We start from the raw sequence: 142632 nt of genomic DNA, 5'->3' as shown, positions 1-142632 counted from the left end.
TCTGCTTCTCTAGGGGCTCACCTGGTGGGTGGCGCAGACTCGCGCCCCAGAGAGTTGTCATGCCCTTCTCAAGCTGTGGCTCCTTCCCTTGTCCATTTGTCATCAGAATTGGGCAGGGAGGTACCAGGAAATGACCCAGTAGGTCACCTGGATGCTAAGGACATCCTCCCTGTCCCAGTGTGTGACAGCACAGGTTTGATGACCTGTGCAGGATGGAGACTCCCCTCCTTCCCACCAGTCTCTAGATGTAGGAGCTGGTGGTGGTTGGCAGCACCTGTCACTGAACATGAAAAGGGAATCTTGCCATGTCCCCTGGAGGAAGCATTCCTCCTCTGGGCACCAGGACCTTTAGACCCACTGTGCTGAGCATTCAGGGAGCACAGATTCCCCTGGTGGGCCACTAAGTGTGATGATGAGCAATGCCACTCCTATTTCTGTGCCTTGGTTCCTGGACTCATGATTTCTACTGACTGAGACACAGCAACACATATTGACCATTGGTTTGGGGTGAGTATTGTGTTGTGGAGGATGGCTTCCCACCCTCTCAGAGCATCCTCTCCAGATGGTGCTTCAGCCGCACTTTCCAATGCTCTACCACGGAGATGCGCCAGAACTGGTAAATCCCATTGGCCTGTGTTCACTGTGGTGCCTCCTTTGCTGCGAGGTGAGTCCTTTGGTTCCATGCTCTGTCACACAGGATCCTGAAGGAGGATATCAAATGCTTTCTAAGTTTTGTGGTGCTGACTGAGGCTCTGCAGGCAAAAACAGCAAACCAAACCCTGTGTAGACTCCAGACCAGACGAATCACTGCTCTTTCCAGGGTGGAAAGAATCCAGTTAATCATCCTTCCACCAAGTAACTCGTGTGCTCAGCCAGGGACAGGCCATATCACAGGCTTGGCATTGGTCTCCCTTGCTGGTTGGCTGCACACTGGGAAGTGGCAGAGCTAGATTGGCCCTGGTCAGTTGGCACTCATGCTGCCATGCTATCCACAGCTCCCATTCCTGCCGCAGCAGCTCCAGGCAGCCACTCATTCTGACTGATGGCAGAGGCTGCTGATGTCAACTGACAGAGCCAGTCTATATCCTTGGCTGTTTAGTGCTTCTTCCACAGTGGGTACTCTCTGGTGGACGCTGACATGCAATATAAAGATCCTCTCACTCCCTGCCGACTCCTGTAGGCCTATTCATATGCCTTGTCCACAGGCCTCCGTAGCCCTGACATTTCAGATGTTTTCTTCCAGTCCCCAAATCAACTAATCAAGCCATTTCCCACTGCCCCAAAATCCCCCAGGTCACTTTTCTTTCCATATAAGGTGGATGACCAACTGTACCCCCAAAGCTCTGCCCATAAGGAGGATTTCCCTTCATTGCTGCTGTCTTTCAGGGTCATCCCTGAGTTAGGATACAGTGCAACAAAAGTCCATTTTTACTTTATACCCATATACCAAGTCTACTTCTCCCTGCACCAAGCTCATACATTTTCCTTCTCCATCACCTTATCATCAGGGGCCCCCCACGTGGTCACAGGTATGAAATGAAAGAGAAGCACAGGTGCACAGTGGTAGATGGCATGGAGGTATGAGCCACCTACTAGTGCAGCCTCACTGCACCCCCTGACACTGCTCATGTGCATCCCAGATGGACCACTTCCATCTTTGATGAGTTACTGCTGGGTCCACCCAAGCTTATGGACCATGTAGACATGGTGGATCTACGAGAACACAGCTCATGACAGGCAGTTCTGGCTGCATGATCACCTGATGGTGCATGATTAAGCTCTTCATCTCGAATGAAGCCCAGTATCAGGAGGTGCTTTTCAAAGGGCATATAATTCTCTGCTGCAGATGGCTTGGACTCGCTCCTATTGAACCTTGCCACAAATCCCACATGATATCTGTCTTCCACAGATACCTGTAATACCACAGGTCTGACAGCTCCTATGATCCAAGCAGCTGGGCTGCTTGCTCACAGCCTAGACAGGTTGCAGATTTCTTTCCTGCTCTGGGTCCACTCACAGCTGGCATCCTCCTGTGTCCCTCTGGGTCAGAGTAGCATTCACAACGATGGAACTTGTCATCTCCAGAGCCCAAAAAAGTGCGAGGAATTGTTTATTCTTAGAGATGGGAAGTGCAAGATACAATGTGTTTTCTACTTTGGAGGGAATGTTCCAAGTTGCTCAGGCCAAACCTCTATGTTTGGATGTTTTGTCTCCTCCAAATCTCATGTTGAAATGTGACCTGCAATGTTGGAGGTGGGCCTAGTGGGAGGCGTTTGGGTCATGGGGGCAGATCTCTCATGAATAGCTTGGTGCTGTCCTCGCAATAATGAGTTTGTTCTCACTCTATGGGTTCACATGAGACCTCGTTGTTTAAAAGGATCTGGCACCTCCTCCCTCTCTCTTTCATGTACCCCCCTCACCATGTGATCCCTGCTCCCCCTTCGCCTTCCACCATGAGTGGAAGCTCCCTGAGGCCCTCACCAGGAGCAGATGCTAGGGCCATGCTTCTTGTACAGCCTGAAGAACCATGAGCCAAATAAACCTCTTTTCTTTATAAATTACGCAGTCTCAGGTATTCCTTATAGCAACACAAATGGACTAACACACCACCTCATAGTCTCAGTGATGAGGTTCATGGGGTTCATCTCCCACCCTCTGGAGCACAGGCATCTTACCAAGGTCTCTAAAGTATTCTTACTGATTACTGATTCCACTTCTTACTTATTCATTCTGGTTAACACAATGTCATTAATACAGAGGACCAATGTTATGCTCAGTGGAATATCCAAATGATCCATATCCATTTGATCCCTCATGACAGAGGTGGTACAGTTAACATGGCCCTAGGACAAGAAATACACATACTAGTAAATGCATACTGGGACCTGCCCCATGGGAATGAAAACTGCTTCTGTGTTCTTGAATGGGATGAAAAAGAATACATCCACCAGATCAGAGGTGGCATACCAGATTCCTGAGGCCATGTCAATCTGCTCTGCCAAGATCCCACATCTGGCACAGATGCTGAGGTAAGGGCTACTCACACATCACTTGGTGAATTTGCAGTCATTCTCTAGCATACGTCTGGTTTTCTGTAGGGGACATACTGGTGAATTAAATGAGGACAGTGTGTAACCATAACAGCTGCATCCTTTAGGTTTTTAAGGATGGCACTAATCGCTACCATTTCCCTTGGGACACGACACTGATTTTGATTTATTAATCTGGCCAGGACAGGGATGAGGGAATGGTTTCAGACACTTCTCCTTGGACTTCTCTACTATGGTAACTCTTACCCCACAAGTTTCAACTTGCCTTCCCCACTCCTCTAACTCTTGCCCTGTAAGCCAAGGAACCAATGCAAAGTTCTGGCAGCTACCAAGGATGTTTGTTGCAATTCTATATTTGAGGTGTAAGGAAATCGCTGTGGATGAGTCCGCAAGCCCAGCGAGCTGGGCTGCACCAGGATTCATTGATCATCTGGTTTCCACAAAATCCACTCTAGCAGGGGAGTTGTAATGAGGCCTTGGGTCCTTCGTATCAATATCAACCTGGACCATGTGTCCATTTATTCCTGAAGTGTCTGGATGTTTCCCTTCCCTCAGGTTCAGTGGTTGCCTGAGTAAATGGTGATAGGTCCCTTTGGGGAAGGATTGGAAATCACCACCATCTATCCTTGCTGTGGTGTTGCAGGCGCCTTCCTCCTGAGGTCCCAGCCTCTCCCTCACTCAAAGTGTTCAGGTATAGAAACTGGCTCAAGCCCATCAAAGAAGTGTAACCTTTTTTGGAGTGGTTGCCCTCAGCCTCATTTATCCATCTTTGATTTGTCTTAGTTTGTACAAATTGAATGGTGCTCTTGTGGGCTGTCCATCAGTATTACCCCCAGCGACTGCAGGTTTGATTAAATGTCTTCATAGCTCCCCATGAGTTGGGAACCCTGACTGAAATCTGACTGCACCTCTCATTTTGATAATTGCATCTACTTTGATTTGGACAGCAAAATACTCCATTATTTTGGGATCCTTTCATCCTCATTTCTGCTAGGGAGCCCAGATCAGTAACAATACCCTCTACCCTCAGCCCCAGCCTACAGATAGAAGCCATCCCTCAGCTTTGCATGTTGCTGGTATCCCTCTTACCAGTGGATTCCTTATCACTTTGGTAAATGGAGAGTCCTCTGAGTCCTTCCATGGAACATATAGGCTGGTGGCTTTCCAGCCTGTGTACCATTTCTAATCCAGCATGTCTGCTCTCTGAGCCTTTAGTCCATTCTTCTATCACTTACCACAGCTATTTCAGCGTTGACACGTCACTTACTGCAGGCCATTGCTTTTTCCAAGTGTCCAACGGCCAACCCATAAGCATATCAGCCCCGTACCCTAGGGCCCTTGCCATGGTGGAAAACCAGCATCATGGGACCGTGCTCCTAGACTGACAAACTCTCCCTTATCCACTTCCATATCCAGTCTCCCTTGATTCAGCACCCTTGGGACCCATCCCAATCATACTCCCTCAGGTCCTGCTTATACACGTTGACTCTGCAGATCCTCCAGTCTACCATATTCTTCCCCTTGGTGGGCCCGGTGTGTCCGGAGTTGGTTCCCGCCAGTGGGTTTCTGATCTGGCTAACTTAGGAATGAAGCCGCGGACCTTCACAGTGAGTGTTACAGCTCTTAAAGATGGCATGGACCCAAAGAGTGAGTAGTAGCAAGGTTTATTGTGAAGAGCAAAAGGACAAAACTTCCACAGCATGGAAGAGGACCCGAGTGCCGCTGCTGGCTGGGGTGGCCAGCTTTTATTCCCTTATTGGTCCCCTCCCATGTTCCATTTCTGTCCTATCAGAATGCCCTTTTTTCAATTCTCCCTGCGACTGCCTACTCTTAGGATCCTGCTGATTGCTGTGTTTTACAGAGCGCTGATTAGTGCATTTTACAGAGCGCTGATTAGTGCATTTTACAAACCTCTTGTAAGACAGGAAAGTTCCTGATTGGTGCGTTTTACAATCCTTTTGTAAGACAGGAAAGTGCCCCAAGTCCCCCCTTGACCCAGGAAGTCCAGCTGGCCTCACCTCTCACCGAGACTTCCCTGGCTGGGCGAAGTGGTGACATAAGCCCAGGTTTCATCTGGCAGCTAGGGGACAGGTAAGGGTAGATTATGAGAGGGGCGCATGCTACATCTTTATCATCTTCAAGCAAGGTAGGCAGAGCCCACCTCCCCAGGTCCAAAGTGTTCAAGGAAGTGTAAGGTTTTAAGACTCTTGAGTACATCCATCAAGATGCCCCCACTCCAAGTCTCAGGGCCCCACCCCTGACTTTGGCATAACAGAAGTGCCGGGGTTAAGAATCAAACCATTTCTGGAGCTCTGCTATCTTAATATGTAAGTCCTGGGCCCAGTCCTCAGCAGGACTGGCTGTAACAACTGAGGGTTTCTTTATATGGTGCCATGATCCTCCAATTCTCACACTCTGCCTTCAATTAGTGTTTCATCCTTCTCAATCTTTTATTGTCTATTTCTAATGCATCCATGGCACTTGACAATCCCACTGTCTTCAGAATTAGTCCTTCCCCTGAACCTCTCTAACCCCTAAGAAAGTGACCCCTCCAACTCACCACCACAGCATCAGGCTATGGGGACTCCAGTTACAGCAGCCAGAGTCCTCGTTGCCACTGAATGTCAGATGATGAGGGCCTCAGATGCCACCTTAGAGCCCACTTCCTTAGATCACTCCTGGCATGAATTATCTCAGGTTGGATATCTCAGGGTAGGGACTCTGAGATCGAAATTTGAGTGCAGAAGTATATGGGAGAGTGCTAGGGGGACCACACCAATAAGGGAGCTGAGGGACTAGGATAACCAGAGGGAGAAGCTCAATGACACAGTGGTATAGACAGCCTCGGAGCCAGGTGGCCCTACAGTGCTTTCCAGGCCCCTGCACCTAGTCACTGGCTTTGGCTGTCCCCGGAGTGTGAGATAACTTGAGTGAGGCCGCGCCTGTCGGCCTTCCTGAGGAAGGGCTCCACTGTGAGCCCTCAGCAGACAGAAGTCCTGGCAGCTGAGGCCATGAATGTCTGGGTGCTGGCAACAGGGGAATTAGCTACAGCCACCTTAAAGCCATGGGGAGGGGCCTGGGATGAGAACCCAAGGAATGAAGCTGCTCTAAATTCTGGGACAGGAGAGGACGCATAGGAACAGAGGCTGGAGAAAGACTCCACCAGGACAGAGAGGCCAGATGGTTAGGGCTTAAATGCCAGGACAAGGACAGAAGGCTTTATCCATCCTGTGAAGGAGAGTAGTCAAAGGTTTTGAGCAAGATTATTTGGGGGTGATAAGGAGACTGCGAAGCCACAAAGGGGTCCTAATTTTCAAAGTGTCCCCTTGGCCGCCTCTCCCATAGACTCCTCTTAACTGGCTGGCTCCGGCCAACTCTCTCTCTGTCTCTCTCTCTCTCACACACACACACACACACCACTGCCCTCCTCCCCCAAATCGGTTCCCTTCAAATTGTCACTCCCCACAGTGCTGCATTCATGCATCAGTTCTAAATAGCCCCACTGTTCAGCTTTAACGAGAAGTAATACCAATTCCCATGTTTGCTCAGAGAGCACCATATTTCATCAAACCAGAGCCCATGCCGGCTCAGATTACTGACCGAGACAATGTTCTGTAATCCTAGTTTATTCACATGTCACGGGTATTTTAGCAAAACAGAAATGAATGGCCCCTACCACCCTAGGAAGTAACGGGAGAGTTGGGTCCCCGCCCAGGGGAAGTCATGCTTTCGCTTGCCACGGTTCTCAGAGGAGCCGACTTTGATTTTCTGAGCTTTTCCCAACTTTAAGAAAGAGAATATGGGCTGAGGAGGAGTCACAAAGTGGGTAGTTATTTCCTTATAAAATGTTAACTCCATGGATGGATTTTGCCAGAGCAAAAATAAAATCTGTCATTGATTATAAAGTCCTTTGTGCTTGTTATTTCACAGATTTATTACGCTCTGGCCCCGCGGCCTGGGGAGGCCCTGGGGTTCCTGTCTCTAGCACCCCACAGCTCATGCCCCAACTGGAACAGGGACTCACTTGCATTTCTTTTGTCCTTAAGGGCCAGGAGCTTTGAAAATCTGGATGAAGAGCTGTGAATCTTCCTCCCAATCTTTGGACAAGAACCCGCAGACACAGACAATAACAGCATAACAGCTCCTTGCTAGAGGTCTATGACTTCCTCATCAAGGAAACATTCCCTCTCTTTCCTTTTTTTTTTTTTTTTTTAGTTGTTGGCACTGTACACTAAGAAACGAATTTTCTCTGCAGAGTAAGGAACAGCCAGGCTTGAAACTCTCACCAAATCTGCCAGTCTGGGTCTACTTTAAATGTGCTACAACTTCTTTCAAACACACAATAAACGAAAAGACCAATCTGAATGATCAGTGCAATTTAGTTAGTATCATGTCACTTTAAAATCTGGCCAAGAATCCTCATACTATCCTGCTCTTGTCCCCATCTTAGAGTTGAAAAAACTGAGGTCCAGAGAAGGCAAGTAACTTGCTTAACATCACACAGCTAAGTAGCAGTGAAAATAGGGACATGAATCTAGTCCCAATTGACTCCACAGGGTCATGGGAGCACCCTCACTTCCAAGAACGTGTTGACATGGGGCCACAGAACCAGCGGGAGAGTACAGGAGCTACAGCAGAGCCTGGAGGCCAGACTTCTCACTTAAAGAAGAGGCTCCCAGGATTCCAGAGAGGCAATGGGGCTGCCCCAGGGTTACAGAGCTAGTTAAAATCACACACTAGCTCTGCTACAAATTAACTGGACGATATCATGAAACAATGGCTTGGGAACATTTATTTGGGGAGAGGTTCTTGATGAAACCAAATGAGCTTGCTTTTCAAAACTACCCAGGGTTTGTTTTACTTCCTTACTTGGGTGCAGAGCTTCATAACTATGGAGTCTCTTCACTCCTTGCTCATGACTTTCTGAGCTGAAGAAAACCCTGCTATCCCAGAGTGCACAGCAAGGAGCCCTAGAGGACTGAGGGCCCCCAAACTACTTCTCACCTGTCTGGAGAGAACACTGTTCACTCCAATCGGCAAGTTCAAGACCTCAGCACCCCTGGTAATTGCAGTGTACGGAACTCCCAGAACCATGATAATTTTGTAGGAAGCTGTCAGAAATCACAGATCTAAGGACTTGTCTCCACAATCTGCCATCTCAACTCTTATTCTGAGCTGCGGCCTGAGCTATTAAAAACAAAACATTCTCGTGGGCAAGCTCCACAATTAGCCTCATTTCCACACTAGAAAAACTGTTCTGCATGAGCTGAAATTGCACAGAGATTGTTTCTTGTCATAGTGATGCTGTTTCAAGGGCCGTGCTGAGAGCCAGCGAGGATGTGACCCAGTGGTAATCTGAATTGCTTCACCAAACACATTTTTATCCCATCATCTCGGCTACATGAAAGGGGGCCACAGTGCTCGTGTTCAAGGCTTTACAGTCCCGCTGTTCAGCAATAAAATGAGGCAAGAAATATTAGCCATCCCTGGCTGATGCCTTAATTCTTTCCCAACAATGTCAGAGAATCTGTACCCTACAGGTTTTAGTGCTGGCTAAAGCCTGACCCTCAGGCTGGCTTGAATGGAGCGGGAATGAGTTAAGGAGAGCCAGAAGGCTTTAATGGACACAGATTCCAAATAGCCCAGCTTGTGCGGGCCTCCTGCGGACTCACCCTCCTTTTCACAGGCCTCGATTGTGTATGGCCCCAACAGACACAAAACTACCCATGAGCAGAGGTTACCCCCAGCCGGTGCAGGTCAGAGGCATTATGGGGGGGAAGGGGAGAGGGGGACAGAGGGGAAGTGAGGGGCACATGGAGAAGGAGGGAAGTGGGGGTGGGAGTGGGGGAAGGGACCACTGAAAGATGGTCTGGATCATTTATAAGGAGAGATTCACTAAGTCCCAGGCTGAGACCCGATCATCTCACTTCCAGGCAAACCATTTTTGAAAACTGGTTCAGAACAAATGGGAGCTATCCTAATGGGAAGTTGAACACACTGTGATCTAATTTTCAAAACAAATAAAATGCTTTTCTCTGGTTTTCCAAAAGCTACAAGTCTGAGGTTCAGAAGCTCTTAATAGGATGGTCTCTAATTTGACACTGCAAGATTTAAAAAAATTACAAATGGGTCATGTTTTACACACCAACAGAAGCCTTTTCCAGCAATTTTTCAATTATTGCATTGTGAGTCCTCCAAGAAAAGTAACTATTTTGGCTCACAGAGCCCAAAGTTACCAAGTAAAGGGAACAGCCTGTTCACAAGTTTGCAAATAGTCCTTTGAAATGTAGCATAGACTGTATCTGGGAGCTTTCTGGAAGAACATGGGCTTGACGTGGTCCTTTCCTTCCCTCTCAAGGGTCCTTAAACTTTTTAGGTGGGTCTTGGGCCCCTTTCTAAGTCTAGGGAAGCCAGTGGACCCCTTCTTAAAAGAATGTTTTTAAATGCATAAAATAAAATATGCAGAGTTACAAAGGAAGACAATTACGTTAGAATAGAGTTATCACAAATATTTAAAAACAATTTTGTAACATAGTAACTATGTTCCTTTTTGCTAACTAACTAGCAGTAGGCTTAACTGAAGTGGTAATGAGCAAACATGATACTTTGATGAATCTGCAACCGCTCTCATGTGATATGAAAATATCTGTGGATGGTGCCTATTGGTGACAAAGTCACTAATACCACTGTGGTTGGTTGCTTGCATTTATAACTTTAGTTAATGCTAAGTTTCAGTTAGAGGTAATGAAAATAAAGATGTATTTTTTTCCCCATCAAGTTCATAAGAGCCCTTGAATTCTATCAATGGAGAAGAAATCCTGCTAGAGGCAAGACAAAGATCAGGACCTTCTGCCCCAGGGTTAAGCTGAGGAGCAGTGGGCCAGGGACTCACTACACCCTCACTTCACTGGGAATCCTTCTTAGGAAAGCCACTGCTTTCTCTCCTCCTGCTCTGATGCTTTGGAAATGTTTTTAAAGGCAAATTGAAAGCATGTCTTACTCCTGCAATCCTGAAGGCTACATGTCCAAAGATTAATAAGGACCTTTGATGTGTTTCTTCAACAACTGGAATTACTCTCGCCAAATAAAGTGCTGGTTAATCAGCTAACTTTGAGTTTTAATCACGATCTTGTTCCACTTCCCTTGCGTGGCATGAGCTTTGGGGTGAGGGCTTTTCTTTACGGAGTCAGCCCAGAGAGGATCTCTGTTCCCCACACTCTCACATTTTGGACATACGCTGACTCCGAGGCAACTGGGCGCACACATATCCCCTCTCTGGTCCTCACAGGGGAGCTGTCATCTTGCAATCACATAGCCATCGCATGCCATTGCAGGGGCAACCCAGCAGGCAGGCCCCCCTCCAACTGCCGCCCAGCCCCCTCGCAGCCAGGGCAGGCTGCGGCGCCGACACACAGGAGCCGGCTGCGGGGCTGGGTCTCGGGTTCTCGGCGGGGGAGCGGGGAGCGCGCTCGCCCACGCCCACGCCCCCCACACTCGCGGGCGCACACCCCGGCGCGCGCGCGCTGCCACACACGGGCGCACGCACACGGCAGACGGGCCAGGGACGACCCTGTCAGCTGCAGCCCCAGAGGTCCGGGGCGCGCAGCCGGGTCCCCTCGAGGTCGCAGCTGGCCGCCCCGCCCCGCCCCGCCCCGCCCCTCGAAGCAGCCGGGCCGGGCGCGCAGTGGGCTACAAACTTTCGCCGCGCGAGTCCGCCAAGGCAGCGCGCCGACTCGGGATCGGTTCGGCTCTGCGCTGCTCCGGACGGCTGTGACCGCTGGCCGGGGGCTCGGGCCGCCGGTACCCACGGATCGCGCGCCCGGGTGCCTGCTCCGCTAAGCCCCTCGCCCCGCGCGGACCCCGATATCCAGCGCCCTGCTGCCCGGGCTCTCCCCGCGCGCCCTACTGCCGCGAGGTCAGTCCGCAGCCTCCGGTGCGCCAGCGCTCGCCTTCCTCCTCCTGGACTTCGGCCCTTTGCCGCCCTCACCACGCCATGGCTCATGTCCCCGCTCGGACCAGCCCGGGACCCGGGCCCCAGCTGCTGCTGCTGCTGCCGTTGTTTCTGCTGTTGCTCCGGGACGTGGCCGGCAGCCACAGGGCCCCCGCCTGGTCCGCACTGCCCGCGGCCGCCGACGGTCTGCAGGGGGACAGGGATCCCCAGCGGCACCCTGGGGACGCGGCCGCCACGTTGGGCCCCAGCGCCCAGGACATGGTCGCTGTCCACATGCATAGGCTCTATGAAAAGTACAGCCGGCAGGGCGCGCGGCCGGGAGGGGGCAACACAGTCCGCAGCTTCAGGGCCAGGCTGGGTAAGTAGAGGGTGCCCCAGGACCCCTTCTCCTCATTCTCCACCTTCCTCACTTTTCTGTCTCCCCACCCGTGCACCTCTACTTTTCCTCTTCTAGCCAACGGGTGAGTGGTTCATTCATTCTTTCACTAATGATTCACTGATCTCTCCATGCCAGGCCCTGAACCTCCAGTGGGGCACCAAGAGTGGCAGCGGGTGGCACAGAGGTCCTGCCCCTGGGGTGCTCCCACATTGCTGGACATACACAGACTACCCCATACACAAGGCTGTAAGCACAGAGAGTGGAAGAGGGGACATAGGCCAGGGGAGTATCCCTGTCATAGGGTCAATTATGTGGGCATTTTACAAATGAGAAGGGCAGAGCCAGTGAACATAGGCAGCCCTGACAGAAGTTCCAGGCACTGGGCCCTGTCAGGAAGCAGGAGCCCCTAGCTGGTGTCAGCTATGGTTCCTGTGTCCAGGGAAGCAGAGTGGACTGAGAAGGGCCTTGGCTGCCCGGGATTGAGGACTTCCACGGACTGGCGTGAAGCGTTCAGACCACAGGGGTTTAAGGAAAGGCCCAGGGGCTTAGGCAGTGGGAACACTCTGCCTATCTCCGGCCTCTGTCCCACCTTTCCACTTCCTCAGCCCCTTGGATGGAGCTGGGCAGAGGGCACTTGCAAAGGCCCATGCTGCCCTGTTCTGAGAGCACTTCCAGGCTCCTGCCTCAGCAGCCTGCCCACCTTTGCAGGCCCTGGGTAGAGAGGAGGTGCAGCCAGGGCCACAGGGGTGGTGAGAAGACCCTGGTTGTCATGGTGATTACTCCTGGTTGCAGAATAATGTTCCAGAAAATGTGGGTGGGGGTCTCCTGCAGCTCTGCAGAAGATGAGGCCATTCAACAGGAGAAAAATCTGCAGTCTACAGGCTCCCCTCCTGAGGGAGAGGGAAACAAGCCTAGCTGTGGAGCTAGACAGCCTGGGGTCAGATCTGTCACTGGCTGTGTGACTCAAGGTAACATCTGTGGCCTCTCATAACCATGGATTGGGGAGCACCTGCCACAAAGAGGCCCCATGCCCTCCTCCTCCACTTAGCAGACTCACCAGGTCAGTGGCCCTGGGCTCCAGGCCAATTGGATCTAACTCCATCCTCCCTCATAACTTTCTTGCACCATGTGGGGTCCACTTCTTGAGGAACATTATTAAATTAAACCATTTAAGAATCATCTGGCATGAACATGACCTTGGGTAAATCACTAAAGCTAGGTGGACTTGAGTGTATTCATCGATAAAATGGGCAAGGCTTGCCAATATCTCCCCTGTGCAGTTGAAGGGAAGATGAAATGAGGTCATATGTGCAAGCTCAGAGCCCAGCACTGGCCAGATTAAGTGTTGATGTATGGGATTCCCCTGGGAGCACAAATAATTGTGCTAAGTATTGTGTATTCTTGTGGGTTTAAACTTGACCTTGCTTCCCTATTAACTCAATCCTCAAAGCCTTGTAGTTGAGGAAGCAAGGCCAGCAGGGTCACTGCTGCGACACGGGTGAGCCTGCCCACTGAGCCCATCTACTTGCTGCAGCCAGGCATGGAGATGCCTGCTTGTGTCATTCTGTTTTCACAGAAAGGGGGTAGTACAAGTAGCAGTGGAGTTCAGGATATTAATCTCAAAAAGGACCTGAAGACAGTGTCTCAAATCCAGCACTCCCACTTTAAAGATAAGGAAACTGAGACTCAGAGGTTGTTCACAGTGGCAGGGGTTGGCAACTCCCATCTGCCAGGTCATTGCTGTTCTCACTGTCACTCCCCACACCCTGTCATCTCCCTCAGAGCTATGACCAGGGTCTGGGAGGGGTAGGGTGAAACAGACAAGCCTGGGAAATCAGGATTCTGGTAGTCTGGAGTGTCTGACAAATCCCTCTTCTTTGGAAGCCTGAGGCACATTTGGGTGTGAATCCCAGCTGTACCAGCTACCAGGTGTGTGCAGTGGCACAGGTTAGTTTACCTCTCTGAGCATCAGTTTCCTTGTAGTACAGTGAAGAAGTGAGGATTAAATGGGCTAAGCAGGTTTTGTGCTTTGCATACAGTGGGGGCCCAGGCAGGTTGCTTAATCCTCTCCTCCCTTGATTCATCTAAGTGTTTCATGCCAAGCCTCTTGCCTGCCCTCAGATGTGCCTGCTTCCTGATCCAGTGACCTGTCTGAGGAGGTATGAGTTTGGGCAGGGACCCTTCTCTCATGGATGATGCCACCCATGTGGGAGGCTTCAGCTCTGGTCCGAGAACATGCCAGTCTCAGCCTGCTCCCCAGTGGTGGGTTTCTGCTGCCTCAGTGGGGCAGCACCTCTTCCTGAACAACAAATGCCTCCATCCCCACAGCCTGCGATACGTAACTATACCTCCCCCGCCACCGGGCAGTGCAGCTCAGCTGCCAAGTGCTGGCTGTGAGCTGGCCTCGTGGGGTCCAAATCCCAATTCTGCGATCTGGGCAAGGGACTGAACTTGTCCATGACTCAGTTTTTTTCACTTCTAAAATGGAGCTAATAATGCTCCCCTCCTTATAGGATTTTTTTTAATGGAAACTGAGATATGTCAAGTGCTTACACCATTCCTGACACAGGTAAGTGTCAATGGTGTATTAGCTCTTGCTGTTGATATACCAGCCACCCCTTCCTTCCTTCCCTCATTGCTCCCTGAAGTGAATTTCGTTCCTTATTAAATCTGCATCGGTGGAGAAAGCCTATGAACCTGACCCTAAGGGTTAAGGTTAGACCACCCCTAATTCCCACTGAATGACGTGTGTTTAAATGTAAGCTTTGTCACCTACCAATGTGATACTGAGTTGGCTTTCTTCATCTCTAAATTGAGAATAATACTACATACTCACCTGTCAAAAATGCCAAAATTCAAGTTGATTTCAGTTCCCCAAGTATTCCCTAAGCACTTGGTTTGGTAGCAGATGCTGTAAGCTCAGGGAACACAAAGATGCCCAGAAAAGCTCATAAACTAGCAGGGCAGATCAAAGTAAGCAGCAGAATAGGGCAGCAGGCCGGGGGGGTGGCATATAAGAAGGAGGACAGGGGTGCTGTGGGAGCCCAAAGGCGCACTGACCTGGCAGGGGCAGAGCCTCTGGGTGGGGCCAGGAAAGCCTTCCCAGAGCAGGCCAGGCCCCAGCCACTTTGAAGGGCAGGTGGGGCTTAGCCAGGTGCGGAAGTGAAGCTGTCCACTGTGTTCAGAGACTGCCAGGAGTTTGGTTTTAATGATAACGCAAGGAGAGAAAGGCAGGAGATGGAGACGGACAAATAGGTTGCAAGCAGGCCATGGAGAGCCATGAGTATTATGAATTTGTTCCCCCATAGGCAATGGGGCACTATACAATGTGCATGCGTAAGGGACAGAAGGAAGGAAGGAGGGAGAGAGAGAAGAATAGAGGGGAGAGAGAGAAAGGAGAGAGGGAGAGAGAGGGAGGAAGAGGAGAGACTGCAGGGAAAAAGAGGGATAAAGGAGAGAGAGCAATTATAAATAAATGCATGCTTATTGGGGAAAACCTGGAAATTATAGAAGATCACAGTAAAGAACATAAGTCATCCCTAATCACATAGCCAGATATAACTGGAATTGTTAGTATGATATTTTGGTAGAATCATTCCAGCCATATCTATCTATCTATCTATGTCTCCACTATCTATATCTCCATTGTTTTACCCTTATATGTAAGATATATATGGATATATGGATATATTTGAGAGATATATATGTGAGATATATGTGGATACATCTTTTATGGATTATATTTTCAGCATGCAGGTAAAACTTGCAGGTATTTCCATTTGAAATTACTTTTTTTCATTACTGGTCATCTTGAACTTTTCCCCATGCCTGCTGGCTATTTGCAATTCTTCCTGTGGAAACTGCCTCCTTGTATGGGAGTCCCTCCTTTGTCCTACTGATATGCAAAGGTTCTTTACATAGTAAGGATCTTAACCTTTCACTTCTAATGGACAATTTGCTTTTGAGACATGAGTGCGATGTAAGAGGGAACAAAGTTCTGGGACCACTGTTGTGGTTGAGTCTGGAGCCCTGAGCGCAGGGTGGAAAGATGCTGTGTTCAGGATGGTTGTGTAGAAACAGGAAGCAGAGCAAACAGGGCCTGGAGATTGATTAAAAGCAGGAATGGGAGAGGCAAAAGAGTTCTCAGGCTCCTGCTGGAAGGGCTGGAGGAGAAGTGAGGCCTCCCACTGGGCAGGAGGTCAGGGAGCAAGGGTGTGGTGCCCTGAGGGTGGCAATAGTTCCTGAGGCCATAACTGTTCTGAGCCCTTGCTGGGTGCCAGGCACAGTGCTGCTAGTGCGCTCTGCAGAGCTGATCTCACGATAACTTTTGGAGGTGCAAATACTCTATCCAGTTTATGAATGAGGAAACTGAGGCACAAAGTGGTTCCATGACTTGCCTGAGGCCCCACAGCTAGTAAGGGATGCCAGCAGGAGTTGAACCTCAACCCTAGAGCCTGCATGGAAACGGGCACTAAGTACTAAATCTGTGTTAGTTCCCTGTTCTTCTCTCCAGCACCGTCTGACCCACCGCCCCTTCCTTCAGCTTCTGTTGGTGCATGCATCTAAGCCCAGCGTTCTCACTGATTGCCCTAGTGGCTGTTTGAGGGGCAGTGGGTGAAGGGACAGATCTCCAAACCATCTTGGAATCTTTCTATATAGGGCAGAGCATCTAAGGGGCTGCTCTTGGCCTGAGAGTTGACCAGCAGTGGGGCTGGACAGGCCTTTGGATGAGGAAGTCCCTTCCCCCAGTACCATCCCCACTGCCCTCAGGAAGGAGGCTGAGTGCCCAGCAAAGTGGACCTGGTCACAGTTCTGAGAATTCCCAAGAGCCACTGAGATCAGCTTGTCTAAATAAAGTCAGTCTTTCTCTTCTTAGGGAGTCAGAACTCAAAAATATCAAAATAATGACCTCTGTTTGCAAAACATGCTGCAGTTCACAGCACGTGATCTTTGTCCATTAGCTCTTAGGCAGATCATGAACATATCCAGAACACATGGAGGAGCAAAAGGCATGGGCTTGGGGTCAGACAGAGCTGGGTACAAGCCCCGACTCCACCCCTTGCCAACTGTGTGACTTTAGGCAAATTGCACACCCTCTCTGAAGCTTCAGCTCTTTGTCCACAGAATGAATGACCGCTCCCTACTCTCCTCATGGTGAAAATGATGAATCAAGCATACAGAACACTCAGCATAGGACCAAGCACATACACTTGGAGCTCAGAATGTCATAATTAATAAACAATTTTCTTCCAATTTAAAGATGAGAACACTGAGGCTCAAGGGGAAGTCTGGCTAAACACCTGGGTGCCCACTGTCTCCATTTGGATTTGCATCATCAGCTGCATCTTTGTAAAGAATGAGGATTTCTTGACTTCTTAAGGCTGTGGTTACTGCACTCTAGGGAAGCATGCCAGGAACCCCCAGTGTTAACTGAAGTAACAGACCACACTTCTCTTGTGCCCACTTGGGCAGGATTTGCACAGACAATCTCATTCAACATGCATCTCTGAGCTCCAACTGTCACCTAAGCCTTATGGTGAGGTCTAGCGGTGCAGTAGTGAATAAAACTGGCAGTGTCCCTGTCCCGTTAGGGTTTATGTTTTAGGAAGATAAGAGCAATAAATCAGTATACAGCAGGATGTCAGGAAGTGCTCTGAAGGCCAATGAAGCAGGGGCAGACAGAGTGATGAGGCTGTTCTCCAGCCACGGGAGCCCAGGGGACCCATTGTGGGAGGTTCCATTTGAGCAGATACCTGAAGAGGTTGAGTGGTACTGGATGGGGAACCATGAAGGTGGAAGGAAGCGTGAGGCACAGTCCTGAGAATAAAGCCACATGTTGGAAGGAGAAGAACGCCAGTGTGACGGGGGCAGAGGGGTGGGGTTGGGCTGTGGATAGGAGATAAAGTTGCAGAGGTAGGCAGGCCAGATCAAGTAAGGCCTTGGTAAGGGGTTGAGTTTTATTTGGGGCAATGGAGGGCTCCGAGCTTGGGGGGTGACCTGTGATGGAATGCACCCAGCACACCGGGGGCCTCACTTGGACAGTGCTCTTTAAAACTGTGACATGAGGAGACACTGAAGACGGGTGTCATTGCCATTACCAGTCTGTCTCCCCTCTAGGCTGAACTCCTCCTGGGTAACTTTGTTATGACCCTGGTCAGCCCAACTTAGCCTGGAGTAGGAGTTTTGCAAATCTTTATCAGGAAAACAAAGAGAAGAAGAGGAAGAAAGAAAGGAAAAGAGGGTGGATAGAAAAGGGGAAAGAGGGGAAGAAAAGAGAGGAGGGAGGAAGGCATAGAAGAAAGAAGAGAGAAAAGACATGAATCACAGAGCACCAGCACGCATCAGAGGAAATAATGACGTTCTCTTCAATGCTTCTCTGTTATGGCTTGGGCTCGGCTAAACTGAGAGATTTCAGGTTGAGGTCCCTTCTCTGAGCCACAGCCTGGAGCCCCCTGCACTGCGTACATGCAGAAACATCCAGAGAGAGGACCAGCCTGTGGTCTCTCATGCACTGGGGCTGGGGGTGACCCATCTTGTCCCCAGCAGTCCCCATCAGGGAGGGTCTTCCCAGAGCAGGCTGCCCAGTGAGGGCTGAGCTCCCTCTGGCAGGAGGCATTCAAGCCACATGGAGGTAGGACTTATACCCTTTTGCACAACCTCAAAGGTTCCTCCCCACTCTGAATCTGTTAGCAGAACAATGGAGGAGTTGAGACTTGAACTGGATCAAAGAAAAACAATGTGCTGTGTTGGCTGGGTTGCAGCTCAGATATTTGGATCAGTGAATGCAAGGTACCCCAGTTGATGGAGGGGAGCTTGCTCTGCCAGCCTTGGTCCTTTAGATTCAAGAGGCAGAAAGCACATTTGGGGGCACCTCCTTTGTACCTGGCACTTCACTAGGCTGTTTCTGTGATCTTCCAGACAATCCTCTGTGTGAGATGGAGGCTGTTGTCCCTGTGAGGCAGATGGGGAAAGCAAGGTTCAGGGCGTGGCCCCACTGAGTCCTGGGAGCTTGGTTCCTAGGGCATTTTCTAGCTTGGGGATGGGGGGGTGCAACATTATTGGTGAACTTTCACCCCATCCATAGGTCAACCCCAGATGCTGCAGATACACCACCGCTGCCACCGGAGTGAGCTATCAGCTGCCACTGACTTCCCAAACTTCCCTGATGGCCAGAGTCCCCTGGAGTGCTGATTAAAATGTGGAAGTCATTGTTACGCAGTCAAGGCCACATGCTTGGGGAAGCCAGGTTCAAATGTGCATCGAGACCCTGGGCTGCTGCTTATGTGTGGAGCATGTTGAGGGGCTGTGACACTGTCCTGGCAGGTTTGTTGTGAGGATTAAATAAGGTAATGGCTTCAGTGCCACCTGAGCCTTTACTGGCATTTATTTATCAGGCCTTCCATAGATATGCTTCTCTGTTTCTTCCCACTCATAGTCCCTTAAGACTATGTGAACAATCCCAGTTGAATTATGCCTTCTTCCCAACAGAAACAAAGAAGAGAAAGTGGAATATTTCTGTTAAAAAAAAAAATCCCTGCAGATGCTGTAGGTACAGGGGTCAGAGAGGTGTGGCCCTGACCCATGCCCCTAGAGAGCCCAGTGTCCCCCACACACACTTCCTGGGCTTGGGAGCCCTGCTCCTCTCCAGACGTTCCCCAGGAGAAGGACACTTCGTTGTCAGGAAATGAAGCAGTGGAAAGGAGAAAGCCGGCCTGGCCTCTCTGGTGTCCTGTTAGTGTGCAGCATCCTAGGGAGGCACCAGGAAAGACTCCCCACTCCTCAGAAGCCTAGAGCGGACTTGGCCATTTGAGAACGCTCACTGATATATAATAATGTTTAGGCGATTCAAACCTGACACAATACTCATGCTGCTGCCAAGGTTGGGGCAGCTTCCTGGGACTGCTGACATGGCTATGCTGCCCTGGTGCCCTGGGGAACGCCTGCTTCCACCAGGCAAATAGGAAGGAGTGGCCGGCAGCCCCAGGGAAGCCGGAGCTGGAGCATTCTTGAACCAAGTTGCAGATGTAATGGTTGAGACGTCCCGGTCTTTACCTGGACCTTGGAGATTTAGTCAAGTTGCCTTGTGTAATCCTGATACTGCTCTTTTCTTGTTAAAACAATCTTAAAAGTCCTCAGGCAGAACAAAGAGCAGATGCCTAAATGGCTGTACTTTTGATCCCGGTTTCCCTTAGGAGGTGCTCAAAAAGCATGAGCGTTTATTTATTTCATCTCTTTTGGAAGAATGTTTGGGTTTAATGTGAAGTGTATTTAATGATTGCATTTAAAAACTGATTGCATAAATAGAGGGCTGTGCAAATACAGGAGGGGCTGCCTTGATGCAGGGCTTGGACCCAACCCAAGCCATCCTGAGCACTTAATGAAGGTGTCAGTGACATTTGTTCATTTGTGCATGCAGAGGCAGTAGAGGGCAGGGGGAGCAAACAGGAGCTTTGGAGTCCAGCAGGCCTGAATGCCTCCCTGTCTGCCCCTATTTCTTTGCTGTTGCTTTTTGTTGTTGTTGTTTGCTATGGGATATTTACGATCTCAACCTTAATTCCTCACCTGTGCACTGAGGATTGCAAAGGGCGCCCTCATCAGTTTAATGTGAGGATTACACGAAAGGAGGGAAGCAAAGCGGGGGAGGAGGATGGTCCTGAAAGTGTGGATCGGTGGGCGTTTGCTCCTCCAGCCCTGGGTGGGAGACCCTCAGGAGCACGAGCGAGAACTTCACAGCCTGTGGTCTCTCCTTCCCTCACAGAAGTGGTCGACCAGAAGGCCGTGTATTTCTTCAACCTGACTTCCATGCAAGACTCGGAAATGATCCTTACGGCCACTTTCCACTTCTACTCAGAGCCGCCTCGGTGGCCTCGAGCGCTCGAGGTGCTATGCAAGCCGCGGGCCAAGAACGCTTCAGGCCGCCCGCTGCCCCTGGGCCCGCCCACACGCCAGCACCTGCTCTTCCGCAGCCTCTCACAGAACACGGCCACACAGGGGCTACTCCGCGGTGCCATGGCCCTGGCGCCCCCACCGCGCGGCCTGTGGCAGGCCAAGGACATCTCCCCCATCGTCAAGGCGGCCCGCCGGGATGGCGAGCTGCTCCTCTCCGCCCAGCTGGATTCTGAGGAGAGGGACCCGGGGGTGCCCCGGCCCAGCCCCTATGCGCCCTACATCCTAGTCTATGCCAACGATCTGGCCATCTCGGAGCCCAACAGCGTGGCGGTGACGCTGCAGAGATACGACCCCTTCCCTGCCGGAGACCCCGAGCCCCGCGGAGCCCCCAACAACTCAGCGGACCCCCGCGTGCGCCGAGCCGCGCAGGCCACTGGGCCCCTCCAGGACAACGAGCTGCCGGGGCTGGATGAGAGGCCGCCGCGCGCCCACGCACAGCACTTCCACAAGCACCAGCTGTGGCCCAGCCCCTTCCGGGCGCTGAAACCCCGGCCAGGGCGCAAAGACCGCAGGAAGAAGGGCCAGGAGGTGTTCATGGCCGCCTCGCAGGTGCTGGACTTTGACGAGAAGACGATGCAGAAAGCCCGGAGGAAGCAGTGGGATGAGCCGAGGGTGTGCTCCCGGAGGTACCTGAAGGTGGACTTCGCAGACATCGGCTGGAATGAATGGATAATCTCACCGAAATCTTTTGATGCCTACTACTGCGCGGGAGCATGTGAGTTCCCCATGCCTAAGGTAGGGTTTCTTCCGCCTTTTGCCAAATTCTAAGGCTCAGCTCTGCCGCTACCGTCAAGTTCCTCAGCCTGCAGGACTTCTGTTTCCCCATCTGCAAAATGGGAATAACAGTACCTCCTATCTATTCCAGGCAGGAAATAGGTAGCCATAGGTCACCAAGTGGCAGCCCGTAGGGTAGTTGCCGCCCACATATGTGTGAGTTTGGCTGTGTTTTTTGAAGTATTGGCTTGGTTGAATTGGGACTTTAAAATGAGAACATTCTTTTGAAAAGCAGGAGAATCCATGTCTTTAGAAACGCATCCCCACATAGCAACTATCTGCAGAGGTTGAGTAGATGTTGCTTCCTGTACACAGGGCAGGTCCCAGAAGCTCCTTCCTGACCAAGGCTCTCATTTCTGTTCCCAGCCTGGACCCCAGAGTGTGGCAATCTATGACTAGCACAGTGCTAGCCTCAGCAGCTCTCCCACTGTACATTCCCTCCTCCTTGCAGCTCAGGGCAGGAATCCACAGGGAATAGGCCTTCACTGTGCACAGGGTCTGCAGGACACACAGCACTGGGCTGTTCTGTCTGTTGCACCAGCCTAAGGATTTCCAGTTCTCACCTTCACTCCAGCCTGGGCTGTGGCTGAGTCCATCCCTCTCCCTGCAGCCTGCTCTGCAGCAGCCTGGCTGCCTGTGATGTCAGCCCTCGGCACTCAGCACACAGTTTCTTCCTGCTTAGTTACTCTGCCCAGGGCAGGTCATGCCTTTCCCTCCAAGAAAAGAAAGTCAGTGCATAAATCCAATTTGAACTTAAATAATCAGCCAGCTGGGGAAGTCCAGACCCAGACATGGGGCAGCAGTAACGTGTTTGGGAATCAAATGGCTTCTCCTCAAAACTTCTCCTCAAAACCGTGCATGTGCAAGAGAGAGGGAGGTGCCTGACATAGAGACAGGGCCTGCTAAAAGTGCCTAGCAAAGACCCAGGCAGATGCAAGCCCGGAACCCTGAAGGCTTGCAGCTGATTGGCCATGCGGTTAGCTTATCACCCTGGCTTGTTGCCTCCTCACCTTCCGGGACACCAGCCAGAACGCTGCAAAGGCAGGTGTCCCTGCCCTGCTCCCCTCCCACCACACCGACACAAGAGGGCTTCCTCCTCAACAGCACTACATATAAAAATCTCTGTTTGGCTGGTGATGCACTGAAGTGGATGACCCGGTTGGTTCATCTTGTCAGAGGTGGGCACAGTTTTCCAAGCCAGGTCACTTTCTAACTAGGGGTCTTGGTCAAGTTACTCAGTCATTTTAAGCCTCGGTGTCTTCCCAGTAAAGTCCAGGTAATACCCACCCCATAAAATTGCTAAGCTGACAAAAAAAAAAGGGGGTGATGCAGGGAGAGCAGCCCCTAGGAAATGTCAGTGTCCAGCCTGTCACACTGCCACGCACATGCCAGGCCTTCCCTTCAGTGACAAGAGCACAACCTCGTGAGAAGCATGCCTGTCCTCCTCAGACTGCGAGATCAGGGCTGTGCTGGCATCTCGCTGGGTTTTCCCTCTGGGCAGCTTCTGCCTGCTTCCTGGTGCTCCGCGGGGATGTGTGACACTCAGGCGCCCCCATGTGGCCCTGCCGTGTTGGGGACACAGCATGCCTCAGGGAAGCCAAGGGGCAGGAAGGCCTGGGGGCTCTTGGAGACCTCAGCCCAGAACTCAGCGTATGTCTGATTTTAGAGGAACCGTGTGCCCCGCCTTGGGATCTCGTCCATTCCTCTAGGTGGATGCCTATTCTGTGGCCTCAGCCAGGGAACAACAGCAGAGCAGTATGGCCTGGGACTGTGAGGACGGCATGGGTGCGTGGGTGGGTGAGGGCGGAGCTGAGGTAACCCTACTCCTTTTCTGCCTTGCAGATCGTTCGTCCATCCAACCATGCCACCATCCAGAGCATTGTCAGGGCTGTGGGCATCATCCCTGGCATCCCAGAGCCCTGCTGTGTTCCCGATAAGATGAACTCCCTTGGGGTCCTCTTCCTGGATGAGAGTCGGAATGTGGTTCTGAAGGTGTACCCCAACATGTCCGTGGACACCTGTGCCTGCCGGTGAGACCACTCCAGGGTGGAAAGAAGCCACGCCCAGCAGAGCCGCCTTCTCGGAGCCTTCTGCAACCAGGACTTGTGGTGCAGCTGCAGACACAGAGCACAGCTCATGGGCAACATCACTGGGGCCCAGAGAGAGCTGTCCGCCAGTGCATCATTAGGGGATCTTTCATTGCTAGTGACTAGCCCCTTAAATGCCAGCCTGAGTACCTGAAGGAATCTGGGAATTAGCCCTGGCCTGAAAGTGGCCCATCATTCATACCCACTGTTCTGAAGGCTTGAAAACAAAACATATCCACAACATTGGCTTGATGTGATCATCATCTCATAACTGAGCAAGAAGACTATGCAAATCTTAGGGCGCTCGCTCCCTGCACATGGAAAGAACTCTGTTTAAATGCTCAGTTCAGAACACTTTGGGCCACATAGTGATTTTGGAAAACAGGATAATCGTGGTGTAAATGGGTGTTTCCTTTCAAAGTCCACTGCAGAGCTTTTATCCATATGGTATGCACATGTAACCAATATTGGTTTCTTTTTCTTAATATATATATTTTATTTTAAAACAACAAAAAAGGAGGGCATTGACACCATTCCCCACAGAGATAGTCATGCTGAGTGTGGGTTGTTTAAACATGCATATTGAAATAACACATATAGTAACGTGGGAATACTAAAAAATAACCAAGATTTTATATTTTTGTAAATTATACTTTCTATACTGTAGATTGTGTATGTTATGTGTTTTTATGGAAAGCTAATAAATTAAAGGTACAGTGGTATGTTGAAAAACTGAATGTCACCCATTTCAAAATCTCACTGGCTCCCCATCTGTAAGTACACCATCTGGTGGTTGCTGGGGACTCAGCCTCTTTTAGGGTCGCTGGAGTCCCCTAAGCCATCTCCATACTCTCTGGTGTCTGTCCCAGGCTCCAGAAACCCAGGCTTTCCCATGCCTTCTAGGGGCCTGCCCTACTACTGGTTCCTGCAAACCCAAGCTAGGCTGATGTTGAGAATGGACATGGCTCCAGACAGGGACAGTGGCCTCTCGGGGTTTCTCCTCATCCCCTAGCCTCAGGGACATGGATTGATTGGCAGGTGCCTGGGGTGTTTAAAAAAACATCTATGGTTGCCTGGTCAGAGATCTTTCACTTCGGTAATTCATGGAGCAAGAGATTCAACATAAGTAGGGGTCTCTCCTGAGGTCCAAGGACTCATGAGGAAGTGGACGGGCCATGTGGTCTCCTGCACCTGCTTCTCTTTTGCTTGTGTGTAGAAGGATCACCCAAGCCACCCCAAATTGTTCCCTTATGCCCTTCGTTTACATTGCCTTATGATGGAGTGCCTGAAGCTGCTTAACCAGCATTTCTGAAAGAGAATCTGGATCCAATTTGAGACAGGTGTATATATAGCAGTCCCATCAGCTGGGACCTACAGATGACATGGCCCCAAGTCTTAGAGGAAACTGCAAAGCCATAGTGGTTTTCTAAGAGGGGATGTCCAAGGAGAGAAGCAGCTCTGGTGTCTGTCTTGGGCCTTAGGCTGGGCTCTGGAGACCAGGATTCCTGTGCAAAGGATATATGGGGAAGTGCTCTCAGGAGACATGGGCAAGGGTGGGGTGAAGCAGAAAAGCAGGCTAGGAGCAATCCTGTGGGGAGCTTTGGAGCTTAGTTACTCCTCAGGGCAGTGTGGCCTCGAGCAAGGGAGCTGGGTGTTCAGGGCCTCTTGGCTTCTGGCTGCCCTGGGAAGGGCGATGTAAAGTCCCAGTTCCCTGGCCTTCTGCCCAGGCAGCCACAGTGATTCCAGGAGCCTAGGTAGCATCCGAAGAGTGGCAACTCCTGGAGGCGAAGCCATTGAAACTGGAGAATGATTAGCCAGAACTGGTAGGTGAGGGGGATGCGAGGGTGCCAGGGTGAAGCCCCGCAGCTTCTGCTCAGCATCTCCTATGAGGTGCTCCAAGTGACCCTGGGACACATGCGTGAGCAGCTGCCGTGGGGACCCCTACCTGCTGGGCACATGGCCCTGCCTGCTGACAGAGGTCAGGGGAGTGGTGGGATGGTCCTCCACACTCACCACCTTATTCCCTTACTCCCACAGGAACTGGACATGGGACCAAATTGTTCCCTTCAAGCTGCTATAGGTTGCTGGGCTGGCGCAAACTGGCCTGCACTTTAGTGCTTGGTTTGCCATGTCTAATTCTCTTTGGAACATGACAGGATATAAGTTAATAGCAAAATAAGTAAAAATATTGGGGCTTAATAAAACTTCAAGTCCCTTTCTTCTGAATATTCCATCCCTCATTTTCTTCTCATTCAACTGCCCCCTTTCTATTTTTGCTAAACATGGGCTGTCCGATAGTAGTTTTATCTTATTCTTTCTAGCACTTGCAGTTTCTGGGAGGCCTTCTGGATTCCTCCCAAATATGTGGAATGCCTCTGAGTCCTCATGTCTGGCTTACTGGGGTTGGGGAGGGCAGGCTGGGACACTCTCCCTGGGTCCAGCTGTGGGCACGGCCTCCAGGCCTGTGCCTGGATGGAAGGTGCTCAGTTGTTGCCATCTTTCCTGGGCATGCCCTGAAGACCTTGGAATGTGAAATGGGGCAGGTCCCAACTGGGGACATGACATGTCCCAACTCTACAGTAGGAGGAGCTGGTATCATTAGTGACCCCTCCAATGTATAGAAGACCACGCAGTTACAGGATCTTGCTTAGCCTCACAGCAGCCTTGCAACTTACTGCCCAATTGGAGCTGCAGAAAAACAAGCTCAGGAAGGGTAAGTAACATGTCCATTGATGTCTTGCCAAGACCACAGGGAACATTAAGTTTGATGCTCAAGGCCGCCTGATTTAAGGCCTACATGACTGGCACTGACCCTGAAATTCCTGGCCAGTGATCCCCAGTCTGCTAGGGTTGTCCCAACAACACTGAGGTTGGGACACAGTAAAGTGAGGTTAAAAAGAAATATGTTTATGAAATAACTTGTTTTCCCCTTAAAACAAAAAATGTCAACATTACATTGTCATAAGAGCCCAAAAGATTCCATCATATGGTCTGGACATGGTTTGCTGATGTCACTCAACTGGGCCTGTTTCATTCTGAAGGGAGCAGGGTGGTGGCCTGCAGCTGGGCCCCATCTCTGAATTTACACATCCTCTAGAAGCGCAGGGCCTCTTATAGATTAGCTCATGTGACAAACATAAACAGTACCATTGAGAGCTAAAAACTTGAGGGCTGGGAGAAAACTTCAGAAGGCTTCCAATACAACCTTTATACTTGAGAAATGGGGAGACTTGAGTCCTGGTACTACCAGGTGTTTTGCCTGGGGTGTCCCAATAGGTGCCTCTCTATGACTTCATAAAATGTCATCAGAGCAGAAGCTTATAACTCATGCTTCTTCTGTGGCCAGGATGGAGACAAAGCTGTGACTGAGGAACTTATGCATGTCTGAGGTGGGAAGGGGAGGGTGAGAGCAGGAGACTCTGGAGGAGGAGGAATGGAGACGACTCCACAAAGAGGCTGACTTTGAGACCAAGCAGGACGAAAGAGCTGGGCTTGGCTGGTGGAATAAGGACATCACAAAGAGCGTCTGCAGCAGCGCATGCCAAGGAGGGCTGGAAGGTAGTGTCAGTGAGAAACCAGGAGGGTTGGCCAGCTGGCCAGCTCTGGCTGTGACTTGTGCACCAAAACACCAACGTTAGAGTTCAAAACTATTTCCCTTTACCAAAACCTGGAAACATAAGATCCTTCACAGGTGTTTCTGGGATTTCCATTCCCCTTCTCTCTGCTCCCTGAGATAGTAATGTCCATGAATCCTCTATCTACCCTGCCTCCAGTCCGCTCACTCATGCTCAGCCCAACCCCAAGCCATGCTCCTCCAGCATCTCCCAGCAGGCTTGTTTGTATGGGTCGGGGATAGGTGGGTCGGATGGAGAAGACATGTTTATTTATCCAATTATGTAGCATTTACTATGTGCCAAATACCATGCTAGGCAATGTATTCATATGTTTTCTCTTGGAAGGCTCTTATGAGTTCCCTCTTTTGTCAAAACCACTGTGCAAAATGCCTATCAGAGTTGCCTGGAGAGCTTGACACAGTTGGGCCCCCTAGCATTGTTTCTGATTCAGGTTGAGGCTTTATTTCTATCCAGTTCCCAGGCACTGCTGCTGCTGGCTCCATGGCCACGCTTTGAGAACAGGTTTTTTTAGTGATGTCTCCTGGGAGGGAAGGGGTCCCTGATGCTCTGGAGTCATGGTGTAACAGAAACTCAGGTGAATCCTTTCTCCCTCCATGAAGGAACGCTGAGGTCAATGTCACCTTTTTGGAGGAACGGGCTTCAAGGATGCTTGAAATAAATGGATGAGTCAAGTTTACTTCTTTTGTTCATTGAATTGTGCTTCTTCCATACCAATTGCAGTGATGCCATGATTTCTGTAATTCACAAGTCCTGAGATTTGTGACCCTACTGAGGTTTTGGTTAAAAGTAACAACAGCACAGTCATGTGAAACTGTCTGGGTATTGAGAAGAGACAGGAGGACAGGGCCAAGCTGGCAGCCACTGGGGCAGAACCCAGCCTGACTAGCACCCACCACAGAGCATGCCGAGGTGTTCAAAGACATATGCAGAGACGAGCATGGGAGGCCTGCCCTGGAGGAGCCTTGGCTGGCTGTGAAGGCCCAGCAGGCTCACTGGGCATGTCAAATTGCTGCCAGCAGAGGAGCAGCCCTGGGGCCCTTTAGTGGTTGTTAGATGAATCCAACTGTTTCTTGGAACACAGAGGTTGCATGGTGTAGGAGTCCTAGGCAGGTACTAAAAGGCAGTCAGAACTGGCCCTGGTGGAGGACAGGGGGAAGGGACATGAGGTGGTCCTGGTGGAAGAGCACAGCTCCCTCTGCAGCTCCAGGGAAAGGAAGGGCAGAGCTGTCCCAAGGGTGGGGGAGAGAGAACAGTCACAGAAAGATCATGTACTGACAGGAGCAATACTAATGACTAGTTATTGCATGCTTACCCTGGGCCATATTCCTGTGGAACACCCAGGAATCTGTGGTGCCCTCTGGCCCTCTCCCTAGACTCACAGCACGGTAACAAATGTGATTCCTGAGCACGGCCCTGGACCAGCACAGGATGAGACCTGGCCACTGCTATACCTCCTTGGAGGCTGAAGCCCAGATCCTGTGGTTTGTCTCCTGAAAAAAGTAGGGGAAAATATAGTCCAGCCTAAGGAGCAATGCAAATTAGCATTTTTGTTGCTGCTGTTCATTAATTTGCCAAGGATTAGAAAGAAGTATTGGTTAACAGTGTGGTAAGATGAGTTCTTAGGCTCAGCTGAGAGTGAATATTTAAAAAGCATTTGTGGAAAGCCGCTTAGCAATGCTTACCAAGAGCTTTGCAAATGTTACGTATACCTTGACCTAGATATTCCACTTCCAATGACCTGTCCAATAAAATAATACAAAATATACACTATAACAATGTACGATAATGTGTCTTGCAACATTATCTTAATAGTCTTGATTGTCCTACCATTGGAAAATATTTGACTAAATTAAGATATGTCCATAGAACTGGAAAATGTTTAGTCATTAAAAATGAAGTTCATGGGCTGGACGCAGTGGCTCACGCCTGTAATCCCAGCACTTTGTGTAGTGGAGACTGGCAGATCACTTGAGTCCAGGAGTTTGAGACCAAACTGGGCAATGACAGAACCCCATCTCTATAAAAAATATAAAAATTAGGCTGCCGTGGCGGCTTATGCCTGTGGTCCCAACTACTCAGGAGGCTGAGATGGAAAGATCACCTGGGACCAGAGAGGTCGAGGCTACAGTGAGCCATGATCATGCCACTGCACTCCAGCCTGGGTGACAGAGTGAGATCTCGTCTCAAAAAAAAAAAAAAAAAAATGAAGTTCATGAAAAGCTTTTCACGAAGTGGGAAGGTATTTACACAATCCTTTCCCAGTACCTCCTCCTAGTGCCCAGACCTAGACCCTTCTGGGGTTCTTGCCAGCCTGACTCTCTCCCTGTGCTGTCTGCGCCATGCCCATCTCAGGGTCCTAAGCCAATCAGGACATTCAGGACGTTGCATTCCCCCAGCCACGGTGATTGGCTGGAGTGTTCGCAGATTATCCAATCAGAGTCAAAGAGACACCACGAGACTCCCTAGGACTTCCTAGAAAAGAGGCTTTTGCTCCTCCTTGACCCCACCTAGCTACCCATTTGAAAGGGATGCAGGCCGGCTGCAGTGAGCGGCCACCTTGCCAAGACACAGAGAGATGGAGCTTGAAGCCAACACAGTGTAAGGCAGGACTGAGAGAGGAGAAAGCATGGCTAGAACTTTGCCTGTACTGTAGCTCAAGCCACGCTAAAGCCAAACCGTTGCCAACCGAGAAGGTTTCATTAGTCAGGTGCAATCCACTTTGCTTAGGCCTGTTTGGATTCTGCTTTTCTGCAACCTGTGACAAAAGGAATCCAAATGACAACATTTAAAAATTTTTTTAATTAAAAAATTTTTGTCAAAGAGAAGCAAGCCTATATATATCAAACCATGTATACCTCAAGTGGCTTCGAAAGTAAACCTAAGGCAGAGATTGAAGACACTTTGGTGTAGATTTTCTTAAATTTTATGCCAGTCTTTGCTTTATTTAGGTATAGACACATAAGACTACCATAATTCAGATCGTTAGTCTTTGAATAATCATGTGGACTGACTTCCCTGGGAAGTCGGTGAAGATTAGAAAGTACACAATTTGGAGGAAGAGGGGGGAAAGGAGAGATAAATAAGACCTTCTGTGGTTCAAGTGAGGCAGCTCCTTCCTGAGGCCCCAACAATGCAAAGCTGGTGATAGCAGAGGGAGGGGTCCTTCTGCAGGAGGGAACATCCAGGGTCTGTTTCCTCCTGGGAAAATCAGAGGAAGTTTGAGACTTGTTCCCTAAGACCCAGAGTTAGGGGGATTTTCTCAGATGGACCAGGGTCCATTTGTATGAAAAGGTAACCAGGTCCCTGAAATCACCACCTGATGAAAGTGGGAGTCCCGCTGGTGACCTAGGCCCCCCGTAAAGAGCCCACAGATTTGAGAAAGGGCTGGTTGGAATCGGTGTTTAACCATAACTGGCCTCTTACCTTCACCCAGCCACTGGCCACAGAGACACGCATGCTGGAGGTGGGTAAGCCCGGCACATGTCTAAGAACACTGTTACCTTATTGCCTCATGGGGGCCACCCCACAGACCTGGGCTAGAGGACATCCCAGCAGCTAAGAACAAGCAGCCGTTTAGACATGTAGGACCAGTGCCCAACAGCAAAGCCAGTGTTGTTGAGAAGCAACAGCAGGTGGGACCCCTCTCTCCCTCCCGCTTCCCAGCATGAAGAAGCTGGACTAACACCTTCACACCCTATCTCCTTTGGACTTAATTGACCCATGGAGCACTTGGACAATTCAGGAAAGGAGAAGACTAGACTTCCTGGTAATATGGATCAGGAAACCTCAAGCAATCCATTTAATACAATAAAAGAGATGTGAACATATTGATATCTTGAGTTTGTGAGGCAAATCTTTTCAGATATACACCGGCATGTTGCATTGCACAGCTCCAGGGAAAGACACCCATGTCAGAGCCTGTGTGGCCAGCACCCACAGGCAGCTGTGATGACCCTGGATACAGTCAGGTCCATAGTCCTTCATCTGAGACCCCCAAATAAAGAACCATCTGAGAACCTAGAGTTTCTTTTAATTCCTTTTCTGGGAAAACTTGACCTGAATGGACATTTGTGTCTTTATTTGTTTCATTGCAGAAATATTCATGTGTGTCATTATAAGGTGTTGTCTCTGACCCCTTTGGGAATGTTATTGCATATACACAATACAAAATCCCCCAAATCTGAAACTGTCGGAGTCTCAACACAATCCTGGCCACAAGGGTTTCAGATATAGGATTGTGGAGCTGGATGTGTCTCAAAATGCTAACCATGGGCATCACTGGATGATTAAATTGTAGGTTATTTATTTTCTCTTTAATGTTTTCCATTTCCCAAGTTTTCTATACTATAGACTACTGTTATAACTGGGGAAAAAAATGTCACATTTAAAAAATAACATCAGGTAGCAGCCCCTTGCTCCTCCCTGAGCACATCCAGGCCACTAGGCTATCCGTCTGCTCAGCCTCTCGTGTGTGAAAAGCTCCTGGCCAGACCACGTTGCAGGCGTCTGCCCTGTCCTCACTCCTCCCGGACCACACCTCACTCCGCATTTGCAGCTCCATTTCTTGGGCATGGCACCCATTTATTCATCTTTTCTCTGCCCCGTGGAATTCTTGCACTGAGCTGGATCAAAGCCCAGCACACTTCCAGTCCTCTTCCCAAGCAGCATTTCTGAAGCAGCACGCTTCCCGTCTTCCCCTGGCCCATGTCATCAAAGGACAGAGATAGCAAGTTCTATGCAGGCCCAGCCATTCAGGGTCTCCTGATTTCACCCATCCCCCTCTGCAATCTCTGACCGAAGCATGCTGTGGCCCCTCCTGCACCCCCCTAAACCTGCTCAGCTCTCTGCAGCCTCTCCCTGACAGCCTCACCAGCATAGAATACCTTCCCCAGAGTAAACCACCAGGCACAGCATACCCCAGAGTGTTTCTAACCATGATCCTTCTTTGCTTTGCTCAAAGCCACACGTGATGGAAATGGACAGAGTCTAAGTGTGGACATACTGCTCTTAACGCAGTCCCTGGGGCCCTTTCCTGGGCCACAGCTTGTCAGCCTCCAAAGGCCAGGGGATCATCTTCTTGGCATGTACCACTCTCAGAACAACCCACCTACTCCCCTGTCTACCAGATTGCGTGGTTCTCCCTGCTGATGAGTGTGGGCCAGGTGGCTGCCAGGTCGGTGTGAGCTAAGACCACCCCACAACAGACCAGTGACAGAGCTGGGATGCAGGGATGTGGGGAGCTCCCCACAGGCTGCAGTGTGTTGTGGAGCTCCAACAGAGCAGGCTGGGGGAACCCAGGGCTTCCTCCCCCAGCTCCAGCTCAATCAGGCCTGGGCTGGAGAGGGGGCATCCAGAATGCAGCCACCAAGCCAGCCTGGGGCACAGCATCCTCTTAACCCCTATAACTATCTTCTGAATGGGAGGCTCCAAGAGCTGCAGTGACTTGTTCCAGGTGACATTTGCAGGGAATCAGTGAGGGAGCTGAGATCCCAGCCTGTGTCCAGTTTGACTCATCACCACACTAAATTGCATGGGAGCCATATTCACTCGTGATCTCTAATGCTCAGCAATGCATCCCACCAACAGAGCAGGGAGGCTTGCTGGCAGGTTCCGATTCTGGAAGGAGCAGGCCTCTTCTGAGCCCTGATGTGGTCTCCACACTATCCCCATCTCCCCAGCCCCCACGGTTCACTGTGATCTTGTGCTGTCCTTTCTATATTTGGAGGACTACTTGGTCTTGTTTCCTGGATTCTTCACTCCTGTGGCCCAGGAGATGGAGCATATGTCACCCTGCCTGGAGATTCTTCTGAAGAGCCCTGGCAAGGAAATGAGAAAGTATCCTAATTAGGGGGCAATAACCCCCTGGAGAAGCACAGATTCTTTACAGTAGGCCGTGTCCTTCCCGCATGCCCTGTGTGTTTGTCAGATGTTTATAGAGCCTTCATTAACGGAAGGCTCCCTCAGATAAGACGTCGGAGCGCGGCATCGAGGACCAGATAAGCACAAGTGGAGGACAATCCAGCCCGGCAGCGGGTGAGAGTGGGTGCTGGCCAGGACGGTTCCTTCAGAGCAAACAGCAGGGAGATGCCGGCCCGCTCCTTCCCAGCTCCTCCCCGTGCCCGCTAACACAGCACGGCCGCCTGCAGTCTCCTCTCTGGGTGATTGCGCGGGCCTAAGATGTGTCCTGGGGCACTGTGGGTGGCCCTGCCCCTGCTGTCCCTGCTGGCTGGCTCCCTACAGGGGAAGCCACTGCAGAGCTGGGGACGAGGGTCTGCTGGGGGAAACGCCCACAGCCCACTGGGGGTGCCTGGAGGTGGGCTGCCTGAGCACACCTTCAACCTGAAGATGTTTCTGGAGAACGTGAAGGTGGATTTCTTGCGCAGCCTTAACCTGAGTGGGGTCCCTTCGCAGGACAAAACCAGGGTGGAGCCGCCGCAGTACATGATCGACCTGTACAACAGGTACACATCCGATAAGTCGACTACGCCAGCGTCCAACATTGTGCGGAGCTTCAGCATGGAAGGTAAGGTCTCCGCTTGCACCAAGCGCGTTGGGGTGGGACTCACAGGTCCACAGCTGCTTTCCCCAGGGTGGAGGCCACTGGCCATAGGAGGCTCTTCAAGCTTCCATTTAAATTAGTTACAATGAAATAAAATTAAAACTTATTTCTTTAGCCTCACCAGCTTCCTTTCAAATGCGTGGCTAATGGTTTCCCTATCAGGCAGTGCAGACTGAAGAACATTTCCATGGTTACTGAGAGTTCTACTCAGCACTTCTGCTCTGAAGGATTCATCTTCCCCAAGCTGTGTGCCACATTTCACACAGCAGGTGCACAGGGATGCCAGCTCCCTTTTTTCCACCCCTTCTCTTTACTCTCCTTTTCTTTCCGTCTCTCCCCTCTGATTCACTTCTCTTCCTTTCCCCCTTCCCTTCCTGTCCCCTTCCTACTTCAGAACAGAACAGACAACCTATTTCACCTCCAACTAACTGGGATATTTTTAAACTTTCAAAGCACATCTATTCCTTTCTTGTGAAACGGTTTTAAAAATCAGATAAAATTCTTTGACAGAGAAGTGTTGGCAGAGAACCTAATTGTTTTTAAATAGAAATATGTCTGATTTAGAAGGACTAGAAGATAACAAACACGGACCTAGGACCTATGTCGTAACTCAGACAAGCTCACATGATGCAGGGGAAATAAGTTTCTGAAGAGCGAAACTGTTCAGTCAAAGCTTGCAGCCACCAAGGGTACCCACCCATGTCACCTAGGAAGTGTTAAGCCTGCACACCTAGGAAGTGTTAAACCTGTCTGCCTGCACAGCTGGCTTTTCCTGCTGCTGCTGTCTCCCTCTGAATGTCCAGGAGCACAGAGCCTCTCCCTTCCTGGGTCTGAGACTTGCAAATGGCTAAGGGGCCTGGCTCCATACCACACCCAGGCCAGACCTAACTGGTCTGCAGAGGCAGGACTGGCACTTCAAAACCTGCCAGCTAGGTTTCCCTATAGCACAGGGTCTCCACACATGTGGGTACATAGCAAGTGCTGAAAAAATGCAACCTCTTTTCCCTGTCTGTGAACCAGCCATGGTATAGCAGGAGCGTGCTAATGACAAAGTGTCAGCCCAGGATAAATGGGATACCGAGATAACTATGTGGCTAAAAGCCAAGCCCCATTTTTGCTTGACATGACAAAGCAATTGAAGCTAATAGATTTTGTTCCTGAAACACTAAAACCAATTATCCACTTGTGCTTTGTTTGGAAATTACAATTTCAAACGATTTATACACTGTTTAGAGGCTGATATTTTTGATATTGTCTTAATATTGGGGTTTCACTGTCCCCACCCAGGATCTCTCCTTTAAATTCATACACTCAGGATCTTCACTCAGGATCTGACAGTGAGTTTTTTTGTTTTCTTTATGTACTCAATAGCTGTGTGCTAGTAAGTCCCGGAATACTTAACTAGCTGTATGCATTTTGGCAATTAACTGCCTTGAATCCCAGTCTCCACATCTGCAAATGTGGAATAATAATTAGATCCTCCCAGGGTAAGTGAGAGGATTAAGGTGAAATGTATTCTGCAAAGCTCCCAGTGTAATGCCTGGCACATAGTAGATGCTCGATAAACAGTAGGAACTCTCAATCCCAACTGGAGGCATCTCCTTTGGAAGATCTTAAGTGTACCTTTCAAAATACTCTTATACCTTAAGGGCTTGGGTGAAACCAAATAGAGATAATACAGACCAAAATTGTTATCCCAGATGCTCTTCTGTCTAAACCCTGAGACTCAGCTTCAGTGTCATGGAAACAGACCCTCCAGCAGATGCCCACCACGTGTGTTTGCATTTCAGATGCCATCTCCATAACTGCCACAGAGGACTTCCCCTTCCAGAAGCACATCTTGCTCTTCAACATCTCCATTCCTAGGCACGAGCAGATCACCAGAGCTGAGCTCCGACTCTATGTCTCCTGTCAAAATCACGTGGACCCCTCTCATGACCTGAAAGGAAGCGTGGTCATTTATGATGTTCTGGATGGAACAGATGCCTGGGATAGTGCTACAGAGACCAAGACCTTCCTGGTGTCCCAGGACATTCAGGATGAGGGCTGGGAGACCTTGGAAGTGTCCAGCGCCGTGAAGCGCTGGGTCCGGTCCGACTCCATCAAGAGCAAAAATAAGCTGGAAGTGACTGTGGAGAGCCACAGGAAGGGCTGCGACACACTGGACATCAGTGTCCCCCCAGGTTCCAGAAACCTGCCCTTCTTTGTCGTCTTCTCCAATGACCACAGCAGTGGGACCAAGGAGACCAGGCTGGAGCTGAGGGAGATGATCAGCCATGAACAAGAGAGTGTGCTCAAGAAGCTGTCCAAGGACGGCTCCACAGAGGCAGGTGAGAGCAGTCACGAGGAGGACACGGATGGCCACGTGGCTGCGGGGTCGACTTTAGCCAGGCGGAAAAGGAGTGCCGGGGCTGGCAGCCACTGTCAAAAGACCTCCCTGCGGGTAAACTTCGAGGACATCGGCTGGGACAGCTGGATCATCGCACCCAAGGAGTATGAAGCCTACGAGTGTAAGGGTGGCTGCTTCTTCCCCTTGGCTGACGATGTGACGCCGACGAAACACGCTATCGTGCAGACCCTGGTGCATCTCAAGTTCCCCACAAAGGTGGGCAAGGCCTGCTGTGTGCCCACCAAACTGAGCCCCATCTCCGTCCTCTACAAGGATGACATGGGGGTGCCCACCCTCAAGTACCATTACGAGGGCATGAGCGTGGCAGAGTGTGGGTGCAGGTAGTATCTGCCTGCGGGGCTGGGGAGGCAGGCCAAAGGGGCTCCACATGAGAGGTCCTGCATGCCCCTGGGCACAACAAGGACTGATTCAATCTGCATGCCAGCCTGGAGGAGGAAAGGGAGCCTGCTCTCCCTCCCCACACCCCACCCAAAGCATACACCACTGAGCTCAACTGCCAGGGAAGGCTAAGGAAATGGGGATTTGAGCACAACGGGAAAGCCTGGGAGGGTTGTTGGGATGCAAGGAGGTGATGAAAAGGAGACAGGGGGAAAAATAATCCATAGTCAGCAGAAAACAACAGCAGTGAGCCAGAGGAGCACAGGCAGGCAGGTTACTGCAGAGATTGATGGAAGTTAGAGAGGTGGAGGAGGCCAGCTCACTCCAAAACCCTTGGGGAGTAGAGGGAAGGAGCAGGCCACGTGTCACACCCATCATTGCACGTTATTTCCCACAACCCAGTTAGAGGGGCATGGCTTCCAATTTAGAGACACAAAACGCAGGCAGATCAAGTAGCATTGGTCAATGGCATGATTCCAACTCAGATTTGTGGGACACCAAAGCCCAGGATCTTCCCAAGTGCCCCGCTGCAGTTTAGCAGGTCCTCTCCAGCTAAAGAGCAGTGAGACATTGGGAGCCCAGGAGTGTTGAGGCCAGGCCAGGCTGAGGCCCATCAGTCACAGGTGTGACTGGGCTGCTTGTCACATACAGGGCGTGGTCTGGCCACTGTTGCCAGTGCTCACTCAGCGGCCAAATGCTTTTTAATATGACCCCTGAGGCACTGAAAAATAACCCCAGGCCAACTGCAGGATAGAGAGAGAGGTCAGGACAGCAGCCCTGTGGGCTGCATGATACACTGTGGCTGGAGTTATTGTGACCCCCTGGTGCAGTGCTCCCACGGCCAGTGGTGCACACAGGGCCATTCACTGTCCATACACTGAAACCATGTGACCATTTGAGAGGGCCAGGCACACTTTCCCCTGAGGGATGGGGCAGCCTGTGGCCAGCACCTCTGCAGTTACTCAGCATAGCCAGCTCACCAGCATGCCATGCCCAGGGTGCCCCCCAGTGACAACCTCATGGGAGACGGCCTGGATTTGAATTTGTTGGAATTAAATGTGCTCTGGCTTTGGTCTTTGAAACATACCTATTTTTATTCCTTGGTGACATGTCCTTAAGTGACAAGACTCCAGCCTTCCTGGGCGAGGCCTCTCCAGCCTTGGAAGAGCTGCAGTCCTTATCGGCGATCACTGGCTCTGCCTGCATTTGCCGGCTCTCTTGAGTCACGTGCATCCCAGCACCCCGCCTGGGCTCGGACTGTGGGACCAGACTCAGCCTCCCCGAACACAAGGGAAGATAAGGCTTCCATTTGCTCTGTGTTTCACCCTCTCCTCTGTCTCTCCAGGCCACACATGGAACGGGGCGGTATGAGGAAGAGTCTGAAAGTGGTGAAGAGTGCACCTATGGCCCTCTGACCTCTGGCCAGAGCAGGGCCTAGGGGAGGCTTAGAGAGGCCGGGGCCTCTCCCCGTGGTTGAAGCTCCCATTTATTTAAGAAAAAGTGGGGGGTGGGGAAAACGTTATGTTAAATGTTTACATGGAACCAATGAACAACTTTAACACACAAATACAACGAAACATTCTTGTTTAATTACTGGCGTTATAGAAAATATGAATTCCTGCTACATGCCGGGCAGTGTGGGGTTACAATGCTATTCCAAGTTGGGTGTTGAGCATCTTCTTTCAGTCCTGGTGGTGTGCTTCTGTGCCTGCTTGAAAATTTCACTCGGAAATAAAGTCAAATGTCTAATTTGCAGCCCCTCCTGAATGTGAGACCCAATCTGGAGGACCCTATAGACTCATACCCTGCCTACCCCACCCTCCAGACCCCACTGCCTTGGGCCTCCCCTTCCTAAGGAGGCAGAGGGGAGGGGCAGGCAGCAATCTCAGGGCTGGGTGGATGCAGGTGGGTGGTGTCTGCACACTGGGGTGAGTGATGTGGTGTGTGCACACTGGGGTGAGTGATGTGTGTGCACACTGGGGTGAGTAATGTGTGTGCACACTGGAGTGAGTGATGTGTGTGCACACTGTGGTGATGTGTGTGCATACTGGGGTGAGTGATGTTGTGTGTGCACCCTGGGGTGAGTGATGTGTGAGCACACTGGGGTGAGTGATGCGGTTTGTGCACCCTGGGGTGAGTGATGTGGTGTGTGCACATTGGGGTGAGTGATGTGTGTGCACACTGGAGTGAGTGATGTCTGTGCACACTGCAGTGAGTGATGTGGTGTGTGCACACTGGGGTGAGTAATGTGTGTGCACACTGAGGTGAGTGATGTGGTGTGTGCACACTGGGGTGAGTGATGTGGTGTGTGTACATTGGGGTGAGTGACGCACACTGGGGTGACGCGTTGGGGTGAGTGTGCACACTGGGGTGAGTGATGCAGTGTGTGCACACTGGGGTAATATATATGCACGCTGCAGTGAGTGATGTGTGTGCGCACTGGGGTGAGTGATGTGTGTGCACACTGGGGTGAGTGATGTGATGCACACACTGGTGTGAGTGATGTGTGCACACATTGGGGTGAGTGATGTGATGTGCACAGTGGAGTGATGTGTGTGCACACTGGAGTGAGTGATGTGTGTGCACACTGGGGTGAGTGATGTGTGTGTACACTGGTGTGAGTGATGTGTGCACACATTGGGGTGAGTAATGTGTGTGCACACTGGAGTGAGTGATGTGTGTGCACACATTGGGGTGAGTGATGTGATGTGCACACTGGAATGAGTGATGTGTGTGCACACTGTGGTGATGTGTGTGCATACTGGGGTGAGTGATGTTGTGTGTGCACCCTGGGGTGAGTGATGTGTGAGCACACTGGGGTGAGTGATGCAGTGTGTGCACCCTGGGGTGAGTGATGTGGTGTGTGCACATTGGGGTGAATGATGTGTGTGCACACTGGGGTGAGTGATGCAGTGTGTGCACACTGGGGTAATGTGTGTGCACACTGGGGTGAGTGATGTAGTGTGTGCACACTGGGGTGAGTGATGTGTGTGCACACTGGAGTGAGTCATGTGTGCACACATTGGGGTGAGTGATGTGATGTGCACGCTGGTATGAGTGATGTGTGTGCACGCTGGGGTGAGTGATGTGTGTGCACACTGGGGTGAGTGATGTGTGTGCACGCTGGGGTAAGTGATGTGTGTACACCCTGGGGTGAGTGATGTGTGTGCACACTGGGGCAAGTGATGTGTGTGCACCCTGGGGTGAGTGATGTGATGTGCACACTGGGGTGAGTGATGTGTGTGCACCCTGGGGTGAGTGATGTGATGTGCACACTGGGGTGAGTGATGTGTGTGCACGCTGCGGTGAGTGATTCGGTGTGTGCACCCTGGGGTGAGTGATGCAGTGTTTGCACACTGAGGGGGGTGAGTGATGCGGTGTGTGCACCCTGGGGTGAGTGATGCGGTGTGTGCACCCTGGGGTGAGTGATGCAGTGTGTGCACCGTGGGGTGAGTGATGCGGTGTGTGCACACTGGGGTGAGTGATGTGGTGTGTGCACACTGGCGTGAGTGATGTGGTGTGTGCACACTGAGGGGGATGAGTGATGTGTGTGCACACCGGGGTGAGTGATGCGGTGTGTGCACCCTGGGGTGAGTGATGCAGTGTGTGCACCATGGGGTGAGTGATGCGGTGTGGGCACACTGGGGTGAGTGACATGGTGTGTGCACACAGAGGGGGGTGAGTGATGTGGTGTGTGCACACTGGGGTGAGTGACGTGGTGTGTGCACACTGAGGGTGGTGAGTGATGTGGTGTGTGCACACTGGGCTGAGTGATGTGGTGTGGGCACACTGGGGTGAGTGACGTGGTGTGTGCACACTGAGGGGGGTGAGTGATGTAGTGTGTGCACCCTGGGGTGAGTGATGCGGTGTGTGCACCCTCGGGTGAGTGATGCGGTGTGTGCACACTGGGGTGAGTGATGCGGTGTGTGCACCCTGGGGTGAGTGATGTGTGTGCACCCTGGGGTGAGTGATGTGTGTGTACCCTGGGGTGAGTGATGCGGTGTGTGCACACTGGAGTGAGTGATGCGGTGTGTGCACCCTGGGGTGAGTGATGCAGTGTGTGCACCCTGGGGTGAGTGATGCGGTGTGTGCACCCTGGGGTGAGTGATGCGGTGTGTGCACCCTGGGGTGAGTGATGCGGTGTGTGCACCGTGGGGTGAGTGATGCGGTGTGTGCACACTGGGGTGAGTGATGTGGTGTGTGCACACTGGGGTGAGTGATGTGGTGTGTGCACACTGAGCGGGGTGAATGATGTGGTGTGTGCACACTGAGCGGGGTGAGTGATGTGGTGTGTGCACACTGGGGTGAGTGATGCGGTGTGTGCACCCTGGGGTGAGTGATGCGGTGTGTGCACCCTGGGGTGAGTGATGCGGTGTGTGCACACTGGGGTGAGTGATGTGGTGTGTGCACACTGAGGGGGGTGAGTGATGTGTGTGCACACTGGGATGAGTGATGCGGTGTGTGCACACTGGGGTGAGTGATGTGGTGTGTGCACACTGGGGTGAGTGATGTGGTGTGTGCACACTGAGGGGGGTGAGTGATGTGGTGTGTGCACACTGGGGTGAATGACGTGGTGTGTGCACACTGAGCGGGGTGAGTGATGCGGTGTGTGCACACTGGGGTGAGTGATGTGGTGTGTGCACCCTGGGGTGAGTGATGTGGTGTGTGCACCCTGGGGTGAGTGATGCGGTGTGTGCACCCTGGGGTGAGTGATGCAGTGTGTGCACACTGGGGTGAGTGATGCGGTGTGTGCACACTGGGGTGAGTGATGTGGTGTGTGCACACTGGGGTGAATGACATGATGTGTGCACACAGAGGGGGGTGAGTGATGTGGTGTGTGCACACTGGGGTGAATGACGTGGTGTGTGCACACTGAGCGGGGTGAGTGATGTGGCGTGTGCACACTGGGGTGAGTGATGCGGTGTGTGCACCCTGGGGTGAGTGATGTGTGTGTACCCTGGGGTGAGTGATGTGGTGTGTGCACACTGGAGTGAGTGATGCGGTGTGTGCACCCTGGGGTGAGTGATGCGGTGTGTGCACCCTGGGGTGAGTGATGCGGTGTGTGCACACTGGGGTGAGTGATGTGGTGTGTGCACACTGAGGGGGGTGAGTGATGTGTGTGCACACTGGGATGAGTGATGCGGTGTGTGCACACTGGGGTGAGTGATGTGGTGTGTGCACACTGGGATGAGTGATGCGGTGTGTGCACACTGGGGTGAATGACGTGGTGTGTGCGCACTGGGGTGAGTGATGTGGTGTGTGCACACTGAGCGGGGCGAGTGATGTGGTGTGTGCACACTGGGATGAGTGATGCGGTGTGTGCACACTGGGGTGAGTGATGTGGTGTGTGCACACTGGGGTGAGTGGAGTGCTGGTGTATGAGCTTTTGTGTGTGAGGGGGTGGGACGTCTATGTGTAGAGGTTTGCAAGTCAAAGATGACACTTACTTCCCTGCCTTCCTCTACCTCCCCACGTCAGGAGAAGCTGGCCCTGAATTGCCCTAAAAGACAATCCTTAACTCCTCCCCTCCTCTCCAGCCTACCACCACCTTCTTGTTCTCTGACCCCACAGCGGGGGCTGCCTTGCTGGCCCCAATCCCAGCCCCATAGCTCCAACCAATCTTCTGGGTGTCCCAGCTACAGTGCCACCACCCCCACCCCCGCCTGATGCTCCTGATGGACCTCTCTGGCTCTGAGGAGGGCCACAATATTCCTCCTGCACGGTCATCATTGGCCTGGCTCTGAGAGCTGCTGACATCTTGTCTTGAGTCCCCTGGGGAAAAGGCCTGTGTGCCTCTCACCTTGGTCACTCCCGGAGGGCCAACATGATTGACAGATGTGCAGTGAGAGAACATACAAGGAAACACCCAAGACATGTTCCCTGGCCTCCATGTCACTGGGTGATTCTTGTGATCAAATTTCCTCTGCCTGATGACTGCCACGTTCAAGGCTGCATTCGTAATGTTTCCTGAAGTATTTCCCTTGCATTCCATCAGGATGGTGATCTTCTCAATGTCACATGGATGAAGAAGTGAAAGTCCAGCAAAGCCAGAGGCCTGTCCCCAACCATACACTGAGTTGGCAGGATAGCCAGGCTGTCCTCTGCCCCTCATTGTGACCTGACCTCTGTACCACAGCAAGTGGAGAGAGGCTGGGGAATGCCATGTAGAAAGCAGCAGCGAGACACATGGAGAGACAGAGACAGTAAGACAATGGGGATGCAGAGAGGCTGCCAGGAGCACCTCTGAGCACCAGCCCTGGCCCAGCGCTGCCTCCAGTGCCTCTAAATAACCAGCAGATGAGTAGGAGTCTTTATCCTACCTTTTACAAACACATAGGAGACAGAAGCACTTGGAGCCCTCACACTTTGCTAGAGCCACAAGCCAGCAACTGCTGGAGCCAGAATTTGAGCTCCAGTTTGTGACACCAAGCCCAGATTCTCTCTACTGTATGGACTACTGTCCTGGTGCTTTCCTCAGTGTCAAGGTTAAAGTCACACTGAAAGGAAAAATCAAAACGAGGGCATAAAAAAGATAAAACAAACACAATCTATGCTCTCCTGGGCAAATGCTGCCCTACCAGGGTGCTGCCCCATCTTGGTCTCCACCCACACTGGGCTCCACCCTCTCTGGACTCTGCCCTCTCTGGGATCACTCCTCCCTGGGCATTGCTGTCCCTGGGCACTACCCTCCCTGGGTTCTCTCTGCCCTTGACTCTTCCCTCCCTGGACTCTCCCCTCCCTAGGCTCTTCTCCACCTAGGGACCACCCTCCCTGGGCATTGCCTTTCTTGCCCCGCCGGTGTGAGAATCTCTGGTCAGCCTGGCACCTGTAGGGTACTACTCACTTGAGAAGGAGAGGTCTTGTTAGCAGGTCACTAAACACTGGGGCTGTCCCACTTTCAGAATTCTACCAGAATTGGAAGAGAAGAATCCCTGGTCAGTACTTTTGGGAGGGTGCAGCCTTGTCTTTTTCAAGCCTGGCTTAACTCCCCAGTGCAGGTGGAAGTGGGAGGCCCCGCCCCACTGAACTCAGAAGCTCTTTTTCCCTGTTGGGCACCAAGGCTTTGGTTCCGTATCTGCTTCTTCTGATCTGCTGTCTCTGCCCTGGACGTCAGCTCCTCCTCAGAATCTTCCTTAGATTTCTGCTATGCCTGCCCCTGAGGCCTCTTATTCTGGGCCCCTAAGATAGGCCTGCTTGGACCTGGAAGGCTCCACGCCATCATCTCTGGTGGTCCTTACAGCAGCCCTCAGGGAGGTGGGTTTGCTCCTCTGCAGATGAAGAAGGGAGGTGGAGGAGGTGGTGCTGGGCACACAGCAGCGGAGCCCGGACGACTGTCACCTCTGGGGGTGCACTCCCTTCCCTAACAGGCCCTGCAGCAGGCCTGGCCTCCAGCTGTGACGGTGCACAGATGGAGGAGAGGCCAGTAGGACCATGCTGGCCTTTCACCCATAAGGGGCCTGGCTCCGAGAATGCTACAGTTCTCGCAGGCTCGGGTGTGTGGCCCACTAGGCGCTCAGGCTCTGCGCTTGGTTTAATGGTCTGCTGTTGCCATCTTGAAATGTGTAATAAGTTTAGAAGAAGGGGCCCATGTTTTCATTCTGCACTCAGCTCCACCAACGATCAGCCAATTCTAAATGCATGTAGGGGGTGACATCTTGGCTTCTCAAGTCCCAGAGATACTTGGGAGCTGTTTCAGGCCTCAGGGGTGACTTGGTCCTTGCAAGACAGGAATCTGAACGTTGCTGCTAAGAGCTTGCCCAGGGAGTCCAACAGCCCTGCCTGCCTCCCCAGGTGCAGAGTGAGGAAGCCCTGAGACTTCTCCAGTGTGTCAGCCAAGGTCAGAGAAACTGCTCATCTCTCAAAGGCCAGCCTGTGATATCCGTGCAGCAGCGCCTTGGGGGAGGGGTCGGAACTGCTGCCACTTCTTCCCTGGCCTTCTCCCGAAGCACCAAGGAAACCATGCCCAAGGCAGGCCACACCTCAAGCTAGCAGGAAACACAGGTGGTTTATGCAGGGTAGGACTGAACAAACCTTCAGAACATTTTTCTTTTCCTTTACAAATTGTAGAATCTGAACCTTGGAAAAGAGCACCTACTCCAGGCAGAAACCTGCACAGCAGTGGCCTCAGCTTCCCTGGAACACTTCTGGCTCAGCCTCCCACCACTCTCCCAGAAAGCCTGGTTCATGTGAACACGCCCATTTATCAGGAGGATGTTCTCAAGGCTGAGCCAAAATCTGTCTCTCCTCAGCACCCTCCCATGAGCTTCTGCTCTGACTCCAGGTCCCCCTTGGTCCTGGAGAGCCGTGATATATGAGCCATCTCCCTGGAGGGTAGAGGGGGTTAGGCTTGGGCAGAAATGGACAGGGTTCTAGCCAACCAGGCGCCAGGGGCTGGGTCACTTTCTGGATCAAAGTGAGAAAAATGAAGACAATGAAATATTGTTTGTAAAAGCCAAATACAGTTTCAGGAGTGTTCAAATATCTTCCTACTTTTTATGAAATAATAGAGACAGTAGGTAATAGGTTTGTGGGGTTTATTTTAATAATCTTCAGACTTGGCAAAATAAAATTGTGACAACTCTGCATTGATTTTCAAAATGATTATTTGAGACAGGGTCTCGCTCTGTTGCCCAGGCTGGAGTGCAGTAATCTTAGCTCACTATAACCTCTAATTTCTGGGCTCAAGCAATCCTCCCACCTCAGCCTCCCAAGTAGCTGGGACTACTACTACTACACAAATTCTGACCAGAGCCCAGAGATGGGAAGATGAGATTCACACAGATGCTAGTTGTACGCAGGCATTGGCACTGGCATGCTCTGAGCCCTCAGTGGAAGGCAGCTGCTCTTACTACTAACCAAAGGAATGACGGTCAGATCAACAAGAAGTTTCTATTAAAGAGCCTTCCAATACTCACACTCTCTGAAAAAGAAATCTTGACTCCAAGTCTGTATCTTAAAAATCAATATTTAATATGGAAAGATTCAGTATATTAATTAAATTAATTTAAAAAATAAGTTTAGCTTTAATTTAGTATAATTTGATGTTAACCGAACATTGCTTTTCATACTGAAAAACAGGAAACTATCTAAAATGACCAACAATAGGAGAATAATTTAATGAACTGTGGTTAGTTCCTTCCTCTTTCTTCCTGGACCTGATTTGGGGTAGGGTTACAGAGCATCCAATTTTTCTCCAGAAGTCACTGGGACACACAGCTGAGGGGCAGCAGGAGATAGAAAGAAAACAAGATTGTGTGTGTCTTCAGTTACCCAGATACCAGCCTCTTTGCCTCAAACAACACAGGTTTGAATTGAAGCAGAGCCTGACCAGGAATGACAGCTCCCTCACCCATACCCGCCCTAGATACGTAGCTGGATACACATGTCCACGTGGACACACCACACACTACACGTGGACACGTCTACACATGGACACACCATATATAATTTAATATATTACATTATAACTTAATATATTCAATATTTCTATATTTCATATACTTTTTAGGATAGAGGCTCTGAGTCAAGATTCCTCTTTCAAAGAGTATGAGTATTGCAAGACTCTTTAACAGAAACTTCTCACTGATTACATACACATCACCTGTGTGCACACATGGACACATCACACATTAACACATGCATGCATGCATGTGTGCATGTATACATATGTGCACCACACATGTGCACACCCACACAGGCTCACACATGCATGCAACAGGACTTTCTGATGCATTAGGCAACTTCTGAAACTACTAAAAGGCTCAGAGGAAACACTCTCTTCTTGGGCAAACTGAGGCAGAAAGAAAGGAAGAGAAGAAACTGTGTCTGAGGATGCTGTGGTTTACATTCAGGGCCAAAGTCAGAAGTAGAAGAGAGAATTTGCATCAGAGTGTTGTCTATGTGTGTGCTTAGCCTTATTTATAATTATGGAAAAGCAAATGGAAATGATAACAAGATTCCGTTCTATATTCATTAGAGTTGCAAAAATGAAAGCATGTAACAATACAGCATATTGGCACTGGTAAGGGGAGGAATGAGCACTATCATCAGTGGCTGGTGGGACAGTCATGGCTTCAGTTATCCTGGAGGACAATTCAGCAGCATCAAATAGAGATGAAACACTTAGAAACTCCATTTATTTACGCCCATTCTGGAGACATGCTTGCACATGAGCAAACAGGCACTTCAGAGAGAAGCACTGGAGCATCACTTGCAATCATGAAAGGCTGGCCATGGCCTCATAGTGGGTGCCGAGCACCTGCCCAGATCAGGACCCCTTCCCCTGGAATTGCCTTCAATAGCCTATAGGGAGCAACTTGCCCAGGTCTCATCTCGTCCCTGAGGACAATCTCCATCTGAGAATGGCTTAGGGGGCATGAAGGCTTGGCTCTGGCTTCAATTTGGGGTGACTTTGAAGAGACAACCCCACTCCCCTTGGAATTGGCTGAGGTCCATGGCAGCTGCATCACTCTCAACCTTTCCTTCTCTCTGTGCAGTCCAAGGCCCTCCCCTCCTGACAAGTGCAGCTCCCTAGGGTGCCACCTGCATGCTTCCTGCAGCCAGTCCCATCTCTGTCTGTTTCACTGGAAACCCGAACTGTGACAGACCAAATATCCATCAGTCAGTGAAGAATTGACTAAAGAGTGATACATGGCTATGGTGACATAATGTAGAGCCATTAAAAATCATCCTAGTTGATGCACACCCACATGGCTACATGTCAAAAATATAGTGCTGAGCAAAACGAGCATGTTGCGGAGTGGCATGTGATATCTGGCACATACATAAAAACCCACAGAGCATCTGTGTTCCAAGGATATGCTTATATATAAGGAAGTAGTTCATAAAAGGACCAGAAAGACACACAGCAAATGGCAGGAAGGAGAAGAATGTCAAAAAGACATGTCACTTAATTGATAATGGTCTTTTTTTCTTCTGTGATTTTGTAAAATCCATACATGGAAAAAAGAATGGAAGTGAATGAGTTGGTGTTGAGAGTAGGTGGTTCTGGGTGACTTTGTCCCCCCATTGCACTGACATCTTCATGCCTGATGTCTCTTACTGACCTGTTAGCTCTTAGGAGAGTGTGTAGGCAGAAAGCTAGGGAAGAGAGGTCTCAAAGTCCATCTGCATTCCCAGTCTCCTGGTGTTCTGAACTTGAGCATTGACATTTCTCCTCGGTTGGTGGGGGGTGACATCCCTAGTACTAAGGGCATTTGGAGGTCTCAGCATCAGTAAAATGAAGCTGACCCTGGAAATGACTCTTGGAAGCAACAGACTGTCCCCAGGCCAAACTGGACCGGGCACTCTGAGGCTCAGCAGTGGACACAAAATGAAGGGAGACCCAGCCCAAAAGGCATGAAGCTGCAAACATTTTTCAAATCCCCGACAATGCCCGAGGTGTGACCACCTCATGTGAGCCAGGTGGGGAGTGTGTGAGCACTCAGTACCCCCACATCACACTCAAATCCTGGAGGCCATGCTGCAGCCCAACCTCTGGCACCTTTTGTGGTCATCTATGTTAGTGCTGGGCCATTCTTCTTCCCTTCTCTGGACAATGCTCCCACTAGGCAGTATTTGGGCCACCTCTTCCTCTGGCTCAGTGACCATCATCCTAGTTTGCCTGGCATGGTTCTGGTTAACGCCTGCTGTTCCTGTGTAACTAGTACTAGGGTACTGGACGATGTTATGCAGTATCCCCAGTCAGGGGCAGCTCAGGAGCCAATAGCAGAGGCCAACTGGAAACAGCAGGGTGGCTGTCAGGGTGCGGAGGGAGGGTTGGCCCCGCCTGTGTTCAAATCCTGACCAGGTCACGTACTGGCTGCATGGTCACAGCCAGGGGACATGGATCACTGGGTCCTTGCTCATCATCCACAAAGTGCCACATACACAAATGTTTCCCAGGTTCTCGGGAAGCCTGCACTTCTGTCCTTGCCTGCTTCTCTTTGTGTGTAATGCTCAGGAAAACATTTGAGCCACGGCGTTCTCTGTCACCTGAAACCTTCATTTGTTCCTCATTCTTTTTTTCCTTCCTCTCTTCATTGTCTTTCCCACGCTTTCCTAGTGCCATTGGCCTTTCTAGTCATACCTGAGTTGGAAGTTGCCGCGCGTACACCCCCAGGCCCTCCGTCTGCCAGGCAGCCACAGCCTCCCGAAGACAAGCCAAGTGCCCGCGGCTCTCAGGGAAAAGATCCTAATGCCTGTTTATTGCTGGGGTTCAGACACACGCATACGTCTGATGGGCTTAGGGGAAACAGCAGGAAGAAACACAAAGAGAGAGGCCACGTCATGGAAGAACTTTCCTAAACGAGGTTGGCACCCCACATTGCTGTGACTAAGAGTTCAGGCACAGTGAGAGGAGGAATGTATGCTTTAGAGAAACTCTAGCCATTCACACAATGTGTGTGTCTGCCATCAATGAGATGGTATTTTTTCCTGGAACCTACTTGGAGTTCTGAGAATTCAAGTGCTCCCTAAGCCTGGACTGTTCTCAGAACAGAGAGGCTTAATATGGGCATAAGAACGGAGTGCCTTGAGGAGCCAGCTTCCAGTCCAAGTGTCGTTTTTATCCTTGAGCTTCATGAAATGTCATTGACAAATAAAATTGCATATACTTGCAGTATACGATGTGATGTTTGTGTATACACTGCAAAATGATTGAATCAAGCTAATTAACATATCCATCACCCTACATGCTCTGTGGTGAAAATGTTTAAGATCTACTCTCTTATGATTTTCAAGTATACAATACAGCATTATTAACCACAGTCACTAGGCTACACAGAAGATTTCTGGAATTTATGTATCCTTTGTACCCTTTGACCAACATTTTCCCATTTCCCTTTCCTGACTCCTCGCCCAGCACGTGATAATCCAGTTTATGTTTAGACTGACTGTGCTTCTGGAGAAATCTTTTAACCTCTCCGAGCCTCAGATTCTTCTCCTAAAAAATGGCAACCATACTACCTGTGATGACTGATTTTATGTCAACTTGACTATCCGATGGTGCCAAGCTGTTTGGTGCAGCACTAGTTGAGATGCTGCTGGGAAAGTATTTAGTGGATGTGATACACGTTTGCTACCAGTAGCCTGTACGTGAAGCAGATTATCCGCCATAATGTGGGTGGGTCTCATCTAATCAGTTGAAGGCCTGATGAGCAGTTTCCTGAGGAAGAAGCAATTCAGCCTCAAGACTACAACAGAGAAACCCTGTCTGAGTTACCAGCCAGCTGCCTGCCCTGTCAAATTTGGTCTCAAGACTACAGCATCGACTTTTGCCTGAATTTGCAGTCTGCTGGGGCTTGCACAACAGATTTCAGACTTTCCATCTCCCACAATCACACGAACCTATTCTTTAAAATAAACATCTCCGTTTTACATCTCCCCATAAGACTCCTTAAAGCGGGGATGTAAAAGGGAGATGTTTATTTTAAAGAATAGGCTCATGATATCTCTGGATTGTAATGATTAAATGAGAACATGGTGTACAACTGGATTTCCATATGCAAAAGAATAAATTTGCTTCCTTACCTCACAGCATAATCAAAACTTAACTCAAAATGGATCAAGGACCTAAAAATAAGAGCTAAAACTCTTAGAAGAAAACATAGGGGTAAGTCTTTATGAGCCTGGCTTTGGAAAAAGATTCCTAGATATGACATCAAGAGCAATGAAGGCAAAATTAGATAAACTGGACTTCATCAAAATGAAAACATTTTGTGCTTCAAAGGACATCTTCAAGAAAGTGAAAGATTAATCCACAGAGTGAGAGAGAATACTTGCTAATTACATATATGATAAGCGACTTGAATCTAGCATATATAAAAAACTCTTACAACTCAATAATAAAATGATAAATAACCTAATTTTTAAAATAAGCAAATCATCTAAATAGACATTTCTGCAAGGAAGATACACAAATGGCCAATAAGCACATGAAAAGATGCCCAACATCATCAGTCATCAGGCAGTGCAGATCAATGCTGTAATGAGATACCCCTTCACACCCACTGGGATGGCTATGATCAAAAAGTTGGATAATAATTGTTTGCAAGGTTGTGGAGAAATCAGAACTCACACATTGCTGGTGGGAGTGCAAAATTATACAGTCTCTTTGGAAAACTGGCAGTTCCTCAAAAAGTTAAACATAGAGTTACCATATGACCCAACAATCCCATGCCTAGGCATGTATCCAAGAGAAATGAAAATGTATGTTCACACAAAAACTTATACAGACATTTTTATAGCAGAATTATTCATAATAGCCAAAAGGTGGAAAAAAAACAAATTTGTATCAGTTAATGAATGAATAAACAAAATGTGGCATATGCATAGAATGGAATATTATTCAACCATAAAAAGGAGTGAACTTGAGTCCAGGAGGTGGAGACTGTAGTGAGCCATGGATGAACCTGCAACATTGATGAACCTTGAATACATTTTGCTAAATGAAATAAGCCAGTCACAAAAAGTCACATATTATATGATCCTATTCACATGAAAAATTCCAGAACAGGAAAATCTATAGAAATCGAAAGTAGATGAGTAGTTTCTTAGAGCTGGGAGGCAGGGATGCAGGTGTGGATAGTGGGTAAGAGCTGAAGGTTACAGGGTTTTATTTTGAGGTGATGAAAATGTTCTAATATTATTGATTTTGGTAATGGTCACAAATTTCTGTGAATACTAAAAATCATTGAATTATATACTTTAAATGGGTGAATTGTATCTCAAGAAAATCATTTAAAAAAAAAAGATTAAACGAGACAATCTTCATGACAGGGTACAAACAGAAGTGGTAAGTATTTTCCAAAGCCATTCTGCCTTTGTCCCAGCTACTCCTTCCCTTTTATGAGTCAAAGCATCTCCTCCAATCCCTCACGGTTAGGCTGTCCTCAGATGACAGACTCCAGGCTTTTCTTCTCAGAGACAGATCCACCGGTGGGGAAACAGATGCCCCTGTAGACCAAGTCCTCTCTGCAGCAAGGCTCAGGACACACAAGCCCAGGTTTCCAAAGCACAGGACCGTCAGGGCAGCGCCCGGCACAGGGCTTCGTGGATGTGGTGCTCCGCTGAGATACCTACCTCAGCATCCCTGCTCAGCTTCTAGAAAGTGCCTAGGGTGCTGATGAAGGAGGACACTCAGAGAGGAAGATGACTCCTGTGAGTGTCTGCTAGGGACCTCCTTGCCTTAGACCACCCCGAGCCCCTGGACCAACATTCCCACTTCCTTGAATCAGTTCCACATCAGATACCTTAGGCAAGAGAGAGAGAAGGCTGCCTCCTGCTGCCTGGCCACACTTCGCACCCCCTGCTCCCTGCGTACTCCGCCTTGCCCAGAAGTCGGTCCTCATGTTGAGCCCACATCCCGATGAGTGGACCCAGCCTCGCTCCCTGGACTTTAAGCCAGCCCTGGGCCCTGAGCCCTCCCTGCTCTCAGGCCTCCCCGGTGAACCCTGCTTCCCAAACCCTGCAATGTCCTGCTCTCAGATTCCCAAGGCTGTGTTCCACTAACGACTCCCAAGCCCCCTGTGTCATCCCACCTAATGGCCTGGATTCCTGAAGGGCGCCCGGGGTGCTCTGCCTGTTGGGTTCAGGCTTCACCCCTGCATCTGTCAGTGCGGGGTCCATCTCCTCCGTCTCCTCTAGACTAATGCCCTGCAGTTACTGGAGACACAGCCTTGCCACAGCCACAGGGGTCCTAGTCCCTGCTGGAGCCTCTCTCCCCACCCCACCTCCTGCCACAGGTCCGTGCCTGGGATTACGACACAAACAGGAACCAAAGCTCAGGGCAGTGTGTGTGGGATCCTCTCTCTCTTTAGCAGGTCCATGTCTCCTCAGCTCTGTGCTCTTGAGCAAGTTCTGTGCTCTCCCTGAGCCCCAGCTTCCTCATCCCCAAAGCAGAAGGAGCAGTGGCTTAGGAGAAATGGCCTGGGTGGGGAGTGGTGAAGGCATCATCCATAAACACGGCACATGCCCTGCAGATTCAGACAGCAGGGACCCGACTCCGATCCTGGGTCGCTAGCCTTGTGGTCTTACCTTCCTGTTAAACAGTGTCATTCATGCATTCTCTCCAGATGCAAATTGCTTCCTCATTTCTTTGTGCAAATCAAGCCTTCCAAACAGCCTAAGGCCCCGCCCTCCTGTGTTCAGTTTCTAGGATAGCTCTGGCCGAAATTTACTCTGTCTGAAAACTTGAATTTCTGTCCTCACTGCACAGAAAAGGTGTCGCGCAGGGAGGGGCAGGACAGCCATGTGCTTCCGAGGGGCTTCCATCCTGCAGAGAAGGGGCTTCTATCCTTCCACCCAACCACTGTGTGGGTGATGAGCCCCTGGCTGTTGGGAACTTGGTCACTATTCTGAACCCATTACACACCTCAGAACTCATCCAGGTTCAAAGGCCCTAGGCTCTGCTGCCTGACACACAGCACCCCCTGGAGGTAGCAGTGGGTAATGCACCCTCATGATTCCAGCTCCTGCTGGAATCACTGACATCAGGCAAGTGATGTCATCTTTGAGGCTGTGAATACTTTCTAATATAGATCATTAACAGCTGGAATAATCTATGTTCTGATACTTCAGTTATCGTTTTCCTCTGATGACACAAAACTGTGAAATGCTCAGTCGAAAAGTAGGAATAAGGTATAAGCCCAACCAGCCCTCCTTTCATGCTTAGCGCAATACTTCTCAGCCCCTCGAGTACTTGAAATAATATCAATTCCATACAAACTTTTCCCAGCAAATAGAAAGAGGGAGGAATAGGAAGAGAAAAAATTACTTTCCAACACTTTTATGAGGTAGACGTTACCTAGATACCAAAACCAAAAGAAAAGAAAACTTGAGAGCGATATTCCTTATAACCATGCAAAAGCCCTCAACAGAATACCAGTACATTAAATCCAGGAACATATTCAAAGGCTAATACATCATGAACAAGTGAGATTTAACCCATAAATGAGTGGCTGGTTCGAGATTAGAAAACCAGTCAATATGATTAACTATGTTAACAAACTAAAGAAGAAAAAACATCATGTTAGTAGATGCATCTGACTATATTCAAAACTCATTCATGATTTTTAAAAAATTCTCAAATTACTAGGAATAGAAAAGAATTTTCAACTGATAAAGGGCATCTACCAAAAAAAAATCTACAGCTAACTTTATATTTAATGGTAAACTGGACGTTTTCCCCCTAAGATCACGAACAAGGCACTGGAGACCCTAGCAAGAGCAATAAGGCAAGATTAAAAAATAGCATCCTCGTGGCAGGCACCCGTGGTCCCAGCTACTCCGGAGGCTGAGGCAGGAGAATGGCGTGAACCCGGGAGGCGGAGCTTGCAGTGAGCCGAGATCACGCCACTGCACTCGAGCCTGGGCAACAGAGCGAGACTCTGTCTCAAAAAAAGAAGAAAAAAAAAATAGCATCCTTAAGTTGTCAATCAAGAAATGCAACATGAACACCCCTTTAGAAAATTCCAAGGAATCTTCCAAATGTATACTAGAATAAATGAAGGAGTTTAGCAAGTTGTAAAATATATGATCAAAACATAATGAATAACTGGACATTAAAATTTAAAGAAAAAGTGCCATTTACAATAGCACCAAAAAAAAAAAAAACACCCACAAAATACATGGGTATAAACCTAGCAAAATATTTGCATGATCTATGTAGTGAAACCACACAACACTGATAAATAAATCAAAGAAGGCCTAAATAAGTAAAGAGATATAACGTATTCATGGGTTGGAAGACTCAGTATTGTTAAGAGGTAAATTGTCTGCAAACTCATCTATACATTCAATTCAATCCCAATCAATAATCTGATTGTAAAGTCAATGATTTGAATCAAAAATATATATGGATAATCAAAGGAACTAGAATAGCCAAAATAATTTTGATAAACAATAACAAAGTTGGTAGACTCAGATTACATAATTTCAAGACATATTATAAACTGTAGTAAACAAGAGAGTGTGATGTGGGTAGAAAACAGACAAATAGATGAACGCAGTGGAATAGACTGTGTAGAAATAGGCCCACACAGATGCGATCAATTGCTTTTTTATCAAGATGCCAATGCAATTCGCTAGAACAAGGAAAGTCTTTTCAACAACTAGCGTGGGCTCAACTGGATATCTAATTAACTGAAAATACATCATAGACTCACGTGAAACCTAATACTGTGGAAATTCTAGAACAAAATACTAAAGGAAAGGTTTTGTGGCCTTGAGATCAGCAAAGATTTCTTAGCTGTGTCACTAAAAACATCAATCGTAAAGGGAAAAAATGATAAATTTGGACTCATCAAAGAAAAACTTTCAATCTTCAAAAGACACAGTTGACAACATGAAAAGACAAGGCATGGACTCGAAGAAAATATTTGCAACACATATATCAGGCAAAAGTCTTACATCCGGAACATAAAAATAACTTTTACTTTATCAATAATAAGACAAACAACTGCCTCCCTTCCCCAACAAATGAGCAAAAGATTTGAACATGGATTTCACCATAGAAGACATACAAGTGGCCAATGAATACATAATAAGATGCTCAACGCCATTAATTGTTAAGCAAATACAAATTAAAATCACAATGAGATGCCACAACATACCTATTTGAATGGCTAAAATTTAAATGTCTCTCCTTACCAATTGTTGCCACTAATGTGGAGGAACTGGTAGTCTCTTGCTGCTGGTAGAAATTTAAATTTTGGAACACAGTTGAGTCATTTCTTAAAATGTTAAATATACATTCCTATCCTAGGTATTATATTACTCCAGCAAAAAGAAAGACACACATCCACACGAAGACTTGCACTCAAATATCCGTATCAGCTTTCTTTTTTTTTTTTTTTTTTAACAGTCGCGCTCTGTAGTCCAGGCTGGAGTGCAGTAGCGCAATGTTGGCTCATTGCAACCTCTGCCTCCTGGGTTCAAGCAATTCTCCTGCCTCAGCCTCCCAAGTAGCTGGGATTACAGGCATCCGCCACCATGCCTAGCTAATTTTTGTATTTTTAGTAGAGACTGGGTTTCACCTTGTTGGTCAGGTTGGTCTCAAACTCCTGAACTCAGGTGATCTGCCCACCTCAGCCTCCCAAAGTGCTGGGATTACAGCCGAGAGCCACCACACCTGGCTCATGTCAGCTTTCTTTGTAATATTCATCACTGGAAGCAACCTGAAGGGCTATCGACAGGTGCATGGATAACAAATTGTGGTCCATCTGTGCAATGGAAGGCTACTCAGCAAACAAAATAAATGAACTATTGGTACACTCAACAATATGGGCGAATCCCACAATCATTATGCTGGGCAAAAGAAAACAGATAAAAAAAATGGTATCATTTCTTTTATAGCAAATTCTAGAAGCTACAAGCTAATCTATGGTGTTGGCAGCAAGTAAATCCATGTTTGTCTGGATATGGGAATGCAGAGGGGACTGGGGAGCAAAGGGGCACCAGGAAAACTTGAGGGCGACAGCAATATATGTTGCCCAGGTGGCGGTGAGAATTTCGGGGGTGTATGCATGTATCAAAACTGACTAAATGATACACTTCAAATAGGTTCATTATATGTTAATTATACATCAATTAAGTAGTGAAAAAAGGACGTACTTATTAGATAATTTAAAAGGTACTGAAAAAATACAATACAGGAAACAAACAAGTGTATATGCCCTTTGACTCAGCAAGCCCAAGTTTGGGAATTTATCCACAAACAAAAAAGCACCTTAGGCCCTTAAGAACGCGTTTTCAAAAACATTTATCGCAATATCGCTGAAACAATATTGAAGTAAAAACAGAAAAAGCTTAAAATATGCCTCACAAAGGGAACAGGTCAGTAAATCATCAAGAACTACTACAGGATGAGTATCCATTATCTGAAAGTTTTGGAGAAAGAAGTGTTTTAGATTTCAGATTCTTTTTGGATTTTGGAATATCTGTATGTACATAATGAGATATCTTGGGAGTGGGACCCTAGTCTAAACACAGTATTTATGCCTCATGTATGCCTTATATGCATAGCCTAAAGGTAACTATATCAATATTTTAAATAATTTTTTGGATGAAACAAAGTTGGTGTTAAGTACTTATGTGTGAAATTTTTCACTTGTGGTGTTGTGTCGGTGCTCAAAAAGTTTCAGGTTTTGGAGCATTTCAGATTTCAGATTTTTAGATTAGGGATCCCCAGACTACATGTAGCCATTAAAAGGATGAGTTTAATGAGTATACTTCAACTGGGAAGGATGTTTGTGTTGTATGTTTAAGTGAGTAAAACAAAATGCAAATTATCATCTACGCTAATAAACGGCTGACAATAGGATGGACAAATGGATGGGGTGCCCATAGATGTGTGGATGGATCTCTCCTGTATGTGCACCTCCATGCATGTACACAGACACAGGTGACAATGGCTAGACATTCAATGCTGATTATTTGTTACTAAAGGAGGCTGGATTTTAAAAGCTTTGGAAAAGGTTTGTTTGCACATTTCTACAAAAATGAGTATGTTTTACTCCTCTGATTTAAGAAAAAAGTAAAATGAAAATACATAAAATGAATAAAAAGTCAAGGTTCAATTTGCTTTGAAGTGCATTTAAAAATGTGTTGGTTTGCAGGGGAGAGGAGGCTTGCAGGGTAGAAGAGGCTAGTGAGGCGGAGCTGAGATGAGAAAGGGGTAATAAAATGTCTGTGGTAGAATCTAGGGAGGCAACCATTAAACTAAGGTGGCTCTAACGCCCTGATTTCCTACAAGAGCAAATTGAAATCTAACTCAGACTCATTTACTGTAAGCAGCTAATTTAAAAGAAACCGAAGCTTAAGTCCAGCCAACCACTGATGGCCAACTGGACATCAGTTGCATGGTCTCGAACTTTCCACTAGGATGTCCCAAATCATGCAAGGGCTGAAACGCTAAGCAACCAACGCATCTGTAATATTTATTCCACTTCTGCCTTCACCCTGTGGAAGCCTCCCCTTGTGCTCCCTTGCAGAGCCCCAAACCGCCTCTTGTGGGGAGCTACCAGATTCATGAATCGCTATCTGCTCGGATAAGTTCTTTAAAATGTGAACATGTCAAAGCATTTCTTTAAATGATAGCATATAGATATTTGCTGTACCACTTGAACATTTCCATTATAAAACATCGAGGGGAAAACTAACATAAAACAATAGACAGACGAGGGCTTTGGCCACTGAAAAGACAACATCTGTGATGCAATAGGCAAGACGCTCCTTCCTGTACTGCCCAGCTCCGCTTGCTCCCTGACCATCCCTGCAGCAGCCCTGATGTGTCATTGTCCCCCTCTTAACCTGCGCTGCAGGTGCTGCAGGGCTGGGCTCTGGAGCCTGGGTCTGGTCATTTCTCCTTAGATATGTAGAGGCCCAGGAAAGGTTTGGAGCCTAAGAAGCCCTAGGACTCCAGGGTCTCCAGGGCAGCCCCAGCCTCTTGGAATGACTTTCCCTAATACCACAGGGGTGTTCTAATCCCAGGCAGACCCAAGCTGCCCCTCACCAACTCCTACATCCTCAACTTCCTTTCATAACTTCTAGGAGGGAAACACCTAATCCTCCAGCAATACTGAGGCTTTTCTCCTTATTCTGTTTTCCCTTTTGAAGAAGCCAAGGCTCAGAGCAGTCGAGTCACCTAATCATGGTCTCATGTCACCTGATCAAGGTCTCATGTCACCTTATCAAGATCTCACCCACTCACCTATTCAGTTCTCACCAGTTCAGTTCAGGATGGCTTCTAAGCTACCCTGCACAGCTCTGCCCACAGGACATTTGTATAAGTGAGGGGGTGCAGGGCCTTCCAGCCCCCTCCAACTCCAAAACTCAGCCCCCAGGATCAAGTGGACTCTCTGAACCCACCCTGGCCCTAGAGTTGTCAGGGACTGGATGGGAAGATGTAGAGCTCTCGGCTTTCACTCTGGGGACTTACCCAGAACATATTCTCCTCATGAGCTAAGGAGGCTGGCTGCCATCTTCCTACATCCCCCCACGGCCTGAGGGCAAGGACACCCTGGCCCCCTGGAGTCTGGAGAACTCTGAGGACAGAACTTGCTCTTCCACATGCTTGGGCCTTACCCACAGGAGAAGCACTGCTTCTCTACCCATGCCCCATCCAACTCAGGCACCCCAGGGACTTGCAACAGACTGATTTTTTCTCATGTCCTTCTTAAGGCTCTGGGCTAGCCACACAAATCAAATCCCAGTGATAGGTCCAGACAGTCCTATCCTGAAACTACATCTTAGTAAGACTCCAGGGAATCCTTTCCCCAAAGACAGTCTTACTCCTGTTCTCCCCCAAGCCCTTTCTGGGCCAGAAGCTTTGCCTGGACTCAAGCAATGGCAGACAAGTGCCCTCTGAGGACACGGAAGTGCATGCTCAGAACTGTGATTCTCCAAGTGGAGGCAGAGGAGAAGGCCCAGGCTTCCCAGCAGGGCTAAGGATATGCAAGGAGTGCATTCATCCGGAGGTGTTGGCAGCATCCCAGCCCCACCCCATTCTCATCGTAAATCAGGCTCACTTCCATTGGCTGCATACGGTGGAGTGATGTGACCATATGTCACTTGAGCATTACACAAATCCTAATGAGCTAAAAATATGTTTGTTTTAGCTAATTGACCTCTTTGGCCTTCATAAAGCAGTTGGTAAACATCCTCAGATAATGATTTCCAAAGAGCAGATTGTGGGTCTCAGCTGTGCAGAGAAAGCCCACGTCCCTGAGACCACCTTCTCCAGCTGCCTGCTGAGGCACACAGGGGCGCCTGCCTGCTGCCCGCTCAGCCAAGGCGGTGTTGCTGGAGCCAGCTTGGGACAGCTCTCCCAACGCTCTGCCCTGGCCTTGTGACCACTCTCTGGGCCGTAGTTGTCTGTCTGTTAAGTGAGGAAAGTGCCCATCTCCAGAGGCATTCAGCGGCAAAGCAGGGCTTCCAGGTTCCGACCCCGTAGCAGGACTTCTTGGATTTCTACAGCCAGTCAGTTGCAAGCAGCACCCACATTATTTCTATAAGAAGTGGCAGGAGCTGGGATCTGAAGAGTTCAGCAGTCTACCTTTCCCTGTTTCTTGTGCTTTATGCAGTCAGGAGGAATGATCTGGATTCCATGTGAAGCCTGGGACCACGGAGACCCAAGACTTCCTGCTTGATTCTCCCTGCAAACTGCAGGCTGTGGGCTGAGCCTTCAAGAAGCAGGAGTCCCCTCTAGCCATTAACTCTCAGAGCTAACCTCATTTGAATGGGAACACTAGTCCTGTGATGTCTGGAAGGTGGGCGCCTCTACACTCCACACCCTACGTGGTGGTCCAGACACATCATTCCCAGCATTAGAAAGCTGTAGAGGGACCCGTTCTGTTCCCTGGAGGCATTAAAGGGACATAGAAATAAATCTCAAGCTCTGAGGCTGATGCCAGCCTCAGACTCAGCCTCTGCACTGTATGGGCCAATTGTAGCCCCAAGGACTTCTTCTTGCTGCACCCCCTATCTGTCCACACCTAAAACGATGGGCTTCTATTAGTTACAGAACTCTCTGGCCTGTTTTGTTTTGTTTTGTTTTGTTTTTTGTTTTTTGTTTTTTTTTTAGCTATGAAACAGAGGTAATATCTAATACAGATAACTTACCAGTAATGAGTGCTTCCTACTTACTGGGTACTGGGAAGAAGTGCTTTACACATATTTTCTCATTTAATCTACACAATAAGTAATTAAGACATTTCCCTGAGGCCACGGGAGAGACAGTGGCAGAACCAGTTCTCCAAGGAGGACTTGCAAGTCAATAACTGGACTTTGCAAGGCTCTGGTGGAAACTGTCAGCTTGTAAAGGATGGAGCACAGTGTCTGGCATGTAGCAGGAACTAAAATAATGGCAGTGATTAATGTTATGATATGCAGACACAACACGGCAAGATAAGATGCAATGTACCTTCTGGGTCAAACCACCCTGGCCACTCCTCCCCGATACCCAGGGTTGATGTGCTTGAATTAGACAGGATTAAAGGCTTACTGGAGCTGGAAGCCTTGCCCCAACTCAGGAGTTTAGCCCCAGACCTTCTGTCCACCAGCTGAGAAGGACAAGGGCAGAAGGCAGCTGCACAGAGCAGGGCCACGGCCTTGCACATAGTCCAGGGAGCTTTTGTGCAGGAGCCAGGCCTCCCCCTGGGTCCCCATGATGAGAGAATGGGTTCTGCTCATGTCCGTGCTGCTCTGTGGCCTGGCTGGCCCCACACACCTGTTCCAGCCAAGCCTGGTGCTGGACATGGCCAAGGTCCTCTTGGATAACTACTGCTTCCCGGAGAACCTGCTGGGCATGCAGGAAGCCATCCAGCAGGCCATCAAGAGCCATGAGATTCTGAGCATCTCAGACCCGCAGACGCTGGCCAGTGTGCTGACAGCCGGGGTGCAGAGCTCCCTGAACGACCCTCGCCTGGTCATCTCCTATGAGCCCAGCACCCCCGAGCCTCCCCCACAAGTCCCAGCACTCACCAGCCTCTCAGAAGAGGAACTGCTTGCCTGGCTGCAAAGGGGCCTCCGCCATGAGGTTCTGGAGGGTAATGTGGGCTACCTGCGGGTGGACAGCGTCCCGGGCCAGGAGGTGCTGAGCATGATGGGGGAGTTCCTGGTGGCCCACGTGTGGGGGAATCTCATGGGCACCTCCGCCTTAGTGCTGGATCTCCGGCACTGCACAGGAGGCCAGGTCTCTGGCATTCCCTACATCATCTCCTACCTGCACCCAGGGAACACCATCCTGCACGTGGACACTATCTACAACCGCCCCTCCAACACCACCACGGAGATCTGGACCTTGCCCCAGGTCCTGGGAGAAAGGTACGGTGCCGACAAGGATGTGGTGGTCCTCACCAGCAGCCAGACCAGGGGCGTGGCCGAGGACATTGCGCACATCCTTAAGCAGATGCGCAGGGCCATTGTGGTGGGCGAGCGGACTGGGGGAGGGGCCCTGGACCTCCGGAAGCTGAGGATAGGCGAGTCTGACTTCTTCTTCACGGTGCCCGTGTCCAGGTCCCTGGGGCCCCTTGGTGGAGGCAGCCAGACGTGGGAGGGCAGCGGGGTGCTGCCCTGTGTGGGGACTCCGGCCGAGCAGGCCCTGGAGAAAGCCCTGGCCATCCTCACTCTGCGCAGCGCCCTTCCAGGGGTAGTCCACTGCCTCCAGGAGGTCCTGAAGGACTACTACACGCTGGTGGACCGTGTGCCCACCCTGCTGCAGCACTTGGCCAGCATGGACTTCTCCACGGTGGTCTCCGAGGAAGATCTGGTCACCAAGCTCAATGCCGGCCTGCAGGCTGCGTCTGAGGATCCCAGGCTCCTGGTGCGAGCCATCGGGCCCACAGAAACTCCTTCTGGGCCCGCGCCCGACGCTGCAGCCGAAGATTCACCAGGGGTGGCCCCAGAGTTGCCTGAGGACGAGGCTATCCGGCAAGCACTGGTGGACTCTGTGTTCCAGGTGTCGGTGCTGCCGGGCAATGTGGGCTACCTGCGCTTCGATAGTTTTGCTGACGCCTCCGTCCTGGGTGTGTTGGCCCCATATGTCCTGCGCCAGGTGTGGGAGCCGCTACAGGACACGGAGCACCTCATTATGGACCTGCGCCACAACCCTGGAGGGCCATCCTCTGCTGTGCCCCTGCTCCTGTCCTACTTCCAGGGCCCTGAGGCCGGCCCCGTGCACCTCTTCACCACCTATGATCGCCGCACCAACATCACGCAGGAGCACTTCAGCCACATGGAGCTCCCGGGCCCACGCTACAGCACCCAACGTGGGGTTTATCTGCTCACCAGCCACCGCACCGCCACGGCCGCGGAGGAGTTCGCCTTCCTTATGCAGTCGCTGGGCTGGGCCACGCTGGTAGGTGAGATCACCGCGGGCAACCTGCTGCACACCCGCACGGTGCCGCTGCTGGACACACCCGAAGGCAGCCTCGCGCTCACCGTGCCGGTCCTCACCTTCATCGACAATCACGGCGAGGCCTGGCTGGGTGGTGGAGTGGTGCCCGATGCCATCGTGCTGGCCGAGGAGGCCCTGGACAAAGCCCAGGAAGTGCTGGAGTTCCACCAAAGCCTGGGGGCCTTGGTGGAGGGCACAGGGCACCTGCTGGAGGCCCACTATGCTCGGCCAGAGGTCGTGGGGCAGACCAGTGCCCTCCTGCGGGCCAAGCTGGCCCAGGGCGCCTACCGCACAGCTGTGGACTTGGAGTCTCTGGCCTCTCAGCTCACAGCAGACCTCCAGGAGGTGTCTGGGGACCACCGCCTGCTAGTGTTCCACAGCCCTGGCGAGCTGGTGGTAGAGGAAGCACCCCCACCACCCCCTGCTGTCCCCTCTCCAGAGGAGCTCACCTACCTTATTGAGGCCCTGTTCAAGACAGAGGTGCTGCCTGGCCAGCTGGGCTACCTGCGTTTTGACGCCATGGCTGAACTGGAGACAGTGAAGGCCGTGGGGCCACAGCTGGTGCGGCTGGTATGGCAACAGCTGGTGGACACGGCTGCGCTGGTGATCGACCTGCGCTACAACCCTGGCAGCTACTCCACGGCCATCCCGCTGCTCTGCTCCTACTTCTTTGAGGCAGAGCCCCGCCAGCACCTGTATTCTGTCTTTGACAGGGCCACCTCAAAAGTCACGGAGGTGTGGACCTTGCCCCAGGTCGCGGGCCAGCGCTACGGCTCACACAAGGACCTCTACATCCTGATGAGCCACACCAGTGGCTCTGCGGCCGAGGCCTTTGCACACACCATGCAGGACCTGCAGCGGGCCACGGTCATTGGGGAGCCCACGGCCGGAGGGGCACTCTCTGTGGGCATCTACCAGGTGGGCAGCAGCCCCTTATATGCATCCATGCCCACCCAGATGGCCCTGAGTGCCACCACAGGCAAGGCCTGGGACCTGGCTGGTGTGGAGCCCGACATCACTGTGCCCATGAGCGAAGCCCTTTCCACAGCCCAGGACATAGTGGCTCTGCGTGCCAAGGTGCCCACGGTGCTGCAGACGGCCGGGAAGCTGGTGGCTGATAACTACGCCTCTGCCGAGCTGGGGGCCAAGATGACCACCAAACTGAGTGGTCTGCAGAGCCGCTACTCCAGGGTGACCTCAGAAGTGGCCCTGGCTGAGATCCTGGGGGCTGACCTGCAGATGCTCTCCGGAGACCCACACCTGAAGGTAGCCCATATCCCTGAGAATGCCAAGGACCGCATTCCTGGAATTGTGCCCATGCAGGTGAGACCCAAGAGAGACCTGCTGAGCCCAGTCCTGGGAGTGAGTTGACCCATTGTCCGCACATGCAGGGCTCTGTGCACAGTGCGTGACAATGGCTTTTAGATTTGTTCTCACGTTTAAGTTTTGACCGGTCAAGTCCTTTCCTCTTTCTCAACCTGTTCCATCCACTTTCTGTGACCCTGGGGTTGCTGAACACCTCTGTAAAACATTCATATTAGGTTGGTGCAAAAGTACTTTCAATGGCAAAACCCGCAATTACTTTTGCACCCACCTCACAGGAAGCCAGTTTGAAAGCCAACCAATACTCACAGGAAGCCAGTTCGGAAGCTCCTGGGATAGAAGGCATTTCAGCCTTGGCTGGGTGGAAGGTGAGTGTTGGCAGGGCTTCTCATTGTCAGTGCTAGGGAAGAGGCCAACACCTGTCAGAGGTGGCCAATGGACTTCACCAAGTGCCCCACGCTGGCCGAGAGCTCCACCTAGGCAGCACTCACACCTCCACGCTGTTCTACCTGTGGTCTGCTGCATCGTCACAATTGGGCAGGGCAGCATTTGCCATGGGATCCCTTGCAAGGAGGGTCTGAGACCAGGGCTTGGGTGCAGGCGCTTTGTCTGGGAGGCGGTTACTGAAGCAGGCATGAAGGAGGGAGCAGGGAGAGTGGGTTGGGAAGCTGACAGGCAGGTGCCTCAAAGCTGTTCTGCTGAAGCCAGGACCCTGACGAGTGTAGGGATGCTCCCAGGCATAGCCCTCTGCAGGCAGGGCCCAGTGGTTCCTGTCCCGCATTGGCCAAGAGTTGCCCTGAGACATGCCTCAGGGTGGGGCAGGCTCCCCCTTCTTGGAGAAGGCCTGAGCTAAGGGTGGAAAGGCAGGGCTGTGCTATAGGAGAGCCTGTCAGTGGGGTCGGGTGCAGCTGAAAGCAGAGGGGGCTGAGAATGCCAAAAGCATCTACTACAGAATTGTCATCCCCATTTTCCGCAACTGAGGCCCGGAGAGGAACAGAGGGGAGTGGCCTGAGGCCAGAGAGCTGTGACTGAGGGCAGGGCAGGGCCTGGAGGGCAGTGTCTCTGTCAACGAAGTCTCCTTGCCTGTCAATCTCACCAAGACCTGCCTCCCTCCAGCAGCCTTAGAGAGGGAGGAGGAGGTGCATCCACGTGTGAGTAGCCTGTGCTAGGCTTGCAGAATCCCCAGTTTCCAAATCAACATCTCCTTCCTTTCCAGTATAGCCAAGGTTCACGATTTGGAGTCAGATGTGGATTCAGATTCTGGCTCCACCACTTACTGACTGTGTGACCTGAGACTAGTTACTTAATCTCTCTGTGCTTCAGTTTTTCCATGGAAAAGATGGGGATCGTGTTATCTCCTGTACAGGTGGCTGTGAGGATGACGATAAGCTCTACAAAGTGCTTAGTACAGGGCCAGGTGCCTGGTAAAGGTAACTAACATCTTCCAATCCTGCCCCAGTGGAGCAGCTTAGAGACATAGGAAGTATCTGGTAAGGTTGGAGAGGTCAGAGGGGAGACCATTCCTGGGCCTTCTAGCTCAGGACACCAGGGCATGTGGGTGGCAGACAGGAGCATCCTCTGCAAGGAGGCTGCCCATAGATCACACATGTCCCAGTGGCATGTCACATCCCAGACATGCCACTGGGAAAGTCCCTGGTATCTACTAATTCCTTCAGAAATGTTAGTTCCTGTCCCATGCCCTTAATATTTCCCATGACATAAAGGCGATCCATGGCGCCTGCTTTCCTGGGCTCTAAAACTGGCTGCTCCTCCTGACACTGAGTAGGACCTCCAACTCTTACAGATCCCTTCCCCTGAAGTCTTTGAAGAGCTGATCAAGTTTTCCTTCCACACTAACGTGCTTGAGGACAACATTGGCTACTTGAGGTTTGACATGTTTGGGGACGGTGAGCTGCTCACCCAGGTCTCCAGGCTGCTGGTGGAGCACATCTGGAAGAAGATCATGCACACGGATGCCATGATCATCGACATGAGGTCAGTGGCCAGGGGTCAGTGCTTCCTAGCCAGGACGCAGGGCTGCCAGGGGACAGTCAAAGCTATGGGCCACAGCAGGGAAGAAAAGGAACCCTGTGACACAGCAGAGGACCTGAGGGGGGCCAGGCCTCCTGCCTATCAGGGCTTCGGCCAGCTAGCCCAGCGGATCTGCTGTCATTGCAGGTGGGGCCCAGCACTGGTAGTTTTTGCAAGCTTCTCCAGTGATTCCAATGTGCATTCCAGATTGAGAATTACCCCAGATTTGCCTGGTCATAGGATTCAGTGGGGAGGAGAGGAAGGAGATGTTAAAAACACTGATTCCTGGGCCCCACTCCCCTCTTACTGACTCAGAAGCTCCAGGGGACAGGCCCGATAATCTCTATTTGACAGGCATCCCAGGTGATTCTGATGGTCAGTGGTGTGTGAGACAGCCAGGCCCCCCACCTGGGAGTGTGCCTCACGTCATACAAAATCAACACATGACAACCCTGGTCATATGAATCGTACAGGCAGAATTTGGAAATCACACAGGGAAAATTTAGAAGTTAATCACTATTGTTAACAAAAGAATTCTTTGCATCACCAAATGATTGTCAGAAGGATGTCTTCAGCTAGCCACCTCCCCTCTGTTTCTGTAAAAATGTGCCTCATATGTCATGAGTTTACATCATGGACCAGGGGTAGGAGGTGGATGAGTACCCTCAGGCAGTGGCCAGACCTGGCATCCCATGACTCTGGGGTCCATTGGTGGACATGCCCCAGCACCCTCCCTGGGCAGGTTGCCTTCCTCAGAAGGGACCCTTCCATGCTCCCGTGTTGTCTGAAAGAAGTGGCAGGGGGTGGCAGACCAGAAGCATTCACCCAGCTCCAGTTCTCTAGCCCTCAGCGCTCACTCACATGGTTCTCAGTGGTCACTAGGTGGCTCTCGGTCCTGCACCCACTGCTTCTCCTCCCTGGGAGATAAAACATTAGCCCTGGCTCCAGTTCTGTGTGTGTTCACAGCCTGAGCTTGAGGCTCCTGGGGTCTCTGTGATCATTTTATTCTTTAGAAGTTCTGTTGAGCACCCAAATGACACTCATGCTAAGTCTCTTTCTTCTGAATATGCCATTTACACTTTTTAAAGAGGAGATGGCCCCAGCCTGCAAGTGCACTTTGCTTAAAGACCCTCCCACCCCTGAGGTTTGTTTGGAGGTTCAGACACTGACATCACAGGCCCCGAACCCAGCCAGGCCATCCCAGGCCATCAGTTGGACGAGGCTCCTTAACACATCGCTAGCCCCAGTGGGGAGACAGGGGCCCAACGAGGTCACACAGTGGGACAAATCTAAATGGCCTGGGAGAAATACAGGCTCCCCTGCTCCCAGTGCAGCTCCACAAGCCTGAATATTTCAATACACTAAGTGCCCTGTTAAGACACCTGAACTAAGACAGCTGGTAGGTGTCATAAGATTGTCACAGAATGCAACGGGAAAAACAATGTTTCCCAAAATGTGTTCCACTCATAGGAAGATATGGGTGCAGGGGAGCAGTCCATGGTCAATAAGTGGGGGAAATTTATCAACAAGTTTCTGACTGCAGGACTTGTCAGGGCCTTTAATATATTAACATGTATTAATTACATAGCAGAAGGAAAGGATAACATATTTGATCACTAAGTTTCTTGTTCTAAAGAGACTAGTACTCTTGGAAATACTCTGGAAAATGCCAACCCATGGAATTCTAAAGGAGGAAGAGGCACTAGACTGAGGCTGCCAAGAATTAGAACCCTCCATGGGACAAAGATCCTGGCCTCCCCGAGGGGCACAGAGGGCCTCACTGTGAGCTCAGCCCCTGAACAGGCTCTGCTTCCCATCCTTCAGGTTCAACATCGGTGGCCCCACATCCTCCATTCCCATCTTGTGCTCCTACTTCTTTGATGAAGGCCCTCCAGTTCTGCTGGACAAGATCTACAGCCGGCCTGATGACTCTGTCAGTGAACTCTGGACTCACGCCCAGGTTGTAGGTACGTGGAGAAGCTTTCTCCTTTCTGCTGTCATTCTAGAAGCTTCTGGGAAACCAGGGAAAGACAGCTTGGGTGTAGGTAAAAGTCATAGTAACCAGAATGTAAGGCCCTGTCCTAGTCCAGGCACTAGATGTGCATGATCTCGAATCCCTGAAAAGCATGTATCACTATGCCCGTTTTCTAGAGGAAAAAAAAGGGGGGGTTGACTAGGTCAAATATCTTTTCTAGGGTCATGCAGCTAATAAGTGAAACCCAAAATGTGAATATTAGTTTGTCTAATACCAAAATTTCCCCCAGGCTTAGCACCATAATCACCAGCCTGTAGGACAAATGCAGAATTTGAAGGATTCTCCCTGCCCCTCACCAACCCCAGTGGGCATTGCCAGTGCTCACCGTACTTGAGCTCTCAAGCCACAGTGCCACAAACTTGCCTGGAAAGGTCATGATGCTGATCGGGCTTCTGTTCCCTGCCCTGGGCCCAGAGCAGTGGCTATAGGAGCAAAGGCAGGCCCTGAGCTTTACAGAACCATAACTCTCAAAGCCCCGTTCCAGGGTGGATGGCCTCCATCTATCTTCCCTGCCCAGTGTGTAAGACCAAGGAACTTGTGCTCCTACCCAACAAGAAAGGACTGGAGAGACCGATGGGGGTGTGCCTGTGACCAGAGAAACACCCCACCATTTTCATGTCCATGCTTCTGTAATACACAGGCATTTTGCTGTAGCTCCTAGGACATACTTTCAATAATATTACAAGTGTAAATGCAAATCAGAACCAGGTGAATTCTAAATTCAAATAGATGTTCAAGACTGGAAGTTAAAGATAGACTCAATTCTGCAGATAATGAGGCCCCAAAACCGCAAGGTCCAATACGGGAGCCACAAGCCACCTGCGGCCACCGAGCATTTGAAATGTGGCTCTCCCAAGTTGAGATGTGCTGGAAGTGTAATGTGCATACCAGATTTTGAAGACATTATGAAAAGAAAACCTCATTAATAATTTTATTTGATTACATTTTGAAAAGAATGTATTTTGGATACATTGGCTTAAACAAAACATGATTAAAATTAACACCATGGGTTTCTTTTTGCTTGCTTAACATGGCTACTAGGGAACCTAAAATGACATCTATGGCCAGCATTCTGGCTCACGTTGCATTCCTGTTGGACAGTGCTGTCCTGGAGAGTTGTTCTTATACATCACAAATTGGGCTTTTCTGAGTCCAAAGTGAAAAGGAAGTCAGGTCAGTTTAGGTGTTCTCATTATTCATGAAGAGAGAGGATGCTCCTTTCTCAGGAGAGTCAAGCCTTTCCTATCACTTGGCATAAAAAGGCCTCGTTGGGAGTTGTCAAGCACTGAAATCCTCGTGATTGGGCATGCATTCTTGTCCCCATTTTACGGATGCAGAAATCAAGGCTCAGAGAAGTCAAGTGGCTCACAAGTGGACACAAGGACACAGACCTAAACCCCCGGGCCTCCTCCATCACTGCAGGCCCAGGCAGGATAGAGAAGACAGGTGCTCCAGGGTCCTGACATGACCCCCATCCTGAAGGGCCTTCTGTCTTCCAGGTGAACGCTATGGCTCCAAGAAGAGCATGGTCATTCTGACCAGCAGTGTGACGGCCGGCACCGCGGAGGAGTTCACCTATATCATGAAGAGGCTGGGCCGGGCCCTGGTCATTGGGGAGGTGACCAGTGGGGGCTGCCAGCCACCACAGACCTACCACGTGGATGACACCAACCTCTACCTCACTATCCCCACGGCCCGTTCTGTGGGGGCCTCGGATGGCAGCTCCTGGGAAGGGGTGGGGGTGACACCCCATGTGGTTGTCCCTGCAGAAGAGGCTCTCGCCAGGGCCAAGGAGATGCTCCAGCACAACCAGCTGAGGGTGAAGCGTAGCCCAGGCCTGCAGGACCACCTGTAGGGAAGGGCCCCATAGGCAGAGCCCCAGGGCAGACAGAACCTCTGGGACACACACCAAGGGCACTCCTGCAGGTGGCCCAGCCTGAGGTTCCCAGGAGCAGCAAAGGGGCCTGCTGAGCTCTGGTTAGGTTACAGCTGGAGGTGTGTATATATACACACACACACATGTATATACACATATATATGTGTATGTGTATATATGTATATATATATGGCTTTCCAATAACCACCTAAATTTTAACAAAGGTTCCTTCTAAGTGGTAGAACTTGGGGTGGTATTTTTACCTTCCTTCTTCATACTTTGCTCTTTTTCTTAAATACTCATTAATGTGCATATATCATTATTTTCAGATGCAGCTATCATTATTCCAAAATACAAAATAAAGAAGATAAAATAAATTATATAACCGAGCCATTAACCACAATTTAGTTATCACTAGTGGTTGTTAAATCTCTTTTTTTCATGAGTTCTCCATTCACATTATTTAGATCTTCTGGATCTGCCCTGCTGGCCTCTATGGACAGCTGATTTTATTTAAGATGTGGTGCAAGATGCTGTGGGGTCAGCAGGTGGCAAAGATCTTGTGGATCTTAAATAGGGAAAGGGCTGGTGCGGCCCTTCTGCTGGTGATGTACATACACTGGCTGTGTCTCTTCTGAGCCTCATGCCGGCTGCATAGCTGGCCACTCTCATCTTCTACCCAGGAGCCAGCTGAGACACAGACAAACTCCGCAGCTCACCCAAGGTCACACATCCAGCATGGTGGACCTGTGTCCTCCTTTGGGCCACCCAGCATTTGCAGCACCTTTGGATAATCAGAGAATCACTGCCCATAGGAATCAGTAGGAAACAGTGATGTCAGCCTTGCCTGGGTGGGAAACCAGCCCAGCCGCTTCCCCAGCTGAGTGGTTCTGGGCAATTTGTTTCACTTCTTTGGGCCTCAGTTTGTTCATCTGTTCAATGGGAGAAATAATACTACACTTGGAGTTGTGAGAATGAAGTGAGTTAATCTAGTGTCCAGCCAATGTTAGCTGTCATAATTTCTCCACCACAAAGCTGAACACCCTGGAAGCCCCACTTTTCCAGCCCTTCTGGCAGTAGGGCATGGGCATGTGATCCTGCCTTGGTCAACCAGAAGCTCCTGTGCAAGATGTTTAATCTGGAGCAAGTGGCCAGGGAGCCTGGGCAGCGGCCATCTGCCAGAAGCCTAGTGTACAGGGACAGCACAGCCATGCCCTGTGCTTAGCAGGGACAGCAGCAGCACCCTCAACAGGTGCTTCCTGGACTTCCTGGTGTGACTTTGGCTGTGGTCCTGGTGGAGTGACCCATTGTCCCAACCCACTACTCAGCCAGGTCCCCCAGCCTGCCCATCTAGGACTGGGCACCATCCGGGCTCCCTCCTGAAATCCCTGTCTGCTTCCATCCACCAAAGACTTCATTTTTCTATAATGAACAGCACAGTCTGGTGCAGCTGGTTAAAGGGTAGGTGAGATCTGAACCCATAGCTGTACAGTTCCAAAGATCCTTCTGTTTCCACCACATCATGAAGACACCCTGGGCCTGATCTGGAAAGGGGGTTTGAGATAGAGAGGAGCGAAAGTCCTCTGAGTAGCAAAGAACAGGCTCAGCCTTCCTAAATGCAAGCTTTCTTGCATTGTTACCTGCTTGCAGGCACAAGACTGGAGAAAAAGGAAAAGGAAAACAAAATCCCATCAGGTCTCTTTTCTGGTGGGACAGCCAGATGGCCGATAGCTGCCTAGAAGTTCAGATGAGCCCTGGGCCCCTTCAACTCTCTATGCCCTGGTCTGAGCTCATGGCCTGCACCCTGCCCAACCCTACTTACCTCCAGCTCACATCTTGCACACAGCCACACCTCCTTCCAGACACTCAGACTCCCTCAACTCTGTCCCCCCACTGCTCACCCAGTGTCCACCAATGATCAGGACCCAAGATAAGTTAATACCTGAGTTAATATCACTCTGCTCTGCACCCAGCCTGCCATCGTCTTTCCCTTCCTTGTCTTGGGGTCCCAGCTTTGTGCTTAAATCCCTGACACAGCTTCCTGCCCCATCTCTGTGGCCTGACCTGCAGCTAGGGGTTCATCTTCACTGGAAGGGCATTGTTAGGTGATGCAGACACTTCTGGAAGGTCATATTTATCTGTCCCTCTTGCAGATGTGGTGAAGAGGTAAGTCACCCAGTACCAAGCAGGGGTTCATTTGACTGGCATCCAGGGGTGCTGGAGTGCCCCCAGGAGTCAGCTCAGCCCTGTTGTGACAGCATGTATAATAAATGGATTATAAAGGCCTTGGCAGGGACTCAAAACTGGCTCTCTGGGGCAAGACAGGCCTAGAAGCTTCCCTATTGTTCACTATCAAAGCCCAGGCCACACTCTGGGCAGCCAAGCCAGAGTCATTGGGTAGAGAAAAGAACTCAGGGTATACTGGACCCATCTCTCCCTGCCTTTCTTTCCCCTCCAGGGCAGATCCTGAGGATGCCAGGCCAGCCACAGGGCAAGTGGTGGAAACAGAGCTGTCTCAGACCTGGTCCCTGGCGCCAGAGAAGACTTGGGGGACTGGATGTTAGCAGCAGGGGCAGGGCATGGGCACAGTCCACTCATGGGCATCTTTGCAGTCTGACCAGGAACTGACAGCACAGAGCTGGGGGGCATGGTGAGGGTGGTGACTCTGAGTGCTGGGGGCTCATTTCCAGATGCTCTCAGTCAGCAACAAGCCATGCCTCTGCCAGGCTCTGTAAGGAGAGGAAGGAAAAGGTGATCTTCACCTCCAAGTTCTTGCTGGAGACGTGGTGACCCCCATCCAGGGAAGAAGGGGCCAGGGACTATTGCAGTGATATGCTTCATCCATAGGGAATGCAAAAGGGCCACATGGGGACCCTCGCGGGCCTCCTGCTTTCAGGCTGGGCTGAAGCAATGAGGAAGGAGCTTCCTCTTCCTGTGTCCCTGTGTCTGCCCCGCACAGGCCTACACAGTAGAGGGCCCTGACTGTGCACTAGAGGGCCCTGGTTACCCACACAGCTGTGATGCGGTGAAACGATGTGACTCAGAAAGAAAAGCAACGCAGCCGGTTCACACTCCAGGCCAGGAAACCCACCTCCAAGGTCCCTGCCTGGGGGCAACCACCTCCCATCCCCTGGTTCCTATGGGATTTAGCTGCCACCTGGCCTAGGTACCCTCTCTGCTTTGCTGACCAGGGCTGCCAGCACTAAAAATAGCCTCCTGATCCAAGCAGCTTAGAATAGCAATGGGATCAGACGATAGTGGCTTCCTCCATCTTGCCCCAGGAAAACACGAGATGGCAAGATGAATGGAAAGAAAACGTTAGAGTACCCCTCCCATTCTCCCTGCGGGCACTGCCTCCCCAACCCCCTTTCAAAACCGGTTTCTGGGCCGGGCGCAGTGGCTCAGGCCTGTAATCCCAGTACTTTGGTAGGCTGAGGCGAGCAGATCACCTGAGGTCAGGAGTTCAAGACCAGCCTGGCCAACATGGTGAAATCCCATCTCTACAAAAATACAAAAATTAACTGGGCATAGTGGCGGGTGCCTGTAATTCCAGCTACTCGGAAGGCTGAGGTGAGAGAATCACTTGAACCTGGGAGGCTGAGGTTGCAGTGAGCTGAGATCGAGCACTCAGGCTTGGGCAACAGAGCAAGACTCCATCTCCAAAACCAGAACAAAACAAACAAACAAAACGGTTTCTGAAACTTCTTCTCTCCTAGGAAGTGTCACAACCCAACCCATGTTGGAGAATGGCTTATTTTTCAAATAAAAGGTTTATCCTATGAGGTTCTGATCTTGCTATGCCATCTGTAGACCTACCACATGACTTCTAAAAACACAACAAAATCAGGCAAATGACAAGGGTGCGTGATTCCCTCTCTGAAGGGAAGTGGCCTGCAGGAAGGCCTGCTGCCTCCAGATGGCGCCATCACTTCCCAAGGGAATGAGGAGTGCAAGCCCGGCCTGGGGGCTACTCTGGCCGACTTTCACCCCTGATAAGGGCTCTCTCTCCGTGCTCACAGGAACAGGGTAGTACGGCTGAGGTTAGAAGCGCCAGGCCCAGCACCGGCCTGTTCCAAAGCTGGGAGCATAACAGAGTAAGGGGTCACCGGCTGGTGGCGACCCTGCACCATCACCACCACTGACATGCTTCCATGAATCCATGTCACTTTGGCCATCAGTGTTTGCAAAACTATTGTGTCGGTTGACAACAAATTTCATATAAAGACCTGAACTCTGGCCTTTCTCGAGGCCTGCATCCAGCCTGGCTGTGCAGTCTTCACCCAGGCATTGAGCTCCCCACCATTGCCACTTACAGGTATCTCCATCCACTCATTAGCCTACTTCAATAGACATTTGAGCTTAGGATCCCTGGCCTAGAGATGCAGGAATTGGCAAGAATTTGAATTCTAGGAGCCCACCATTGTAGTGGTTTTACTCCTTTCCCAGGTAAAAACAGAAAGAAAACTTGACCTTTGTTAAAATCGAGAACCAAAATGAATCTGAATTCAGAATGTCTTAGTTTAGCCTCATTAGCATATTTTGAGGACTTTTATAAATCTGAATTGAATGGCTGCCGCTGGGAGATAATTTATTAAGATAGAATTTGCCATGTTTCCAGCTACTGTGGATATTTTTCCTCCTCTGTTCCATAAGGTCAGCCAAGACTTTCTGCTCATCGACTCAGTGTCTTCGTGTCACATGCCTACCAACAGCTTTGCCAGACAGCCACCAAGGCCCTAGATCCTAGGAGAGTGGAGAACAGAAGCAAAGCTGGCCAGAACAGCAAGGGGACACCCTGGGGCACTAAGCGACAGGGTACAATCTTGAGGTGGGGCATTGAGGAGCTTTTGTGAGCTTGAGAGACAGGTTAGGAATTCAATAGTGACAGGGTGAGTATCTTACCAGGCCCACAGGATGGGGTGCTGAGCTGATTCAATTAGACATAGAGAATTTAAGGAATGTGGTAATTCTTGCCCAGGATTGTAAAATTAATACCTGCTGATGTGATACATTGTGGCAACATCTCATGCCAACTCTTAACTGGCATATAGAAGGTGACTGCCTAGTCCATTTGGGCTGCTATAACAAAATACCATAAACCCGATGACTTATTAACAACAGAAATTTATCGCTGACAGTTCTAGAGGCTCGGAAGTCCCAGATCAAGGTGCCAGCAGCTTTGGTGTTTGGTGCCATCTTCCTAGTTGGGAGATGGCAACTTTCAGCTGCATTCTCACATGGTGGAAGCAGGGAACTAGGTCTCTGCGGTTTATTTTAATTTTTTAGAAACTGCGTCTCACTGTGTTGCCCAGGCTGGAATGCAGTAGCACAATCATAGCTCACTGCAGCCTTAAACTCCTGAGTTGAAGTAACTCCCCCGCCCACCCCACCCACCTCAGCCTCCTGAGTAGCTGGGACTATAGGCACACACACCACCATATACAGCTAATTCTTGTATTTTTTGTAGAGGGGGTGTCTCACTATGTTGCCCAGGCTGGTCTCAAATGCCTGTCCTTGAGCAATCTTCCCACCTCAGCCCCGCAAAGTGCTGGGATTACAGGCATGAGCCACTGCAGCCAGCCACTGGGGTTTCTTTCTTTTTTTTTCCCGAGACGGAGTCTTCCTCTGTCACCCAGGCTGGAGTGCAGTGGTGCAATCTTGGCTCACTGCAAACTCCGCTTCCTGGGTTCAAGCAATTCTCCTGCCTCAGCCTCCCAAGTAGCTAGGATTACAGGTGCCCACCACCACACCCAGCTAATTTTGTGTGTGTGTGTATTTTTACTAAAGATGGGGTTTCACCATATTGGCCAGCCTGGTCTCAAACTCCTGACCTCATAATCTGCCCGCCTCGGCCTCCCAAAGTGCTGGGATTACAGGCATGAGCCGCTGCGCCCAGCCTCTTTTGTAAGGGCACGAATTCCAACCTCCCAAAAGCCCCGCCTCCTAATACCATTACCTCAGGGGTTAGGATTTTACATAAGTTTTGGGAGACACAAACATTCAGACCATAGAAGTGGTAGAGAGAGCTTGAGCAAAACCATGATTTAACATGTCTACTCTCCAGGAGATACAGGAGGGCAGAAATGGAGAAGGGCTAAGAGAGGATTTGACTCCCAAAGAGACTCTGGGAACCCAGCCTGGTGATAATTGGGACTGCAATATTAACAAGCTGTAAACCCATCACTTCCACAAATCACTTTTGAGTTTGTCCATTTAAATGGCTGGCTGTGAGCAATTTGGATCTACATCCATTTTTACCAAAATTAACTCCAACTTAAAAATCAGAGTTGGGGAAAGATAGTGTGCTGTTTTTCATAACTTCAAATTTTCCTAAATGCCTATCCTGTTTGGGAATGGTGTAACTGGTCAAGGTTACTAATAATTACATGTGAGGCCGTTCTAATCACATGCAGTGTAAACTGTCGTTTGGCCTAGCTGAGGTTCCTCATGGATTGTGGATGGGGCAAGGTCCAGACCTCTCAGTGGTTCTAAACTTGACCTCACCACCACTTGCCCTGCAACGCTGAGCACATCAGCTCATGTCTGTGGACCTCAAAGTCCAATGTTGTACAGGCAGGGTGTGGTCTAGAAATCTAAAGTCCCTTCAGTTCTAAGTGTCTATCATGTCTTGGCACATTTCTGCCTTTCAAAGAGATTTCACAGAAATTACAAACCAATCAATTAAGCCAGAGAAGGACAATTGTGCACAGCATTTGATAGATCCTAAAACCCTCCCGAGAAGCTGATTTGAGATGTGGCAATTGCCAGGCCAGAACCAGGCATCTCACTCATTCATTCATTTGACAAATGTCTGTTGAACACCTACTATGTGGCTACATTTCTCTAGATGCCAGCAATGCTGCAGGTAAAAAAAAAACCCACCAAAAATCCCTCACAGAGCTTACATTCTAGTGATAGGAGACACAGTAAGCAAGACAAATCAGTGAAAGACTTAGTATGCAAGATAGTGAAAGTGCTGGAGAGAAGGACGATAGGAAAGTGTGTGTGTTTACGAGTAGCAGGTGTGAGTTGAAATTTGAGACAGGGAGCCTACACCTGCTGCTGTCCCAGTTCCTGAACCATCCAACCACACTGGGCTGGGCAGACAAGTGGCAGGCTAAAAAGGACATGAGCTCAATCTGGGGTCCTGGAGTCTTATTCTTGCACTGATGCTCCTGAGCCCATGGTCTTAGGAAAGTTCTTGACCTCTTGGAGTTTAATGTCATCTGCAGTAGAGGGGGAATTATTAATAACAATCTGCCTCCTGGCTGCTGCGTGTCAAGTGCATAGTGTGGGGCCTCATGCCGAGACCTTGAGTTGCCCTTTCCTGCCTCACCTGAGACAGCACACGGGGAGGCTCCCATAGCTTCAGCTGCCTTCTGTGCTAAGCCTCTCCATGTGTAAAGGACACCCCCACACAGCACCTAAAGGGGCCAGCAAGGCTGAGCTTTCCTTGTCTTGTCTTAGTGAGCAAGGGACCTCCCAGTGTCCCTATGGGAATGATCATGCTTTATTGGCACCTGCAGGGAGCACCCTTCCCTCTTCTAGATGTGGAAGACAATGAGCTCAGGGGGTCCAGGCCCCCTCCTCCAGGCCACGCTCCCCACTGCAGCTGGAGAGCACCCCCAAAGTGCCTCTCCGAGCCAAGCCCTCAGTCCCCTCGGTCCAAACCGCTCTCCCGTGAGGCCCTCCTACCTCTGCCCCTCCATCTCCTCCTCACACCCTGACACAATTGCAGACTCTGGACTGATCTTTCTCCTCAGCCACTGCTCTCCTGCCTGCATCACCAAATCACCGGCACATACTTGCCTTTGAGGCTCAGCTCAAAGTGCCCAGGGATGCTGAATAAATGAATGGAAATGGACCCACTCACTCAATCCCTTGCCCAGCCAGGGAGACAGTGTAGGTTAAGGAAGCTCAGTACACATGGAGACTTCCAGCTGCATGGCAGCCTCCTGCAACCCTCCACAGCCAAAGGAAGATTGCACACATATTCAGACCCAGCTTCTCACACAGAAATTATTTCCACAATATTTATTATGCACCAACAATATGCCATGCCCGGTTCTGGGCACCAGGGATGCACAGTAAACAAACCTATCTCTATTCCCAAGTTGCTGACAGTGTGGATGCAGCAAATCAACAAGACGACAAACAGAAAGATGGTTGCAGATGGTGAGACATGCTGTGAAGGAAGCAACAGGGTGATGCCGCTGAGAGAGACAGAGGCTGCAGGGCTGCTTTATGGGGAATCTGGGAGACCTCTCTAAGGAGCTGACCTGCGATAAGAAGCCCTGTGGAACCATAGCAGGAGCAGCACCATGAAGAGCTAGATAGAAAATGTTGAATGAAGCCCAGGCTTGAGAAACGGCACCAGAGCTGTGGTCAGAACACAGGAGCAGACAGTGGAACAGCAGCGAGGTGGTATAGCGGGGTCCCCTCTGCCCACTGCCACCTGTGGGCCTCAAAAGGGCAAGCTCAGCCCATGAAGGTAGCAGGTATAGCTTCAGGGAAGTGTCAGAAACACTGGAAGTGTTATAGCATCATCTGCAATTGACTCATTGTAGAAATGGAAAGGAAACAGCTCTTGCCTTCCAGGGCTATTGTAGGACTCACTATAACATCTGTATTCTTCCAGTGCTTATGCTATCGCCTGGCACACAGGGAGAGTGAAATGAGTGCTTGCAATTAACATGAGGCAGGGACTTGTTCATGAAGCAGCTGGCAGGTCCTGCTGGGGTTAGGCCTGTAAGTGTGAAGGGCAGCCACAGGGTTGGAGGCATCATCTGAGTTACACTTTCAGAAGATTATCTGGTTGTGTGTGTGTGGACAATGGATGCATGCATGGTGAGAGGCAGGGATGGAGGGAGCGAGGACATCAGAGCAGCCAGGTGGGAGTGCTGCTGCCTGGAACGGTGGACAGAGGAGAGCAAGAGAAGAGGTGCAGTCTGGGAGGCTGGCTGAGATCCCCACCTGCTCAGCCGGGCTTATTCCCAGCCACAAGCCTGAGATCTGTGCTGGGGACTCATTGGAGGGCTGGAAACTGCATAACAAAAGAACAATATCTGACAGTGAGGTGGAAACCAGTGCAAAAACGACACTGGCTTGGAAACTCCCCACAAAGGGCTTTCATGCAGACTGACCTGTGAAATGTCAAAGAGTACGGCCTGGGCTCCACACATCCTTAGGAACAAGGGCTGATGCGGGTACCTACAACAGCTACTGACCGAAACGCAGTAGATAGTAAATGGTACCTAGAATGCTCCCCAGCCTCACGATCTGGAAGCCTAGTTTTTGGACATGTCCTATTCTTGGAAGGTAAAACAGCATGTGTGTAGGTGGTGGGGAGGGGGTTCTATTTCCCTGTATTCATATACTCACAATGTGAAGAACTATGGACCAGGTATTGGCTGGAATTACCTGTCCCAATTCCTCACCCTCCTGTGGAGGGGATAGATGGTCACTCCCTTGTCACAGCTTCACCAAGGGCAGCCTACACTTTTCCACTCCTTAATATTGGGCCTGGTCCTGCCACTTGTATGGGCTGAGAGGACGTTGGCAATGTGACCCAAGCAGAGGCTTGAGGTGTGCTTGTTAGACTCACCCTCCTGTGTTCTTGGCATGACCACGAGAGAAGCGTGCTCGCTCTGGGTAGCCCACCAGCCGAAGAAGAAAACGAATATGACTTGATCAAATCTGAGACTTGCTGCCAAGCCCAGCCAAGCTCAGCTTAACCTGAGCCAACCCACAGACTCACGACTTAGGCAGAGGCTTTAGCTTGTCTGCCATGGAGATCTTGTTAATAACAATAGCTAACTAGTACAGACATCATCACAAACCTTGTTGACTCAGTGCTCAGGGTCTGCAGGCAGAATGCTGGCCACTTTCCACACACCTTTCATGTGACCTGAATGCCAACCTAAGACACAGTGTTATCATCTCCATTTCACAGATGAGAAAATGGGGACTCAGCAGGTTAAAGCTCTTTGTCCAGGGTCACAGCTAGTATGTGAAAGAGCCCAGATTCGAATCCAGGCTTGTGTGCCTCCAAAGCCCATGATGTGTGCCAGGAGTTGCCCCTGCTCTCTGTGCCTGTTAGGGCCTCTACCCTGGATTTGCAAAGCCCATCACTTTATTTCAGGACTTCATTTCCTTCAAAACACATCATGCAGGTGTGGCTTTTTCAAATTATGCCTGAGCTGTTCATCTATGAATGCCAAAAGTGGCAGCTCTGCAAAGGACCATGACAGCCCCCTCAACGCAGGCCCAGGGAGCCCCCCTCTGCCAAAGGCTGGCTGCCGCACCCAGCAGGTCATTCTGCGGCCACCTGCTAGCTGTGAGAAGTCATGTGCCGGGAGAGGTGGTGGCGCTCCCGGAAGTGCTCCTGGCACACAGGGCAGGCAAGGGCCTCTTCTCTCCGCTTCTGAGAATGTGGGTCAGGCCCCGCATGCTCCTTTTTGTGGTGGGATCGCATGTGAAAGACCAGGTCGGACGTTAGGCGAAAGGACAGGTTGCACTTTGCACACCAGTTCTGGGTGGACAAGCCCAGGGAGGTGAGGGTGGGTGGCAGGAGGGCCCACGAAGTGGTGGAGGATGATGAGGGTGGGGGCACCTGGGCCTGGGTGTGCTCCAGCCACAGTGTAGGGGCACCCAGGAAAGTGCTACAGAGTGGAGCATTCTGTGGCAATGCTTGCAAGTTCCACAAATCACCAACCAAAAGCTTGGGAGTTGAAACTCGACCCCAACAAGCGAGGTCTGTAGTGTTGAGGAGTCCAGACAGCTCCCCCAGGGCATCTGCAGATTCCCCTGCAGGGAAGACTGAGGTTAGCTCAGGCCTCTCTGCTGGTCGCTTGGTTGGTTTGCTAAAGGCGCTTCTTTGCTCACCTCGTGCTCCGCTGGGCCACACAGAGAAGACTTTGCTGCCAGCTGGGTCTCTGGGGATGTTCTGGGTCGGCTGTGGGGCACCAGGCTGGCCTGTGGGGTCATCGTGCTCCCTCTCTTGGGCCTGAGCATCCACCTGCCAGTCCTTCATCCTCGGCAGCTCCGTGAAGGCGCTCTGCCTCTGCTCTCCACGTGTCTTCGCGGGCAGCGGCTTGCCAGGTCGGGGCTTGCCTGGGGCTGCCAACAATGCCAGCTCCGCACTGCCCACATCCCGGCCCACCCTGCCCACAGCAGCCTCAGGGCCCAGGCGGTTCGTCTTCTCGAGCAGCACTGGCTTGCAGCCCCGGCCCAGCTCAGGTTCGCTAAGTCGCCATCTGTTTTCAGCTGATGGGCTCAACGGGGCTCCCTTCCCAGCTGCCATGGTGATCACCAGGGCCGGGGCCACAGGATAAGCAAGGTGGCCACTCTGGCATTCATCAGTCTTTGGGGGTTTGGGGTTCTGGAGGGCTTGGCCCAGCAAGGAGCCATGAGATATGGAAGCTCCCCATGACACTGGGCTGGACACACTCGGCCACAGGGCCCTGCAGAGAGAGGAAGCGACAGGCAGTGAGATGGGCATTCATCACTCAGGCACAGTGCATCATGAGCTGGCATCAGACAGGACCCTGATGCTCAGGCCTCCTCCGCTGTCTGTGGGATGGGTGTGCTGACTGCACCACCTCTCAGGAGACAAGGAGCATGGATGGCACCATCCTCCAGGGCCCACCTCCCTGAGGCAGAGTAGGGACTGAGGTCTGTGCTGAAAATGCCCATGGGCAGCAGCCTCTACAGCTCAGTAGAGAGAAACGTAGGATTCCCCTGTCAGAAGTGGTTCCTGGGGATTAACCAGGCATGAAATGGAGAGTCTGCAGGGGAAGGGAAAGAGCCTGCTCTGGGGGCTGCATCAGGGCCTTGGGGGCCCTTCAGAAGTTTCTGGGTCATCTGTCAACAAGTAGACTCCATCATGAGGAAGCCATGCACCTTCAGCCCCTGCTCCATGCTCGAGCTACCTCTGGCCCTGGCTGAGTGCTGAGGGCACAGGGAGGCCGCAGCATGAGGGTCGCAGTGTTGGAGGACCATGGACTTCATGGTCTTTGCTCCTCACGCAGCCCTCTCTGTCCCGGCCCTAATTTCAACCCATTGCTCCTCGGTCTACCAGACCTGCCTCCCAGCCTGGTGGCCCCTTTGTCCACATCACATGCCCTGTCAGCTTCTGCACGGTCTCTGATTTTCTCAGAGCCATGCTTCTTGTGAGAGTCATGTGTCCCCACTCTTCCCCTAACTCCCAAGTACATGTGGGCAGCTTCATTCCCATCGTACCTGTGAACTCATTCCAAAATGCACCTCAGGCACAGCCTCCCCTTGAGGCTTGCCCAGTGCTCTCAGACACAGACAACACTCCCTCCTCCATGCCCTCACTGTCCTGGGCACCAAAGGCCTGCATGCACCACCTGCAACATTATATTTACTTGTTTGTGGTCTGCTAGAAGGCAAACTCTAAGAACCCAAATATGTCAATTCACCTTCACATCTGCAGTACTTAATCAAGCCTGCAACAGGACAGGAGCTCAGGAAGCCTTTGCTGAATGAATGAATGAATGAATGAATGACAGGACAGCAACTGTTAGAAAGAAGTCAACTCTTTCTCCTCCCAAAGAGTGTGGCCTATGACCTGCTCCTGCACAGAGAGGAGAATGTGAGCCCTCCATATTCCCATAGGGCCAAGGGAGGAGACATCCGCATGGTGAGAAGGGCGAGGAGCCTACTGCAGCCTGCCTCTGAGCTTCTCCACCTCCTGCTCCTTCCCTGTGCTCCTTGCTGGGCACTTGGCCCCTGCCCAGTCCATAGCTCAGGCGCAGGTGGGGAAACCACTAGCTGTGGCAGAAGGGTATGCTTTGCTTTCCAACTCTGATGTAAGATCAAACTATGAAGCTCCACCAAGGGCGTCCAACCTATTCCCATTTCCTCATCTCCCCTTGGTTCCAACCCCAGTGAGAACCCACCCAGCTTTTCCTTCGGGAAATAGCCCACCAGCCTGTATTCTCAGAGCTCTCTGAGAATACAGCTGATTGGCCTGTGAGTGCCAAGAGTCACCTTAAGGGTGGAGGTCACACAAGGGCCTGGAACTCTGAAAGTACTCTCCCTCAGGCACTGGACTAACAACAGTCTGACCATGGCTGGAAGAGGCAGGCTGAGGGGTCAGATCTGCCTAACAGGAGAGGGAAATGAGGCATGGTTTATAGTGGTGAAAGCAACAAGCAAGTAAACGCGTAACTCCAGAGACATGGTGAACAAAGCAGGATGCATACGCAAGACGAAGCACTGTGCAGCCTCGGACAGTGATGCTCGCTATGCTTATGAACGAATGCTGAGGAGGCAAAAGGACAAAAAGATTATAGATTTGGTGTAACCTATTCTATGCACACACACACACAAAATGCATACACCAAAGGAAAAACCCCAGGAGGAAACACAGAAAATGACCACCAGGTCATTTGTTCATTGATTCCCTCTTCCGTTCATTCCGCAAGCATTCACTGAGAGCATGCAGCATGCGGGCCCTGTGCGAGGCGCGGTAGTGACAGTGGTGATGAGGCAGTCCTGAGTTCAGCTGTACAGAACACAGGGACCTGCACATGTGCCAGTGTTGCAAACAGGCAATGGTGGCATCTAAACTGAGCTCTGAGGACCCAGAAGGGGCTGCCCAGGGTTCACAAGAAGCTTGCATGGGGCCTGTGGTGTGGAAAACCTGAGGGCTCTCTGGGGAACTGAGCCTAACATCGTTCTGCAGCGGGAGAGTGCCCGGGGAGGGGCAGGATCCAGAAGCCAAAATAAAATGGACCTGACTGTTTTTAGAAATAAATGATTCATTTTTTAAGTGTGGCTATAAAGACTATGTAATAGTATGGGAAAAAAAGCTTATAATACAATGTTAGTGTCAGATATAAACATGTTGTAAAACAAAACAGGAAAAAAGCCTATCTTCCAAATACACAAAAACATGAAAGAGAACATACCAAAGCAATAGATATGTGAAAAATAATTTTTACTATGTACATACACCATATAACATATAGTATACATAGTATGTATACATAATATACCATATAATACACTATATATGTAATGTGCTATATACTATGATGATGCTAGTATCATGGAATTTGGGGGAGTTTTTTCTCAACTTTCCAATATTTTCAAACTACTCTAGTCTTATTTTAGCATTTTGTTTTGTTCTGCAGTCAACTGTTTTAAAGGCGGCAGTGCCCTTTTCTGCTTGGTCGGGGTCAGAATTCTGTAAGGGATTCTCACGGCCCAGTGGAGCTGAAGCCTCTGTGACTTCAGAGATGCTACTTTCCTAACTGCTCCAGGAAATCATTCTGAGGTGAATTCCTCCCACCGTCTACTCTCCTTTGGAAAAGGGGAGTCCTAGCCCCCACGCTGGAGTGCTCTGGCTGGAGTTTCCTGGGAGTGGAGGGGCCTTCCCAGTGGGTGGACTATTTCTCATGGGGGCTTCACAGTCTGTTTCACACTGCCTAGAGAGACCCCTCCTCTGCCAAGCCTGGAACTGAGCATTCCCTGGGCCACAGGAACAAAAGGAGAGCTTTGGAAGAAGGGTGAAATGCCTGGGCACTCAGATCAGATCAGATCAGCTTTTAGGCAAAGTGCATTTCATTTTCTGTTCATTCATTCACTCAGTAAATATGCAAAAAGCACCTACTATGTGCCAGGCTCCAGTCTACATAAGACTGGTGACTCTCAACACTGACTGAATTCTAAGTAGTTGGAAATGACTGGAGAGTAGGGTGAGTGTGCAGTGTGGCCTGGAGAATGCATGTGGAGTTCAGAGCAGGAAGGTCCCCTGTGGAGGCCTAGAGAAAACTTCAGGGCTAGATGCAGTCCTGAAACAGCAGCCCTGGCCCTGCCCATGCTTGAATGCAGGAAGAGAACCTGAAATATGGGGACAAAGAGCAACTGGCCAAGAACAGAGCCGGTGATGCTCAGGGGAGGGACACCCTCCTGTCAGCCCTCCCCACCCACCCCTTCCATGCACCAGCCTGTATCCAGTAACATGTCGCAAGGTCTTTGCTGGAAGCTCAAGCCTCCTCTGCTTTCTAAGCATGGAGAAGACAGAGACCAGTGTGAAGCACAGGTCAAGAAAAAAAATAAAGAGAAGGAGAAAACAGAGAAAATTCATAAAGATTCCTAGCTTTAAACCTTCTTCCACCTCCATCATTGCCCCAAATTCCTCCAGGGCTCTCTGTCATGAAAATTTCAGAAAGTGCATGAGAAAACTTTGCAAATGAAGTCAGGGGTCACAGGCAGGGGAAAGTACTGGTCTCAGACTAGGCCAGATAAAGAAAAATATCAAAGACATCAGGAGAGCACCGACCTCGCCCATGGGATGCCTGCCGCAGTGAGCTGCCACGCACCTGGCCTAAGTGAGAGGTGGACACACTCCCCTGGCAGCCACCATCTGGGGGTTCAACCTCATGTGTGTCCAGGGCTCTTGATGGGTGATGGAGGGATGGGCAGAGGCTGCTTCATCCCCACTGGAATCAGGCACCTCCTGCCGGGTGTTGACACAGATGTGAGGAAGGAAGGAGGCCACACCTATGGCAGACTGAGCTCTGTGGCTTACTCTGCCTTGGCGTGTCATGGGGCCACTGACCCCCATCACACTAGATTTTTCCAACCCCAGCAAGCACGCAGAACTCAGCCACCCTCACAGAGTCTCAAAAATAAAGGCTCTAGTGCTTGGCAAGTAAGAAATTAGGTCCATGCATGTGGCAAAAGTTAGACACAGTGAGCTTTGCTGGTTTTTCCCTGTTTTCCTTCCTCGGCAACATTCTTAAAAGAAAAATCAAAATAGTAATTACAACAAAAATGTCCTTGTTATCCTTCAGAGAGCACGACACTGTATTTTCTTCACTCTAATGACTATTGCATCTATTTCCAAGCTTCAGACTATTAATAATACACAGGAATACCAAGAAGCAAATTAAAACAGAAAGGCACAAAAAGTAGAATGGGAAAGACGTGGGTTCGAATCTCACCTCCACGCATTTATTATGGAGCTTCAGTTGTGTAATGCAACTTCTCTGAATACTGGGCAATCGTGAAATGAGTGGGAACATAATGCATTTAAATAGGATAATAATATCTAGAAGGAGGCTCCCACCTCGCCCGGCCCATGTCAGTGCCTCAGGAACGTTCATTTATTTCTTTGTGATCAAGGGACAGGAACAAAATGTATGGCATGGAGAAGTAAACAAAAGAATCAATGACTGTACACAGCCATGCTGCTGGGACACGGGACACCTTCTCCAAGCCCAAGATGGAGAGAGGCAAAGTCTTCCATAGACGGAACATCACTCTCCTAACTAAAATACCTGCATTCTCAAAGATACAAAATGTGCCACTTTCTTAACTGAATAAACGCAGGCAGCGTGGCGAGGAAGGACGGCCCAGCAGGCCTTGCCCAGTGTACCCTGAGAGAACACCAAACATTCCGCTCTTAGGTGCTCCACCCACCTACACTGTTTTATTCCCATGCCTTCACCAGATGTTGAAATGTGCTGCCAGATCAAACCTAGACGTAAGACAAACCAAAATAACAAGGAAAGCTTGCTGGTTAAGACTGAGAAACAGCGTGGGGTGGGCAAAAGTTAAGATGCTCGGGTATGAGTCTCCACTTCAGTGTTTCTAGATGGCCTTGGGCAGGTCCTTGTCCTTCAAAGATCTTGCTCAGCTGCAAAATGAGGAGGCTGGACCAGGTGTCCTCTATGGTCCTAAATACTATAAGGCGCCGAGTGACATCTTTATGTGGCATTATGATGCATCTTTTGTGATCAATCTGGTTTTTTAGACATTATTTTGACAAGCTAAAGGGCAAAAAATGCAGATCTAATAATCAGCTGTGCCACAGCATGATACTTCTGTCAGCCATAGCCATACCCAGACTAAGTTGCTCTTCTAACGTTCATGAATATTCAATACAAACAGGACTGTGGACTCCTTCTAAAAGGTGGATTAATAGGTCCCAGGAGCAGGTCCCTGGTTACCTTGACACTCCACGGTGATTTCTCACATCCCTTAGGTTCCAGCAATCAGGGCTTCCTACCTGCAGACAGCAGCCTCCACCTGGGTAGTTTAAACAGAAAGGAACTTATTAAAGGCTATCATGCAGCTCATTAAATCCCTGTGAGAGCCAGAGACCAAGCTTGGGAGCTCTCCAAGGGTCAGGGTAGCCAGAAAAAAAAGCCTAACCATGCCCTGGCACTGTCTAGTAGAAACTGCTGGTACCAGCACCCATCGCAAGGGACCAAACTCCTACAAAGTCCACCACAGCCACCCCACAAGTCCAGATGTCCCTGCCACTGTGAGTGACAGATATCACCTGCATGCCAAAGACTTCAGCTCATGGGACTCGACTGCACATCCAGGGCTGGGTGATGTATCTGGCTGCTTGTGAGGATCTGTGTCAAAGGCCTGCACCCTGGCTGCAAAGGAGTCTGGGAAACATGGGTTTAGCTTCCCAACCTCTGCAGTGCAGGAAAGCCAAGTGAGATGGGGTTAGAAACAGTTGTTGACTGAACCAATGACAGTATCTGTTACTGTGGCACTTAATAAAGCTCACCCCCTGAGGAAACTGAGTGGACACAGCCATGCAATTCTGTCTGAAGGTTTTCTTCTCTGCCTGCAACTTGATTTTCTTGGTATGCAGCCAGTGGTGTGCGGGAGCCAGCTCACAGCGGCTTGTGAGATGATCAGGAATGTTTCAAGTTAGCTGTTTTAACTCAGACATTATTCAAAACTAAACTATACGAACTTACAGTCAAAGAAGTTATATTAAAAACACAGGCAATACATACTCAGAACCCATCATTTCCTAGTCGTTCTACTACACATTCCCATTGCCTACGCTGTGGACGCTGCTCCACCTGCCGGTGCGGGGGCTTGCCACGGTCCACTCCTCCTCATGCCACATCCAGGGATATCGTGAGTGGCCAGAAATCAGGGAATCAGCCAGAATGGGATTATTTATGGAAATGCTATAAATCAAGGCTTGATTTCTTGTTTTGTTCGTTGTCTGGACTTAAGAAAGTAATGGGAAAAAATTGTCAATAATGCAGATTAAACTGAAATTTTTGTCTTGTCGATAGCTGTTATATTGTGAATAGCTCACAAAAAGCTGAGGGACTATTCTTCTAGTATTCCGAAACTATTATGTGATTTAGGAAAGAAGTTATTTAGATCACTGACAAACAAGTGAAGTTCTGACATATGTTCATTGTTCCACTTTCATCTTACACTTTATTGTAAATGAAAATATCACCCAAAATCCATGTTGGAGCTACATGCTGAGAACCAGCTGTTAAACACTTACCACACACCACAGCATGTACCCCATATACTTTCTAATTCTGGGCACCAGAATAATCAGAGAGACCCTCCTGGAAGAGGCAGGAGGCCTCCAAAGGGCAGACAGATACAAAGAAAAGAGAGGGCAGAGAGAACGGCACACGCGAATGCCAGGCAGTGACAAGAGTGGGTTAGAAGTAAATCGAGAGTGTTTGTGAGGACTGTTTATGGGTAAGATCACATGGTCTAGCCACAGGGACCCACACCATATCTCTTAGGGGAGACAGTCGTTCTTTTATTCTGTGATAACAGGATGAATAGCATGGAAGTATTGCTCCACATGCAATGAGAGAGAAAAACACCTCTTCGTAACAGGACCTGGGATGGAGACAAGCCCACTTGAGTGGTTTGGGAGAAATGCTTCAAGATCAGGGATGGACCATGGACTGCCTGGGGTGCCTGAGGAATGTCCCATTGAGGAGGTGATATTATCTCTGGGTGTTGATGGATGAATACGAGTTCACCAATCAGGGATGGTAAGATGGCACAGGCAAAGTCCTAGTGGAAAAGAAGGGCTGGGTATATTTCAGTCATGAGGAAAAGACTGAGGGGCAGGAATTCAGCGAGACAGAGAGGATTCCTGTAAACGACCACTTTTCATTCACACTAAGCCAGGTCAGACCCAATTGTGAAATTCAACCCTGCCGAGGGAGGTATGGGAGAATAAGAGAGAGTTAGAGTGGGAGCCAGGAATTTGCCCAGCTCTTTGCTCCGAAGAGCTCTGGGCTCCTTGACATCCATTTGCACTCATATCCTCCAAGAAGGGTGTACTCCCACTGTGCAAAGTCAGAGAACTCCCCACCCCATCCTCCTTCTCCCCCAGCCCTAGCACAAATGGAGGGGCTGAGGCAGTCACACTATGCCCAGCCTTCCAGACCACCAGATCCAGCAGAATGGGGGCTCAAGCCTTAGGGTCCTCACTGGTTCCCATGCAGACACCTACAGAGGAGCCTGTGGCCAAACTCACACTCAGAGACATGAAATTATAGATGTCCTCCAGTGGAAATTATAACCCAGTGCTATTTCCCTCCAGAGCTTGCAGCTCTACCCTTGTGTGCAGACTTGAGGTGACCCTCAAGAAGCGGCCCAGAAAGCAAAACAACTGGGTTGCATCTGCGAGCTGCTCACACCAAAACACCGTCAGGGCTGCCGTGCTGACTCGGGTTGCAGAGACCACCTTCAGCAGCCTGCCTGGCCATAGTCAGTGTTGCCGCTACCACCTACTGGACTGTTGGTCCCTGGGGAGAGACAGCCTGTGTTTGATCTATCTCTGCAACCCCCGCAGGGCATCTCAGGAAGAGTGGGGTGGACTGCAGGGTCCCCCTTTGCCCCAGGTTTTTAAACCAGCTGACAGGAAAGGAGGAATACGCAATCTCTACAACAAGAGCAGTCAGATGGCTTGGTTCTGTTTTATGCTACTCAGCATCCTTCCTAACCAAACCCAGTTTCAGTTTGAGAAGCTGCTTATGTGTGCCTGGTACTGGAACTCTCTGAATAGCTCAATCCTGGTCTTTTTTGAGCTTATTTCTCCAGTTCTTCCTCTGACACTGTGATCTACCTGCCACCATAACCTTCTAATTAATTCCTTCTTGACAAAGTTGGCCAGAGTCCGTCGCTGTGGTTTGCATCCAAAGAATCCTGATTGCTATGGATGTGACAACTCACCTCAGCTCGGAGCACTATGCCTCCAGGACTCTCTCACAGAACAATAACAATCACACACAGACACTCACACACACACACGGCTGCCACCCAGAGATGCCGGCAATAACAATCTCTCTCTCACACACACACACACACACACACACACGGCTGCCACCCAGAGGAGCCAGCAATAACAATCACACACACACACACACACACACACACACACACACACACACACACGGCTGCCACCCGGAGGCGCCGGCTCAGCCCTGCCCCTGCACCTGTCAGCATCTAGCAGCAGCTGCCACATTCACAGAGCACACAGGGCTTCCGCCTGCCAGCTCTGACTTAATTTGACTGCGTTTGCACCCTGGTTGAGGGCAGTTTTCCTTCCTTGCTGGTTGCCATACTCATTTTTTCTCCTGACCCTCAGGAGTGCCAGGCCACTTCAGGCACCTGGGGACAGGGGATCTGTAGGCATAGGTGCACAGAAGGACAAAAGTTGGAGCAATGCACATGCAGGCTTGGCAGGATGGGTCTGGCTGTGCCTGGCCCCCACCCCCACACTAAGGGGCTGCCACCTCACCACCTGGCCCTGCCCCTAGAGAGAGCATGTGTAACCTCATCTCCACTCGCCAGAAGTGCTCACTCTTGGTTCTCCCCACACATGGATCCACTCGCTTCTCTGCTCCCCTGGCAGAGCTTCACGAACTGTCTGCCTGTGCCAAACTGGACCTCCACGGATGGACCAGCTTTCAGCCTCACCCTGGAAGTGCCCATGGTGTGGAAGGGAAGACATGCACTGACCACATGTAAAGGTGGCACCCATGGGGAGGTGGTATCAGCCCTGCTGGGATGCCTTCATCCCTACCCGCTCTCACCAGCCCCACCCTCAAGTTCTGGAAACTAGAACTCAAGCTCTTCAAGTGCCCCCTCCACTGGTGAGAGGTACTGGCAGAACCAGACTCCACTCAGTATTCCAGAATTCTCATCCTTAGAAAATATTTATCCCAGGGCTCAGGGAGAATCTAGGAGTGGATGAGAGCCTCCATGGCTTGCTATGCATAAATATAGCCTGGGCCAAATCAGCTTCTTCCTCTCCCTGCTTCCCGCCCAGCCGTGAAAGGATGTACCTGCGTCCAGCCACTTCCTGCAGGAGCTCTCAAGGAGATGAGACAGAGAGCCCAACCCTCTCATGGAGTGAAAGCATGGGATAAATCAGAGAGAAAGCAAGAAAAGTGAACATAAAACCTCACGTTCCCTTTTGTCACAAGCTTTTGACTAGCTCCTGTGGAACATCGCCACCCCGCCTTGCCCTGCAGACCACCCCGTGTGACTTCACGAAGAGGACGCAAACCACGTGATGCAGCAGGCTCCACACCACTCCTGATGCCCTTGTTGAGTGGATTCCTCAGAGGGGGTGTCTGACATCAGAGACGAATGTCGGCCAGTGTCTCCCAAAGACGCAGAGGCAGAAACATCACTCCTCTCTATGATCCCGAGCAAAGCACTCAACCTCTCTGAGCCTCAGGTTTCCATCTGTAAAATGCGCTCCGGCTAAGCTGTCTCTCCAGGCCATCCCAGACCTACTCATGTATGACTAATTGGAAGAAGCCAGTTCTCCTTTACAGCAGGATGGAACATTTGCTATCAGGATGCTTCAGGGTATCAGAATAGAAGTCACCATTTATCGGCTACGTAAGTGTCTACATGACAAACAATAGTATTAACAAATGAAATAAGGCACCTTGTTCATTTCATTTTCATAAAAACCATATGAGGGAAGCTATGTGTCTCAATTCAGATGCACTTATCTCCAATCTGCCAAATGCCATCCCGATAAACTCAGGGCAGCATCTCAGCTTTCAGAGACCATTGTGGATCCTGACACCGCCAACTGCTGAATTAAATATCCCACCCAGCTTCACACTCCATCAATGTTAACATCCAGATCTTAATAAGAAGGAGCAGGAGGATGGAGAAAATGAGGAGATGAAACTAGGAACTAGCTGGGGACCTTTCATCCCACCTGGGACCCCGGAGGGTCACCGCTGTCGCATGCATCAGCACTGCATGGAGTAAGGTCAGTGAGGCCAGGGCACAGGACGTCCTCCAGAACCCCAACAGAACAAGGGCCAGATCGAAGACCTGCAAGGTGGAAAATGACGTGAGGCTGGCATGACTTGTCCCCAGGGAGCCCCCGCCAGCTCTCATGCACGTCTCTCCTTTGCCCACAGACTCACAGCCTTCTTCTTAGTCTAGGATCTTTCCCAGGGCCAACATCAGATTTGAGTCTCTTCCACCTCTGGGCTTCATTTCCAACACCTCTCAGACAGCACCTCAGATGGCGGAATCTCATTCCAGGTCATGTTATACCCTGGCTAGGGCATTCTCTTGGTCAGAGCCCTGAGCACACACACTGCAGCCCAGCGCTACCTGGCTCCTGCTTTCCTCCGGGAACCTGCCTGCGCCCTTTGCACCTGCAGATCCTCCTCTGTCCAGACCGCTGTGGGCACAGTGGAGCTGTGCCTTCCTCCCCTTCACAGACACCAGCTGCCCTAGACGGCGATGGATCTATGAAGCCCTTGTTCTCCTTGCTCCGAACATGATATGAAAAGATGCTTTGTGGTCGTCAGCTCTCCTCAGTAGGTTCAGTTCACACCCGGGCTCTCACCCCCTGACACTCTTTACTGGCCCTCGTCACTCTGTCATTGTGAGTGTCCTGGGAAGGGCTCCTCTTGTTCTCCTTGGCTCTTGTCCCTCTGACCTCAGCAAGACATCTTTCTGAGCCACACAGATGTCTCTCATTGCCACCCCATGTCTTTCCTACTTGAAAAAAACAGATTTAATTCCAGGACTCACCCACCACTTTCAGAGCCCTCAGATCACGTGAATCACAGAAATCAAGTGATGATCTTTGAAACTTTCTGAAACTGAGCTCCCCAAGTCTACAGGGGATCTAACCATGCCTGGCCTTCCCCACCAACACAGAGCACATCTCCCGAAGGCTTCCAACCAACCTGGGCCATCAACCAGGGTCCCCTATTGCCCAACTCAGCAAGTGCTGCATCCTGGGAGATGAAGCCTCGCCCACCCCACAGTGTTAAGAGTTTGTGGTTCTCGGTTTATCACCCATCCTCTGGGCCCTGACTGCACACTGATCATTCACTCATTTGGGAACCACTGGCCACATTCTCCCACATTATCACCTTGACCAGGTTGTCTCAGGTAACCTTCAAGCCTTCCATCCACATAGATGTTAAGTGCACGGGCTCCACGGTTGGAGGCCAGCTCTGCTGTATCCAACCTGTGACCTTGGGCAAGGCGTGGGTCCTCTCCAGGCCTATTTTCTGATCTATAAAGAGGGTCACCTTGGTGTTTTCTTCACTGGGTTGTGGGAAAGATTAGAAGGATTAATATAGAGAAAGTGCTAAGGAACCTGGCTCAGTAAACATTAGGGGTATCACTTCTTATCGCACTGAGTGCAAAGGGACAGAATCCACTCCATGGCAGCCTTCCCATTACTCCTGAGCTCTCAGGGACCAGTGCACAACAGTGTTTAATAAATGACCAAACAGCCTGGGCATTTTTCTCCTTCCTGCTCCACCTACAGAAGAAAGAACTCTTGGCAAACAGCTGGATAACCTCTTTTTCCTGGGATGTCTGAAGTCACTCCCTAACCCAAGCCAACTGGCCAGCCTCAAGCTGTTCTGAGCTGCAGTTCAGGCACCAGATCTTATTCAGAGACACCATGTACCCCCACCCGCTCCCCCCAAGCAGTGCTTTGCTGCATCTGCTTTTCTCTTCAGTTAAAACACACAAGAGCAGAAAATACCTCCTGTCTTCTAATCCTTTGGTATCCCTAGTCTCTGCAGAAGCTTCCCAGACCCTTTTGGAAGATTCCAGAGGACAATCATCTATGGGCCTTTTCTGCATTTGGATTGTGAGGTCCTGGGGTTTCCTAAGAAAGGGAATACACCTGTTTCCAGGAATCCTCCTGGCTCTGGCACACTGAGGAAATTAAACACTGAAGGTGATCCAGGCTTTCCCAGAGGCTGGCTGGTGGCACTGGGGAGATGAGCAATTCCTGGTCAGCCTCTACAGGCTCTGTGGCCAGCTACGCCTGGACCCCTCTAGCAGCAATGCCTGCTGCATTCGAGGAAAGCCAAGTGCAGGAGACTGCGGACACAGCCAGTACCCATGGAAGCAGGGAGAGTGGCCCTAGTGCAACATAACTTGGCCACGTCGACCCTCATAGGGGTGGATGCGATCTCATCACCCACTCAGATGCCTGAGACTGTGCAGAAGCAGGGCCAGTGAAAGCAGAGGGCAGATCCAATGCTTCAATGGGGCCCTGCTGTGCAGATTGAGAGTCTGCCATGAATATGACTGAGGATGGCCAGGACATAGAACAGGGAGCAGTGTTCTGCCAAACAATGCCAATAGGCAGTGGCTGGTGCTGTGTGGAGTGATATTTTAGACGTTATATTTGCCAGGGCTGCAGCAACATGGAAGTCACATAAAGGGACTGAATTAGCCCTGGTCACTCAGGCTCCAGGGCACTACTTGTGTTCCAAATCAACCCTGCCACTACCTGCCTGAGCTCAGACAAACACTCTGGGCCTCCATCTCTTCATAAGTAAAACAAGAATGGTGATCTTCACTTCAGGCACTCACGGACAGGACTCAACAGGGCTCTGTGCATGCCAGATAGCAAGAGCACAAGGAACAGCAGCTCTTTTCCTGATACAACTAGAGAATAAAGGTGGAGCCTGAGACAGTGGTCCCAATTCCACTGGCAGCCTTCAGGCAAAAAGTTCATGATTTTACCTCAGCTATTCCTTCCGACCTTCCCAGGTTCCAACAATAGCATCATCTAAGGATAAAAAGACAATGATGTTCTTATAGAGGCACAGACCACTAATGAGGAAAAATAAGTTTAAAAATATTTAAGTTTGTCTTTTTTTTTTTAATAATTGGTGTGATTATATGTTTCAAACAAAAGTTGCCACCTCTTGGATGTCTGAAAAGAAATCTGCCAAGCAAAGCAGACACGATGATTCTAAATCATTTGCAAAGTCTTTTATCCCTCCCCCCAGAATCCGCATATGTTGGGGATCAGGGATTAGATATAAAGGCAATTTAACTTTTTAAACCAGAAAAAAGCCTCACAAATCACAGTTCCATGCACATACCTATGAATTTGTCCAAAATGTCTAGCATATGCAAATTCTTTCACTGAACACACTGCAATGCACCGTCATCATACTTAATTTCTGTTTAATTCTGTGTGATTTATCTATGGCCAAATTTCCATTTCTGTATCAATCAAAAGTAAATTAGTTGAATTTTCATTAAAGGTCATAATAAACTACAATATCATGTTAACTTATTTCCAAGAAGTGAAAGCTTCAACCTTTATTGGTAATTAAGATCTTTACAAACAAACAACGGCTCTTTTATAACTTAGTGCATATATATTATGTATTTGTGTGTGTTTGAACATATAAATATGTATGTGTCATAAAATATCATTAAAAACTAAGTCACATATCTCTGATAAGATTACATTGTAACCAAGAAACAAAAAATTGCCTCGATATAGTTCTATTTTATCCCTCAAAAAGAATGAGACTTGATTTTCTAGAGTTCGTCCCTTATGCATCTACGACAATCTTTGATACTAACAGGAAATATTTTCCCCTTGGCCCTCCTATCTAATGTACCTAAAATCATTACTTTCAAATGCCATAATTACTGCCATAAAATGTCTAATGTCTCCCTCAGGAGTAATTAATTTCATTTCTGTACATCAGTGGCATTGGCAACTACATATTTTAGAAATTTACTGTTAATTTCTTATTTCCAGGCTCCCTCAAATGTTTCAAAGCCCTGGCCTCCCACTGTCTTCCTACAACCCTGCTCTGAATCCTGTCCCCTCCCTCCCCTGCACCTGGCATTGCATAGCCTGCCCAGAAGGCAGGTGTGGGTGGGAACGCCCCCTAAATGCTTCTGCAAGGCTTAGCTTCCTGCTGTGCTGTCTGTGTCTATTAGTAAAGGCAAAATGTCAAGGAAACGTTTCAATCAACCCCTTGTCTCTAAAACCAGGTATGTTCTTTTAGCTCATTCTAAAAACTCATTATAATGTGATCATTTGGTATTGTTTTGTTTCCCAGGAAAGGCAGTGAACAGGATACATGTCCAGATCTTTGGATATAATCTGTTGGAGAAAGGATCTGGGGCTGATGCATGGTTCTTACCCTACTGCCCAGCGCAAGCCCGGGCTGAGAATAACAGAGCAACACAGGATAAACCCCGGGAGAGACAGTGGGAGGGAGGAAAACAACTGCAGCCTGAAAGTCACCCTAGGAGAAAAAAAAATCATAGGCAGAATTCTTGAGTGCTGAAAAAACAGGGGGGAGAGGGAGAAGGTAGGGGAGAAGAATAAAGAGAGGAAAAGAGAGGGAGAGAGAGAGACTGACACAGAAGAAAATGAAAACAGGAAGACAATAAAGAAGAGATAGAGGAGAAAAAGTGAGAGAAGAGAAAGGGAACAGAAACGGGGATGGGACTCGGAGACGACGTGGGAGAGAGAGGAAGCTGGCGACATTGGGAAGGAAAGGACCCCACAGTCAAAGGCAGGACTCAACAACCCTGTCCTGGGGAAAGGCTGATGTGGAAGTGAGATGGACCCCGCCGCCCGCGCCCGCTCGCAGCTCTGTCCCTGCAGACAGGAGGGTGCGCCTCACCTGGGCTCTCTGGAGATGTGGAGCAAGAGGTGCTGGTGCAGCACAGCCTCCTCCCGGCCAAGAGCACTGCGCGTGGCTCTGAACTTGGCGCCGGAGCCTTGAGGGCGGCCAGATCCCGCCCCCAAGCCGCTCCCGCCTTCGGGGCGTGGTCTCGGCGTCGCCCACCCCCAGGGAAGCTCCAGCCCTCGGGGCGGGGCTTGCGGGTGGGCGGCCCCGGCAGGGCAGGGTGCCGCTGGCCAAAGAACTCACAACCCCGGGAGAAAACCCCCTTCTGACCCTCTGGGCTGCCCGGCCCTTCCCCGGCTCAGCTCCGCGGAGATGCCCCCAGCTGGCTTGGTCAGGGCCGGGCGCCATCGCCTGCGGGAGGGCGAGGGCGTTCTTTGGAGGCGGTGCCTGCTCTCGCCTACGCCCTCTGGTCCTGGGCGCCCGACCTCTCGCTCCTGGGCCCGCGGGGCCTCGGCGATGCGGGCGAGGGCTGCGCGCGGTGCCTGCGGCTCCAGTCTGCGCCGAGGACCCCCACGGCCTCCTGGCCCTCCTTCCCCCCGCAGCCTGGCGGCCGCTCGATCGGCACCTCCCCCCGTCGGAATCGCCCAGCTCCCCCCGGGAGCGCCCGCCGCCTCTGCTCCCCAGACCTCAGCTGTGACCACGCAACGCTCTGCCAGGAAGGCGGACTCCGCGACTCGGGCCATGGTGGAAAATGACAGTTAAAGTGCGTTAAAATTAAGAACTTATACTTTGATTAAAAAACAACAAACGGAGTGAAAAAGCAAGCCACACACTGAAAGAAGATACTTGCAGCAATTGATAAAGGATTAGTATCCAGGATATATACTTTTAATGAATTAGTGTGAAAGAGAGGAACACCCAAAGCAAAGAATGGACACAGACATGAATAGGCACTTCAAAGAGGAACCACTAACGACCAAAATCATGTGAGTAATTAGAGTAATTAGAGTAATTAGAAAATGCAAATTAAGACCACAAGGAGATGTTTAATCATTAGGCATAAATGTTAAAATATAATAATACCAACTGTCATGGAAGGCATGAAGCAAGGGAACCCTAATATGCTGGGGAGAAGTACACCCAATTTCATTGATTATAAAAGACCACTAATTTAAGATATTCTATTATACTAAATACAGCTCCAAAAGAGGGGGAAAAAACTGACAACCAACCAACTCAAATGCTTTTCATCACTTGTAATTTTTAAGTTATATAAAGAAAGATCTATTTTAGACTGTATTAATCCATTCTCACACTGCTATAAAGAATTGCCTGAGACTGGGTAATTTATAAAGGAAAGAGGTTTAATTGACTCAGTTCAGCGTGGCTGCAGAGGCCTCGGGAAACTTACAATCATGGTGGAAGTGGAAGCAAAACAGGTCCTTCTTCACAGGGTGGCAGGAAGGAGAAGAATGAGAGAAGTGCAGAGTGAAGGGGGTAAAAGCCCCTCACAAACCCATTAGATTGCCTGAGAACTCACTCACTATCATGAGAACAGCACCGGGCAACCACCGCCATGATTCAATCACCTCCCAGTAAGTCCCTCCCCCTACATATGGGCATTACAATAAGGACTATAATTCAAGATGAGATTTGGGTGGGGAAACAGAGGCAGGCCATATTATTCCACCCCTGGTCCCTCTCAAATCTCATGTCCTCATATTTCAAAACACAATCATGCCTTTCGAACAGTCTGCCAACGTCTTAACTAATTCCATCATTAACCCAAAAGTCCAAGTTCAAAGTCTCATCTGAGACAAGGCAAGTCCTTTCCACCCATGAACCTGTAAAATCAAAAGAATGTTATTTCCTAGATATAATGCAAGTACAGGCATTGGGTAAATACACCCATTCCAAATGGGAGAAATTGGCCAAAACAAAGGGACTACAGGCCCCATGCAAGTTTGAAACCCAATAGGGCAGTCATTAAACCTTAAAGTTCCAAAATGACCTCCTTTGACTCCATGTCTCACACCCAGGTCATGCTGGTGCAAGATGTGGACTCCCACGGCCTTGGGCAGCTCTGGCCCTGTGACTTTACAGGGTACAGACCCCCTCCCAGCTGCTTTCTTGGGCTGCCTTTGAGTGCCTGTGGCTTTTCCAGGCACAAGGTGCAAGTTGTCGGTGGATCTACCATTCTTGGATTTGAAGGGCAGTTGTCCTCTTCTCACAGCTCCACTAGGCAGTGCCCAAGTGGGGACTCTGTGTGGGAGCTCCAGCCCCACATTTCCCTTCTGCACTGCCCTAACAGAGGTTCTCCATCAGGGCCCTGCCCTTGCAGCAACTTCTGCCTGGTCATCCAGGTGTTTCCACACATCCTCGGAAATCTAGGCAGAGATTTCGCAACCTCAATTCTTTTTTTTTTTTTTTCTTTCCTGACATGGAGTCCCACTCTGTTGCCCAGGCTGGAGTGCAGTGGCATGATCTCGGCTCACTGTGACCTCCACCTCCTGGGTTTAAGTGGTTCTCCACTTCAGCCTCCCAGGTAGCTGGGATTACAGGCACCTGCCACCATGCCAGGCTAATTTTTGTATTTTTAGTACAGACAGAGTTTCACCATGTTGGCCAGGCTGGTCTTGAACTCCTGGCCTCAGGAGATCCGCTGGCCTTGGCCTCCCAAAGTGCTGGGATTACTGGCGTGAGCCACCACACCTGGCCCCAAACCTCAATTCTTGACTTCTGTGCACCCACAGGCCCAACACCATGTGCAAGCTTCCAAGGCTTGGGGCTTGAACCCTCTGAAACAATGGCCCAAGTTGTACCTTGGCCCCTTTTAGCCACGGCAGGAGCTGAAGCAACTGAGATGCAGGGCACTATGTTCCAAGGCTGCATAGAGGAGATGAGGGCCAATGAGCCTGGCCCACGAAACCATTGTTACCTCCTAGGTCTCTGGGCCTGTGATGGGAGGAGCTGCTATAGGTCTCTGAGATGACCTGGAGACATTTTCCCCATTGTCATGATGATTAACATTCATCTCTTCATTATTTATGCAAATTTCTGCAGCAGGCTTGAATTTCCCCCAGAAAATGGGTTTTGCATTTCTATCACATCTTCAGGCTGCAAATTTTCTAAACTTTTATGCTCTGCTTCCTCTTGAACCCTTTGTTGCTTAGAAATTTCTTCCACCAGATACCCTAAATCATCTCTCTCAAGTTCAAAGTTCCACAGACTTCTAGGGCAGGGCAAAATGCCATCAGCCTCTTTGTTAAAACATAGCAAGAAGCACCTTTATCCTAATTCCCATCAAGTTACTTATCTCCATCTGAGACCACCTCAGCCTGGGCTTCATTGTACATATCACTATCAGCATTTTGGTCAAAGCCATTCAACAAGTCTCTAGGAAGTTCCAAACTTTCCCACATCATCCTGCCTGTCTTCTTGTTAGCCCTCCAAACTGTTCCAACCTCTGCCTGTTACCCAGTTCCAAAGTCACTTCCACATTTTTTGATATCTTTACAGCAGCACCCCACTACCTGATACCAATTTATTGCATTAGTCCATTCTCATGCCGCTGTAAAGAACTGCTCAAGACTGGGCAATTTATAAAGGAAAGAGAGATTTAATTGACTCACAGTTCAGCATGGCTGGGGAGGCCTCAGGAAACTTACAGTCATGGCAAAAGGGGAGGCAAACACGTCCTTCTTCACATGATGGCAGGAAGGAGAAGAATGAGAGAAATGCAGAACGAAGGGGGGAAAGCCCCTCACAAAACCATCAGATCTCATGAGAATTCACTCACTATCATGAGAACAGCATATCACCCCCATGATTCAACCACCTCCTATGAGGTCCCTCCCCCAACACATGGGGGTTACAATTTGAATTATAATTCAAGATGAGATTTGGGTAGCAACACATAGCCAGAACATATACACTTGGTAGAGATTTTCTAAAATTATATGCCACTCTTGTGCATACAAAAATGGAGAAAATAAAATTGATTAAGGTATTTCTACAAATGTTTTACAGTAACACTCTGACTTCTGAATCACGCTTGAATCCCACTTGATTGTGCCCATGTTTTTCCACACACTATACCCTCTCTGCCATTCAAAGCCTTGGTCATACAGCAGTTTTGACACTGGGATGTGAACTCATTCACACTCCTGCCCTAGAGCTGGGGCCTGTGTTCCCTCCCACTGACTCTTGTTATCCCATTGACTGCTTGGATTAATAGAGTACAGTGGAAGTGACACTGTGTGATTCCCAAGGTGATGCCATAAAAGGCTCTACAATTTCTGATTTGCTCACTGAAAATACTTACTCTTGGAACTCTAAGCCACCTGTTAAAGCCCAAGCACCTTTAAGCCACCATGCTGAGAGGAAGCCCAGGTCATACAGGGAGGCCACATGCAGAGTCTCCATTCACAGTTCCAGCTGAGCCCAGCTTTTGAGTCCTCCTGCCAGAACCCACACTTATGAATGGAGGATCCTCCAGAAATCCCAGTATCCAATCCTTCAAGTCATGTCCGGCTGCTCAAGCCTTCCCATCAGGGTCTCCAGACATGTGGAGCCCTCCCCACTCTGCCCTGAGTGCCCGATCCTCAGAACCTGTGAGTGTAATAAAATGGGCCTTCATCATAGAATAAATAGGCTTCATTGTCCTCTTATTAATGCAGGAAATTTCCTTTTTGTTTCATTTTGTTTTCCTGCTTAATACTGTTGTGTTCCCCAGGAACGTTCCCTGCTCCAGGCTGACAAGTCCTCAGTCTCCACGCCTTCCTCACCTACTGGCTTCCTTGCTCACTTCCTTCAGCCTGGCCTCTGATTTCAGGCTGACCTAGTGACCGTGCACTGGGGGCCTGTGCTGTGGGGTCCCCTGCGCCAGCCCACATTTCCCGCTTATCTTTACCACCAGCCATGAAGTAGGGGTGGAGATGATGTTTAGCCCTGGGGAGAGGAGGAAACTGGCTCAGAGAGGTTAAGTAGCATGCCCTAGACATTCAGCAGATTCAAACTTGGGTCTTATAACTTGTGTCTACCTGATCCACAATCCATGCTATTAGGTTTTTTAAGTTATTAATTGTGATAAAATATATACAACATTAAATTGACCATTTTAAGTAGTTTTAAGTGTACAATTCCTTGACATTAAGTACATTCACAGTTTTGCACCCATCACGATCACCATGCATCTCCAGAATTTTCTTATCCTCGCATACTGAAAGTCTCTATTCACTGAACAATTACTACCCATTTCTCCCTCTTCCAAACCCTGGTAATCTCTATTCTCTTTCCTGTATGTATGAAATGTCCACCACAGGTATCTCACGTAAGTGGAATTATACAATATATTCACACAAACATGCAATATTTGACTTTTTCTATCTGACCTATTTCACTTAGCAAAAGATTTTAAAGGTATATCCATGTTATGCCATCTATGAAATTTCATCCGTTTCTATGGCTGAATAATATTTCTCCGCATGTATATGTACCACTTTTTGTTTGCCCATTCATGTGTTGATGAACACTTGGGTTACTTCTACCATCAGGCTATTGTGAATAATGCTGCTATGAATACTGGCAAACACATATCTGTTTGAGTTTCTGCTGTCACTTCTTTTGGGTATATACATATTTACAAGTGGAATTCATGGAACATATGGTAATTCTATGTTTAACTTTCTGAGGAACTGCCAAGCTGTCTACCACAGTGGATGCACCATTTTACACTCCTAGCAACAATGCACAATAGGTCCAATATTTCTACAGTCTCTCCAACACTTGCTATTTTCTCTTTTTTGATAATAGCCATCCCAATGGATGTGAAGTTGTATCTCATTGTGGTTTTCATTGGCATTTCCCTAATGACTAGTGATGTTGAGCCTCTTTTCACATGCTAATTGGACATTTGTGTATCTTCTTTGGAGAAATGTCTACTTAAGTGTTTTGCTTAATTTTTGTTGGACTTGTTTGATTTTTGTTGTTGATATGTAGGAGTTCTTTATATATTATGGATATTAATCTCTTATCAGATACTTAATTTGCAAATGTTCTTTTCCATTCTGTGGACTGTCTTTTCACTTTCTTGATACTCTCCTTTGGTGCATAAAAATGTAATTGGCATGGACAAAGTTCAGTTTTTGACTTTTTTCTTTCGTTATCTGTGCTTTTGGTGTCACATCCAAAAAATTATTATCAAATCCAATGTCATAAAGGTGTTTTCCTATGTTCTTTACTAAGATTTTTGTAGTTTTATCTCATATATTTAGATTTTGATTCATTTTGGGTTAATTTCTGTAATGGCGTATAGTAAGGGCCCAATTTCATTCTTTTGCATGTGGACATGCAGTTTTTACAGCACCATTTGTTGAAACTACTGTCCTTTTCCAGATTAGATAGTCTTGGCAACATTTTTTAAAAATCAATCAACCATATACATAAAGGTTTATTTCTATGCTTTCTATACTGTTCATTGGTCTATATACCTGTCTTTAAACCGGTACCACATTGTTTTGATTGCTGTAGCTTTGTAATAGATATTGAAATCAGAAAACACAATTACTCTACTTTCTCCTTTTGAAGATTTTTTGAGGGGCTAAGGGGTAGTATTTGTCATCTCTTGAGATTCCATGTGAATTTTACCTGGATTTTTCTATTTCTGCAACAAAAATGCTGTTGAGATTTTGGTAAAGATTACACTAAATCTGTAGATGTCTTTGGCTAGTATTGTCAGTCTAACAATATTAAGCCTTCTAATCTTTAAACATAAAATGTCTTTCAATTTAATTCTATCTTTAAACTCTTTTAACAATGTTTCGTGGTTCTCAGTAACCCTGTTTTTGCCTCCTTCACTTAATTTATTCCTAAGCATTTTATTTGTGAGGTACTATTGTAAATAGAAGTGTTATCTTAATTTCACTTTATTTTTTATTGTTAGTCTATAGAAATGCAGCTAATTTTTGCAGGCCAATTTTGTATCTTGCTACTTTACTAAATTTATTTATTAGCTATAACAGTTTTTTGTGGAATCTTTAGGGTTTTTACAAGTAAGATCATATCATTCATAAACAGGGACAGTTTTGCCTCTTCTTTGCAATTTGGATGCCTTTTATTTTTATTTCCTGCCTAATTGCTCTGGCTTGAATTTCCATACTATGTTGAATGGACACAATGAAAATGGACATCCTTGTATTGCTCTTGATCTTAGGGGAAACATTTTTTATCTTTCAGCATTGAGTATTTTAGCTGTGTGTTTTCGTATATGGCCTTTTTCATGTTGAAGAACTTTATTTTTAATTTGAGTGTCTTAATCAAAACAGGTATTGAATTTTATCAAATACTTTATCAATGGAGATCATGTAGTTGTCTTAATTCTACTAATGAAGTGTATAATACTGATTTTTTAATGTTGAATCATTTTTAAATTATGGAAATAAATCTCATTCTTTGGGGATATACAAATCTTTTAATAAACTGTGGAATTCAGTTTGCAGTATTTTGTTGAGGATTTTTGCACTAATATTGATAAGGGATTTTGGTGTATAGTTTTCTTACAGTGTCTTTGTCTGCCTTTTGTATCAGTGCAGTGCTGGCCTTTATAGATTTCGTTTAGAAGTGTTCCATCACCTACAGATTTTTGGAAGAGTTTGCAAAGGATTTTTCCTTACATATTTGGCAGAATTTACCAATGAAGCCATCTGGTCCTGGACTTTTCTTTGTTGAGAGGATTTTATAACCAATTCAATCTCCTTACTATTATAGGTCTGTTCTGATTTTCTATTTCTTCACAATTTTTTAAAATTTTTTATTTTTAATCAACTTTTATTTTAAGTTCCAGGGTACACGTGCAGGATGTGCAGGTTTGTTACATAGGTAAATGTATGCCGTGGTAGTTTGCTGCACAGATCATCCCAACACCTAGGTAGTAACCCCAGCATCCATGAGCTATTCTTCCTGATGCTCTCCCTCCAACACGCCCCAGTGTGTGTTGTTCACCCTCATGTGTCCATGTGTTCTTATCATTCAGCTCCCACTTATGAGTGAGAACATGTGGTGTTTAGTTTTCTGTTCCTGCATTAGTTTGCTAAGGATAATAGCTTCCAATTCCATCCATGTCCCTGCAAAGGACATGATCTCATTCGTTTTTATGGCAACATATTATTCCATGGTGTATATGTACCACATTTTCTTTTTCCAGTCTATCGTTGATAAGCATTTAGGTTGATTTCATGCCTTTGTTATTGTGAATAGTGCTGCAATGAACATACACATGCATGTATCTTTAAAGTACAATGATTTATATACCTTTGGGCATACAGTCAGTAATGGTATTGCTGGGTCAAATGGTATTTCTGCCTTTAGGTCTTTGAGGTATCACCACACTGCCTTCCACAATGGTTGAACTAATTTACACTCCCATCAACAGTGTAAAAACATTTCTTTTTCTCTGCAACGTCGCCAGCATCTGTTGTTCTTTGACTTTTAAATAATTGCCATTCTGACTGGCATGAGATAGTATCTCACTGTGGTTTCGATTTGCCTTTCTCTAATGATCAGTGATGTTGAGCTTTTTTTCATATGTTTGTTGGCTGCATGAATGTCTTCTCTTGAGAAGTGTCTGTTCATGTCCTTTGCCCACTTTTTAATGGGGTTTTTTTTTCTTGTAAATTTGTTTAAGTTCCTTGTGGACTCTGGATATTTAACCTTTGTCAGATGGATAGATTGCAAAAATTTTCTCCCATTCTGCAGGTTGTCTGTTCACTCTGATGATAGCTTCTTTTGTTAAGTTTTTCTTCTGTTGCAATTATTTTTGATGTTTTCATCATGACATCTTTGCCCGTGCCTATGTCCAAGTGGTATTGCCTAGATTTTCTTCTAGAGTTTTGGGTTTTACATTTAAGTATTTAATCCATCTTGATTAATTTTTGTATAAGGTGTAAGAAAGGGGTCCAGTTTCAATTTTCTGCATATGGTTAGCCAGCTATCCCAGCAATGTTTATTAAATAGGGAATTTATTCCCCTTTGCTTGTTTTTGACAGTTTTGTTGACGATCAGATGGTTGTAGGTGTGCAGTCTTATTTCTGAAAATGAGAGTGGGAAAATGACTACCAGTTTAACAGTAATGAAAAATTTTATAATGACATACTAGGAACATCTGAACACCAACAAATAGAATTAAATAGATGAAATGGGATAATGCCTAGAAACACACAGTCTATCAAAATCGAATCATGTTCTTTATGAGCACCCAGATTCATAAAGAGCAAAATATTCTTCATGAGCACCCAGATTCATAAGAACACCCAAATTCATAAAAAACATTTTATCTATTTAATTCCACTTGTTGGTGTACAGATGTTCATTTTATGTGCTTATAATCTTTTTTATTTCTGTTAAATTCGTAGTCATAGTCCCGCTCTCGTTTTCTGATTTTAGTAATTTGAGTAATCCTTCTTTTATTCTAAGTCATCCAAGAAAGAAGTTTGTCAATTTTGTTGATTTTTCAAAAAAAAAAAAAACACAAACTTTTGGTTTCATTGATATTCTCTATTTTTCTGTTCTCTTTTTCATTTATCTCTGCTGTAATCTTTTTTTTTTTCCTTTGCTATCTTTGGGTATAATTTTCTTTTGGTTTTCTAGTTACATAAGATGTAAAGTCAGTTTATTGATTGAAGAGCTTTTCTAACTTATTCATTTAGAGTTATAAATTACCCTCTTAGCACTGCTTTCCTTGCATCTCATAAGTTTTAGTATGTTGTGTTTTCATAGTCATTAATCTCAAGGTACAGACTGTCCCTAACTTATGATTGTTCCATTAATGACTTTTCGAATTAGCAGTGGGTTTAATGGGATATACCCCAATTGTATGCCAAGAAACATTTGTATTTTCTAATATTCTTTGTGATTTCTTCTTTGTCCTATTGTTTATTTGAGAGTATTTTGTTTAATTTCCACATATTGGTGAATTTTTTAGTTTTCCCTCTGGTATTGATTTCTAGTTTGTTACATTGTGATTGGAAAAAGTGTTCTGTATGATTTAAAACTTTCTAGATTTTTTAAGACTTGTTTTGTGGCCTAACATGTGATCTATCCTGGAGAATATCCCATGTGCACTTGAGAAAAACATGTATTCTGCTATCTTTGAGCAGAGGGTTTTGTATATGTGTGTTATGTACACTCAGTTAAAAGATATGTTCAAGTCCTCTATTTTCTTGTTTCTATCTTTTCTTACATTCTGTCTGATTCTATACCTGATTAAAGTAGGGTACTGAAGTCTCCAGCTATTAACGTAAGTCTTTCTATTTCTCCCTTTAATTCTGTCAATGTTTGTTTAATAAATTTCGTAGCTCTGATTTTTGGTACATATCTGTTTATAGTTGTTTTATCTTCTTAGTGAATTGACCCTTTTATTAATATCAGTCTTTCTTTGTCTCTTATGCCAGTATCTTTTAACTTAAATTCCATTTTGTCTAATATTACTGTGAGCATCCTCACTCCCTTTTGGTCTTCATTTGCATGTAATGTCTTTTTCCATCCTTTAATTTTCAACATATTTGTGCTTTTAGATCTGAAATGAGTCTCTTGACAGCATGTAGATGGAGCATGAATTACAGATAGGGAAGAACTTACTTATGTCATTTTATATTCGTTCTCTGTATATCTTCTAGATTTTTTGTTCCTCATTTTCTCCATTTCTGTCTTCAGTTGTGTTTAGGTAATTTTTTGCAATGACACATTTTGATACCTTGCTTATTTCCTTTTGTGTATATTGTATTATATCATATTATAGATATTTCCTTTTTTATTACGTGTGATTACATGTAACATCCTAAAGTTTTAACTATCTAATTTGAGTTGCTACCAACTTTAACTTAACTTTAATTGTAAACAGCAGAGTTGAGTATAGCTTTGTGCCCCTGTACAGCTTTGTGCCCCTCTTTATCAATGTTTTATGTGCCCAATAACAGATTTATAATGATTTTTGTGCATTTGCCTTTTAAATTCTATAGAAAAATAATAGAGATACAAGCCGAGATTACAATATTACTGACTTTTATATTTTCTCATGTATTTATTTTTACCAGAAACCTATGTTCATATGGCTTCAAGCTATTGTCTAGTGCCCTTGAATTTTCACCTGAAAGATTCCCTTTAGCATTTCTTGTAAGACAAGTGGTAATGAAGTCCCTCGGCTTTTATTTGTTAATGCCTCAAATATATTCCTTATTTTTAGAAGACAGTATTGCAGAACATGGAATTCTTTGTTAATAGCTTTTTTATTTCAGTTCTTTAAACAAATCAGTAATTCCTGATTTCCTTTATTTCTCTTTTCTTTCTTTTTTGTTTGTTTGCTTGTTCAGAGAAAGTCTCATTCTGTCTCCCAGGCTGAAATGCAGTGGCATGATCATGGTTCACTGCAGCCTCAACCTCCCAGGCTCAAGCAATCCTCCCACCTCAGCCTCCCAAGTAGCTGGAGCTAGAGGGATGCACCACCAAACCCAGTTATTTATTTATTTTAATTAGAGATGGACCTCACTATGTTGCCCAGGGTGATCTCAAACTCCTGCAATTAATGATTCTCCCATCTTGATTGATTATAGGTGTGAGCCACCATGCCAAGCCTCTTTATTTCTTTCTTCTTGTTTTTCCTCACCTCTTTGAGCATATCTAAGATAGATATTTTAAGTCTTTGTCCAGTATGTCTAAAATATTGGCTTCTTTGGGGGCAGTTTTTGTCCATTTATTTAGTTCCTTTGAATGAGCTATGTTTTTCTGTTTCTTTTTAAGTCTTGTGTTTTTTATTTTGTTTTTGTTGTTGTTGAAAGTTGGGTGTTTGATTATTATAATGTAGTAACTCTATAAATTATATCCCCCCCCACTTCCCCATAAGTTAATGGATTATTTTTGTTTTTGTTTTTTGTTTTTTAATTGTAAAATCCTGTAGTCGTTTGTTCATTTTGAAAATTTTTCAGACTACTTTTACAAAGGCCATTCCTGGTTGTGTAGGATCACTGAAATTTTTCCTTCTGTAGTTCATGTTCAGGTGATGTTTTGACAGATTTCTTTGAATGCCAGGAGCTAAGACAAAAGGAAAACCACTAAAAAATTTAACAGAAAGAACAGCCACATTCCTGTCTTTGCAGATTGGTTTTGTTCTGGGCACTCCTTCACAACTTAACTAGACTTGCTCTAAGTCTATGGAAAGCTTAAAGTGTGGACTTCTCTGAGCACATATCTTGCCTGGGCATGTCCATGACTTTCTAAATTCCCCTGTGTACACAGCTTATCCTAAACATCCTAGTTCCCAAAGAGTCACACCTAGCTTCTCCTGGGGGCCTTTGATGGTCTATTGTGTATTCACCCAAACTCTCTTGCCTCAGGCATCTATGGGGCTTTTTGTCACCTGTAGATTTGTCATCACTTTTACAAGAAGTGCTTACCACATTTTCTAGATGTGTTCTGACTGAGCTATATGAGATAGAGTAGAGGGAGCTAGTCTTTTGGGTGTCCTCCAGCCAGGTTAGAACAGATATACACAGAAATGTGCAAGTAAGAGCTACACTGCTCCCTCTAGTTCATAGACAATCACTTGGAACTGGGTCACTGCTCAAGACCAAAACTGCCAATATGCTGTGAAAGTGTTGCAGAAAGGATATGTGAAAACTGAAGGGGGCCTGCCCCTCCACACCTGAGGGTATTTCTCACAAGGAGGAGACGAGAGACTGAGAAAAGAAATAAGGCACAGAGACAAAGTATAGAGGAAGAAAAGTGGGCCCGGGGGACAAGTGCTCAGCAAGTGAGGACCTGCACCAGCACCGGTCTCTGAGTTTCCTCAGTATTTATTGATCACTATCTTTACTATCTCGGTGAGGGGGATGTGGCAGGACTATAGGGTAATGGTGGGGAGAGGGTCAGCAGGAAAACATATGAGCAAAGGAATCTGTGTCATAAATAAGTTTAAGGAAAGTTACTGTGCCTGGATATGCATGTAGGCCAGATTTATGTTTAACTTTACACAAACATCTCAGTGCAGTAAAGAGTAGCAGGGCAGTATTGCTGCCAGCATGTCTCACCTCCAGCCATAGGGCAGTTTTCTCCTACCTCAGTAAATAGAATATATGGTCGGGCTTTACACCGAGACATTTCATTCCCAGGGACAAACAGGAGAGTTTTTATCTCAACTGCAAAGAGGCCTTCCTCTTTCACTAATTCTCCTCAGCACAGACCCTTTACGAGTGTCGGGCTAGGGGACTGTAAGGTCTTTCCCTTCCCACGAGGCCGTATCTTGGGCTGTCTCAGTGGGGGGGAGACCTGGACAATACCCAGGCTTTCTTGGACAGAGGTCCCTGCAGATTTCCGCAGTGCATTGTGTCCCTGGTTAATTGAGAATGGAGAATGGCAATGACTTTTACCAAGCATACTGCCTGCAAACAAATTGTTAACAAGGCACATCCTGCACAGCCCTAACTCCATTAAATCTTGATTCAATACAGCACATGTTTCTGTGAGCACAGGGTTGGGGCTAAGGTTGCAGATTAACAGCATCTCAAAGCAGAACAATTTTTCTTAGTACAGATCAAAATGGAGTTGCTTATGTCTTCCTTTTTCTACATAGACACAATAACAGTCTGATCTGTCTTCCTTTCCCCCACAAAAACATCACAAAACTTTCCTGTGATTTTGAAGGTAGCTTTTTCTCAGTTGGGCACCTGGTATATTGCAGTAAATCTTTGATTACTGTTTGCCTGAGTCCCTGAAAAGTTGGCACACACAGATTCTGTTTTTTTCTTTCAATGTTTCTATGGGGGAGCAAGGGCTTGGAGTGTTTAAGCCACCATTTTGCTGACATCATTCCATGCTGCTAGTTTTTGCTTGTAATTTCATTTTTACATTAATTAATGAAAAGCTTGAAGATAAATGTAAATATCAAATACTCTATGAAGGCTCACACACACACACACAAAAAACCCAAGGCTCTTGCTCGACTCTTTCCCACTTCTGATCTCACTCCCCAGAAGCAGCCACTTGCAAGTGTTTTAGCTTTTTCTTCTGGTTTTATGTCCTTGTTTTTAAAAATATGCTTGTACTGACTGCTGTTTCTTACTGTTGGCAGCTTACATATTCTCTGTTGACTTCTTCCTATGGGGGAAGAATATTTAGCTTTCTCATAGCTGAGTTTTCCTACAGGATTCAATCCTACCCACTTCCATTTCTGCAATGTGGTTATATCACTATGATGTTTTGGTCTCAAATTGTAATGGTAGAGGTGTTCTCAAATGTTTGGTGATCCTGGTCTCTCTGTTCTCATGTAAGACTGGGGCACTAAATCATAAGTAGAGCTCTGTGTGCCAGAAGCCCACATAGTTTGCACTGTTCCATGTTGCCTCCTTCTGGGGACCTGTCAGTTCATGTGGCCCTTCACCACCCAAGAGCACTGGCTTCCTCTGTGGTCTAAAATGTAGACCCTTCTTCAAAATCATCTCAAACTGGAAATTTTACCAGAGTAGGTGAACGGAATGAAGATTCTTGCTCCCCATAACCCTTCATTGGAAGATCCTTTTTGCTGAAGGAAAAAGAGAGGAGAGTGTAAAGAGAAGGAAATTGGAAACTGTTATCATTAGTTAGGAAAGGGGTTGTCTTGCATGTTAGTGTGGGAGCTGCCAAGGGCAAAGTCTGTGTTGTGGATGAGTTTTGAGAGTCCAGTGCTTTGTTTTCCAGTATCGTTTGATACCACAGTGTCACCTAGACACCCTAAGTGCAATGGGTAAAGTATGGTTTTGCAGCTAGACCTGGGTTCAGATCCATGCTATTAGGTTGGTGCAAAAGAAATTCTGATTTTTGCATTTTAAAATTTGCTGTTTGATATTGGAATACATTCTTAAATAAATATGGTTATGTTATATATCATTTTAATGTGCATTTCTCACTTTATGTTTTTTGCTAATGACTTATTACTTGCTGTTTATTTTATATTTATTTTAGACTGTGGAACTGATGTTAGACAAAAAGCGAATTCCGGTGATTTTCTTATTTGAGTTCAAATTGGGTCATAAAGCGGCCAAGACAACTTGCAACATCAGCAATGCATTTGGCCCTGGAACTTCTAAGGAATGTACAGTGTAGTGGTGGTTCAAGAAATTTTGCAAAGGAGACAAGAGCCTTGAAGATGAGGAACATAGAGACTGGCCATTGGAAGTTGACAACAACCAACTGAGAGCAGTTATCAAAGCTGATCTTCTTACAATGACACGATAAGTTGCCAAAGAATTCAGCGTCAACTGTTCTGCAGTCATTTGGCATTTGAAGCAAATTGGAATGGTGAAAAAGTTCGATAAGTGGGTGCCTCATGAGCTAAGCAAAAATTTAAAAAATTGTCATTTTGAAGTGTCGTCTTCTCTTATTCTACACAATAATGAATCATTTCTCAATCCGCTTGTGACGTGTGACAAAAAGTGGAATTCATATGACAACCAGTGATGACTACCTCAGTGGCTGGACCAAGAAGAAGCTCCAAAGCACTTTCCAAAGGCAAACTTGCACCAGAAAAAGGTCATGGTCATGGTTTGGTGGTCTGCTGCTGGTCTGATACACTATAGCTTTCTGAATTCTGGCAAAACCGCTACATCTAAGAAGTATGCTCAGCACATGGTTGAGATGCACCAAAAGCTGCAATGCCTGCAGCTGGCATTGATCAACAGAAAGGGCCCAATTCTCCATGACAATGCTGGACTGCACATCACAACTCTTCCAAAGTTGAAGGAATTGGACTACAGAGTTTTGCCTCATCTGCCATATTCACCTGACTTCTTGCCAACCAACTACCACTTATTCGAACATCTCGACAACTTTTTGCAGGGAAAATCATTTCACAACCAGCAGGATGCAGAAAATGCTTTCCAAGAGTTCGTCCAATCCCAAAGCATGGATTTTTACACTGCAGGAATAAACAAATTTGTTTCTCATTGGCAAAAATGTGTTGATTGTAATGGTTTCCGTTTTGATTAATAAAGATGTCTTTGAGCCTAGTTATAATGATTTAAAATTCACAGTCTGAAACTGTAGTTACTTTTGCCCCAGTGGAGGCAGGCAGTGACATTCCCTGTGGAGCTTGATCCTCAGGCAAGGGAGGACCAGGCTCCCACAAGGGAATGTCACTACCTGCCTCTGTTGGTGCATCTGCCTCTGGGTGTGGGCCTCAGCAAGCTGTGAGTGCAGATCCCACATTTGGTGAGCACAGTGGGAAGGAGGATGTGGGGCTAGGGGCTGCTTAGCTGGTACCCTGGGTATGGCCAGGCTTTCTCTGACCTCATGCTTGTCTCAGGGCACTCAGGCTTTGGAGAGCTTATGAAGGGCCCTGCCTGGATCCTCCATGGTGGGGTCAGTAGCCCCCCTGACCCCAGTCCCAGTGGAGTAGGTGAGGAAGAACAGACATCTGCCTACCAGACAGACGCGCCTCACAGCTATGGAAATTGTGACAAATTGCTTGACTGTTCAGAGCCTCAAGTTTTTCATCTGTAAAATGAAAATAATACAGTATGCGGATTTAGATGCAGGCTAGAGGAGGCAGTAGAACAGTGGAGGGGAGAAGGCTGCTCTTGGATGCATGAGAACTACCACATACAAGCATGATGTTCAGGAGGTAAACATTTATAGACATGGTCATTGCTGGAGGGGAGAAGAGCCTCCTGGTAGGCTCCCCTGAGTACATAATACACAAAAGACCATAAAGCAACACAGATACAGAGAAAGGACTCAGATGAGGGCACCAGCCTTAGTTTTAACTGATACCATCTCCAGGACCTTGGACAAAACACTTAATTCACAGGCCTCACATTTTCCCTGCAAAACTTGAAATATTTCCCATTTCTGCCAAGCTGTACATACCGACGGAGCTGTGGGATTGCAAAGACCTTTGCATCTTGGGCGGGTAGGGCAGATGTGATTGATCCCCACCTAGATGGAAGTCTCACAAGGCTCCAACCCCCTTCAAGCTCCTTACTCTGTGTCTGGGGACTAAGTGGGAGAATATTAGCAGTAAGATCTGGAAGTCAGGACAATAAGGGCATGTGGCTCTCCCTGATGCTGGGGAAATGATGACGCCAGGACAGCAGTGGCCAGGTGTGCTTCTTCCCTCCCCAGTGGTGTCTGCTGGAGAAGGCTCTCCATGCCCAGAGCGGCTTGGCTTTGCACGCTGATAAGAAATATGGGAGGCAAAATGGCCCAAAGTGCACATCCTCCCTTGCCTGAGGCCCAGGCTCCCACAGGGAACGTCACTACCTCCCTCTGTGGGTGCTGGGAAATGTGGGACAGTGAGCAGGATCTGGAGGTGTCATGAATAGGGTTAGCAGGTCACACACAGGCTGCCAGAAGGATCCCCAACCGAAGGGTCAGGTCTGATGTCCAAGAATCCAAGAGTCCAACAGAGGAATGATGGACCAGGTCTGGGTCTGTTGTTCTCAAGGGGCGTCTGATGGACCGTGATTCCAAAGAGCTCTGCCCTATCCAATCACAGACGGTTGGGGATGGATAAACCCCCGGGTAAGTGGGAGCAAGGAGAGCCAGCATATCAGAATTGCTCAGGGCTTTTCAGCTGGGACATCCTCCCACAGTTCTTATCTACACAGTCCCCAGCTAAGGTAACCAGTCAGCTATCCTCCTAGTCAGCTGACTACGGTAATAGTCAACTATTAGCCAAAAAATGTACCTCATCCCTGAAAGCCTGTTGGTCCCAGACAGACAGGTCTGGGTGGTCACCCTAATGAAAGTCACCACCCAGATGATCCACTGTGGTTGCTGGGGGTGTACCCCAGCCAAAGCTCTGCTGGGGTCGGGGAGCTTGTTAAGAGACTGCTAGGAGGCTGGAGTGGACAGACACCTGCCCACCGGACAGATGTGCCTCAACTCCTTAACACAGGTCTCCTTTGTTTTCAGGCCCAGGAGCCTGGATTCCTGCCTTGACCTTTATGGCTCTGCAATACAGAAGAGATTGCAGAGAAATAAGTAAAGTGAGGCTGCAGCCTTCCCTGCACTGCAGGAAGCTTTTCCTCTGGCAGGTAGAAAGCACAACCCATCAGATTGGGTGGGCATGGGAGTTCCTCGGTGGGGGACACAGAGCACAAGGTGGCATTCTGAAACAGGAATGAGGCCAGCGCTCACTGGTTCCATTGGATCTCGGCAGCCTTGGCTGGCTCCTGCCTGTGAGCCCTGGGAATACTTGAGCCCCAAGTTTGCCCTTGGGGACATCGCAGGCTGGGAAGGGACATTAGGTAGGTAAATCAGTGACTCAGTCCCGGAACCCCGGGTTATGCAGTGCCGAGGGTTCAAGGAAAGGGACAAAGAACTCACATGGAAGGTTAAAGGAAAAAGCAGGAACTCCTAACGACAAAGTCAAGAGTGGCTTCCAGGGATGTGGGTCTTTGAACTGGGTCTTGCAGGATGGAAAAGACAAAACACTTAATTCACAAGCCTCACATTTTCCCTGCAAAACTTGAAATATTTCCCACCACAGGGGACCTGTGGTGGAGTGAGTGGTCTTGCTTGGCTTAGCTTGCTGAGCTAATGAGGTTAGCTCAGGCAGGGCTGGGAGAGGGCTGGGAAGGTCAGTTTGAGGCCAAAGCCACAGGGGCTCATTATGCCAGGCCAAGGAGCTGAGATTTCCTGCTGTGAGCCATAGACAGCCAGAGAAGGCTCTTGAGCAGAGGAGTGGGATGATCAAGGTGGCACTTAAGGAAGAAAAGTCTGATGACTGTGGGTAAAATGAATGGGCAACAAGGGCAGGATCCATGGGGAGCTCCGCTGGGGACGTATGGCAGCACTGTCGCTGAGGGTCGCTGAGGGCCACTGAGGGCCAGCCGGCAGGAAGGAGGGTCAGGGAGAGGAAAGGAAGGCTGTGTGCATGGCCGCCAATAGGATGAGTCACTCCTCTGAGATGAAGGAGGAATGAGGGAGAGGAGGGGGAGGAGGGAATGGGGTGAAGAGGCAAAGAATTTTCCAGTAGAAGGGAGGCCAGCTGGGAGGGCTGTGTGTGCATCTCCCTACTTGTTCAGCATGGGGTGTGTGTGTGTGTGTGTCCATGTGTGACTGTGTGTGTGTGGTACGCATGCATGTTTGCGCATGTGTGTGCGTGCATGTGTGTGTATGCGTACATGGTGTGTGTGAGTTCGAGTTTCTTTGGGGGGTGTTGGGATTGTGGGGATACAGCAAGTTGCCATCCTGACTTTCTTTTGTGGATCCCTCGTCTTCACAGGCCTCAGAGTCCACTGCATTTATCTCACCTCCCTGTGTCCAGCAAGGGGCCCCAAGATGGAAGAGTTGGGGTGGGAGGTGGGGAGTGGGCCTCACCGCCCTGGCTGTGCTTGGGTCCAGTGCAGCCGGTGCCTCTGGCTTCTCAGGGCCACGTGCTTCCTCCCCAGCCTGAGAATGTAGCTGTCTTTCATCACCTACTCCACGGAGGGCAGCATCGTCCCACAGCTCACATTCACCCCAGGCAGGGGAGTGCTGCTTTGAGCCCCCAACGGAGGCCTGAGAGGCTGGGCCAGAGGGAGCTCCAGAGAGCTGTGGGGCTCCCTGAGACCTTGGTTGGGAGCCTGACAGCACACAGGGCAGGCTGCTCAGGGCATCTCACAGTACCCACCCTGACCCCAATGCCTGTTCCCCTGAACCCTCTGACCCCTGGTTGCACTGTTACCTGTAGCCCCTGTGCTCCCGAATTTTTTGGCCTCCCTGACCTTCTCTGTCCCCTGTCCTCCCTCTTCCCTACCTCCTTCCCCAGAGTGCGGGGGCTGGTGGGCAGGTGTGTGTGTCCTGTGAACACCTGCCTGTGCTGGCCGCTGCTCTCTGTGTGCCCCTCTCTGCTCTGGCCTTCTCTATGGGAGGGAGACAGGGTCAGGGTCAGGGGGAGTGCTGGAGAGTTTAGTGCAGAAGAGCTTGGTCCCCTTGTGGGTCTCAGACAGGAGAGACCATGGGTGGGGTCCTGAGCCCCAGGCCAGGCTGGGGAGCTGGAGGAAGGCAGGAGGAGCAAGCTCAGGCAGCTGGAGTTGGCCTAGAGGGGTGCCCAGGCCCAGCAGGAGGCACTGCAGAGCTCCTGATTGGCGGGAGGTAAGAACACTTCTGATGCAAATGCCTGGAACTGGGCACTAAGAGGGTGAAGCGCAGAAGAGAGCCGAGGATCCTGAGGACTGGATGGGGGCCTGGGCCCCACTTACAGCTTTGAGGAAGAGCTGGGACGGGGCTTCTGCTCCCTGAGCTGGGGGAAGGCTTGAGTTTGTGCATAATGTGCTGTGGGTTTGGGAGAGGGAGACCTAGGTGGGCATGAGGGCGAAGAAAGCAAGTTCACGGGGAAGGACTCTGGGTGGTGGCCCAGAGGGGCAGCAGGGGCTGGGCAGGGCCTGGCCACCTTCCCTCCTGGGCTGAGGCTCTCAGAGCTCCCCCACATGGCAGGGACTCTCTTCCTGCAGTGCGAAGCCAGCCTTCAGGGTCCATGCTTGGCCCAGACTTGCTGTGCTGGCTCAGCCCATCACATTGGATTAGCCTGTCCCAGTCCTGCCACCAGAGCCAGCTCTGCCTGGCCCAACCAGTCCTGTCTGCTTTAACAGAGGCTGACAGGCCACATCCCCGAGACAGCCTGCCGTGCTCAGCTGCCTGCACACCCTTTGGGGCCGCTTCTTTCAGCCTTTGGTCTTTTGGTTTCAGGAGCACAGGAAGTCAAGGAGCCATAGCACTCTTATTAAGCAGATTTGCTACTTTGGTAGGATAAAGAGAGTGGAGGAGATTGAGTCAGGGTCAGGGGTCTGGAGCTGTGGGTGCTGGGTGCAGGGCTGGGGGCTTAGCAGGATGCCTTTTCCAAACTCAGCCCTGCCTGTTGAAGGATACGTTGCCCAACACAAGGGAAGCCCTTAGGGTTAGGTTTAGGATTAGGGTTAGAGTTAAGATTAGGAATGCCAGTCCCATTGCCTGTCCCTGAATCTCAGTTGCATGCCCTTGGGTTAGGGTTAGGGTTAGGGGTTAGGGGTTAGGGGTTAGGGGTTAGGGTTAAGAAAGCTGGTCCCATTGGAAGGGACTGATTTGTAGTCACACACCTATAGGATGCTCCCACTTCACCATGGAGGGTTCATGCTGGGCCTTTATGAGCTCTCCAAAGTCTAAGTGCCCTGAGACGGGCATGAGCTCAGGGAAAGCGAGGCCATACCCAGGGTACCAGCTAAGCAGCCCCTAACCCCACACCCTCCCTCCCACTATGCTTACCAGATCAGAGACAGAGAAAACAAAAATATCTCTAGTCAAAGTCACAGCGATGAATGAGCATGATAAGGTATGTGCCTGGCACCCTCCTCCATTCAGGGAGGTCTTCACAGTAGACAATGGCTCCAGGAGAGCTCGGGAGCTGTTTTGTAACATTCCATCCCTCTCCACCTCAATCTTTTTCTTTTTAATTTTTCTCAGAAAAACAATCCATGAACATCTTACTTTAACAGAGGATCTTGAGTCTCATGGACACACATTCATGCAGGAAGGAGGTAAAATGGTACAGACCACTAGAGCTCACAGAATGTGTTCTAGTTCCTCATGCTCTTAGGGTATTACTGGGGTCGCCTCACTGTGCATTCTTAGAACATCTTCATTTCCTTACAAGCAAATTAGCAGATTCAATGTGTCAACTCCAGAGGTAAGCCCTCCTGCTATCCCCATGGTGGTCCCGTAGGGTGAACAGAGCTGGGAATGGGCCTCAGAGAGTTCTGTGTGCAGATTCCTGCCCTGCTTCTTGGAGCAAGTTGCTCACCTGCTCCGAGCTCCAGGTGCCCCCCCGGTGCCATGAGCATAGTAATCCCCCGTTCCATGGAGTTCTGAGAACTGTGTGGGATCCTGCGTGTGCAGTTCTGGTGCTCATAACCCTTTGGTGCTTGCCCTCCAGCTGGGCTGTGTGAAAAGGAAGAGAAGAGCCAAGGGGTTTGCCCCCTTGCACACACCTTAGTCTTCCTCCTCCCTTCCTCGTGTCCCCTTCAAGCGACTTTCATCACCTGATCGTGTCTCAGATGGTACAGAAGGCTGTCCACAGCCCCCGACTCCCCTCCCCACTGTGGGGCTGCAGGTCTTGTCAGGAAGAGGCGGGGCTCATGGGGAAAGGCATTGAGGTGGCCATGGGGTCCCCTGCCCAGGTGCCACTGACCTGGAGTCCTGAACTCCTGGGCCCAAAGATGTTGGCAGGGCTGCCCGCAGGCTCTGCCCATGGGACTGCCCGGCTGCTCCTCCCCCTGCCTGTGGGACAGGCCTGTGCTTGTGGAGCTCTGGCTGGAGCTGCCCTCAGGCAGAAGTGGTGCAGGCTGCTAGTGGGTGAGGGTTCAGGCAGAGTGATGGGAAGGGCCCTGCCCCTCTCCATCCCTCCTCTGTAAAATGGGTACCAGGCTGAGGCCCCGCATCACTCTAGGGGTCTCTGGGTGGCAGGTGCTTGGGTCTTGGCAGCCTCTCCCCTGGAGGATGAGGTGGGGGCACCTGGCCATGCCTTGGAATGAGCAGTGCTGCGGGCCCAGCCAACTGCAGGGGTCCCGGAGCTTCTGGAGGTCACTCCTGGTGCCTTTGCTGAGCAGGTCACTCCTTGCTTCTTCTGCAGACAACAAGGTTACCAGCACGATTATTGCTATGACCAGTGGAGCACAGGTGCCAAATGCATTTCAGGACACTCTCAAAGAAGCCAGTCAGGTTCATAGTTACCAGTATTTTGCTCCACCCATTTTGATGACTAATACTCAATACCTTCAAATGCATTTCAGGAGACTCTCAAAGAAGCCAGCTGGGTTCACAGTTACCAGCATTTTGCTCCACCTATTTTGATGACTAATGCTCAATGCCTTCTTTCCCTTAGGCTGAAAGGCTGGGAGCCTGGGGGCCACCGTTTACACCCTGGGTGTGGCTGATTATAAGATAGGCCAGGTCATTCTAAACTGGTAACCAGGCACCACTCTGGAGCTGAGTGGAGAAAGGCATCCCAGGCGGCTTTCCCAGGGCCACCAAAAGGACAGTCATCTAACTTGCCCCCAAGTGATTTGGGCCAACCCTTGGCCACTGCAGAAGTGACTGACAGCGTGTTGTAGAAATCCCACCACACCAAAAGGGGGGGCGGAAGAGTTCCCCACTCCCTGATAGTGGGCTGCTGGCTAGAGAAGGCTGTGGCCCTGACAGCCTGACATTCTGCTGCCCCCAAAGCATGGGGGCAAGACACTGTCCCCTGAGCCTGTGACCTGCTGCATCCTCACCTCCTGGGTGGGGGTCCAAGCCACGTTCCCTCTCTGAAGATAACAGCAATTGCCCACAGCCTGAACCGCGTGTTTGCAGTGGGTCATGGAGTTTCTGAACAGCATGGCCTAGTGGACAGAGTGAGTGGGGCCAATTTGAGAGGTGGTGGGGGCCTGGCTCCTGTGCCCTGAGGCTCACACTCCCTGCCCCTTTGTACCTCGCTCTCTATTCCAGATCGGAACACAAGGTGTCTTGAGGTGAAGTCTGTGGAGCCTCCATTATGTGTGCAGGAGGTGAGCACTGAGGAGGCCCCGCTGTAGTAAGAAGGGTATGTGCTGCATGTGTGGTATATGGTGTGTGTGGTGTGTTTTGTGATGTGTGTGTGTTGGCTATAGTGGGTATATTGCGTGTGTGGTGTGTTTTGTGATGTGTGTGTGTTGGCTATAGCGGGCATAGGGCGTGTGTGGTGTGTTTTGTGATGTGTGTGTGTTGGCTATAGCGGGCATAGGGCGTGTGTGGTGTGTTTTGTGATGTGTGTGTTGGCTATAGCGGGCATAGGGCGTGTGTGGTGTGTTTTGTGATGTGTGTGTGTTGGCTATAGCGGGCATAGGGCGTGTGTGGTGTGTTTTGTGATGTGTGTGTGTTGGCTATAGCGGGCATAGGGCGTGTGTGGTGTGTTTTGTGATGTGTGTGTGTTGGCTATAGCGGGCATAGGGCGTGTGTGGTGTGTTTTGTGATGTGTGTGTGTTGGCTATAGCGGGCATAGGGCGTGTGTGGTGTGTTTTGTGATGTGTGTGTGTTGGCTATAGCGGGCATAGGGCGTGTGTGGTGTGTTTTGTGATGTGTGTGTGTTGGCTATAGCGGGCATAGGGCGTGTGTGGTGTGTTTTGTGATGTGTGTGTGTTGGCTATAGCGGGCATAGGGCGTGTGTGGTGTGTTTTGTGATGTGTGTGTGTTGGCTATAGCGGGCATAGGGCGTGTGTGGTGTGTTTTGTGATGTGTGTGTGTTGGCTATAGCGGGCATAGGGCGTGTGTGGTGTGTTTTGTGATGTGTGTGTGTTGGCTATAGCGGGTATATGGTGTGTGAATGTGCGCAGTATGGTGTGTGTGCTGTGGAAGTTGTGTTTGGATGCATGTGGTGTTTGTGCGTGTGTATGTGCTGTGTGAGTGTGTGTTGTGCATCACGTATGGTGTGTGGTGTGTGTGGTATGTATATGGTGTGTAGATCATGGATGTTTCTGGTACAGTATGTTTATGTTGTGTCTGTGGTATATGTGTGCTAGTTGTGTGTGGTATAGTGTGTTTGTGGTGTGGGTGTTGTATCTGTGTGTATGTGGTGTGGGCATGCACAGCAGCTAACCTGGCCCATAGGCCGGGAGCAGTCAGGGTTCATCTCAGGAATGCCAGGCAGGCGTAGGAGCTGAAATATCTGTGTAATTTACCACATCAACAAAACGGGAAATAGGAACCAGGCAATTTTCTCAGGGGGATGAGGAACAAGAAGTGGGGGTGTCAACATCTCCTTCTGTTCCTGGGAACAAAAGGAAACCTCCATAGCCTGAAAAAGCCATCCACACAAACACCCTTGGTTCTCCTCGGCCCCAAAGGATAAATCCCAGCACCCATCCCTGCTGTCTGGGATGTGGAGAGAATGTCCTCTTGCCAGCCAGGGTCCCGGCATGTGTGGAGACAGCCCTGTGAGGGCCTCTGTGATGACCCCTGTCTGTCTTGAGTTCTGTCTGTGTAGGCTGGGGCTCTGAATGGCTGACGTTTGTACAACTGCAGCTGCTGCAAAGGAATAGAGCCCTGGGCATCCTCCCTCCAGGGGTACAGCATGAGGCCCTTAGCAAGACCACCAGGCCCTCCAGTAGCTGGGCTCTGGTGTCCGTGTTCCTTACTGCAGAGCACCCTGGCAGTAGGCTGTGGGGACAGACACATGGTCCATGTCTGAGCTCTGCTCTCCACGGGCACATGACCAATTCCAGTGAGCTCCAGAGGTGCCTCACATGAACAGAAAGGACGCTGTCAGGCCTGTCGTGAGTCCCAGGGCACTGGGCTGTGCAGGGACTGGCAGAGGGCTGCGAGCTGGCAGGTCCCAGAAACAGGAGCTGCGCTGACACTTCCATGATTGGTCCTGGGGTCTGTCCCCGACCCCGCCTCTCCCCCATGCAGAGCTGAGGATGGGGGTGGAGTAGAGAGAGCTCCCCTCCCCCTCGGGGTCTCTTTCTGCTGTTCCTGGTTTAAAGCCACTCAGCCGTGCAGCAGTGTGACAGCTGCGCTCCTCTGATGATGTCCCCTGGACATGCACAGGCTGTGGCATCTGAGCAGCCCTGTCAACCCCAGGTGAGGATGTGAGTCGTCACCCCTCACTGGAGGCAGCCGAGTCGAGGTGACAGGTGCCCTCTGCCCACCAGCTCAGCCCTCTGCCTCTGCTCATGTGGCCTGGCAGTCACGGCCCTGATCTGTCAGCTGTTGGCCAATTGTACAAAGCCACCCCACATGGAGGGTGACAGTCACAGCAGGGAAAGGCCAAGGCAGGAGCCTGGAACCCAAATGCAACAGAATGAGCCCTCTCAGCAGGCTGCTACCAAGAAGCCATGAGGGCTCCGGGGAGCCCAGGAAGGAGCCCAGGGAGGGAGGCACGCAGCCCAGACTCCCCCATTCAGCCCTGGGCCTCATATCCAGCCTGGCAGAGGCCTCTGCTGGGCTAAGGACCAGCCTGGAGCAGTGAGGCCCTCCAGGGGCCACTCCCTGCTCTGGGCACCCTGTACAGAGGTGGGACCAGGTGGGGCATAGGCACTCTGCAAGCCCTGCCTCACCTTGAAAGGCCGAGCCCACCTGCCCTTTGCAGCCCTGCTCGAAGGGCACCTTGTCCTGGAAGCCTTCCCTGATGACCAGCCCCTCTGACTTCCTGCAGTCCAAGGGCTTGGTCTGTCCCTCTCATCAGTCACTTGTCACCCAGGATGTACCATGACTTCTGGTTGTCTGTGTCCAAACATAATTTTCTTACTTAGTTCTTTGTTTTTCTTCTAACCTTTCATTATTAAAATGTTCAAACTTTACAGCCAAGCGGATTGTGCAATGTACACGCCTGTTTCCATCGTGGGGATTTTTAATTAATGCTTGACCATGCTTGCTTTATCCTGTCTCTATGCGTGTCTTCCTCTCACTGTCTCTCTTTCTCTCCACCAATTCATCTTATTTTTGGATGCATTCAAAATATTTTACAGTCCTCAGGGTACTTTACCCCTAAACCCTTCAGTTCGTATATCTTTAACTAGGGAACAATATTTATTAAGTTCTCTTTTTGCAGTGCACAAATCTTGTGTGTCATCTGATGAGTTTTGACAAGAGCACACACATCTGTGTAACCGCAGACCCTGTGAAGATGTGGAATGTTACTATGGCCCCCAGAAAATCCCCTCAGACCTCTCTGTGCATGTGGCTCAGTAGTTCCCTGGGATTGAGACAAGAAGTGGAATTGTTGCATTAAGGGCACACACCTGTGAAATGTTCTTCAGTAGTGTTGCTTTTCTGTCCAGGAGGCCATACCAAGCAGTGTGCGGGAGTCCCAGTCCCCACCGCCACCCCCAGCACAGGTGACTTCCATCTGTGTCCTGTTGCCCTTCTGGTAAGTTGTCAGCCCTACAACACTGCTCAGGACTGCAAGGACTTGACCCCTGTGGCCTGAGGGAGCACTGTAGGATTTCAGGGTGGAAAGCTCCAGCTGAACTGCCCCCATGCAGAGGCTGAGGCAGGGTACCTTTCCTGGGTTCCTTGGATTAGGAAGGGTGTGGGAGTCCTCCTGTGGGCTCAAGGCCCAACCACCTCCTTGTGGACCCTCAGTGACACCAGATGAGGATTTGGTCCAGTGGACACACAGATGTTCATTCAGACACAGCCACTTCCTTGTAGGGAAGCCCCCTGGGAATTCAGTTTTGGGGATGGATCACCAGGAGCAGGGAGGTCAGAGTGGAGAGAGCCCTCCACTCTTCCTCACTCAGACTTTTGAGTGTTGTTCTTGCAGAATCCAAGCAAGTGATTATTCACGGATATGACTTTAATAATGCAAAGAGCCAGGACCAAGTTATTTGCAGATTCTAGTTCAGCAAAACCAAAGTCATTGATAAGTAGCCTCCTCTGAAATCTGAAATGATCCAATGAGCTTTTCCTTTGAGCATCACGGTGACATTCAAAGAATTTCAGATTTTAGAGCACTTTGGATTTTGAATTTTCAGATTAGGGATACTCAACCTAACTAAGCAAGATCACCTGTGTAGAGCAGCTGGCACAAGTATGGACTTTATAATATTTTAAACTCTCCTATTGTTTGGCAACACTCAGGCATCCGGGGACCTCTGCAATTGGGGAGTGGCCTGAGGAAGCACACAGTCTAGGCAGACAATGTGCCCTGGGTCCTGAGGGAGTGTGCTCTTCCCCGCTGAGTGCCCGGGGTGCAGTTGGATTTTCTGCATCCCCCTCAATTCTTCCTCTTGACCCCTTGTTACATTCATTCCATCTGATCATGTTATGTTCAATGGCCTCTTATTCAGGGTCATCTAGTAAACTTGGAATGACTCCTCTCCCTGCAGGATGCTTCTCAGCCATCTCTCCTCCTGTCCCTGAGTATATAGAAAGGGGCAGAGGCTGTCATTGTCACATTCTCATGTGGCAGAGTTGTGTAGATGGTCTCAGGCCATTAAGATTCCACTGACGTATACTTTCGTGGGAGTGGCTTAGGGATGGAGCAGCCCCCTCCTAAGGAGAGCTACTGGGTATTGAATGCTTCTTATATCAGATATTGTGCCAAGTGCCTCACACTCAATATCTCCATGAATTCTCAAAGCAGCCTTACTGCATTTCCTTTGCATGGGTGGATAGCCAGGGCAGGGGTGATGGAAGAGCTTCCCAGTGCCACACACCTGGAGAGTAGACCCAGGAGATCTATCTGCCTAGTGGGGGCCTTCTGCGTCCCTGAGATGATGGTTTTTGGGGAAGGCATGGCCCTGCCTACCCCCAGGAAGTCCATTCAGATGCCTCCTCTGCCCGCCTGTGGGTGCACTGGTTTCCTGGAGGGCACTAGTTTTTTCTCCAAGGTGGGCCAGCACCAGGTCTCGCATAGGAAAGCCCATGCCACAGTCCTGGGTACCTCTGCAGATGGCCACCCTGCTCCTGGTTGGTGCCTGTGCAGAAGTGGCCGGGCATGGCTGCCTGTTGCAGGGAGCTCGGATGCACTGAGGAGTGTGACTTTGTCATTAATTACATTTTCCTCTGAAGAAAACATTCGAGAAACATTTTAGAAATAGGGAAGCAAGAAGACATATTCAAAGCTTGATGTTTCTATATGCTTCATGTTTTCTGTCTTTATAGGCTATGTTTTTGTGATTTAAGAAATTTTTTAATATGGTGACTGAAGTATGGGTTTAATTGGTTAATCTGTTTGAAAACTCTTTTCCCAGCAGCCCGGTGTTGCTGGGCCCTCTGCCCATCTTGACCCTAAGCCATGGCCTCAGGGTGCCAGTGCCACCCGCCCTCCCCAGGAGCTCCCTGAGCTCTCCTGAATGCCATTCTGCAGTCAGGTCACACATCTTGGGGATTTTTACCCTAGTAATCCCACTCTTTCCATCTCTCAAAGTGAATCTGTTTCCTGATCGTTATCTTTATCAGCACCAAGGAAGAGGTCAACAGTTTAGAAATTCATGGCTAATCTGACCATTGTGTTCAGGTCAACAAATTGTTCCATGTGGAAATGAGTCATTTTGTCCATAGTAACCCTGACCTACATGAAAAAGAGAAAAACAATAGAAAGTAATTTTATGTATACATGAAATTTTAATTTATAAAATTATAATATTATATTTTGTTATACATATGTACAATTATTTTTAAAGTGTTAATTATATTTTATTATAAAAATGATACAATGTAGAAAAAAGAAACATAGACAAAACATAATGAATAAAAACATTGCCCCAAATCTCAAACCCAAAGACAAGTGCTATTAACATTTTCAACTACAACATAATAAATTTAATTTTGCTTAAATATGATGGAAGAAAAAGAAAATGAAATGGGATTGAAGAAACTGTGGAACATCACACGAATGCTTCTGGTCGCCTGTGACGAAGCGGCTGTCCCTTTCTCTCTGTGCCTCTCCTTCCCTCTGCTCATGGACATCACAGCACGTTGCACTCTGCCATCTATTTTGTTCTCTATTTTTAATTTTGTTGTCTGTCTCCCATGCAGTCCTTAAAGGTGAGTCCTTGAGAGCAGGGACTCTGCCTGCCTTTCCTGTTACACATCAGAGTGCTGCACAGGGCCTGGGCGTGGCGGGTGCTCACAGGGGTCTCTGCAATAGGAAAGCAGAGCCCAGATGCCAGTCGTGGACCACAGGGTCCGCTCTGCGTGATGAGGACCGGAGGTGGGAGGAACAGTGGACGAACATGTGCATCGACATTCTTCCCATGTCATTTCCTTTTAGAAAAAAAAACAATCAGTATGGACAAGACTTTCATGACTTGCCCTGGACCAAAGATTAAAAACAACCTGGACAGTAAGTATCCCTGGCAGGAGGCTCTAGAGGGCAGGAGGCTCTAGAGGGCAGGAGGCCAGGGGTCACAGTTGGGCACTGTGAGGTGTACAGAATGTGGATGCTCCCCTGCTGGGGCAGCACGTGTCTGCGGCTGGGCTGAGAACACATTGCTCACCTCCCTTGTTGGTGGCCCCCAAGGTGTTCAGGGATCTGCAGTGTCCTAGGGATCTGCAGTGTCCTAGGGTCTGTGAGGAGGGCAGGATGCAGGAGATGATTGCCCGAGAAATGGTGCCGTTGCTCCAGGTCGCCTTTCAGAGTTAAGCCAATGGACACTGTAAATACAGAAGAGCCAGAATGGTTGACACCAAGCAGCCATTTGTGGTCACTTAGGACACAGTCACAATGACATGAAATCTCATGCAGGGCCCCTCGCTGCTGGACCCACATCCCCCTTGGCCATTGTTGCTGAGGTTGACCTCAGTGCTTTGGGGAATGAGAGCATTACCCATGCTGTCTACTCACCAAGGGCAAGAACTGCATCTCTCCGGGCTGGCTCTCACCATCTTCGCTTTCTGTGCTTTAAGGAGGTCTTTGTTGAAGCCAGCCTGAACAATGGCAGAAATGTCCTTTCTAATGACATCACTATGAAGAGCACCACCTGTGTGAGTACCAGGGTGGGGATGCCACCAACCTGGGCTGTCCAGAGGCCCTGCACTGGAATGAGATACACCCTGGGGAGGACAGAAAGAGCACACAGTTCCCAGGCAGTCCCAGAAAAGTAGTGTGTGCAGCAGGCACCTGGGCCTGCTTGATCCTGTTCCAGCTGGCACTGGTGGATGAGGATTGGAGGCTGTGTGCCAGGAGCCAGAATCCAGGACCTCTAGGGTCTCCACCTTCTCCACGTGGGCCTCTCAGGTCCAGGGGATCTGGAGGATTCCACGCACTACCTTCAGGATGCGTGTGCCGCTGAACCGGTGCCCCAGCTGCTGATATGATCCTAAACCCACTCACAACCCTGTCGCCCGAGCCTGCCTGGTGGTCATCTGCTGTCATTTCCCAGATGCTGTCAGCCTCCTTTCTGACTCTCCTACCTGCTTGGGCCCCGGAGCTGTCCCTCTCTGCTCCCTCACTGAGCCCTGCAGTATGTCTTCTCCTGCTGCCGATGGGGAGGCTGTTAGGCGTACAGGCCAGGCTCAGGCCCAGCACGAGCTCTCTCCTCTTCCCTCCCTAGCCTTCTCTCTAAGCAGAAGTCTGGATGTGGGGAAGCCCTGGGCAGCCTGCATTCCCACGGTTGCCGCCCAAAGTCCCTTTACTGTGAAGGACACCCAGGGAAGAGTTCCCGTTGCTTATACCCCATGTGGCCCTGGTTCTGAGCCAGGCCTTTTTCTGAGCTCTCTAAACCTCACAAGTGCCCCCAGGGAGGGCGGCTTATTCCCTTTGCACAAGTGTGGAGGCTGAGGCTCAGAGCGGTGCACGGATGTGCCCACGGTGCAGAGCCTGGAAGTGGGGAGAGAGGCTGTGGGGGATGGACCTGGGTCTCCTGCCCCTGCTCCTGCGCCTGCACCTCTCTTGGACACAGCACCCCCACCCTCACCCGTCTTTGTACCTGTAGATTTTGTGGTCCTCACAGAAGCCCTGTGCTGCAAGCGAGGTGTTCAGTGAGGCTAGCTTCATGAGACCAGGAAGCTTCTGGGACTTTCTTGGCAGGGCTCTAGGGCAGAGCCTTTAAGCAGGACCGAAGGAGGGGTCTGTAGCTCTCTGGGGACCAGCCCTGACTGCTAGCCTCACTGTGGTACATGGAGGAGGGACCAGCTAGGGAGAGTGAGGAGTGGGCAGATGGGCCTCCAAATGGTGGGCACTGGGAAGAGGCCACCCAGGCCACTGATATTCGCATTGTCCACCAGGTGTAGTGCATGTTAATACCTTTCTCCTACAGGGAGCCAGTCCATCACATACCACCCATCCACCACAGGCAACCCATCCATCACAGAACACGCATCCATCACAGACTACTTGTCCACCACAGGCCACTCATCCACCACAGAGCACCCATTCATTATAGAACACCCATCCACCACAGGCCACCTATCCATCACAGGCCACCCATTTACCACTGAGCACCCATCCACCACAGAGCACCCATTCACCACAGATCACCCATCCACCACAGAACACTCATCCACCACAGGCCACCCATTCACCACACAGCACCCATCCACCACAGAACACTCATCCACCACAGGCCACCCATTCACTACACAGCACCCATCCACCACAGAACAGTCATCCACCACAGGCCACCCATTCGCCACAGAACACCAATTTACCATAGAACACCCATCCATCACAGAACATCCATTCATCATAGGCCATCCATCCATCACAGAACATGCATCCACAACAGACTACCTGTCCACTACAGGCCACCCATTCATCACAGGCCACCCATCCATCACAGGCCAACCACTCCCCACAGGCCACCCATTCCCCATAGGCCACCTTTTCACCATAGAGCCCCCATTCACCACAGAGCAACCATCCACCACAGAACACCCGTCCATCACAGGCCACCCATTCACCACAGAGCACCCACCCATCACAGGCCAGCCATTCACCACAGGCCACCCATTCACCACAGAGCACCCATCCATCACTGGCCAACCATCCATCACAGGCCACCCATTCACCACAGAGCACCCATCCACCACAGGCCAGCCATTCATCACAGGCCACCCATTCACCACAGAGCACCCATCCACCACAGGCCAGCCATTCATCACAGGCCACCCATTCACCACAGAGCACCCATCCATCACAGGCCAGCCATTCATCACAGGCCAGCCATTCACCACAGAGCACCCATCCATTACAGTGCCCCCATCCATCACAGGCCAGCCGTTCACCACTGAGCACCCATCCACCACAGGCCAGCCATTCATCACAGGCCACCCATTCACCACAGAGCACCCATCTATCACTGGCCAACCATCCATCACAGGCCACCCATTCACCACAGAGCACCCATCCATCACTGGCCAACCATCCATCACAGGCCACCCATTCACCACAGAGTACCCATCCACCACAGGCCAGCCATTCATCACAGGCCACCCATTCACCACAGAGCACCCATCCATCACAGGCCAGCCATTCATCACAGGCCACCCATTCACCACAGAGCACCCATCCATCACAGGCCAGCCATTCATCACAGGCCACCCATTCACCACAGAGCACCCATCCACCACAGGCCAGCCATTCATCACAGGCCAGCCATTCACCACAGAGCACCCATCCATTACAGTGCCCCCATTCATCACAGGCCAGCCATTCACCACTGAGTACCCATCCACCACAGGCCAGCCATTCATCACAGGCCACCCATTCACCACAGAGCACCCATCCACCACAGGCTGGCCAGCCATCACAGGCCAATCGTTCACCACAGAGCACCCATCCACCACAGGCCAGCCATTCATCACAGGCCAGCCATTCACCACAGAGCACCCATCCATTACAGTGCCCCCATTCATCACAGGCCAGCCATTCACCACTGAGTACCCATCCACCACAGGCCAGCCATTCATCACAGGCCACCCATTCACCACAGAGCACCCATCCACCACAGGCTGGCCAGCCATCACAGGCCAATCATTCACCACAGAGCACCCATCCATCACAGGCCAGCCATTCACCACAGGCCACCCATTCACCACAGAACATCCATCCATCACAGGCCAGCCATCCATCACAGGCCACCCATTTGCCACAGAGCCCCCATCCATCATAGGGCATCCATTCACCATAGAGCCCCCATCCATCATAGGCCAATCATTCATCACAGGCCACCCATTCACCACAGAGCCCCCATTCACCACAGAGCACCCATCCACCACAGGCCAGCCATCCATCACAGGCCACTCATTCACCACAGAACACCCATCCATCACAGGCCACCCATTCACCACAGAGCACCCATCCACCACAGGCTGGCCAGCCATCACAGGCCACCCATTCACCACAGAATATCCATCCATCACAGGCCAGCCATCCATCACAGGCCAGCCATTCAACACAGGCCACCCATTTGCCACAGAGCCCCCATCCATCACAGGCCACCCATTCACCACAGAGCCCCCATTCACCACAGAGCACCCATCCACCACAGGCCACCCATTCACCACAGAGCCCCCATTCACCACAGAGCCCCCATTCACCACAGAGCACCCATCCATCACAGGCCAGCCATCCATCACAGGGCACCCATTCACCACAGAGCACCCATCCATCACAGGCCACTCGCCCACCACAGAGCCCCCATCCATCACAGGCCACCCATCCATCACAGGCCACCCATCCACCACAGTCCACCCATTCACCACAGAATATCCATCTATCACAGAGCACCCTTCCACCAAAAACCAGCCATCTATCACACACCACCCATCCACCACAGACCACCCGTCCATCATAGACCATCCATCCATCATAGACCACTCATTCACCGCAAACCACCCATCCATCACACACCACCCATCCACCACAGACCACCCATTCACCTCAAAGCACCCATTAATCACACACCACCCATCTGTCACAGAGCACCCGTCCATCACAGACCACTTGTTCATCAGAGAGCACCCATCTGCCATCATAGGACACTGGTCCATCACAGGAGGCAAGTCAACCAGAGGGCTGGACAAGCAACCCACTAATCATCCAGGTCCTGCCGGCCCTGCTCCTGACCCTGCTGCTGCTTTGTGGTTTCTGGCAGCTATGTGGCAGGAGAATAAGTGCTCCCTTAAGTGCTCCCTGCCCGCCCAGCCCTGGGGCTCAGACACAGGCCCAACCTCCAAGGGACTTCAGCATGTGACTGCCGTGTGATCCCACCTGTGGGAAGTTTCCCATCAGTTCCCAGGTCATCACATGAGCCAAGGGAAGCTGTCCACACGTTCACAGAGTCTAGGAGGCCTGGGCTTCTGTAGGACCTCCTGCCACGGCTGGTCACAGAGAGCTGGCCTGAGATGCCCTGGACATGGGGTTGAGGCCTGCCCTGGCTCCTAGAGACAAGTGACCCCAGAACCCCTGAAACCAGGGCTGCCTCAACAAGCTGGACTTCTGGAAGCCTCAGATGGACAAGGGCCAGGAGGTGGCCTCTGTGTGGAGGGAGGAAGAGAGGGTCACCCATGAGGCCCTGCTGGCCCAAATGGAGGATGGTGCTGTAACCCCCAGCTGTCTGTGCCTCGGGAAACCAGTATGGATCTTGGCATATGTCTGGTGCCTTCCGCATTCCTTCATCTGTCTTTACTGAGCTCCAGTTTCCCCTGGGCCCCATGCTGGGCTGGGGAGGGACAGAAATGAAGCAGCCACAGTTCCCCACAGGGAGCTCACAGTCCTGTCTGGTCAGGGATGAGGGTGAAATACCCACCCCACAGGAATGGGAAGGGCCCCCTGTAAGGCAGAGCAGGAGTCAAAAGCAGAGATGGAGTCCAGGGCGGGGAGGGCGATAGAGGCCCTTGGAGCTGGGGTGGACAGACCCAGCCCAGAGAGCTGCAGACAGACAGAGCAGGGGGAGGAGAGGACAGAGCCCAGCCCAGAGAACAGACAGGTCTCATCTCTGCCCAGGAAGCCACGAGGGAAGGAAGCCGGGGACTCAGCCATGAGGCTGGGAGGTCAGGGAAGTCTCCCAGGGACAGACAGGCTCTCCCCGAGGAAGGTAAGTGGGGTGGGCTCTCTCTTTTCCATATGGCTGTGGGCAGAGAAGGACACTTGCAGGGGCTGGGCCTCTCTAGGGACCTGGTCCCTGGCCTGGCTGACCCCTAGGAACCCCACAACGGCTGTACAGGAGTTTCCCTTGGGTAAGGTTGGAGGCTGAGGCCTGGGAGGAGGAGCCTGCTGGGTACACCACAGGCTCAGAGTGCCCAGGTGGCACCCAAAGGCCATGTCCTGTCCTTTCCTGCTGCTCCAAACCAGGGTCCAGACCATGCTCTGTCCTTGCTGCCCCACCCCCATCCAGCCCTGCTCCAAACCAGGGTCCCAGCTGCGTACCGGGCCAAGGCAAAGCCAGCCCACCCCCATCCAGCCCTGCTCCAGACCAGGGTCCGAGCTCTGTGCAGGGCCAAGGCAAAGCAGCCCACCCCCATCCAGCCCTGCTCCAGACCAGGGTCCGAGCTCTGTGCAGGGCCAAGACAGAGCCTGCCCACCCCCATCCAGCCCACGTTTTTCTCTTTTGAACATTCTAGACTGTCAAGGATCCACCACCTGTGCAGAAGCCGGAAAAAGTAAGTTGCAGTTCCGGTCCCGATATTGTCACATCCCAAGGAGCCCACTGACCTTCACCAAGAGTGCCATGAAGGCTGCGCCCCATGACCTCCACCTGCCTAGGCAGAGAAGAGGGTGACAGAGGGGCAGAGTGGAGCCTGAGAAGGGCGGGGACTCACAGTGATGTCCCCAGCACGCCCTTCCCACTCCCTGCACCCCTCAAAATGAGGCTTCTCACCAATTCGCAGCCTGGGGTTGCCAGTTTCAGCAACTGTGATGATCTCTCCGGAATAAATGGGGCTCGCCTCTCAATATTCCACAGAGCATGTATAAGATGCTAAGGACGGAGGCGCTCTGGAAAAGGAACCCCGTGTTTTAGGGACCTGGCCCCGTCCCCAGGCTCCGGATGCAGATGTGGCTCCATTTGGCCTCTCTGGATCCCTGTCTCCTGGCAGGGACGAGGGGCTGGCTGGGGTTAGCTTCTAGGGATGCGGGAGTCCTGGCAGGCACCGAACTGAGAGAGACACCCAGCCCAGTGAACACAGGGGGCAGGAGTCTGGAAGCAGGCTCCTGGGCCAGGGACCCACCCCAGGGGCCATAGGCTGTGGTGAGGGCAGTAGCTGAGGCAGGAGGCCCTGGGCCTGGGATGGGGTGGGAACAGGCCTCCCTGGCCAAGGCTAGCCTCTGCGGTGCTCCAGAGTGGGCTCAGGGAGGCTGCATCTACAACCAGGTGGATGCAGACAGTCATCTGCAAATGCTGGGACCATTGCACAGCCCCCAGAGCAGGCCTCTTTCAACAGGGCTGGCCGCGGAAGAAACAAAGGGGCAGAGACGAAGTCGTTGGCATTTAGGGGAAAAACCATGTCTGCAAACCAGGAGGAGTTTGCATGTTTCTCACACAAAAGATTCTCCCCTGTGGTGTGGGCTCCTCACTAGTCCTTTCATTCCCCAGACACACATCTGGGAGTGGTCAGCACTGTGCCTGGTGCTGAGGCAACGACACCATGGCCTTGCACCCAGGATCTGCCCGGAAAGGAAGCAGACAGTTCTGTTTTTCATTTTTTAGGAGCCAGAATAGGAGAAATCACCTCCTCCTCCATCACCACTGCCCCCGCCTCCTGTGAACACCTGCCCCACTGTGATTGTTTATTGCTGTGGGTGCCAAGGAGTGTGCAGGATAAGAGGGATAGAGGTGAGAAGCACAGTGGAGAGGGGCTGTGACCCCCAGGCTGGGACTGTGGGAGGAGGGGGCAGCCGGATCCTGCCACAGAGGCCTGGGCCCTGGAGGAAGGCAGGCTCTATGGGTGTCGGCCTTTGGTCACTTGATGCCAGGGGCAACCAGAGGCCCACCTCACCCTAGTGTCCCAGTGGAGGGCAAGCATGAGGGCTCCTGTCCCCTGCACCACCAGGCCTGTCTCAGCACAAGGAGTTTCTCTTTGAAGGAGCCAGGTTTCTGGATATAGCAGCTAGTGACGTCTGACCAGTCCTGGCTCTCCCAGAGGTTGTAATCAGCTCTGGTAGTGGCTTAGGATTCAAACCAGTGGCCTGCGGGTTTATGAGTCAAACAAACTGAGTCACAAAGAGTCTCCCGCAGGTCAGAAAAATATCAACGTAAAATAATCAAAGGGTCAGAATGTAGATTAAAGATAATTTATTCACTTGAAAAGATTGAGGATGGACCAACTGGGAAGCATAGATTCCAAAAAACAAGTCAGTATTACAAAGTGGAGAAGTTAGAGAACATTTATACAGACAAAGTTCAGGAAAGTTAAACTGAATTGTAACATCTGTCCATGTGAAGCTTAATGATAGTTACAATGATCTGATTAGTGGAGATAGTCTTTCTCTTTTGGGAAAGGTATATTTAACATTCCACACTAAAGATGTAACTATCATGAGGTCTTGAGCACCCTCTGTTCTCAGATAGGAACAGGACAACAAAGGAGGCAAGTAATCTATAACAAGCATCAATGATGGGAAGGGAGGCGTTCTGGTCTCTGGTCTCTCCTAGTCATTTACAGAACTAGAAAAATGAGAGAGAATTAAGCTATAATCTATGAAGCAGAATTGCAAACACGGCATGTGACTGAGTCTTCAGGGCTTAACTTCCCCCTTGGCATAATAAATTTAGAAGTTCTGGACATTTTACTTCTTTTACATTTCTTCATTTTCTTCAAATTATTTCAGAGAAAACAGGGCAGAAGAATCATGTATTTAAGTCAAAATCTCACCCTACTAGGAAGGCTCATTCGTAGGAAGTCATGTCCAATAGGGGAAGAATTAGAAAGAACTAAAGCCAACGTATAAAGTAAACAGGGGAGAAGTGGTCCTCAAACCTGATTCAGGCCACATGACTGCCTCTTCGTTCAAAGCAGTTCTCTGAGCAACCATTATTCTAGCCTTTTTTGGTTGTGCATTGACTCGATTGCAAACACATGCCATAACAGCAGTGTAGACAAAAACAGAACAAAACACAACAAATGATTATAATTCCCAGAATTAGTAACAGTTTTTTACACCAAGTTCTCCAAGATACAAACCAGCTGCATAACTAATCAGAGAGTATTGAATCTGAAAATTTAGTTATTTGAATTTGTATACCCGTGATTAATTTCACGAAGTTGTTCAATTCATCTAGGGTAGAGACACAACACTGAGTTTTTCTGATGTACAAGTTCCTCCTCAGGCTGCACTGAGTATGTCTAAAGCCATACTCTTCTGTAATGTAGCAGTTCTCATAAAAGCAACTTACTTGTTTAGCAATGACATATCCATGCAGCTATTATTTAGGGCCTTCTGTGTATAATTGGTTAGGATATCTTCATGACAAATGATATTCTTAATACCTGATTTGTGGTATAAAGATGAAAGCTAAATGATCATACCGATGAAACACAGAATGAACACAATGAGACTGTGAGAAAAATTTGCAGATTTTGACAGAGTATGAACTACTTAACCTGTGCCCAAGCATAAGCCAAGGAACATGGTCTTAACCATCCTGGGGGTAACCATGGCCAGAAGTTAGTACTACATAGCCAAGACATTCCATTTGGAGCTAACCAATAAATACTTGCTCATTGTGCCTGTTCACCATCATGCCAATCAGTACTTTGTAATGTAATAGTGCGGATATATCATTCTTTGGATATTCATCCCATATCTTCAGTGTTGTTGAGTATAATTTATCTGTTCACAAAACAAATGGGCAAGTTGACTGAGCTGACCACAGCAGAGGGTAAGCCAGATAAAACAGTCCCAAATTTGTGTTATACTATCCTAAAATTGAGTTGTCTTATCTCTCAAATGAGGCAGTTTTGTTTCATCCCTCTGACGGGGCACCATCAGTGTTAAAGGTAATGTATTAGTCCATTCTCACACTGCTATAAATACCTGAAACTGGGTAATTTATAAGGAAAAGAGGTTTAATTGGCTCTGCAGGCTGTACAGGAAGCATGGCTGAGGGGACCTCCAGAAACTTGCAATCATGGTGGAAGGTGAAGAGGAAGCAGGGATGTCTTACATGGCCAGAGTAAAGGAATAGAGAGAAGGGGGAGGTGCCACACACTTATAAACAATCAGATCTCATGAGAACTCACTCACTGTCATGAGAACAGCAAGGGGGATATCCGCCCCCGTGATCCAATCACCTCCCACCAGGCTCCTCCTCCAATGCTGGAGATTCCAATTCAACATGAGACTTGGGCGGGGACACAAATCCAAACCATATCAGGTAACGAACTAGTTTCTTTTACTGAGAAGCTCTTCCCATGCTCTTTACTCTGTAAAGTATTATTAATAGGCCAGTGGCATACTTTATCCTTAGTCATACTAGTGTCAAGCATCAGTGACTGTTTAGAGAAACATGAATACATTTTTCTTCTTCTTCTTCTTCTTTTTTTTGTTTGAGATAGAGTCTCACTACCCAGGCTGGAGTGCAGTGGCGCAATCTCGGCTCACGGCAACCTCCACCTCCCAGGTTCACACGATTCTCCTGCCTCAGCCTCCTGGGTAGCTGGGACTACAGGTGCGTGCCACCAAGCCTGGCTAATTTTTTGTACTTCTGGTAGAGACAGGGTTTCACTGTGTTAGCCAGGATGGTCTTGATCTCCTGCTTTCATGATCCGCCCGCTTCGACCTCCCAAAGTGCTGGGATTACAGGCGTGAGCCACCGTGCCCGGCCAAAACATGAATACATTTCTGATCTTATACCCAATTTTGTCCTTGGAGAGAAGATACTCATCATGAAACACCAGAACTACTGGAAGGGGCATGAGACTCATATCAGCCCATTTTGACATCATTATAGATAAATATGTGAGATTGAGTAATTTTTAAAGAAAAGAGATTTATTGGCTCATGGTTCTGCAGGCTGTACAAGACGCATGGTGCCAGTATTTGCTCAGCTTCTGGAGAGGCCTCAGGATTCTTACAATCATGGCAGAACACGAAGGGAGAGCTGGCATATCACATGGCATGAGTGGGAGCAAGAGAGAGACGGGGGAGGTGCCACATTCTTTTAAACAACCAGATCTCGCATGAACTCAGAGCAAGAACTCATTACTGTGAGGAGACACTAAGCCATTCATGCAAGACCCACGCCCATGACAGAAACTCCTCCCACCAGGCGTCACCTCCAATATTGGGGATCACATTTCAACATGAGATTTGGAGGTGACAAAACATCATTGCACATAAATAAAAATTATTTTAATATTAGTAATTTATTTATTAATTTTTATGTGCAGTGATATTTTGTCACCTCCAAATCAAAATATAAATTATTTATTTTAACAAGATATGGAGGTGTATATCACTGCACATAAATAAAAGAATTTAGGTATATCAGAGGTATCCCATTTAGACCTTTTTAGTTTTAAGTCTTCATAGATTAGGTAAGAACATTTTTCTAGATACTGACAGGAGATGGTACTATAAATCTATAAATACACGAATCAAGCTGGAGTTTCTAAAGGGGGATCTCTCGTCAAGAAGACTGACTTGGTCTTAAAGGGATGATTGCTCATAACCTGAGCTCTCTCTTTTTTTTTTTTTAAGATTCGTGAGATGTATGAGCATGTTTGTTACATAGGATATTGCATAATGCTGGGCTTTAGGTTTCTACTGAACTCATCACCCAAATAGTGAACATAGTATCCAATAGGTAGTTTTTACACCTTGCTTTCCCTTTTTCCCCACTTACGGAGTCCTTAGTTGTCTATTTTTTCCATCTTTATGTCCATGAGTATCCAATGTTTAGTGCCCACTTACAAGTGAGAACATGCAGTATTTGACTTTCTGTTTCTGTTTTAATTTGCTTAGGATAATGGGCCTCCAGCAGCATCCATATTGCTGCAAAGGACATTTCAATATTTTTGTTGGCCACATAATATTCCATGGTATATATGTGCCACACTTTCTTTATTCAATCCTAATTGGCACTTAGGTTGATTCAATGACTTTGCTATTGTGAATAGTGCTGCAATAAACATGATTGCAGGTATCTTTTTGATAGAAAAATGTATTTTTCTTTTGGTAGATACCCAGTAGTGAGATTGCTAGGTCCATCGATAGTTCTATTTTTTTCATTCTTTAAGAAATCTCCAATTCTGAAGTGGCCAAGATGGCTGACTAGAAGCAGCTAATGTGCACCACTCTCACAGAGAGGAAAGGAAAGGGCAAGTAAATGCAGCACCTTCAACTGAAACATCCAGGTACACACATTGGGACTAATCAAGAAAACAACTCTACCCATAGAAAATGGAGAAAAGTAAGGCAGGACCACAGCCCACCAGGAAGACACATGGAACCAGGGAAACCTCCCCCATCCAGGGAGACAGTACTGGAAAATCAGAGGTAACTAGGGACTAGAATGGACTCCCAGCATACTGCAGCAGCCCTAAGGAAAAGTGGACAGACTGTTACATGGATGCCCATTCCAATATCTCCTCACTGGGAAGGGGCTTAAGGCCCAGGCCTCCAGCCACCCCCACCAGGGCTATGGAGCCAGGAGCAGCTCTGCAACTCCCTGGATGGAACTCCCAGTGGGAGGGGTGGGTTGCCATCTTTGCTGTCTTGCAACCCTTGCTCTTGCTGTCTCCAGGCATGGAAGAGTCTGTGGGGACCAGGGGCTGGTCCAAACCCCAAGCACAGAACAACTTTCTCTGGGAAAAGCAGCCAGACTATTCTCCATGCAGATCCCAGTTCTTACCTCTCCTCACTGGGCAGGGCCACCCGACCTGGATTCCAGCACAACCACCCTGCCCCTCCCTGATCACCACAATCAGAAGCAGCCCAGCATTCCCCAAGGAGGTAATCCCAGAGTCAAGCCACAACCTCTCTGCCACTACAGTTGCAGTGGCGCAGCCCTAACAGTCCTAGAACTGGGAAGGAGCAAAGGGCCTAGTCATTATACTGGCACCTCCAGCACATTGCAGCCACCATACAGAGAGGAGTCCAGCCCCTCTTTTCTGGGAACCCCCATCCCCACTCCATAAGGCAAGGCCCCTGGCTCATGAATACAGAACAGTCACTGCACCCACAGCTGAGTGAATATCACTGGTAGTAGCCCAGAGTTTTCCTGGGAAGAGGGTCTCAGAGGCATATAACAGACCTTCTGCCACTTCCACAGTAAGTTATATTCCAGATGCCCTTGATTTGGAGAAGATATAAATCATTATACCATAAAGACATATGCATGCAAATGTTCATTGCAGTACCATTCACAATAGCAAAGACGTCGAATTAACCTACATGCCTATCAATGACAGATTAGAGTTAAAAAAAAGTGGTACATATACACCGTGGAATACTATGCAGCCATAAAAAACATGATCCTATCTTTTGCAAGAAAATGGATGGAGCTGGAGGCTATTATTTTTAGCAAAATAATGCAAGAAGAGAAAACAAAATACCTCATGTTTTCATTTACAAGTGGGAGCTAAATGATGAGAGCTCATTAACAAAAGGAAGGGAACAACAGACAGTGGGATCTGCTAGAGGATGGAAGGTGAAAGGAAGGAGATGAGCAGAAAAAATAACTATTGGGTATGACGCTTAATACCTGGGTGATGAAATAATCTGTACAACAAACCTTCATGGTACCAGTTTACCTATATAACAAACCTGCACATATGCTCCGGAAAAAAAAATGATTTAAAAGAAATCTTCGTACTGTTTCTATAGGAGTTGAACTAATATACATTCTCACCAAGAGTGTATAAACATTCTCTTTTCTCTGCATCCTCACCAATATCTGTTATTTTTTAAATTTTTAATGAGCTATTCTGACTCGTGTGAGGTGGTATCTCATTGTGGTTTTGATTTGCATCTCTCTGATAATTAGTGATGTTGAGTATTTTTTTATATGTTTCTTGGACACTTGTATGTCTTCTTTTGAGAAGCATCTGTTCATGTCCTTTGTCTATTTGATAATGGAGTCAGTTGGAGGTTTTGTTGTTGATTTGTTTAAGATCCTTATAGATTCTATATATTAGTACCTTGAAGGATGCACAGTTTGCAAATATTTTCTCCTATTTTTTAGGTTGTCTGCTTATTCTGTTGATAGTGTTTTGTGTGTGTGTGTGTGTTAGTGTGTGTGTGCGTATGTATGTGTGCAGAAGCTCTTTAGTTTTCGTGGTTTTTTTCTTTTTTTAATTATACTGTAAGTTCTGGGGTACATGTGCACAACATGCAGGTTTGTTACATAGGTATACACATGCCATGGTGGTTTGCTGCACCCATCAACCCGTCACTTACATTAGGTATTTCTCCTAACGTTATCCTTCCCCTAGCCCCCCACCCCCAAACAGGCACCGGTGTGTGATGTTCCCCTCCCTGTCCGTGTGTTCTTGTTCAGCTCCCACTTATGAGTGAGAACATGCAGTGTTTGGTTTCCTGTTCATGTGATAGTTTGCTGAGAATGATGGTTTCCAGCTTCATCCATGTCCCTGCAAAGGACATAAACTCATCCTTTTTTATGGCTACATAGTATTCCATGGTGTATATGTGCCACATTTTCTTTATCCAGTCTATTATTGATGGACTTTTGGGTTGGTTCCAAGTCTTTGCTATTGTGAATAGTGCCGCAATAAACATATGTATGCATGTGTCTTTATAGTAGAATGATTTATAATCCTTTGAGTATATACCCAGTAATGGGATTGCTGTGTGGAATGGTATTTCTAGTTCTAGATCCTTGAGGAATCACCACACTCTTCCACAAAGGTTGAACTAATTTATACTCCCACCCACAGTGTAAAAGCATTCCTATTTCTCCACATCCTCTCCAACATCTGTTGTTTCCTGACTTTTTAATGATTGTCATTCTAACTGGTGTGAGATGGTATCTTATTGCGGTTCTGATTTGCATTTCTCTGATGACCAGTGATGATGGGCATTTTTTCATGTCTGTTGGCTGCATAAATGTCTTCTTTTGAAAAAGTGTCTGTTCATATCCTTTGCCCACTTTTTGATGGGGTTGTTTTTTTTCTTGTAAATTTGTTTTGTTTTTGTTTTTGTTTTTTAAGATCGAGTTTCGTTCTTGTTGCCCAGCCTGTAGTGCAATGGCATGATCTTGGCTCACCACAACTTCCGCCTCCCAGGTTCAAGCGATTCTCCTGCCTCAGCCTCCCAAGTAGCTGGAATTACAAGCATGCATCACCACACCCGGTTAATTTTGTATTTTTAGTAGAGACAGGGTTTCTCCATGTTGGTCAGTCTGGTCTCAAACTCCCGACCTCAAGCTATTCTCCCACCTCAGCCTCCCATAGTGTTGGGATTACAGGCGTGAGCCACCACGCCTGGCCTTTTCCTTGTAAATTTGTTTAAGTTCTTTGTAGATTCTGGATATTAGCCCTTTGTCGGAAGGATAGATTGCAAAAGTTTTCTCCCATTCTGTAGGTTGCCTGTTCACTCTAATGATAGTTTCTTTTGCTGTGCAGAAGCTCTTTAGTTTAATTAGATCCCATTTGTCAATTTTGGCTTTGTTTCCATTGCTTTTTGTGTTTTAAAGTCTTTTGCCCATGCCTATGTACTGAATGGTATTGCCCAGGTTTTCTTCTATGATTTTTGTTGTCCTAGGTCTTATGTTTAAGTCTTTGATCCATCTTGAGTTGACTTTTGTATATGTGTAAGGAAGGGGTCCAGTTTCATTTGTGTCAGATTTGTCAAAGATCAGACAGTTGTAGATGTGTGGTGTTATTTCTGAGGCCTTTGTTGTGTTCCATTGGTCTATATATCTGTTTTAGTACCAGTACCATGCTGTTTGGTTACTGTAGCCTTATAGTATAGTTTGAAGTCAGGTAGTGTGATGCCTCCAGCTTTGTTCTTCTTGCTCATGATTGTCTTGGCTATGCAGGCTCTTTTTTGGTTCCATATGAACTTTAAAGTCGTTTTTTCCAATTCTGTGCAGAAAGTCGGTGGTAGCTTGATGGGGATAGCATTGAATCTATAAATTACTTTGGGCAGTATGGCCATTTTCACGATATTGATTCTTCCTATCCATGAGCATGGAATATTTTTCCATTTCTTTGTGTCCTCTCTTATTTCCTTGAGCAGTGGTTTCTGGTTCTGCTTGAAGAGGTCCTTCACATCCCTTGTAAGTTGTATTCATAGGTATTTTATTCTCTTAGTAGCAATGGTGAATGGGAGTTCACTCATGATTTGGCTCTCTGCTTGTCTGTTATTGGTGTATAGGAATGCTTGTGATTTTTGCACATCGATTTTGTATCCTGAGACTTTGCTGAAGTTGCTTATCAGCTTAAGGATATTTTGGGCTGAGACGATGGGGTTTTCTAAATAGTTGCAATCATGTCATCTGCAAACAGAGACAATTTGACTTCCTCTCTTCCTATTTGAATACACTTTATTTCTTTCTCTTGCCTGATTGCCCTGGCCAGAATTTCCAATACTATGTTGAATAGGAGTGGTGAGAGAGGGCAGCCTTGTCTTGTGCCGGTTTTCAAAGGGAATGCTTCCAGTTTTTGCCAATTCAGTATGATATTGGCTGTGGGTTTGTCATAAATAGCTCTTATTATTTTGAGATATGTTCCATCGATACCTAGTTTATTAAGAGTTTTTAACATGAAGGGGTGTTGAATTTTGTCAAAGGTCTTTTCTGCATCTATTCAGATAATCATGTGTTTCTCGTCATTGGTTCTGTTTATGTGATGGATTACATTTATTGATTTGCGTATGTTGAACCAAACTTGCATCCCAGGTATGAAGCCAACTTGATTGTGGTGGATAAGCTTTTGGATGTGCTGCTGGATTTGGTTTGCCAATATTTTATTGAGGATTTTTGCATTGATGTTCTTCAGAGATATTGGCCTGAAATTTTCTTTTTTGTTGTGTCTCTGCCAGGTTTTGGTATCAGGATGATGCTGGCCTCATAAAATGAGTCAGGGAGGATTCCCTTTTTTTCTATTGTTTGGAGTGGTTTCAGAAGGAATGGTATCAGCTCCTCTTTGCACCTCTGGTAGAATTCGGCTATGAATCCGTCTGGTCCTGGACTTTTTTTGGTTGGCAGTCTATTACTTACTGCCTCAATTTCAGAACTTGTTATTGGTTTATTCAGGGATTCGACT

At 49.1% G+C, this 142632-nt stretch overlaps 4 protein-coding genes and 3 long non-coding RNA genes across 7 annotated transcripts; 5 read left to right on the top strand and 2 right to left on the bottom strand.

Annotated features, from left to right (window-relative positions):
* The first annotated feature begins 10578 nt into the window (after positions 1-10578).
* Positions 10579-23912, top strand: GDF10 (growth differentiation factor 10). The gene is made up of 3 exons (XM_003809047.5): positions 10579-11359; positions 20139-21064; positions 22946-23912. The coding sequence occupies exons 1-3, from the start codon at positions 11044-11046 to the stop codon at positions 23135-23137; spliced, it is 1434 nt and encodes a 477-aa protein (XP_003809095.1). The 5' UTR covers positions 10579-11043; the 3' UTR covers positions 23138-23912.
* Positions 23913-32787: 8875 nt separating this feature from the next.
* On the top strand, positions 32788-37921 carry GDF2 (growth differentiation factor 2). Its single transcript, XM_003809048.7, has 2 exons — positions 32788-33348; positions 35175-37921. Exons 1-2 carry the CDS (start codon positions 33003-33005, stop codon positions 36116-36118), a joined length of 1290 nt encoding a protein of 429 aa, XP_003809096.1. The 5' UTR covers positions 32788-33002; the 3' UTR covers positions 36119-37921.
* An 11888-nt stretch (positions 37922-49809) lies between these two features.
* On the top strand, positions 49810-69321 carry RBP3 (retinol binding protein 3). The gene is made up of 4 exons (XM_003809049.5): positions 49810-63389; positions 65194-65384; positions 67245-67387; positions 68955-69321. The coding sequence occupies exons 1-4, from the start codon at positions 60336-60338 to the stop codon at positions 69308-69310; spliced, it is 3744 nt and encodes a 1247-aa protein (XP_003809097.2). The 5' UTR covers positions 49810-60335; the 3' UTR covers positions 69311-69321.
* An 8032-nt stretch (positions 69322-77353) lies between these two features.
* On the bottom strand, positions 77354-92364 carry ZNF488 (zinc finger protein 488). The gene is given in 4 exon segments (XM_055092750.2): positions 77354-80657; positions 80659-80793; positions 86317-86395; positions 91353-92364. Coding segments are annotated over 2 exon segments (1023 nt in total). The 5' UTR covers positions 80686-80793; positions 86317-86395; positions 91353-92364; the 3' UTR covers positions 77354-79661.
* Positions 92365-96865: 4501 nt separating this feature from the next.
* On the top strand, positions 96866-112049 carry LOC112438852 (uncharacterized). The gene is made up of 2 exons (XR_008619925.1): positions 96866-97004; positions 111007-112049. It is a non-coding gene; the product is annotated as an uncharacterized LOC112438852 (long non-coding RNA).
* Positions 112050-119004: 6955 nt separating this feature from the next.
* Positions 119005-126448, top strand: LOC130540535 (uncharacterized). Its single transcript, XR_008954526.1, has 4 exons — positions 119005-119393; positions 119488-119546; positions 125735-125806; positions 126370-126448. It is a non-coding gene; the product is annotated as an uncharacterized LOC130540535 (long non-coding RNA).
* LOC130540536 (uncharacterized) lies at positions 125261-126349 on the bottom strand. Its single transcript, XR_008954527.1, has 3 exons — positions 126308-126349; positions 125961-126117; positions 125261-125727 (listed from the first exon to the last, which is right to left on the bottom strand). It is a non-coding gene; the product is annotated as an uncharacterized LOC130540536 (long non-coding RNA).
* Positions 126449-142632: the final 16184 nt, after the last annotated feature.

Source organism: Pan paniscus, chromosome 8, assembly GCF_029289425.2.
Source record: "Pan paniscus chromosome 8, NHGRI_mPanPan1-v2.0_pri, whole genome shotgun sequence".
NCBI classification, from domain to species: domain Eukaryota; kingdom Metazoa; phylum Chordata; class Mammalia; order Primates; family Hominidae; genus Pan; species Pan paniscus.
Note: the sequence above shows the minus strand (reverse complement) of the source record. Positions and strands in the feature narration are given on the sequence as shown.

What these genes read in the sequence shown, in the direction of transcription:
- GDF2 (XM_003809048.7), top strand. Translation starts at nt 33,003, where the DNA reads ATGTGTCCTGGGGCACTGTGGGTGGCCCTGCCCCTGCTGTCCCTGCTG. An exon ending in GCGGAGCTTCAGCATGGAAG is followed by an intron (nt 33,349 to 35,174) that starts GTAAGGTCTCCG and finishes TTTGCATTTCAG; the next exon opens with ATGCCATCTCCATAACTGCC.
- GDF10 (XM_003809047.5), top strand. Translation starts at nt 11,044, where the DNA reads ATGGCTCATGTCCCCGCTCGGACCAGCCCGGGACCCGGGCCCCAGCTG. An exon ending in CAGCTTCAGGGCCAGGCTGG is followed by an intron (nt 11,360 to 20,138) that starts GTAAGTAGAGGG and finishes CTTCCCTCACAG; the next exon opens with AAGTGGTCGACCAGAAGGCC. An exon ending in GTGAGTTCCCCATGCCTAAG is followed by an intron (nt 21,065 to 22,945) that starts GTAGGGTTTCTT and finishes TCTGCCTTGCAG; the next exon opens with ATCGTTCGTCCATCCAACCA.
- RBP3 (XM_003809049.5), top strand. Translation starts at nt 60,336, where the DNA reads ATGATGAGAGAATGGGTTCTGCTCATGTCCGTGCTGCTCTGTGGCCTG. An exon ending in GCCATGATCATCGACATGAG is followed by an intron (nt 65,385 to 67,244) that starts GTCAGTGGCCAG and finishes CCCATCCTTCAG; the next exon opens with GTTCAACATCGGTGGCCCCA. An exon ending in GACTCACGCCCAGGTTGTAG is followed by an intron (nt 67,388 to 68,954) that starts GTACGTGGAGAA and finishes TCTGTCTTCCAG; the next exon opens with GTGAACGCTATGGCTCCAAG.